This window comes from Garra rufa, chromosome 8, assembly GCF_049309525.1.
Source record: "Garra rufa chromosome 8, GarRuf1.0, whole genome shotgun sequence".
In the NCBI taxonomy this organism is placed as follows: domain Eukaryota; kingdom Metazoa; phylum Chordata; class Actinopteri; order Cypriniformes; family Cyprinidae; genus Garra; species Garra rufa.
Window position 1 is genome coordinate 29,093,399 of NC_133368.1, and position 144,179 is coordinate 29,237,577.

Sequence of the window (144,179 nt, forward strand, 5' to 3'; positions counted from 1 at the left end):
TCAGGGGTTTTTCCAAATCAGGGGGTTTTATCATCTGAACAACATAATACAAATTGATGTGACGCCTTTGGGTATACAATACGTGAGGACTGCATCCAAATAAAAGCCTGTCGGGTCTGAAATTCATCTTAATTGTGCTATATGGTTGGTCAGTTATCATAAGATTAGCATCTTTAATTAAAAACAACTGAAATACTTCACACAACCCATTAACTTACGCAATCGGTCGTATTTCTGAGTGAAATAGAATATTTAATGTGGCCTTGGCACACATCCTCAGCGAAGACCTCGCTGACTGGACCAGCTCTGTGCAGATCCCTATGACCAGCTATGAAAACATGCCACGACTAAAGAGGACCACAACGCAGACATTATACTTTCAAAAATAAAGGTTCTTTATTGGCATTGATGGTTCCATGAAGAACCTTGCACATCCATGGAACCTTTTAAATTTGGAAAAGTTTCTTTATAGTGGAAAAGGTTGTTTAGATTTTTTAAATGTTTTTCAAAATGGTTCTTTTGGGAACTGTTCACTGAAAGGTTCTTTGGGGAACCAAAAATGGTTCTTTTATGGCATCACTGCATTGTGCCTATGGCTTATGGCTACTAAGCTAAACTGGTTAAACTAAACTAAAAACTAACAACAGCAGCTTTGCCTTCATGTTTCAACTTCAACTGGACAGAAACTCTTACTTTTCCACCTTTAAAAATAAAGGTTCTGTTTTTGCAGTGAACCTTTTTTGGTCTCCCAAAGAACCTTTCAGTGAACCATTAGGAAGAACATTTTAAAAATCAAAAGAACATTTTTTGACTATAAAGAACCTTTTCTGCATTTGAAAGGTTCCATGGATGTCTAAGATTCTTCATAGAATCATTGATGAAATAAAGAACCTTTATTTTCAAGAGTGTACCTCGATCAATATCACACCATGTGCATTCATTTAAGCCAGAGGAGAACTGGTCCCCTGACTGAGCCTGGTTTCTCCCAAGGTTTGTGTCACCTATAAAAGAGTTCAGGTTTCTTGCCACTGTCACCTTTGGTTTGCTTGGGATTTACAAACACTTAATATTTAGTAATATTATTGACTTGACGGCACTGACACCATCGGAGGAGAACAAAATGTGAGTTAAATAATTAGTTTACTCCAGAATTAAAATTTCCTGAAGATGTTCATGTCTTTCTTTCTTTAGTCAAAAAGAAATTAAGGTTTTTCAGGAAAATATTCCAAGATTTTTCTCCATATAGTGGACTTCAATGGGGATCAGCGGGTTGAAGGTCCAAACTGCAGTTTCAATACAGCTTCATAGGGCTCTACATGATCGCAATTGAGGAATAAGGGTCATATCTAGCAAAATGATTGGTCATTTTCTAAAATAAAATAAAAATGTATATATGTTTTAACGGTCTTGCAATAGCTCTGCGTCCAAGACTTTACGCATTGCATAGTCACATGGGATAGGTCACGCTTGAAGTATAGGTGGAAGTACCAAGCCAGTGTTTACAAAGCGAACGTGCAAAGAAAGTTAAACGCTATTTACAAAAAAAGGTAAAACAACAATGTCCGACAATTTTGAAGTTGGAGGAAAAAATGAGATGAGATGAGATGAGATGAGAGTTTTTCGTCCTACCTTCCTTGGCTGGGATCGTGTAGAGCCATTTGAAGCTGCATTGAAAGTTCAATTTGGATCTTTAAAAAAATCCTGGAATGTTTTTCTCAAATCCCTAATTTCTTTTCCACCGAAGACAGAAAGACATGAAGGTGAGTAAATTATCAGGAAATTTAATTCAGGAGAGAACGATGATACTGTTGTCATGTGTAATGCTACTTTATAGCTTAATCACATCTTGCAGTGTTGACACTGCAGTTATTGAACTAAACTGAATCAACTTTAAACTGACTCAAGCTGAATAATGACATTTCTGGCTTCTCTACAACTGCTAATAGCTGAATTGAACTCATGTCAGAATAGATGAACTGTACCAACACTGAACTGACTTGATCTGAATAATGACACTATTATCTTTTTAGCACTGCTCACAGCAGAATTAGAATTGTCTCTATAATTGAGTTTCCAAAACTGATTCTGTTATTTTCCTGTTTGCTACTGTGAAGCCGCTTTAAAACAATCTTGACTTGGTTTGATATTATTCATTGATTGGCTCTTGAAAAGAAGCCATTGCATATTATTTAGAATGACTTGCACCAATGCGTCGTGTACAATATGACCAGCAATGTGCACAATCTTGCTCAGTTAGATTCTCTAACTATTGCTTTGTTTTGACAGTTTTGACCTGCAAGAGAAATGCATGACCGTAGAAGAAGACAAACAACCCAGAATAAAAGACACAAGAAAAGAAGCCTATCTCCCTGAAGAGATCACTTCAACTCTCCCTTCTCATCGACTCTAACGGTGTCTGTTGATCTGCTCTGACATGGCTGACCTTTCCAGGTCCTGCAATGAGCCCGCACTGTTCCGTGCCAGGCTAAAAAGGCCACACCATGCCTGAGAAACCTTGCTGCCACATTACCAGCCCACCATCGGCGAGAACCACTTCAGCATGCTCACAATAACAAAAAAACGCCGAATTCTTTTGCACTACTGCACTAATCTGGATTATTAGATTACGGAATACTGTGAGTGCTGCAAGTCTCAAGTCGCCTTTAAACACAGGAAAAAATGAGGATTGTATGTCCGTGAAAAGCCTCCTCCACGCACAGAGTGATCCATGTTAACCGAAATAAACAGAGCTGGGTATCAGGATGAAATTTTCATACAGTCACCACTTAGCACATGCGGTTCAGAGAGCAAAAGCGCCTGTTGTCAGAAGAGATTTATTTGCGTCTCCTGGTATATCTTTAGAGAAGCAATGCGAAGCAGCATTTTGAAAGCACAGAGAGAGCGAGAGATGGATTTATGTTTCATTTGGGCTTCGGTTCTCTGTCGCATACAGGCTGCAAACTTCCAAAATGAGCTGACTGATTCTGCAGAGATGAATCATATAGCTGTGGTCCTGCAGTTTTGGGGTACGAGTGTGAATTTCTCTTCACCCAATAAATGTCTCCTCTCTGAAACTACTTCAAAGGCAACATGCATTTTTTACAGCTGTTCCTCACATTCAGTATTATTCAGTTTTAGTATTTTCTTTCATTACAATACATAGAACCATGGTAAAAATGTGCTTGGCAACTGTTAAAATGATTGATTGCCAAAACTGAGTTTTTCATGAAAACAGAGCAAAACAGATACAGACACAGCCAGTTGTGTCAAACATAATTCATGGACTAACATTAGATCAGCAAGTGGCAGAAGATGACGACAAAGCTATTTTATATGCTATTTACGAGACCAGCATTCGCAGGCACTAAAAACACATATGTCTTTTATTCGCAGGCACTTATAAAAGTGAAAGTCTGCATATTTTCGCCATATTAGACCATCATTATGCTTAGTAAACAACTAAGATAACTTTTTAATGGCTTGCTTGTCCAGACTGGCACTGTCAGATTTATAGATGGAAATGCTCGATGGCTCGGCTCGGCTTTATGATACCTCATTTAAAGTTCATTACAGCTCAGGCTCTCAGTCATTTAAACGGGAATACAGAATCTGAGGAAGAGAGCTGTGGTCACCGATACTGTAGAAAATAGCATTTTATGCTTGACATTTAGTCATTTTGACTGGTTATCTCTTTGTTGTGCATTTTAATGTGTTTGCCATGAACCATGTTGGGTGATAAGTTAATAATATCACTGTCACATTAATAATATCACTGAGTGACAAAGAGAGGCCACAGGCAATGAGAACCTCCAATTATACTGCCTTTTCTGACAGGATAAATATAACTATTTTAAAATGTATGTGAAGTAAATTAATCTTTAAAGGTAGAGAAGACTAACAATTAGGTAAAATACCTTCTAAATAGTGAAAAAGCATTACAGATGGGTGTAAGGGTATAATGGATGATGTTGAATCGAGAAAACTTAAAGGGACTTGGATTTAGTAAAGGCACTAAAGAATTCATAATGCACAAACACTGCATTTTACATCACAGGATGGAGTGATTGACTGGCTTCTGTGGTTAAAATCCTTTATCATTCAACTGGTCCAGAATTAGCAACATATCAGTATGATGTGCCAGAGTTTACCTTTAGGTACTTCGTATCAGAGGTGCAACAGTGGTTGTTATTTGTTAGGATATGACAATATTTGCCTGAGATACAGCTATTTAAAAATCTGGAATCTCAGGGTGCAAAAAAATCGAAATATTGAGAAAACCGCCTTTAAAGGTGTCCAAATGAAGTCCTTAGTAATGCATAGGCTATTACTAATTAAAAATTAAGATTTGATAAATTTATGGTGGGAAATTTACAAAATAAATTCATGGAACATGATGTTTAATATCCTAATGACTGTTGGCATACAAAATCGATCGTTTTGACCCATACAATGCATTTTTGGCTATTGCTACAAATACACCCGTGTTACTAATGACTGGTTTTGTGGTCCAGGATCACATTTGAACTTTGTGCCATCACTACATAAATATAATGAGGCACCAGTTTACTGTCGGGGATTTGTCGTGTTGCATCGCGCTGCATCTGGTGTAGACAGCGTCACTGATAATGGTTTATATTGTCTTTTGTCGCGTCGCGTCGTGCCGCTCAAGTGCGGAGTAGACGCGGTGTTAGCTTATGTGAACGCTCCAAATGACACAATTAAATCAAACAGGATTGAGATCTCTAAATGAGTCTGAGTGCATTGTGAAGACAAAACTTTATTATTTCACACTAATAGTCACTAATAATATAAAAATAATAAAACAAAACAAAATGGACAAAAAATAAGGCCTGATTCTACTTTTTAAGTTCGGGACGTTGTGAGTGTAAACATAACTGGTTTGACTTTTTAGGACTACTTTAGGTAACATCCTCAGGGCATTGCTCAAGGGCTTAAAGTTGAGTAGAAATAAAGGAATTACGACTGAATATATTACTATTGTAGCTTACGCTATAAAATAAAACATAATTTTTCGTAGTAATGAAGTAGTAAATGAAGATTTTTTTGGAGTACGTTTTACAAAAATACTAAAATCAAATTCTAACATTAACATGTCACATTTAATTTCAATGAATGAATGGCATTTCTTTACTATTATGTATCTGTTTTTTTCTTCTTCAGGGTATAGGTCTATTAGTGAGATCTGAGCCCACTTTTCTAAGAGTGTGAATGCAATTTTGGTCTACTTCAAGAGGTCTGAGTGGACTCATGTGTGAAAACACCCTCAGACTACATTTTACACTTCATCATTACCTTCATTAGAGGCAACAGAGCGGCAAATTAATTCTCCGAATTAGTTTATGAGAGAGAGAGAGTGAGGCGCGTTACCTCTTGCGCTTTGGAGACTGCCTTTTGTCCATAATCACAGGCACGCAGTTGGTCAGTTCCGTCCAGTCTGCGTGCAAACCGCAACTCCAGCCGGTGGAGAACCTCGAGAAGAGCCAGGACTCCTGCTTTCCCGGCCGGTGGCACGTGCATTTCTTCTGTCCCGCTTTGCAGTCGCACGGCTGCTCCAAGCGAATATTCCTGACCAGGTGCCTGCCAAAGGTAGTCCCGCCAGTCTTCTGAATGTGCAGAAACACAATCACATCATCTCCCTTGATGTTAAAATCGACATCGCGTGTCAGATCGCGCTCTGTGAAGTTGAATTTGGACGCGCATTTAGGTGAGCTGTCTTCCTCCGGGTCCTGCTCCCGGTACAGGTCATCGCTGGTCGGGTCTGGAGTGGACGGGGGACCGATCCTAACGAGTTTGTCTCCTGTCCTAAAATGGCAAGCCTGACCGCCTGCCGGACAAATATACTGGTACCCAATCATGACAAAAAGAATGGCTAAAATTGGGATGAAAATCCATTTATTGGGTTTATCATTCATTTTAAAACAAGGAAATTCTTCATGCAGTTAGTGTGAATCATGATCTCCTCTCCAGGTCTTCTTCCAGGATGTTCGTCTGGGATCCAGCCCAAAAAACCCATGCCACATGTTGATATGGTGAAAAGATGCGCAAAAAGTGTGACATCCAAGCCTTCGCGTCAAAGTTGCTCTCTCACAAAGTTGTAAAGAAAGTGTCAGACACCAAACAAAATACTGCTGTTCAAGAACCGAACATCGTGGTGATATAAAGTCAAAGTCTTCGAAATACTAACGTATGCTCGTTGTGTGCAGATGAAACGGTTTGCCTCGTTGGTCTGTTTTATTCTGCGGAATCTCCGTGCACTCGCGATGAGACTGTGTTCTCCATCCATCCCGCGACGCGCATCAGCGGGATGATGCGAATGATGTCAATGAGACGCGAGCGCCTCAATGAAGAGGCACTGTCGCACCGGTATAGCACGAGCTCTTTCGTAGCACGCAAACAATTTCATCTGCACCGCACCTGGTCCCAGTCCAGTGCTCTGCTATATTCAGCAATAAAGTGTCGCCACTACTGATAGAACTCACTGTGTGCATGTTATTATTTTCTTCACAGTTCTTTGCACTCGTGCAATCTTTGTGCCATATCATTTTGTGGAAAATCCAATAAAGGAATGCTAGAATAATAATAACATGATTTGGAGCCAGGCTTAATTGGTCGAGAAGCCTCGAATCAAAGAGATTCCTCTGGCTAATTTTAAATTTAATTTGTGGAATTCTTTGTGTTTATTAGTACCAGGCAATAAAGTGCTCTGCATGTTCATGTAAGTTTCAAATTAGATTTAGTCCTATATCTTAATGTAATATTAGAATAATATAATACAATAATGTAATATGAGGCTATTGAACTATTTATTAGTAGACAAGTCTGTTTTAGACTTTATCCTCTGCTTTATGCTTAACTTTTTGAAATGTCATTGCCAATAATCAGCCGAGCTATGTAATAGCTAACTGGACAAAATGTCTTTTTTTTTCATTTAACTCAAAATTGTATTATTTTTTCACCATGCAGCATGTAAATAAACGGTTTTTATTCAAGTTTATCCTATTTAAATCAACCTGATACAAAAGCAAACTGCACATTTTCTCAAATTCACTAATGCCATGTAATGTTTTGTAGTCGAAAAAGTTCTCTTTTTTTCTTGTGAATGATTAATGCCATATACGGTTTGTATTTTACATGTGGGTTTAACCATTTGCCTCAGCTTTTGCAAGCGTATGTCTCTGTCATACTCGGTCAATAGTCACTTTCCTCTTATGCAGCGCCCCCCTTAAATGCGACCAGAGTGCTATTGAGTTCTCTGCATATTTTGCTCTAGATGTGTAGGTACATTTTTCTATAAAGTAATTATTTTGCAGGAATATATAGCTTACATTGGTAGCATTATTATTATTAAATTCTATGGAGCAATTTAACATAAAATACCAATTTCTAAAGAGCATAGCGACATAAAAATATTGTTATGTTGATCTAAAATATCAGTCACCATATCTTCAATATTTTAACAATATTAAATAAACACATTAATTAAATTATGTACACATATAGCGTACATGTGAATAGGCTACACATGTCTATTTCACATTTAGGTCAGCAGTTCTGAATTGTATGTTGTATAAAACAAACAAAATTAATCATATAAACATAATAATTCTCTTTTTTCCCCATAATTATAGGCTACTACCCTACTTACAAAACAACTCAAAGGCTATATCTGAAAATAGTAGCCAAATGCGTGATTTGTTTTAACATGAATGAATGGGATGTAATCTGTAGCTACAAAATTTTGGTTTTATATCAATATTTTATATTAAGTATAACAAACTTGGGAAACCCGCTGTGCATTCATATCATCAACATGAACTTCACATGCAGGAGCTCCACCGTTACTTTCCCACTGCATCAATTACATTAGTTGTCCACGAAAATGCCTGAACAATTCACTCCTGCGTACAACTTCCAAACTATGTCAATGCTGTAAGATAATTTTCTCCCATTCCTAAGCTGAACTTTATTTAAAATACTCGACCTACAAGTCACTGAAACGTTGAAGCTTTCTGCTAAAGCGGAAACAACGTATCGCTTTCCCGTTTGTGGATGGAATAGGGAATTAAAGATGCAGGACCCCTCAATGGCGGCGTCCTGTGAAACCGGGTAATACAGCAGCTCAGCGTCCGATGATTTAGGTGTGTTTTTAAAACATATTCATCGTCTGTATCACAGAATCAGGTCGCGGTTTATTCCTGTTGAAAAATGTATTATTGTTGCTCCTGAAAGAAATACTGATAGGGGGTGAATAGCTTGTGCTACATGTCTTTTATCCCTTTTCCCATCTTATTGTTTCTTCATTCATAAGAATGACCAATCACAGTCATAGTTGTTTCTTCTGATTTGCATGACGTGTATGAAACTGACAGTGATGCTCATGTTTGTAAATGAACGAAAAAATGTAACAATTATCTAGTAGCTAATCGACACATAATGTTACATTGTAGCTACGTGGCGTTTACTGGACAGTTTAGTCTAGCCTTACTTTGTTTTAGCGATAACTTACTTCACAATAACTTTAATGGAAAAGAATGAACGTTTCCCAGTTTTTGCTCAGGTTAATATGGAAGTCGTTTTCTGTTTAGATATTTTATTGTCTATATTGTTACGTTATTTTCCTGGAATAAGATATATTTCATTTATCAAGCAATGATGATATAGTGGGGTATATTGTCTCAGTATATGGAAGAAGTTGTTACAATGCTGCTGTTTATTGACAGTGATTTGAAAAGAATATATTTGTGTGAAATGTGAAACACTATCCCAAGAAAAAAGGCTAGCTTTTACATCCTATCTGTATGTAAAATGTGGGCTATAGTTTTAGCATTATTGCAATTCTGAAACACAATTCTTTCCATTTTATAAATGCATGCAAATGATCAACAGTATTTCTTAATTGTTCTTAAATATTTCTTAATTTTAAAGATATAATAGTAATGCCTTTATGTTATTTTAGCAGTGTCTGATCATGAGGGTGGTCTTTGTTGTGCTGGTCTTGCTGAGGGTCCAGCATGTGCACTCAGCATCCAAAGGAGTTGTCGCCAGTCTTCAGGCCAAATGGTCCATGACCCCTCTCCTGCTGGAAACAAGGTGGGCTGGAGTCGTTATTATCACTGGCTACCCTTCATATTTAAATAACTAACTTCTTGCATAAAAATGAAAGTCTGTTTGTTTGTATATATATTAATCTTTTTTAGATATCAAGATTTTAGGTTCAAATGTAAATAATGGACATTGAGTGTTTTAGCTGCTTTAACTAGTTAACACTTCTTTAGTTACCAAGTTGTTCACAATTTAATCACATTTTCATGCAGTGTGATACAGTGCAAATATCTCATGTGGACTCTAAATTAATGTGAAATTATAGAAAATGTAGATATAATAATCCAAGTATTAGTTTAATTTAAAAAAGTGCTATTCTTTCTGTCTTATGGCTGCAGATTTGAATTTGCTGCTTTAATAGCCTTGAGTTTGTTGAACACTATAATTTTCTTTTACTGTGATATAAAATCTTTGATTTTTTATTATTGTTTGTATGCATTAATGTGTTTCATGTTTGTTGTATGTATGTGTTGTTTTGTAAATCTATTTTTCCAAAGTGAGTTCATCAGAGAGGATGGTGAAGAGAAGTTCTGGCAGTTTGTCGATACTGTGAAGGAGCTAACAGTTTACAAGAACGGAGGTAATGTCTGACATTTCATCTTGTCAGTGAGTGGTTGGTATATACACTACCAGTCAAAAGTTTTTGAACAGTAAGATGTTTACTGTTTTTTAAAGAAATCTCTTCTGTTCACCAAACCTGCATTTATTTTATTCAAAGTACAGCAAAAACTAATATTGTGAAATATTTTCACTAATTAAAATAACTGCTTTCTATTTGAATATTTTTTTAAATCAAAGCTACATTTTCAGCATCATTACTCCAGTCTTCAGTATCACATGATCATATCAGAAATCATTCTAATATGCTGATTTGCTGTGCAAGAAACATTTATTATTATCCTAATTATTATCAATATTTAAAAAATTGAGTACATTTTTTAGGATTATTTGATGTATAGAAAATCCAAAGATCAGCATTTATTTGAAATGAAAAGCTTTTGTAACATTATACACTATACCATTCAAAGCTTGGAGTCAGTATATTTCTTGTGGGAAAGAAATGATAGATTTTAATACTTCTATTCAGCGAGGATGCTTTAAATTGGTCAAAAATGGTGGCAAAGACATTTATAATAACAAAAGATTTCTGTTTCAGATAAATGCTGTTCTTTTGAACTTCCTATTCATCAAAGAAACCTGAAAAAATTCTTCTCAGCGGTTTTCCACATAATAATAATAATAATAATAATAATAAATGTTTTTGAGCAGCAAATCAGATTATTAGAATGATTTCTGGAGGATCATGTGACTAAAATAATGATGCAAAAATCAACAGGAGTAAATTACATTTTAAATATATTCAAATAGAAAACAGTTATTTTAAATAGTAAATATATTTCAAAATTCAGTTTTTGCTGTACTTTGGATCAAATAAATGCAGGCTTGGTGAGCACAAGAGACTTCTTTAAAAACATTAAAAATCTTTAAAAAAACTTTTGACTGATAGTGTAGGTTTGTATTTCATTAAACTATGTGTGAATTGGAAAATATACAGTAACAAATATTTACTTCCCTGTCTTTAGAGTCTGTCCGGTCGTATTATGACCTAATTATCAAGAAGGCTGGACAGTTTTTAACAGATCTTCAGGTCAACCTACTGAAGCTGTCTCTGTCTCTCAGGGCTTACTCACCAGCTGTGCATGCTTTTCAACAAGTGAGTTGTTTTCTGTAAATCACAATAATGATTCTGTAACTGTTATGTGTTTTACTTCATAGACAGTATTGTTAACCATTTCTTCTCATTCTGTAGATAGCAAATGATGAACCTCCTCCTGATGGCTGTGCTGCCTTTGTGGTTGTTCACGGTCAAAATGCCTGCAGCACAAAGGAGATGAAGAAGCTATTGAAGACTGCAGCAGGCAGGTAACACTAACCAACAGTATATTGTATTCAAAGATATTTGGGGATAATATTTTGTGCATACATGGTTTCATGTCAAAATCAATTGGTTTCTCATAACATTTATTTTATGTGTCGCAGGCCAAGACCTTACCTATACAAGTCTGACCACCAGTACCCAGGAGTCAATGGGACAGACCTGCCTGTAGTTGTTCTTTATGCTGAAATCGGCACCAAGGAGTTCAGTGCATTTCATAAGGTTCTGTCAGAGCGGGCACAGGAGGGCAAACTCGTCTATGTACTACGGCACTTTGTGTCTGTGAGTGTTCACAGTGTAATTTCATCATGATTTAATGTTTTATGAAATTTATGAATTTATTAAAGTATAGTAAATATTTGTTACCCCACATACTGATTTCTCATCACAGGAGCCGAAAAATAAAAAGATGCTGCTGTCTGGATATGGTGTTGAACTGGCAATCAAAAGCACTGAGTACAAAGCTGTTGATGACACACAAGTTAAAGGTATCATACAATGTCAAATTGCCTCTTGTGTGACAGTAGGGTTAAAATAATTAATGACAGAACTCAATAATAGTTTTATTATAATAGTCAGTGTTAGGAAATATGCTTTATATATGCTCAGCAAGGACTCAGGAAAGACATTTATAATGTTATAAGGATAAAAAGATTTTGTTTTTAAATAAATGATGTTCATTTGAACTTTCTATTCACCAAAGAATCCTGCAAAAATCTATCACAGTTTCCACAAAGTTTTAAGCACCAAATCAGCATATAAGAATGATTTCTGATTTGATCAAATAAATAGAGAAACTGGTAAGTATAAAAGAAATCTTTGAAAAAGAGACTTTTGAATGGTGGTGTAGTTTTAAAAGTTAAGTTACAGAATTAGTTAGAACTACTTATTGGAAAAAAAAATAAGTTTACTATCAACAGAAGTTTTGAAACTTTGAAACTGACACAACCTACATTTGTTTACAGAATCCAAATCAGCCACCACTGATAATGAGGATGAAAATGATGAAATCCAAGGATTTCTGTTTGGAAAATTAAAGTAAGCACTCTGAATTTTGTTCTCTGATTTATATCTTTCTATCCATACAGTAGATAAAAATTAACATCTTTTGCAATTTACTGTATGTGAAACAGTATCTCACTTTGTCCTTTTTCACCTCCAGAAAGTCTCACCCAGAGCTTCAGGAGGAACTTGGAGAGCTGAGGAAGCATCTACTGGAGAGCACCAATGACATGACTCCTCTCAAAGTGTGGGAGCTCCAAGGTGGGCAGGCTGTTGTTATTGATGGTCCTCTCTTACGGTGTTCTGGACTCAGTGCTGCATCACCGAGTGAGATTAAAGCGATCCACATGGTTCCTGGAGAGAACTGTCCAGTTGATGAATTGGAAAGCAGTAGAAAGGTTGCAGTTTGTACCCTTTGCTTGCTGCAGCGATCTGTCCTATTCCTGTTCAGACTTTTGAACAGATGCTCGTGTTCACAGCCAAGTTCAATTTTGCACTATGAGACCTGGAGCAAAGCGGCTAAATAAGAGCCGTTTTAGTTTTGTGCTAATAGATAAATGAAGCAATTTATTTTGCTTGACATAAAGGGATGGTTATCAGGATGGTTACTAAAACAGTCTGATTTTGTCTGAATCGGTTTGATTTTGTAGTAACTTTGTGGAATTGGATGTGGTAATAACTTTGTTGTGGAATTATTAGCCTTTTGTCTAGGCTCTTTAAACTAGTTCAAGTCATAATATTTCCGTTCATCAAAAACTAGAGCTGGGCGGTATATCTAGTTTGTACGATATGTGGTTTACCACAAAACCAGTCTTAAGTAGCACGGGTATATTTGTAGCAATAGCCAAAAATACATTGTATGGGTCAAAATTATCGATTTTTTCTTTATGCCAAAAATCATTAGGATATTAAGTAAAGATCATGTTCCATGAAGATATTTAGTAAATTTCCTACTGTAAATATATCAAAACTTAATTTTTGATTAGTAATATGCATTGCTAAGAACTTCGTTTGGACAGATTCAAAGGCAATTTTCTCAGTATTGTAGTATTTTGCACCCTCAGTTTCCAGATTTTCAAAATAGTTGTATCTCGGCCAACTATTGTCCAATTAACCATACATCAATGGAAAGCCTATTTATTCAGCTTTCAGATAATGTATAAATCTCAGTTTCAAGAAATTTACTCTTATGCCTATTTTTGTGGTCCAGGGACACATATATTGATATATTTTTTGTGAATGATATGGTATGAGACAACACCGTTTATATACAGTGATTTGTTGTGAGGCGAGTGCGCATGAAAATAGCAGGCAAGGAGTGAACTGCTGTCAAAGGTGCATAATCCAGTTTGTCCTAAACTTAAAAAAAAACTGCAAGATATAGTTAAAATATATAGTCTAAAACAGCTTGCCCCATCAGATGCTCTGACAGAAAGGCTGCTAACAGCTACTGTTAAATGTGTTTGATATGTGCTGTTTTCCTCAGTGCACTTACATTTCACAGGTGTATTCTCCATCTGTAAATGTTAGAAAGTGATGGAAATATTTTTTTTTTACTGTCAGGAGTGGATGAGCTTTCTATATGCGAGTCTCTGCTAAACTTCACAGACTTGCACGCACCAAACAGACTGTTGCAATCCACCTTTTTCTTTCTGTAAGAGTGGGTGCGGCCATTTGTAAATTTTATGGGTATAGCTTCTGCTCTCATTTGCGTCCAGCTATTTTTAGCTGTACAAAACCACTCGTTTGCTGCTTGATATTGCAAATTGGTGTGTCTTACCATATTGTTTGAATGTATTATCTTTATTATGAACACACTGGTTTATAGTGCAAACAGTTTTCCGTTTACTGCATGTTTCCTTTTTTTATTTCCCAATAGCGACTAAAGATCCGGAAGTCTCACTCACGGGCTTGCTTCCAAGCTAAAAAAAAAATAAAAAATAAAAAATCATATCTCAGTATTTTTGGCAGAATTACAATTAATGCCAAAATGAATGTTTGGAAATGTAAACTGATATTTCCTACTGACACACTACAGCAAAAGATAGAAATAACTAGAAAAAAAAGGTGGATTGAATAGAAGTGTAATAATTCTGACTACAATATAAATTTTGCTGAAATATTCGTAGCTGGACAATGAATGTGCCATATATAGCATTTTAAATTAATAATTGTATTTTTTATTGTTGCAGTAACTGTAAACTGAATTAGTCTGTGCTTTTGTTTTTATTTATTTTAATTTTTAGATTAGTGACTTTAACTTCTGCTTTAAAAGCATTATTTTTGTATTTAATATGCACATAATACATAGAATAGCCTACATAGTTACATTCACTGTATTTGTTTTCATAGCCTTTAATATGAACATTGTTTCATTAGACATCATTTGGCAGGGTGTGAAATTAAAAAAAAAAAATAGAAAAAAACAAATAGAGATGTATACGGTATTTCACAATTCGGCCATATTGCCAAGCCTTATCAAAAATACATTTCTTAATCGCCTCACCCAAAAATGAAAACTTTATACTTATCCTGATGTTGTTCCAATGATAATGTTCTTTTCTTTCTTGGAACACACACAACAAAAACTTTCCATGCTATAACAATACATCCTAATTATTATAATAATGAAGCCCATTCATCCAGATTTGTTCACAAATCAAAAATTGCTGCTTTTAACATGAATCCATTAAGAGCTAGAGAAGATATCCACATCGTCTCTATATATGACTTCAGCTTTTAGATGTTCATCACAAAAACTGTTTTATGGTTAAATATAACCGTATGGAGTACATTTTTGATATTTATCATGATGCCTTTGCATTGTGGAGCTTGAAAGCTCTTGTCCCCATTCAGTGTAATTGCATAGAAGAGAACAACCATAGATTCTTCAAAATTATCGTGTGTGTGTGTGTGTGTGTGTGTGTGTGTGTGTGTGTGTGTGTGTGTGTGTGTGTGTGTGTGTGTGTGTGTGTGTGTGTGTGTGTGTGTGTGTGTGTTTCTATGCAAGTAAATAATGATGATGTTTAATTCAGCCGTTCATTCAATTACAACATTTTGGATTTACAGTGGTGGCCAAAACTATTAGAACACTAGTATTTTCACCAGCTAAAAATGGTTTTAAGGCGGTTATTTCTATCTTTTGATGTAGTGTGTCAGTAGGAAATATCAGATTACATTTCCAAACATTCCTTTTGCCATTAATTGTAATAATCCAGTGAGATGTGGCGATGTCTCCGAGAATGGCTTCAAGAAACCTACCTGCAAAGCTGTCTAAAAACTATGCACCTAGGGCAAAAGATCCTTTAAACACAAGGGATGGTCACACCTAATAGTGATTTAATTTAGTTAATAGAAGTTCATTGAAAAAGAAAATGTATTTATGACATTTATTTTTGACAGCATCCTCATTTTACAGCATTTTTACACAAGTGCCTAAAACTTTTAACAGTACTGTAGCTTTGCAGATAGATTTATTGAAGCATCTTGGAGATGTTGCCACAGTTCTTCTGGATTTAGTCTGTCTCAGTTTGATCTGTTTCTTTATGTCATTCCAGACAGACTGGATGATGATGAGATTAGATCTCTGTGTGGAGCACTGGCTGTTGTCGACTAATTATGCAAGCAAATTTTTACAATTAATGCCAAAATGAATGTTTGGAAATGTAAACTGACATTTCCTACTGACACACTACAGCAAAAGATAGAAATAACTGACTTAAAACCATTTTAGCTGGTAAAAATCCTATATTCTATTCATTTTGGGCCCCAGGGATTCTTCATGTATTATTGGCTCTTTTAAAAATGATTTTGAAACATCTTCTCTGTCTTTCCAATAGACCTCAGTTTCCAGGCGGCGTCTCGGATCATGTCTGTGCCAAAGTTTGATTCTCTCAAATTGATGCAAGACCTTAGCCAAAATTTCCCCAGCAGAGCCAGGTAAAAAGTCTGAGAAAATCCTAGACAGAAATCATTACCTTTGTTACTGCTCTCTCCATCAGAACTCAAAAAAACAAGAAAGGAAAGATATTTCAACAAAATGTTGCTTTTTAAAAGGTTCATCCTTACAAAATCCTTATTGAGTCCAGTAATTAAAAGAAAATTATTGAAACATTGTCAAAAATTGTAAGTGGAATATCTGTAACAGTATGCAGTTTTGCATGTATAGCAGCACAGAATGCATGCATATGAATTATGCCTAGGTCATTTTTAATGTGTGGCTGTGACTTTCCTCCACTGCTGCTCAAGACAGCTTTATGTGCAGTGTTGAGAATTTGCTGAGTCAGAGTTGCTGTGGTTTACAGTTTGTCAGCATAGCCGATATGGCGTCTAAGAGGGAACAGGTTTTCTGAGATTAAAATGAGTTTTTATGACTGTTCTGGGATGTTGGCGAGAGCTGGTACTGACTGTACATGTTTTACTGTCCCCACAGATCACTGACAAGAGTGGCTGTAAACCAAGACATGAAGAAAGAAATAGAAGACAATCAAAAGGTAAGGTTTTATCAACAACTTTTCTGATGAGCACTGTAAAAAAAGTTTCTAGTGCTGCCATGTGGGCCCGCATTTTGCTGATTTATTTTTAGAAAATTAAACGTGTCCGGATTCAGTTTGACAGGTACTCTAGAGTGTCTTGAGAGTCTCAGATGATGAATCCAATAGAAAAAGATCATATTTCATATATGTACATACTGAATGATGTGAAGTCTATAAAGTAATGTTGTAGTTGACGGCGTACTTCATTTTTAGAGGTTAAGTGACTCGATGGGGATCCATCCTGGAGATGCCAGTCTGTTTATCAACGGAATACACGTTGACCTGGACATTCACAACCCTTTCAGGTATCATCTCAGCACAAGATCCTGTTTCTGTCTGCTGTTTAAAACTGAAGTGTTCATTATTCACATACTAAACATGTTCATTCTCAATTGCTTCATAGCATCCTGGACATCCTTAGAACAGAGGCTAAGATTCTCGAAGGTCTTCATAACCTTGGCATCAGAGGAAGCAGCATTAGTAAGTTCCTGCATTTACCATCATCAACCACTGTAGAGGACAGCTACGCTCTGGATATCCGTCACTCATCCATTATGGTAAGACACTAATTGTTTGAGTTTTAGAGATGTGCGGATGGGCTCAATCGTCACCCGAATCCGCAGCTTCAAATAAATTATCTGCCCGTCATCCACCCGCACCTATATTTTTCTCTGATTTAGATAACCCCCCCGACCCGCACCCGATCGTCATATTACACTTATTGTAATTCTTAGTTTTGCATGATGATATGATAAATGGATGGTTCATTTTTAACAGCAAATTCATTCAGCTGATCTACACATCGCTACACACTTATATATTATATATATGATTTTAAGCCAAATCCACGCAGAAAAGAATAACGTTAACTGACATCTGTATGCGACTCTCCGCAATCTCTGACGAAATCGGTCGGGTTTTCTCTGTATTAGAGCCGTTCTGAATTTACTATTTGAACGCATGCTTGGACTGAAGTTTACAGGGGTTCACCAGTTTAAGAAATGTCTGATCGTAAAAATCAGCTTCTTTTCATTTTTAAGGTATTGTTTTCGTTATAATCTACTGATTCAAATAATCAATAATAATTATTATTATACCACTGCGAGCCTAGCCTGACATGCTCTCTCGTATGAATGAACAGGCAGCATCTGTGGACAGAGCGGGCGCATTTTGCACAATCCTCAAATATATTTCAAAAGAACCCGCCATGGTCCTGACCACATTTTTAGGGAATAATTCAATTTATTAACATGCGACTGAATTAGCTATTCATGTGTTGGACTGTCATGATTTTGGCTAATGCAGGACACTACTGAATGATGCGCATCAGAGAAGTGGGTAAACGCAAAGCCGACCAATGCACTACACCAGGGGTTCCCAACCTTTTTTACTCCGGGGCCCCCCTCCTTCTCCGGTCAATTTTGCAAGGCCCCCCTATGCCTGACATGTCCTCTTATGCTGTACTGTACTTCTGCAGTATTTATTTTTAAACCTTTTTTATTAACCAAAACATTTGTTTTGCCTTATTATTCTTCTACTGCATGTTATAAAAAAAACTCAAAATTCAAACAAACTTTAAATTAAAACTTTAAATGTACCTTATAATCTTTATAGAAAACCTCTGCTCAATTCTAACTTTTTAAAATTGCCTGATGATCATTAACACCGAGCCTCACTCCTCTTCTATGGGTGAGCATCCATTATAAAACACTCACAGGACAATAATTTGGACAACTAGGCAAATGTTTTGAAATTTCACGCAAAAATACCATAAGTATTAGAGCCCCGAGAGTGCGCATATAGTTCGTGAATCAATAGCGGACTTATGCGTGTCTAATGCACGACTCTGATAAACACGACTGTTATACCTTAGGCACACGCAAGTTCGTTATTACACGAATTGTCTTTACCTTAATATTAGCGCAATGGTTTGCTTTGTGCATGCAGCCGAGAGATGTAACAGTCGTTTGCGTACAGCATTTGGAAGTTTTGAGCCGCCATTCAGTCTGTATTTAACAGTGCGATGAGGCTTGCTGCGCCAAGTTAAATTAACCCCTTAAACTCTGCGGCTATTTGGGGGATTTCCGCCTACATTTGGCCTACCTAAATTCAAATGGTTCCCCTATACACATACAATGGAGGAAATTAAAAAAAATGGTTTCATTGTATAGAAAACCATTTAAACTACATAATATCAGTGTAATTCTTTATAAATAACATTATATAGGTTTCAAAAACTATAATAAAAACTAAAAAATCATAGGCGCTTTTTGATTTTTTTTTCAAAAGTTTTTTTTTGAAAGTCTGTAACCCAGGATTTAGGTGTCTCAGTTCTTTGCAAATTGTTTTGTTTGATTCCACTAGGTCTCAGGATATACCAGAAAAAAGATTTTTTCATATAACAGTTTCTAATTGAAAGTTATTGAATTATAACCGAAGGGAGTCGCATTGCCCCATTTTCCCCCTAAAAGTGTCCTTCTGTTTCTTTGCAAAAACAGGCTTTATAAAGCACATTACCCCTTAGAATACTATTTTACTATGTACCATAGCACTTTTCATGATAATTGACTGAATTATGTTTCATTTTTTATGTTTGCCTATGTATTTACTGAAACACATACTGTACTTTAGTGTTAATTTCGTCACCTATTTTTAATTTAGTCTTAGTCTTGTGCCAAATGTCCTTGTTAGTTTTAGTCATATTTAGTCATTTACATATCTTTTTTTGTTAGTCAAGTTTTAGTCGACTAAAAGTCTCGTCATTTTAGTCTAGTTTTAGTCAAAAGAAAACTCAAGGTATCTTAGTCAAGTTTTAGTCGACTAAAAGTCTTTTAATTTTAGTCTAGTTTTAGTCAAAAAATTATAGTCTTTTTTTAAAATAACACACACACACACACACACACACACACACACACACACACATATATATATATATATATATATATTACTGAGATTATTACTGATACACATTTCAGTAAAAAAAGTGTTTCACATATCTCAAACATTGGTTAAATGTCAGAATTACCTGACAAAATACACTTGCTGAATGATTTTTGTTGAATGCAAATGTTAAACGTGTCTGGTTTTCAATTTCTGATTTAGGAGACACATTCACAAATGATTAACCCTTTCAGTGGTGAGTTTAAAATATTCTAGCGGACCCCTGAGAGTGAGTTTTTTTTTAAGCGACCGTTTTTTTAGAACGTTCGTCCTTACTGTTTCCATGGCGACGCATCAAGCTTGTCACGTGACACAACACAGACACAATAACACTGTATGACAGATAGATCGCTTTTATTTCGTTTTTCCTTTTTTATCCAGAATACTTACACACTTGCTTACCATGCCATGAACTATCTAATATTCCGATTCACAAATATGTGTGAATTAGTATGTTTCGTCGTTTAAAACCCTATATAAATGATCTGGATCGTAATCTGTAACGTGAGACGGGCGCGGCCATGTTTGTTCGCGCTGCTGTTCAGAGATTCCTGTCAGCCGTATTTACAGCACATATACATTCATCCGTTTCTCCCGAAATAACGTTACATGCAAGTAAGTGGCTGGTGAACTAGAAGAGGAATATAGTGAACTTTTTAGTTACTAAGCCTATGTGTATGTGACATGAATAAAACACATCGGCAAATTATATTTGAATAGATTGTTATTTGCTGCTTCCATAGACCTATGTGTGTATTTTACAAACTCTAAATGTCTCCTTTTACTAGTACTTATGTGTATTTAAATGTCTGAAACCTAAAATAAGCGTTATGTGGTTAAAAACACTGCATAGTTGTGATTATATGAGAAGTGCAGAGCTCGTCCGTCTCTGGCTCAGCGCCAGCCAGCGCGCCAAAGCGCAGTTTGAATATTTTAAAGCCGTAACAGCTGATGAAAAAGCAGAGACGATTGTAGACGAAAATGAAGAGAGATTTTATCTTAGTTTTTATTTTATGCAAAACATTTTCGTCTCGTCTTTTTTCGTCAACAATAATGCATGTTAATTTAGTCTTAGTCAGCGTTTTTGGACAGTGGTGCAGTCTTGTCATCGTCTCGTCTTAGTCATGAAAAAAAAGGTCGTTGACGAACATATTTCGTCTCGTCTCGTCTGACGAAATTAACACTACTGTACTTTACTGTCAACATTCAATATACACTCAATACATAGCTTAGCAGATTGTTTTGGTGTCCTTTACGTTTCAAAGTAATTATAAGAATAAAACAAACCTGAATAGAAGCACTGTTATACTTATAGACGCGCTTATGAGCCGCGGATCCTCTGCTCTCCATGGAAACGGCCCGTTATTTATTCATTTAGCGTCTATTTTGGATAATGGAGACCGCTATATTCCTCTGAGACGCATATCTCTGGTGTAAGAGTCCAAAAACTACATATCCCACAATGCCCGGCACCGTCGAAGCATCTTTTGTAACCCGGAACCTCTCCATGGCTCTGCTTCTTCTTCGCGTCTGGAGAGACAGAGCTGTCATCGTTCACACCTCTGCTCATCACAGCAGGCGGCCGGAGGGTGTAATCTGATCTACTGACACGCTCTGAGTGCAGCCGAAGACACACACACACCTGTTTGAGCGGTTCAGAGCGCGTTTGGAAAGCCGCGCCCGAGCGCATCTGGCAAAACAACGGTTTCTCAGCAATGGAACAACGCAGAAACGTGAAAATGGTCTTGTTTGAAAGAAGAGATCCTAATCTAAAAGACAAAATGGAGTTTGTGGCTATTTGCGGCTAACTGAAGCAGTAGTATGTGGAGGAAAGTAATAGAATATATTACCATATTCTTCAAGTATATTCTGACATCGCGATTCAATTGAAGATTATTTGATCTGTGTTTGTCACACAATAAAATGATTTATATGGTCAGATTCTTGAGAATGAGCACTTTCTTGTGATATATGATTTGTCTGTTTTGAGAAAAATATAAGAAATACACATTCTTTGTAATAATTCTTCACAATTGTTTGGCGGAAATTTGTGTGTGGAACTACATAAATTCTAAGCATAATTTTACTACTTCATGAATCATAAAACTAAAAGTTATGGTATTCCTAGTAAAGAGGAGACTCTAAGCTTTCAAATGAGATCATTTATGGGCTGATACTATATGAGGAAGGTCATGTAAATGAAGCAGCAACATTTTGAAACAATTTTTATTATATTCTGACATCGCGATTCAATTGAAGATTATTCGATCTGTGTTTGTCACACAATAAAATGATTTATATGGTCAGATTCTTGAGAATGAGAGCTTTCTTGTGATATATGACTTGTCTGTTTTGTGAAAAATATAAGAAAAACCCATTCTTTGTAATAATTCTTCACAATCGTTAGGCGGAAATTTGTGTGTGGAACAACATAAATTCTAAGCATAATTTTACTACTTTATGAATCATAAAACTAAAAGTTATGGTATTCCTCGTAAAGAGGAGACTCTAAGCTTTCAAATGAGACCATATATGTATCTCGCGGCTCCCCTGGAGGATCACTGAGGCCCCCTGGTGGGTCGCGACCCCCCCCCCACTAAGTTAAACCACTGCATTACCGTGCTCAATAGCATTAGCACAGGCATAACTCCCTTCAAACTTTATATGGAATGTCACCGTTTCTGTTACCAAAAACTTCTCGAACAGGCAAACACACACACACACAAATAATCGTCTGCCTGATGAAAAATGTATTTAAAACACGTTCAAGTTTTAGAAAATGTAGTTATTTGCATCATTATTGATTTATCTCATCCACCCACGACCCACCCGCAAATAATCAGAATGCATTTTTTTACTACCCGACCCGCGGATTATCCGCAGCGCCCGCGGATATGACCGCCATCCGCACATCACTATTGAGTGTGGTTGTAGAGCTCAAAAATTGAGATGTGGTAAAATAAAAGTAAAATACTATATTTGAAGCCTACATAACCTGCCATGAGCTTCTTGGATGCTAAGTTTCAGCGTTGAATCAGATGTCATGATTTATTTATTTAATTTTACTTTACTTTTAAATGAACAAATACTTATGGAACCCAAGCTGCACATAAAGTAGGTGTTCACTCTTCACATAAAGGCTTTCACACTGTAACAAATGTCTGTTGTTCTCTAGTGGGTTAATGATATTGAGAAGGACTCCATGTATCATCACTGGCCCTCAAGTCTCCAGGAGCTCCTCCGAGCAACATTTCCTGGAGTTATTCGACAAATACGCCGTAACTTCTATAACCTGGTGAGTCAACTTGCCTGCAAGTTGATTATAGTATAAGCTGAAATCTAGCTGTGTGCGCAGGTTTTTGCAGGGATGTTTATCCCCTCATGTCCTCCTTTTTTTTTTTTTTTTTTTGCATTGATGCAGACCTATTTTGTGTGAATTTGTTCTTATTCTAATTTGTGAAAGAATGAAAAATGGCTTGCTTTATTGTTTGCAGGTTTTGTTTCTTGACCCAGCACAAGAGGAGAGCATTGAGCTGGTGAAATTAGCAGAACTATTTTACAAACATAACATTCCTCTCAGGTATGTGGACTCCACAGTAGCATTTAATACCTTTTAGGAGAGCCAAGTATAAGACTTGAATATGAAACTCTGAAAATTCCTTGCATAGCTCTGCTAGTTTCATATGACTTAATGGTTTCTTGCAAATAATTTGAACTCAAATCTATATTTCCAATGTCCAATTTTATCTGTTTGGTAAGTAACCATGTAATAAGCATTTTAAGTTATGCCTTACTTAACATTCAACAAACTAATCTCATTATATTATTATATCATGAGCCCTTCTGTACTGTTTAGTTTAATTTGTTGATCGTTTTATTGTTGGTGAGATGTTATGCTAGATTTGATATGCATTTATGTTTCTGTGTCTCTTAGGATTGGGTTTGTGCTGGTTGTTAGTGCAGATGATAAAGTGGATGGGTATTTGGATGCAGGTGTTGCTCTCTTTAGGCTGTTAAACTACGTCTCAGAGGAGTATGACGAAGCACAGGCTTTTACTTCCATGGTGTCGGTGAGTATTTTTGTGTTTGCTGTGACTCTCTTTTAAATCAGTATGACTTTAATGTTACTTTAGGGTTCTCCTTCACATTAAATGTGATATTTGAAAGCTTTGTTGTGTACTATAGCAGATATTTTCAGTTATAATATACACTTTCTTTTGTGACATGCAGATATATAACAAGGTGGAAGTTGGAGAGACTCTGTCTGTGGATACAGTAACTGCATATCTAAAAAAGAAATTTCCTAAAGCAAATGCTGCCAGAATTCTAGGAGTGGACTCAAGCTATGATGACAACAGAAAGGTGATGCTATTACATTTACACTCATTTTGCAGACACTTTTATCCGAAACAACTTACAAATGAGGACAACGGAAGCAATCAAAATCAACAAAAGAGTAATGATATCTAAGTGCTATGACAAGTCTCTTTATATATAACTTTATAATGGCAGTGAATGGGTGTTAATATTCAATAGTCCAATAGAAGTGCAATAAAGTGTGTCCATCCATCACGAAAAAAGTGCTCTACATGGCACCGGAGGGTTAAACAAAGAAAACTGTTTCCCTTGCTCCTGTAGGCAAAACTTGGTACACGCGAGACTTGCATATTCTCACTGGAGCTTACGCTACGCCTACATCCTACATTATCCACTGGAACGCCACTCTCTTGTTAATGCTCATACAACAGTTAGCAAAAGTTAGAGATTACAGTGAGGTTTTAAATATGGATATTTTTCTAACAAAAACACAGGAGGCCTTTATTAACCCCCAGAGCTGTGTGGAGTACTTTTTATTGAATTTTGTTGGACCATTGAATGTCATCAGACATTTACTGCGATTATAAAGTTTGGAAGAGCCAGGACATTTTAATATATATTTGTCTAAAAGAAGAAAGTCATATACACCTAGTATGGCTTGAGGGTGAGCAAATCATGGTGTAATTTTAATTTTTGAACAAATTTGAAAACAGAAGTCAGTGTCTTTATTAATGTTTAATATAATGTCTTTTTCAGGCTGGAGGAGGGTTTTACAGAAAGAGTGGTTTAGGTGCTCTACCAGTGGGTCTGTTCAATGGTGTTCCACTCAGTAGTGAGGAGATGGACCCAGAGGAACTGGAGACAGTTCTTTTGCAGAAAATCATGGAAACTACTAACTTCTTTCAGAGAGCTGTCTTTATGGTATGGAACTTTTTTGGCTTTATATCTCTTACTGTCTTTTTTTTTTTCATTGCTTTGACCATTTATTTTTGTCACACATACATCTGGAACAATGGCCCTCCTGACGTGATGTTTTGACTGTAATCCTTTAATCTGGTTTCTGTTATATCCAGGGTCAGATCACTGAGAGTGTCGATGTGGTGGACTTCATGATGGAGCAGGCCAACGTAGTTCCACGTATCAATCCTCTCATTCTGAGCTCTGAGAGACGATATCTGGATTTCACTTCCTCTCCAGGTAGCCCTTTAACGATCACCTGACACAAACCAGTGCCAATATTTGATATCTGTCATCTCCATCACAATAATTTCATCACACCACTTTTATCAACATATCATTACCAATATCTTTTACAATGTTTCTTATTAACAATGTTTCTTAATGATTTCTGTTATAATTAAACAAATAGTTGTTGATGACTGGGATGACACATCTATGTTCTCATACTTGGACTCCAAAGACAAAACAGCAGTTGTCTCTAAGAAAATGAAGTATTTCATCAGAGATGGTGAGTCATGTATTTTTCATATATATTTTTGGGGTGGGTTTTATATTTTATGTTTTTAGTAGCGGCCGTCAATGAAGAGTTTGATAATGCAATGACTTCTAGTATAACCTCATAATTGACATTACATTGTTGGTTTACAGGATTAGTTCATTTCCAGAATAAAGAAATCCTGATCATTTACTCAGCCCCATGGCATCCAAGATATTCATGTCTTTCTTTCTTCAGTCGAAAAGAAATGAAGGTTTTTAAGGAAAACATTAGTGTTGGGTCGAGTCCACCTAAGTCGAGTCCGAGTCGAGTCCGAGTCTTTAGCCATTCGAGTCCGAGTCGTGTCCAAGTCCAAATGGGTCGAGTCCGAGTCCAACTGAACACTACTGTTTGTCAGTATCTTAACCTTGTTTTAACCTTTACAACTAGAATAAGGCAATGACAATTTAAATGTAAAAAAGCAAACAGCTATTGCATATTGCCATTTGGATTTTTGATTTCACACCATCTTATAATTAGTGTCCTGCTCAGCAAACTTTAAAGTCATGTAACAGAAGTTATAACTTATGTATTGTGACATATTTCAGAGTGAAACAGCTTTTAGAATGTGAAAAATTATAGGACAGGACTTGTCTTTATTTGCTGTTATATAGTAAATGTATAAATTCAATGGGGTGGGTAGGAAGCTTAGTGAATGAGACCTGAGGAGCAGAAAATTCACCTCTTATCTCTGATTTTGGCTGTTTTGGGTTTTATATGATGAATGTTAAGACCTTAGACAGGGTAGATGGCATTTTGATTATTTTTTTTCTTGGATGAAAATGAGGCTGTAAGGGGACAGTTTTTAAGAAGCAGTCTATGGAGGCCATGGAATAAAAGAGTTTAAAAAAAGTAAATTTGAGTTTATATTTCAATATTCTGACTTTATTTTCACAATTCCGAGATTATATTTCACAATTTTGATAAGAAATGACATTCTCCCTTTTCCCCTCAGCTCAAAATCATGAGTTTAAATCCCACATTTCTGACATTTTTCCCCTCAGAAAACTCTGAGTTAATTTGAGTTATAAAGTCTGAAATACAACATATAAACAACATATTAAAAAAAAAATCTGAATTGTGAGATAAAATAGGCAAATTTAATATGACGCAGTCTGCTGCAGCAGGTTTACATTGCTGTCGCTTTAAGACCGGATGCACCGATCATATATTGTGACACATCTGTATTTCTCCCAACTGTTTAAATTCACTCACAAGACAAAACCGACCGCATTTGCATTAATACTCTCCAAGACGGTGCATTTTGACATTACTTTTCGTGTAAATGTGTAGCAATAACATCCAAAAGTAAACTTAATTCAGCATTTGCACGCTGACTGAGAGGCGCTTTCGTTGAGCGCACTTTGGGGGTTTGTGTATGCAAAGAAACCAGCAGGCTTTCAAGTTCTGGCAAGACTTTTAAACAAGTGCGAATACTGAATGTCACTTTCGTAATAATGCGAGTCAGTAAAATTTCCATCAACTGTCCCTGGACTCGGCAATTATTCCCGAGTCCGAAAAGCTTGAGTCCGAGTCAAATCCGAGTCAAAACGCATCCGAGTCCGTGACAAGTCCGAGTCCGCTAAAAATTGAACTCGAGACCGGACTCGAGTCCGAGTACAAGTCCGAGTACCCCAACTCTAGAAAACATTTCAGGACTTTTTCTCCATATTGTGGACTTCAATGGGGATTAATTGGTTAAAGGTCCAAATTGCAGTTTCAATGCAGCTTCAAAGGGCAGGAAATTTTTATTCTGGAAGTGGACTAATCTTTAAGATTGTTACTTTCAATAATTTAACACATATTACATGTAGACTACTTAGCTCGAAACCTATCCAAACTGTGTTTTTCTAAAAAGCAGTAACTTAAGTAACCTTTTTTTACTTCTCCTGTAGAAGAGGAGGTGTTGAATGGCGTGACCGTGTGGATTGTTGCAGATATTGAACAGCCCTCTGGGAGGCAGTTGCTCCGGAATGCCTTGAAACATATGGTAAACTACTGCAGCTTTTATTTCCAATTAGTTGTATCCACAGGAATCCCATCTTCAGAGAGCAGAGGCACACGTGCATCTTAGTAATTAATCTGAGAGCAATTAATCTTTGAATGCATTCTTCTGCTGTTGGTTAATGATCCAGTTGCAGATTAAATATGTAATCACAGTTTTGAATATTTTTAAGTATACATTTTAAAAATCACAATATTGTCGTAACAAAGCCCAAATATTGATCTAGTTTAGCTCCCAAATGAGCCAGTTCACAAATCTGTTTTTATGGGCTTTTTTGTAATAAATAGCTGTTTAACATACAAGTAGCCTTACTAATATCACAATTCTTCCACAAAAAAACGCTACATGATCAGTGTTTCACTTTGTTAAAGGGATAGTTCACTCAAAAATAAAAAAAAATCTGTCATTAATTACTCACCCTCGTCATTCCAAACACCTAAGACCTTCATTCATCTTCGGAACACACATTAGGCTATTTTTGATGAAATCCAAGGGCTTTCTGACCCTGCATAGACAACAATGCAACTGACATGTTCAAGGCCCAGAAAAGTAGCAAGGTAATGTTATGAAGCTAAGAGAATACTTTTTGTGTGCAAAGAAAACAAAAATAACAACTTTATTGAACTTTATTCTCTTCTGTAACAGTCTTGGTAGTTACGTTGGTGTCTTTGCAGGGTCAGAAAGCTCTCGCATTTCTCAAAACGATCTTAATTTGTGTTCCAAAGATAAACAAAGGTCTTACAGGTTTGGGTCAACATGAGGTTGAGTAATTACTGACAGAATTTTTATTTGTGGGTGAACTTTCCCTTTAAGTAAACTGACCCAAATAATTGTAGACATTCATAATCGCATAGTTAATGTTACTGGTTTGCTATGGTCTCCTTTTTGAGAGAGTCTCTGATCCACAGTGTTTGTTTGCAGAAATCTAGCAGCTCCAGCTGTCGGGTCGGGGTGATCAATAACCCCAGTGGAAAGCCCACAGAAGAAAACAGCGGTCTGTACCGAGCCGCCTGGGCTTCTCTCCTCACCCAAAGCAGCAAGAACACGCTCGACTTCACCCTAAAACTCCTCAAAGAAGAAAATGTTGAGCTCCTCAAACAAGGCACAAAGATTAAGCTCTTACTTAAACAGGTCAGTGGAGTGTGAAATACTGTGTCTGGGTAATGTGGAATTATGTGGAGAGCATTTTGACTTGGATTTATCTGAACACACCTGTTCTTTTCTACCTTGTCTGTCTTTTTTTGTCTTTTTCCATTTCCTTTTCATTTATGTCACTTGAGTAAAGTTGCTGAAAATGTGTCTTCTTTCTCTCCTGTTAGTCTGTGTACTGTTTTGAAAGACCAGAAAGTATATTACAGAAATACAGATATATGGTGCATCATTATCTGGAATATAAACTGCTCATTTACATAGTTTCATCACCCTTTGATTATGTTCAAATCATTGTAATGCAGTGCCTTTTATAGCGTATTGCTTGCATTTAATATGTTTTCTTAAAATATAGTACCTTGTGTTCTCCCATTTCCAATCTGCTCACTAACATCTAAAAGGCTTGTGTCTTCCAAAGCACGACTTTTATTGTTTCCTCCTGTCAACAACACCATAAATTGACACAAGCAGGGCCTCTCTTCTTTTCCATGGTTTGCCTTCACCCCATCGCCACCTCCATTGAAAACCACTCAACCACATGTAATTTTCTCAGACTTACAGACAAACGACATTTCTGGGAATGGCTTCCCTGTACCTTGTACAACCGCAATTGGAATCTAGGGTCTTATTGACAGAGTATTGCAACTCTCAGAAAGACTGATTGGTCTGTAAGACACATGGAGACCTTTCTTTTGGCTCTTTCTGTCCTCTTGTTATTTCGCTGTCCTGCTCCTTCTATTTATTTCCATCGTAACATATAAGATAAGAGAAAGTGTTCCATCCAACCCAGCATTCCTGAGTTTTATTAGTTGAAAATGGCTGGAGAGAGAATCTTGGTTCCCTGAGAGCTCAGGTCTGGGACCTGTAATGGCTCTATTATTGGATGGCAGGGAGAGGTGTTGTGCTGATATTAGCATTTCGTTCCTTTTCATAAGGGCCAAATGCTTGAAACACTAATAATCTGTCTCTGCGCTGCTCATACACCCGAGATTTGTTATCGGCACTGAAGCTGTTTTTTCATTACAAGTCTGATAAATGAAAATGTTTAATGATTGATTAGCGCTACACTGTCTCCAATGGCGACACATTTTTCATAGGTCTAGCCAATGTAATACTCCTCTCAAAATACTCTAATGACTGCACTTGCACAAATGTGCCCTCTTTAGTTGTCAATAACTTATTGATTGACTATTTCCTCATTGCAGTGTAATCAAAAAACACACTAATGAGCTGATCGATTTGTTCTTTCCACATTTTTACTGCACTTAGTTCAAATGAGTCCAAACCCGAGGTCGCACAAGATTTCATCATCTATATAGTATGTATATATGAGCAATATCACACAAGTAGTCATGCGACTGAAACTCGACACGACTGTGTTTTGTCTGTCTGCACAAGGCCACAGACCTATATACTGCCTTATTGCACAGCTACAAGTATGATATTGCGTATAACATTATGAAGAGTTTCTTTAAAAACACTCTTTTGTGCAGAACTACTTCCTTTCACCACAGATTCAAATCTTAGGTTGACAGTTTAACAGCTGAGCCCAAGCCTCCATTACTAACTTGAAATCGTCACTTTAGAATTAGTAATAAAGGAACTTTGAGTTGCTTCATTGAAAGCTTATTGTATTACTGTATTAAAAGCTCACTGTATTACGTAAAGTAGACTAAGCGAGTGTGATTACCTGCATCTAATACAGCATTCAGCTTAATATCATATTCAGAAAAAAATATTAGTTTAAATGCCCACTAAGGAAAGCGATATCTTTGTCGTACCATTCTTTTATCTGTTCAGGGTAATTTTCAGATGCTTGCACTGCTCAGTGCTTTTGTTGGTCTTGAAGTATACTTTGGGATTTAATGTGTTTCTGAAAAACTTCCTTGTTTACAACCCTGTTTCAGTCTCTTTCAATATAAAAGTCTTAAAGGTTGTATCAGCGATTTCTAGCCTAAAACATAAAGTGTCAATTTCAGCTGACCTTTCTTCACGATCCGCTCGCTGCTTGCCCCATAAATTGTCTGTGAAAAAAACGCGTCTCTCTGGTCAGCCTAGGGTCCGAGATATGCCAAAAAAACAATCGGCACTACCAACCTTTCCACAGATAAACAAACAGTGTTCCAACCAATCAGCGTCAGTGGACTTTCCTACTGGTGCAGGGATGTGAGGGAGGCGGAGCGAAAGTCCACAACATCTCTGCAAATTTTCGAATAGACTTAATCTTTATTTAAAAAAATGCATATTTGAAGTCTAAACTAGTACAGTCTTGCCTAAAAAACTAAAAAAAAATACATTCTGAGACACAAAACCTAATTATTTATAAAATTATGATGGATTTGGGTCCCCACCATGACACTCGTTGTGAGAAATATTGCAAGTGGAGTGATACAAACCTTGAAATGATTGGAGTTCTGTTATCACTAGAATATCACACTCTTCTTAGCCAATCAGATTCGAGGACCAGAAAGAACTGTTGTATAAATGTACACATATATATATACATACAGCTGTTTTCAACATTGATAATAATAAGAAATGTTTTTTGAGCGCCAAATGCTCATATTACAGTGATTTCTGAAAGATCATGTGACAAAAGAGTAATAGTAAAAATTTATATAAAATTCTTCCCAGTTGTTCATGTCACCTTTTTCAGGTATTTCATTTTTGAATATGTGTCTCCTGTAGGGTATGGACCATGATGCCTTTGAGAAGAAGTTCAACACGATGGAGTTGGACTTCCTGCACAGCCAGCAGAAGTACTGTAAGGAAGTTCTGAAGCTGAAAGCAGGACAGAGAGCCGTGGTCAGCAACGGCAGGGTGAGATTCACAAACAACCCCTCCTTCTTTGGACAACTAAAGAAAATTTCCATGGGAGTTATGAAATCATTTGTAACCTAATGACCTACGGTACGAACTGCTGATCTGGATGATAAATAGTCTGAACCCTAAGGTCTCACCAGTTGGTCCTTCAGATGGGGCCGCTCATTTTGTTGACTCAGTATTAAGCGGTTTGCTTGGCCTGTCCTAACCTGTGAGGAGAGGAAGAGAGGGATGAAGCCTGGCGTTAATTCACCAGCGCCCACTCAGCATCCTCTGCTGCAGGGGTCACAGGTCACATGGAACCGCCGAACTGTCATAACGCTGTGCTTTTTCAGCAGAGTCTTTGTTGACAGGCAAGCACAAAAAGCCTGAAACAGCAGTGACATGTCCCATCATTCTCCAACACACCAAAGTGATCCTCAGAATCTATTTTCATCCTAAAAAAGCTATGATTGCTTAATTTGGTTATTTCTTTGGTTTTATAAGATATGTAATGTATATTATAAATCAAAAATATAAAATATATACTTAAATATGTTTTATGTATTTATATAACATATATATGTAGCATCAAACAGGAAATAATTATAAAATATGAATATATAAATATAAATTGTGAATATATAATAGTAAATCACAATACACTGCCATTCAAAAGTTTGGGATAAGTAAGGTTTTTAATATTTTTTTGCAGTCTTTTCTGCTCATCAAGGCTGTGTTTATTTCATTAAAATGCAGAAAAAAACTAGCCTGGAAAAATCCAGACCCTAATCTATTAAGATTAAGGGTCTGGGATCGAGCAATGAAAACTGCCTAACTCGAGGGGCGGCACCAAGCATGCATTTGAAACTCTAACTGCACGCAATTGGATAACGCCACGACCAATCACAACAATACAGGCTTAGCTACCAGCAGAGCTAAATGATGTTTCATTAACAAAGTTCGGGAGAAGCGAGTCAGATGCTTAGCGTAAACATCACAAGTCAATCAGCGTCATAGGTTTAAATACAGCTGACTCACCTCAGTTCACTCGATGGTTTATCAGTAAACCTCCACCACCCCATCTCATCACTCCGAGTTCTCGCTACTCCTATTGGGGGTAACGTACTCTGGGTTCGGGCCACTCCCGAGCTCGGAGCCCTTCACCGGACAGCACGCCAAACATGCACTACTATTCTCCGGCTAATTATATGTAAGCGTGAACTCGTGAACTGATAGATTAAACTCTTGCCGTATCCAGTCGGCAAAACAGCAAAAACGTCCTTCTTGCAAAGGAACGATTCGAGTTTTCGGTTTTCTGTTCCTCTTTTATATGGAAAGCCAAGTCTAACTCGTTCATTGTAGCGGCCAAAGCCGTTTCAAACAACTTGTTGTTCATCTGTAGCGACAGCGATCTTTCAAAGTTTACTATATGATTCGGACGTCGCAGTGCTGTCATCATCAGCTTAGCTCGCCTCTGGCCCGCCTACATCAGATACACCGATTTGATTGGTTCCCACAATTGCTTACGTATTGCAGTAACATGCATCATTGCTCGATGCCAGAGTGTCTTGCAGAGACAATTCAAATTGTGCTCTCGCGAGACCTCTGGATTTCCAGGGTAGAAAAAAACAGTAATATTGTGAAATATTAAAGCAATTTAGAATAGTGGTTTTCTATTTTAACATACTTTATTCCTGTAATGAAAAGTTGAATTTTCAGCATCATTACTCCAGTCTTCAATGTCATATGATCCTTTAGAAATCATTCTACTATGCTGATTTATTATCAGTGTTAAAATACTGTTTGAATAAATGCTGTTCTTTTTAACTTTTTGGTCATCAAAGAATATCACTGGTTCCAAAAAAAAATATTAAGCAGTTTCTAACATTGATAATAAAGCAGCATACTAGAATGACTTCTGAAGGACCATGTGACTAGTAATGGCTGATAAAAATTCAGCTTTGCATTACAAAAAAAAGATATTTTAAAGTATATTAAAATAGAAAACTGTTATGTTAAATTGCAATAATATTTCATAATATTACCTTTTCAGTTTTTTAATCAAATAAATAGAACTTTGATAAGCATGAGACATTTGAACAGCAGTGTACATGTGTATAAATCTGAATATATAAATGTAAATTTTATTTAATTCTGAATATGTACAGTAAATATAAATTGCAGTATGTAGATAAAAATAAATATTCAGGTTTAATTCAATATATTCAGATTTACTTTACCTAATGTGTATTATTTTGACATATTTTAATATTTACAAACATTAATAATACATTATTACAAACATATTACATTTTTATTTTTAAATATATTTATTAATATTCACTTTTGAGGCTTGAGAGGTATTTGTAATTCATTTTTTTTAGCTGCAGTCTAACTTGCTCTAAACTGTAAAAGGGGTACGATTGTTGCTCTACAAATGACATGGTCCACTAGCCAAATGTAGACGAAAAGATGCAAAACCAAATTTAGCAAGAAATGGAAAACTGGTTAACTTTCATATTCTGTATTTAAAAATAGAGAGTACATTCAGGGTGAAAAAAAAACTGTGAATGTCTGGCAGTCGGCCTCGCTTTGATGAGCATTAAAAATGGTCTGCCATGGACATGCATATAAATGACTGTCTCTCTCATGTGGATATGGGGTTTTGAAGGTTTCTGGGTTTAGACATTTGAGCCACTGTACAGTAGTAGTAAGACACACACACACTCTGACACTTTAGACCCATGGTCCTGATGGTTGATACAGAAAACTTCAGCCTGTGTCATGCCCCGAACTTCACTTCTGATTAACAATGAGGTTAATGGTTTTACTAGATCCTGGGCCTATTGGATGAAGAAGAAGAGTTCAGTGTGGAAGATTTCCATCTGCTAGAGAAGATCACACTTCGCACTTCAGCAGAAAGGATTAAATCCAAGATCAAGCAGATGAACTTGAATGCCCAAAAGTATGCCTTGTTTTTGCTGACATGACTGTAGATGTGAAATTGTTTGTTTGTGAGGGGAAAACCAAAACCTGTTATTACTCTTCACAGGGCCAGTGATCTAATCATGAAAGTAGATGCTCTCCTCACTGCCTCACCTAAAGGAGAGGCCAGAAAAGACGTCAAATTTCTGAAGGACAAACACAGGTGCAGTACTAAGCTTAATAATTTCTTTACAATATTTCAATGGAGTGTCCATATTTTAAAAAGAAAAATAAATACCTTCACCCCAGTACATTTCACCAGAGCCATTTGCTGCTTTTGTGACTGCAAACTATAGAAAATAACACGGTTGCATAAGTGACTCAGTGATGATGATGTCTGCTTTGTGAATGTATCGTTCCTTTGAGTTGGTTCTTTTCAATATATCACTCTAACCAGTTCATAAATGGGTCTGAAACTAAATCACAAGTCGTTTGTCCAAATTGGTCAGACAACTCACTCAATGAAAGTGTGAGTCAGCTCTGCATCCTAACATAAACCCCTGCCATGCAACTGGGTTTCCATGGCTATGATCAGCTCCTCTTATTATTTATGCATATTCACAGCTACTTGTGACACTGAAGTAGTCCATTTGCGTTTTCAGTTACTTAAAAGCCTCTACTTCAGTTTTTCTCATTAACACAACACTTTCACTGCCAGTGTATTAAGCTGACCAGATGTGCCTTTTAACAGCGTTCTTCAGCTGGCACAGCGGGAAGATGAGGTGTTCTATAATGTGGTTGCCATCGTGGATCCTCTCACCAGAGATGCACAGAAGTTGGCTCCTTTATTAGTGGTACGTATGACTTTGGTTATGTCTAAGTGCTTAGTGTTCCTCAGGCCTTGTTTTTGCTGTGATTCAGCTCAGAGATAATGTGTTAACTCTTTGTAATATAATCATAGTTTATCATTGCAGGGGTTTCCTGCATCTACACCAACAAAGGTTGCAAGCAAGAGTTACTAGCTAATAGCCGTTTCTTATAAAGAAAAAGTAGTGCCAATTTATGGCTCAAAAAGCTGAATCTTCCATTAAGATGATTTTAAATCACAATGTGTTTTTTGATTGATTTTTGAAATCTCTTAAGGGAGAAGTTTAAAATTTACAGAAAATGTACTCACCCCCTTGTCATCCAAGATGTTCATGTATTTCTTTCTTCAGTCGTAAAGAAATGATGTTTTTTGAGGAAAACATTTCAGGATTTCTCTCCATATAGTGGACTTCTATGGTGCCCCCGAGTTTGAACTTCCAAAAAGCAGCTTAAATGCAGCTTCAAAGGACTCTAAACGATCCCAGCCTTGGAAAAAGTGTCCTATCTAGTTAAACAATCGGTTATTTAAAAAAAAAAAAAAGATTGACAATTTATATACTTTTTAACCTCAAATTCTAGTCTTGTCTAGCTCTGCATCAACTCTGTGTAATCCGGTTCATGACTGTTAGGGTAAATCGAAAAATCCCCATCTTCTCCCTTATTTTCTTCTCCAACTTCACAATTGCCCTACATCACTGTTTTACCTTTTTTGTAAAGGCCACTTGATCTTCTTTGCACGTTCACTTTGTAAACACTGGGTCGGCACTTCTGCAGTGATTGTAGATTGATTTTGAAGTTGGTGGAGAAAATGAGATGGGAGTTTCGACATAGCCTAACACAAAAAGACTATTCAAAGTATTCAGAATCTGCAAGTTGTTAATTAGTTTACCAACATAAGAGGGATCATACAAACTGCAAGATATTTTTTATTTAGTACTGACCTGGATATTTCACATAAAAGACGTTTACATATGGTCCACAAGAAAATAGTTGAATTTATAAAAATGACCCTGTTCAAAAGTTGAACCGGTAACGCTGTTCTTCAGAAAAATCCTTAAAGGAACACTCCACTTTTTTTGGAAATAGGCTCATTCTCCAACTCCCCCCAAGTTAATAAGTTGATTTTTACCGTTTTGAAATCCATTCAGCCGTTCTGGCGATATCACTTTTAACATAGCTTAGCATAGATCATTGAATCCTATTAGACCAATAGCATCGCGTTCAAAAATGACCAACGAGTTTCCATATTTGTTGTATTTAAAACTTGACTCTTCTGTAGTTATATCGTGTACTAAGACCGGTGGAAATGCAAAGCTGCGAGTTTCTAGGCTGATAAGATTAGGAACTACACTTCCATTCTGGCGTAATAGTCAAGGAAGTTTGCTGCCGTAATATGGCTGAAGCAGGCGCAGTATTATCAGAAATGAGTTCCCAGCTAGTTTAGCATTTGCACATGTGCTGCGTGGTATTACTGCACCTGCTTCAGCCTTATTACGGCAGCAAACTTCCTTGACTATTACGCTGGAATGGGAGTGTAGTTCCTAATCTTATCAGCCTAGAAAATTGAAGCTTTGCATTTCCACCGGTCTTAGTACACGATATAACTACAGAAGAGTCAAGTTTTAAATAGGACAAATATGGAAACTCGTTGGTCATTTTTGAACGTGATGCTATTGGTCTAATAGGATTCAATGATCTATGCTAAGCTATGCTAAAAGTGATATCGCCAGAACAGGAGAACGGCTGAATGGATTTCAAAACGGTAAAACTCAACTTATTAACTCGGGGGGGAGTTGGAGAATGAGCCTATTTCCAAAAAAAGTGGAGTGTTCCTTTAAGATCGCACAAACTTCTCTGTTTTTTTTTTTTTCACCATTTTTCTGTATTTCAACCCTTTCCAACAATGACTGTATGGTTTTGAGATCCAACTGAGGAACTTATGTGCAACTATTACAGAAGGTTCAAACACTCACTGATGCTTCAGAAGAAAAACGATGCATTAGGAGCCAGGGGTGTAAACTTTTGTATGGAATGAAGCTGTGTACATTTTTCTTACTTCGCCTAAATATCATATTTTTATAATTCAGTACTGCCTTTTAGAAGCTACAGAAGATACTTGCATGTTTCCCAGAAGACAAAATAAGTTAAATTCAACCTGATCTTCAAATACAAAAAGTTTTTACCCTCTGGCTCTTAATGCATCAGGTTTCCTTCTAGAGCGTCAGTTAGCATTTAAACCTTCTGTAATAGTTGCATGAGTCCCTCAGTTGTCCTCAGTGTGAAAAGATGGACCTTAAATCATACAGTCATTGTTGAAAAGGGTTAAAATACACAAAAATGCTGGAAAACTGAAATATTTGTGAGACCTGAAGGATTTTTCTGAAGAGCAGTGGTCATTTTAACTGTTCAAGACAAACAAAATACTCATGAACAACTATCACTAAACAAACAATAAAAACTACTGTGGATCATTCAGGTAACAACACAGTATTAAGAATCAAGTGTATGTAAACGTTTCAACCTGGTCATTTTTATTGATTCAATTATTACTGTGTCTTGTGGACTATATGTAAATGTCTTATGTTAAATATCTTACTCAGGTCAGTACTAAATAAAAAATAACATGCATTTTGTATTATTTCTCTTATTTTGGTCAAATAATTAACATTTTGCAGATACTGCAAGGTGTATGTTTACTTTTGACTTCAACTGTACTTTGGTTAAAATTCCTCAATGGTCATGTAAAACAACACCCTTTTTACCTTGTCAAAAACAGCTCTGTTTCCAGCGACCCATTTTGGTGCATGTCTCTTTAAATGCTTATGAGCTATGCTCACTCCACCCCTCTCTTCTGTGAAAGAGAAAAAGCGATTTGCAAATACTTATAAAAAATATAAAGTGTAAGACTTGCTTATTCTGGAAGTGCCGCTGGTACACAAACAGTCAGTACTGATCCAGCCTTGAGTTTAAATTTTTAGCAAAACATGATTCTAATTTTTAAACAAAATTAGGTGTATTCAGTGGCGCATTACCAAATGGTAACAATTACAAACAATTACTAAATGTAACAATAACAAAACTAATCCACTGCGTCTTTAGTGGCTTTGATGTTGGGACTACTTTAACATGCAACTACAAAACACCTGCATTGCTTACGAGACATTGTTGTAGCTACAGCTGCTCGAGCACGGAGAAAATGGTGGACACCTCACAACTGGCTGAGGGTGAGAATATGCAAATACGGGACAGTCAGTAAGCAGTTGTGGGCGGAGCTTGAGCAGTATGACTTCATACATTTCAGAAAATTAAAACAGCTTGATAATTGAGACTGTTTAGGTTTTTTGGTGTTTGAGGGTGAATGTATTTTTTTTTTTTTCATTGTAGAGTGGTTGTGTCCACACACTGCTAAGACACATTTGACACATTTATATGCAAGCAGAATGTAAAAGTGAATTTTGCATCTGATGTCCCCTTTAAATTACTTTTTTTTTAAGTGGACTAAAGTCATAAAGAACTTGAAATGAGAGGGATTGGCTCATCTATGGAGCGTGACCTGGAGCCTTCCCTCCTGAATCCTGTTGTTTGTGAGCGTGTGAGTGCGTAATAACCAGGTCTTCTCCTCTGTGTGTGCTGCAGGTGCTTGGTCAAGTGGTCAATATGAAAGTGCAGGTGTTCATGAACTGTCGAGCCAAGCTGTCTGAGATGCCCCTGAAGAGGTGAGAGCACAAGCTTAATTAAACTTCAGCTCTGAGAGTGTCGGGGGACACGCATGTGCACACACACACAGACACACACGCTTATATAGCAGCTAGTGCTATTCTGCAGATATCACCTTGTTTTGTTTTTTCAGTGGTTAATGTGAAGTCACAATACAGAATAGTGGAAAAAGAAATCATGTTTTCAATACAAGGCACTAATCAAGGACTAAGGACTAATCAAGGACTAATGCACCAGGTTAGAAGCTTATTTTTGGAGCTTGATATCCACTGATCTTCTCTTAGCAGAGATATAAAAAAGATGTGGTGAAACATATTTTAGCACAGCTATGCTGATTTAAGACACCTGCATTTCATAGAAATTGATGTGAAACTGAGAGAAAATTGTTTGAGAGAGAGAATTGTGATCTCATGCTTCAGGGAAGAAAAAAAATATCTTTGGAGGAAAAATTAAGATATTTTTGAATAAATCAGAGAGCTTACTAACCCTGCATAGACAGCAATACAATTTACACATTCAAGGCCCAGAAATATAGTAAGTACATTGTGAAAATAGTAAATGTGAGTCAGATTTAAATGTTAAAATTGATTAGAAGTATATTGAAAATATTTTGACATGGAATTCTAGCTATTCCCAAATTACAACAGACCACCAGTTTGGTTTATAAGATTGATGTCTTATACCATTCCTTTGTATTTCTTGCAGCTTTTATCGATATGTTTTGGGGCCGGATGTTTCATTCTTTGGCAACAACTCCCTTTCTCCCGGCCCTATGGCCCGCTTTACTGAAATCCCAGAATCCCCTCTGCTCACTCTTAATATGATCACCCCAGAGAGCTGGATGGTAGAGGCTGTCCGGAGCCCGTATGATCTAGATAACATCCACCTACAGGAGGTATGAATTCTGAAATGAAACTGTAAATGCAGTATTAATTTATTTTTTTGTAGTTCAGGCTGTTGCAATAGTGCTATGAAATGTTCACATCTATATGATACATAGTTAATGGTCTGGTTCATATTTCAGTATTAAACTTGTAACTTGTAAATGATCAGATTGTCTTGGTCAGCCACAATCTCCAGAATTGGAAGAATGGATAAATAAGTCTTCTTCTACTGTATTATTAGGTCAGCGGTGTAGTCAATGCGGAATATGAGCTTGAGTATCTGCTGTTGGAGGGCCACTGTTTTGACCTGTCCACAGGTCAGCCTCCCAGAGGACTTCAGTTTACACTGGGCATGAGACAGGAACCTCTCATGCATGACACTATTGTCATGGCCAATCTGGTGAGTTTATTCTCTATTCTTTGCTTTTTCTGAATAAATGTTGCATTTGTATGTATGTACTAAGATTTTTCTTAGTCTGGTAAGAGTTACATTGACCCAAAATAAAATTTCTCTCATCATTTACTCGCCTTCATGTTGATTCAAAGCTGTATGACTGACTTTCTTCTGTGGAAGACGAAACTATAGCTAACCCGCTGCATTTAACAGGGCTATTTCCAGTTGAAGGCCAACCCCGGTGCCTGGATCCTTAGGATGCGCGAGGGCCGCTCAGAGGACATCTATCAAATACAAGCGTGAGTGTTTTCTCTTCACAGTTTTACATGTATATGTATATACTAATGTTTAGAAGTTTGGAGGTCAGTAAGATTTTTTGTTTGTTTGTTTTTACCTAGGCTCCATTTATTTGAACACAAATTTTAAAAGTTATTTTAAATTATAATAATATTTAAAGGAAAAGTTCACTTCCAAAATGTAAATTTCCTGATAATTCACTCACCCCCATGTCATCCAAGATGTTCATGTCAAAGAGAAATTAAGGTTTTTGAGAAAAACATTCCAGGAATTTTCTGCATATAGTGGACATCAGTGGTGGCCAATTGGCTGAAGGCCTAAATTGTAGTTTCAGTGCAGCTTCAAAGGGCTCTACACAATCCAAGCTGAGGAATAAGGGTCTTATTTAGCAAAATGATTGGTCATTTTCTTAAAAAAAATAAAAAAAAATGTATGTTTTTTGACCACGTATGCTCATCTTGCACAAGCTCTGCGAGGCACGTCTTCACGCATTACATAATCACATTGAAAAAGCCATGCGTGGTTCATTGTCTGTGTACTAAACTCCATCTAATTTTCTTCTTTAACTTCAATCATCCAATATTGTTGTTGTTTTTTTGTAATGGGAGTTTGACTTTCTTTGCACGCTCGCTTTGTAAACACTGGGTCGGTACTTCCGCCTACGCCATGCATGTGTGATTTCGCAATGCGTGAGGTAGAGCTAGTGCAAGATGAGTTATTTTGCGGTTAAAAAGTATATACATTTGTATTTTTTCTTAGAAAATTACTAATTGTTTGGCAAAGTTAGATCCTTATTCCTTGGCTGGGATCGTGTAGAGCCATTTGAAGCTGCATTGAAACTGCAATTTGCTGTTTTCCTCAAAAACCTTAATTTCTTTTCGACTGAAGAAAGAAAGACATTAACATCTTGGATAACATTGGGGTGAGTAAATTATCAGGAAATTTTCATTCTGGGAGTGAACTTGTGTATTACTGTTTTAAAGTTTGTAATTTGTTCCTGTCGTGGTAAAGCTTAGTTTTGTCTGGACAATCTTTTTCTCAAGATACTTTGATGAATATTAAGTCCAAAAGAACAGCATTTATTTAAAATAGAAATCTTTTGTAACTTTATAAATGTCTTTTACTGTCACTTTTTATCAAATTAATGCATCCTTGCTGGATATATTAATATCTTTCAAAACAAAAATCTGTCTGACCCCAAACGTTTGAAAGTTAGGTTACGTCTTGGTTCCACAGTGATTTAAAATCCTTTCAAGTGATGGATTTTATCAGTGCATGCATTCTGTGGGAGTCAAACCTGTCATCTTGTGTCTGCTAGCGATATGCTGCACCAAGAATACAGATACGATCCAAAATAAAGGACAAAAAGAAACAAATGGTCCACATCAAAACTCTCCAAAATGCTCTCATAAATTTTCATTCATTTGCCTGAATGTGCGTATTTAAGCAGTTCCTTAAAGAAACACAGTTGTGGTTTCTTCTAGAATCATGAGAGACAGTAAAATTTATACCCCATTCATGCAGGTTAAAATTAGAGCGCAGTGTCATTTTTCACACTGCTAGTGTGATTATTCATACAGTCTGAAGTCTGGCACAAAACAAAACCAACAGAAGTAGAGAGAGTATGTGTGAGAGAGAAAAAGAAAGTATCTCTCAGACACACTCACGCTGCTGACTGCTGAATGAATGGAAAGGCAGTGTTCTGTAAGTGTGTAATTCACTGATATCCTGTTCTGAGGACATGCAGCCTAATGGATCCAGGGTTTCATTTAGGATGCTGAAGCTAACAGTGCTCTGTCATGTATCGCTGGACATTAATCATGCTTTTCATGTCATCACAACTTCTTTCTGAGACCTGAGCAACAAATTCAGTTACAGGATTAATTTCGAGTTGACAAAACTAAACCACTCCAATCCGGCTTTGTCGGTACCATGATGCTGATCATCAACTTTCTTTGTCAACTCAGGTTTTGATCCTGAGTTTGTGGAGCACATGCACATGAATGTGTGACATCAGTGGCAAACAACCAATCACAAGCCTTGGTATTAGTAATATGCATTGTTAAGAACTTAATTTGAAAAAACTTTACAGGTGATTTTCTCAGTATTTAGATTTTTTGGCACCCTCAGATTCCAGATTTTCAAGTAGATGTATCTCGGCCAAATATTGTCCTATCCTAACAAACCATATAACATTAGAAAGCTTATTTATTGCATACATCTCAGTTTGGTAAAATTATGACTGGTTTTGTGCTCCAGGGTCATATATATAAAATAAATAAAAATAAATAAATAAATGATATATAATAACTCTTAAACTAAACTTGCTTGTGTGTAATGGATTAATAATTATATAAGTCATATAAAATAACTATAAGTAATTATCATTAAAGCCAGACCATTATTTTTCAAAATTTTATTTACTAATTTATTTTTTTACTAGTGACCTTTAATTTGCAACACGAGAAACTAAGGGAAATGACTTTTTTGTGTCCGATGTCAGTTTTAGATCTTTAATCCAGAACATAACCTGCCCTGGAGCAGGTTAGCCGTGGAGTGTAAGTTACTATGGCAATGAACGCTGCTAAAAACCAAGCCACATTCATGGTACCTAAAACCCAGGATTGGTGCAAACTAAACTGAAACTTACCTGGCTAGCCAGCTAATCCGGCTTCATGGTACAGGCCCCAGCACTCTATTAATATTCTTCAAATGTGACCCTAGACCACAAAGCCAGTCAAAAAACTGAATAAATAAGCTTTCCGTTGATGTATGGTTTGTTAGAATAGAATTATATTTGGCCGAGATACAACTATTTGAAAATCTAGAATCTGAGGGTGCAAAAAAATTAAAAGTTGTCCAAATTAAGTTCTTAGCAACACATATTACTCATCAGAAATTAAGTTTTGATATATTTACGGTAGGAAATTTACAAAATATCTTCATGGAACATGATCTTTACTTAATATCCTAATGATTTTTGGCATAAATGAAAAATCTTTCATTTCAACTTGTTCACCACTTTATCTTGCTCTTGTGGTTATTCTGTTTATTTTATTGTTTTTGTTCATCTTCATTTTAATGCAGTTTAATTAATCTCTAATTAAACTGCAAAACTTTTCAGACACTGTTCAAACTTTTGTAGATAATGTAAGCCTTGTGTATTTAGAGTTACAAGTCTGTAACTTTTAACATGCTTCATTTGCTGAATTGTGAGCACTGATGCTTCAGGAAGTGTAGATATAGTATATTTGTGTTTATATAGTCTTATGTATGTTTTAGGCATGATGGTACAGACTCTCCTGTTGATGCCGGTGATGTCATTGTGGTGCTCAACAGTTTCCACAGTAAGATCATCAAAGTCAGAGTAAGTATTAAAGTAAGAGTAGTATTCATGGTGTATTAAAGGGTTAGTTCCCTCAAAAATTAAAATTAGCCCATGATTTACTCACCCTCAAGGCATCCTATGTGTATATGCAGTGGCGGTTTTAGGCATGGGCGAACGGGGCAGCCGCCCAGGGTGGCATTTTCTCTTGACACGTGGGGGGCAGCACACAAACTCGGAGGGGAAAAAAAAAATCTGTGCCGCTAAGTGGTTTTCTGTTATCTATGATGCCTGTGCCGCCCCTGCTGCTGAAGGAGCCGCACAGAAGCTGAGCGAGGGGAGGGGAGTGGATGGGGGGGGGGGGGGGGTGTTGGGGGGCGCAGATTACAGTTCACCTCTCCCAAATGAAGCGGACAAGGAGAGGGGCTAAACAATGTCAGTGACACCTGACTTTCTTACAAATAACGCACATTTCAATCGAAATATTACAAACACAGACCAATAATTTGCACATTTTTTTATTTATTTAATTGTGTGAATGGCTAATAAAAATAGGTAATAAAAAACGATTATGATGTGGAGGTGAAAAGGAAGCTTCCTTACTTTAGCAAAGGAACATCAGTCTCCTCTTGGCTTATATTGAAATCCTTTGACATTTTTCTTTACAAATCCTTGTTTTGTACTTGTAATTTGTGACCGGTGCTTAGTTTTGCTCTCTCCTATGTGCTTCTGCGTTTGTCCCTTCTCACTGGAGATTACGTTATGCCTACATCCTATTTCATCCACTGGAACGCCACTCACTCGTGAACATGAGTATGACAGTTAGTAGAAGCTAGACGTTAAGGATTATAAAGTTTAAAATATTGATATTTTCCTTACTAAAATGCTTCGATTTGCTACAGGAAGCTTTTATTCACTCCCAGAGCCATGTGAGGCACTTTTTATTTTGGATGGATGCACTTTATTGAACTTCTTTTAGACTCTAACAAAAACACCTACCCACTGCCATTATAAAACTTGAGAGCTTATAAGAGCCAGGACATTTTTTTAATAAAACTCCAATTGGATTTGACTGAAAGAATAAAGTCATATATACCTAAGATGCCTTGAGGGTGAGTAAATCATGGGCTAATTTTCATTTTTGGGTGAACTATCTCTTTAACAAGCATTTAGAGACTTTGCCTCCATATAAAACACCAGTTAATAGGACAAATGAAAAAGTAACATCTGTTCAAATATTAGGTCCAGAAAAAGCCTGACAAACTCAACGAGGATCTTCTAAGTGAAGGAACAGAATCTAAAGGCCTGTGGGATTCCATAACCAGGTAAGTCTGAGTTTTAAAGCACTAATCACATCTAGGATAATTTCTTTAAAAGCTAGAGGGGAGCACCACTTTGAATTTGTAAATAATCACAAAAATATGACAGTCAAAGAATAATAGACTGCAAGATCTTTGCATATGGCTGGATCTGCATAGAATCTGTGGCTACAGATTTGTACTGAGTGTGAAAGTTCTACAAATGCCTTAGATCTTTTTTTGGCTGACTCACTCATCAAGTTTTGCAAAAATCTCTATAACCAGTGTGAAAAAGATCTGCAGATCTTGGGCAGGCCTGTCTATGACTGTTTGTCTTTATGTAAATACATAGACTACCGTTCAAAAGTTTGGGGGTTATCAAATTTTTACAAAATACTAAAATTTATATTGTGAAATATTATTGCAGTGCAAAATAACAGTTTTCTTTAGGCTTCCAATGTCACATGATCCTACTGTCATTGTAACTTGTTGATTTGGAGTTAAGAAACATTCTTATCCATGTTGAAAACAGTTGTGCTGTTTAATATTTTTGTTTAAACTTTTTTTCAGGATTCTTTGATGAATAGAAAGTTCAAAAGAACAGCGTTTATTTGAAATAGAAATCTTTTCTAACATTATAAATGCATTCTTTTTGTCTAAAACATTTAACTGACCCCAGACTTTGGAACAGTAGTGTACATTTTGTATATTAAAATGCAGAGCTTTGCATTTTAATTAACAGCTCTGTTTATTACATTTTATGATCTGTCTCCTTTGCTCATTGCTGTCTTTGAGAAGTGTGTGGAGTTCTTTGGAGAAAAGGTAGGGAAAACTTTCTCTTACTCACTTTTTCTTGCATCAGTAAATGACAGCAGAATTTCGGTTAGCAAGCTGTGATCTGTTTTTTCATTGAGATTCCTCTCAGCTTGATTTTTACACACCGTTCTTCACATTTAGAAATAGTTTGCAAGGTTTTTTCGAAATTCCACCTTGTCTCAGCAGTGTTACATCACTTCCATTCCACTTTATACAGAAGACCGAAATGTTCCAAAGGTGTGATGCTTGCTTTAAAAAAAAGCGTTCTAATGTGAATATCTGTGAGGCAGCAGTAGGTGAGATCTTGGCTAGGGTGCTTGTGGAAAGCTACAGATGGCACGTGGTTTTGTTTTGTGGTAATGATGGAGGTTGAGATCTTCAGGAATCTCTAAACCTTGTCAGAACATGCTGTCAGTTTTTGAAACTAGTATTCTTTGTCGACATTAAATAAAATAGCTTGTGTTATCTCAAAACGTAATAGGCTAAACCAACAGACGTTATTGTTAAGAAAAGCATTTTTTTTTTCTTGAATATTCCATTTAGTTCCATATTTTGCTACCTAATGTAATAAAATTCATACACTAAATGGATCTTAAATGTTTGTTGATTGGGAGTGTCTTTATCGTGTGTTTTTTGAACTTGAAGTTTTATTCAGCAAGAAAGTGTTAAAAAGGCAGTAAAGACATGTATAATGTTACCAAAAATATATAAAAATGCTGTTCGTTTGAACTATTAAAAGAATCCTAAAAAACAAAATACTGTATTAAGCAGCACAACTGTTATTAACTTTGCTAATAAAATGTTTCTTGAGCATCAAATCAGCATATTAGAATGATTTCTGAAGGATCATGTGACGCAAAGACTGGAGTAGTGGCTGCTGAAAATTCAGCTTTCTTAATTGACAAATAGTTTACAAAATCTTTTTATGACAGATAATTAGCAGAGCTATGTCCCTGTTGCTGTTTTTTTTTTTTTTTTTTTTTTTAAAGAAGTTTGTGTATTTGGGTGTCTTGCAGCTTTGCCGGTGGCCAGAGTGTGGATGAGGATGACAAGAAGAAAGACGTTCTTAACATTTTCTCAGTGGCCTCTGGACATTTATACGAGCGCTTCCTGAGGTAGGACCTCCACTTGTATGAACACAGCCATGTTCGGTGTCATCTTCAACTCCTTATGTATTTATACTTCCTGTTTTTCCCCCTATAGAATAATGATGCTCTCTGTCCTTCAACACACCAAAACCCCTGTCAAGTTCTGGTTCCTCAAAAACTACCTCTCTCCCTCATTCAAGGTAAGGTTGCCATCATTCCTGGCATGCTCTAGGCCAGAGGTTCTCAACTCTGGCCCTCGAGGTCCACTTACTCTAACTTTGATCAAACTCACCTGCCTGTAACTTTCTAGTAATCCCGAAGACCTTGATTAGCTTGTTCAGGTGTGTTTGATTATGGTTGGAGCTAAACTCTGCAGGAAAGTTGACCTCGCAGGTCAGAGTTGAGAACCCCTGCTCTAGGCTCTCACCTGGCTGTTTACTTACTAATGATGCATTTTGTACACAAACATAGCATGATCTGGCTTTTTCAGCATTTTTGTGTATTTGAACCCTTTCCAACAATGACTGCATGATTTTGAGATCCATCTTTTCACACTGATGACAACTTGAGTGACTCATATGCAACTATTACAGAAGGTTTGAATGCTTACCAATGCTTCAAAAGGAAAAACAATGCATTAAGAGCCTAGGGTGTAAACTTTTGAACCTTGTACATTTTTCTTATTTAGCCTCTAAATTTACCCTGACCTTCATATTCAAAAACGTTTTCACTCCCCAGCTCTTTCTGCATTGTGTAATTCTGAAGCATCAGTGAACGTTTGAAATTTCTGTAATAGTTGCATATGAGTCCCTCAATTGTTCTCAGTGTGAAATGATGGATCTTAAAATCATACAGTCATTGGAAAGGGCTCAAATACATAAAACTGCTGAAAGACCAAAGAATTTGTGGGACCTGAAAGATTTTTCTAAAGAACAGCAGGCAGTTTAACTGTTCAGGACAAACAAGGGACTCATGAACAACTATCACTAAACAAAGAGAACAAAAACCAGCTGTGGATTATTCAGGTATCAACATAGTTTTAAGAATCAAATGTATGTAAACTTTTAAATGGGGTAAATTTTATAAATTTTATAAAATTTTCTTTTATGTGAAATACCTTATTTAGGTCAGTACTCAATTCTTTGCAGATTCTGCAAGGTGTATGTAAACTTGACCTCAAGTGTAGATATATTGCAATTGTGAATGAAAAAAAAAAACAAATATTTAAGAAAAATCATATAATAATAATAATAATAAAAACATTTTTTTTTATAGTACAATTGCAGTGTAATATTGCAGTTGCAGCATACTAATATGTATGTCTTCCTTAAATTCATTTTTAAACATTAAACTTTGAGCAGAATAGAAGTTGTGCTGTGCAGTGCATGCTCCAACATAATTTAATTAATGCTTTGTCAATCTTAGTAATGAAAATGAGGGAAAAATTATCCATTAATGTGTTAACAGATAACTGTATACTGTGTTAACTGCATACTTTTGTGGTTTGTCCTCTTCTATTGTTTATTGCTTTGTGTTTGTACAGGACACCATCTCTCACATGTCGAAGGCTTATGGTTTCCAGTATGAGCTGGTCCAGTACAAGTGGCCGCGCTGGCTTCACCAGCAGACAGAAAAGCAGCGCATCATCTGGGGTTATAAGATACTTTTCCTGGATGTGCTTTTCCCCCTGGCTGTGGACAAGATCATCTTTGTAGATGCTGATCAGGTAACCTTACACATGAGAAAAACAGTGGTTTTGTATGCAAGTAGAATATATTATGCAGCAATAAACATGCTCTCAATAGGTTTTTAATTTAATAAGTGGCAAAACTGGCCTAAATGGAATCTGTTCATATATGGTGATTGTGTCTTTTTAAGTGCATTCATGAACATTGTAAAGCGTCAAAGTTTTGAGAGAATGGGCTTTAATGGAAGGACAGAAATCCCTTAGATTTCATTTGAAGCTTGAGAGGTCCCTCAAGCAACATCTTAATTTTCTGAAATCTGACCACAAAATGATTCCAGAAGAAATATTAAAAATCATGGCAGTTATTTGTTTACAGTTTATCCATCATACTTAAATGGCAAATTGAGCTTGTTGCAATTTGGGATACAGACTCTGCACAGTGTGCTCAGTTGCATACTGCACGTTTTGGCAGATTTATAGTAGTAGAAATCCAACCTGTGAATCTGATTTAACAATGCATGTCTTACAGTTTGCCATTTTTTATTTAACAGCAGCCAAGAGAATTCACAGGCACTTCTCCAACAATTCACCCTGTTAGCGCATTAGCAAACAGTGATATTTCCTAATTGCAAAACATAACCCTGATTGTTTTATATTTAGATTGTCAGGGCAGATTTAAAGGAGCTGAGAGATCTGGATCTAGAGGGTGCTCCCTATGGGTACACACCATTCTGCGACAGCCGAAAAGAGATGGAAGGCTACCGTTTTTGGAAGACTGGCTACTGGGCCTCTCATCTTGGATACAGAAAATACCACATCAGGTTAGACCACAACAAATCACAAAAATGTACACTGAAACCACAGAATGTGATCCCAAATCCTAAAGGATTCTGTTGTTAAATGATATTGTGATATGTGTAAAATGTAAAGAGAAAGTTGAAATGAAAATTACCCCATGATTTACTCTCCCTCAAGACATTCTGGGTGTATATGTCTTTCTTTTTTCATACGAATACAATCAGAGTTACATTAAAATGCAGTAAATGGGTGTTTGTATTCAATAGTCTAATAGAACTTCAATAAAGTGTGACCATCCATCATAAAAAGGCCTTCTGAAGTGAACTGATGCATTTTTGTAAGAAAAATATCAATATTGAAAACTTAATAAACCATAATCTGTAGCTACTGGTAGTCTCAGCCTCAGACGTCATGCCCTAACGTGGCTAAACGTCTGATGCATTTGGTACACTTAACTGGAAACACTTCAGGAGTTTCAAAGTCATCATCTGATTAGTTGAATTTGATCGGATTTCCGTGACACTGAACGAAACGAGCTATGATTGGTTGTTTGACATGTCGGTCAAACGGCCTTATGGTTGGGCATTGGCCATTGAAAGCTGCCATGAATTCAAGACCTTCAGCCATCAGTCTGAAGGTCTGGATACGCGAGTCTAAGCTACTGCTAACTGTTGTATATGTGATCATGATAGTGTGGCGTTCCAGCAGATGATATAGGACATAGGCGTAAGTGTTGTACATCTAAAAACTCATCCATTCACTTCAAAAGGCTTTTATTAATCCCTCAAAGCTGTGTGGTGCATGTTTTTTTTTAGGATTGATGGACATTTATTGGACCTCTATTGTACTATCGAATTTTACCACCCATTCACTGCCATTATAAAGCTTGGAAGATCCAGGACATTTTTTTTATATAACTCAGACTGTATTTGTCTAAAAGAAGAAAGTCATGTATGCCTATACCTCAAAGATGTACAGTCAAGCCCAAAAGCATTCATACCCCTGGCAAATTCTGACTTAGTTACTTTTATTCAACCAGCAAGTTTTTGTTTTTTTATTAGAAATGACACAGACATCTCCCAGAAGATAAAAAGAGGATGCATTGTGGAAAAAAAAATTACTCCTCTTTTATTTACATTTGAACAAAAAGTGGCATGTCCAAAATTATTCATACCCTTTGCAAACTGTCACAGTCTATGGGAAAATCTAAAGTTGTATACCATTCCAAATAGTCCAAGCTGTTCTAAAGCATCCTAATTACCCTGATTCATTGGGAACAGCTATATCAGAAGCTCTCTGCTGGTGGTGTTGGTGGACAGTCATGGCTAAGAGAAAGGAGCTCACTGAGGACCTGTGGCTGCGCATTGTGGCTGCTCACAAGTCAGGAAAGGAAAATATTTTTTCCACAATGATGCCTTGTACATCGTCTCTTTATCCTTTGGGAGAAGCCTGTGTCATTTGTGTGTCAAAAAAACTTGCTGGTTGAATAAAAGTAACTTTAAGTCAAAATTTGCCAGGGGTATGAATGATTTCGGGCTTGACTGTATATACATAGATGCCTCATTAGGGACTGTTTCTATGGGCCTCTATACGTAAGCCATCTGCCATATTGTAATGGCCAACTTGACATCATTCACCAAAGTAATGACTATATTCGAATATGCCACAATCCTGCAAGCCGCTGGTCTGCGTGGAACATATAGTATGGTGAATGACATCAATTAGATCGTTCCAAGATGGTGGACACATTTACATGCTTGGAGTGGTCAAATGGGGCATCTATACATATCTATGCCTACAATAGCTTGAGGGTGAGTAAATCATGGGGTGAATTTCATTTTTGGGTGAACTATCCCTTTGATAAATGCAGCCTTTTTTTCCAGTGCATTATATGTGGTGGACTTAAAGAAATTCAGAAAGATTGCAGCTGGAGACCGGCTCAGAGGCCAGTACCAAGCTTTAAGCCAAGATCCCAACAGTCTGTCCAACCTGGACCAGGTTTGTGCTTGACATCTTATGTATTCACTATTAGAGAAGGACTTTTGTGTGATTTGAATGTTCTCTATGGGGTTTGATGCTTGCAGGACCTTCCCAACAACATGATCCATCAAGTAGCCATCAAGTCCTTACCTCAGGAGTGGCTGTGGTGTGAAACCTGGTGTGATGACAATTCCAAAACTACAGCCAAGACCATTGATCTGGTTAGTATGCATTTACACTACACTGTTTCAACACTACCAATATACAGCTTAGCAGGAACAGAAGACTCATTTGGAAGATGCCAGTAAATAGAATACACATCAAATACTGTCATGAACACATGAAGACAGTAAACTAGGAAACTTCAGCATTGAATGTAAAAGGATACCACAAGAGGGGACGGTTTACATAGTCATCTTAATTGTGAAGGTGTGTTCACACAGGGATAGTTAACTTTTTTAACAAAAAGTATTCTTGTAGCTTCATAACATTACGGTTGATGTCACATGGATTATTTTATCCATGTCCTCACTACCTTTTTGGGCCTTGAAAGTTGTAGTTGCATTGCTGTCTATGCAGGGTCAGAAAGCTCTCGGATTTCATCAAAAATCATTATTTGTGTTCTGAAGATGAACGAAGGTCTTACATTTTTGGAACAACATGAGGGTAGACAACAAGAGTAATTAATGACAGAATTTTCATTTTTGGGTGAACTATCCCTTTAACTAATGTTACCTAACATAATGAGACCTCCAGCATAACCCTACAAATTGTATTTGGCACTGATTATAATTTTAGCAATAATGATCAAAATACATTTCATTTCACAAAAGAGCGCCTTGAGAAGATGATATTTGAAGTGATATCAGGTTGAAATGCCTGTAGTCTGATGATAACCAGATTTCTTCATTCCCACTACGACTAACGCACACACACAGAGCGACAAAAATAGTAGTCTCATTTACACCCTCTTCCTCCCTGCCTGCTGCTCCTGGGAGGTGGAGAGGGAAACGTCTCATTAGAGATGGCAGTGAGGACAATGGGTGTGAGGGCTGCAGCTCACAGCACAGGCTGGACTCAGGTCTGACGCAGGTTTAGAAGAGTGCTGACCTCTGCATTCCATCCAGCACTCTCTCATCATTAATGTATACCAAGTTTAGTTGTGGAAGTCTTACTCCAGTGTCGTGTGGGTTTATTTTTACTCACACATACTACAGGAGAGCACTTGTCATTTTTTTATTCTTTTGCCAACTTGTGGTTGCAGTCACCCCATACTGTCATTGCTTTAACATTCCATAATACTAATTTTCTCTTTAATATGGTGCTGATTCGTTTAGCTGTTTAAAAGTGTCCAAGTGCTACCTACTGACAGGAGGTTAAATCCTTTTTAGTTCAATATACACTATCTGTCAAAAAGCTTTTGAACAGTAAGTTTGTAATGTTTTTTAAAGAAGTCTCTTCAGCTCACCAAGCCTGTTTATTTGATCTAAAGTACAGCGGAAACAGTATAATTCTGAAATATTTTTACTATTTAAAGTAACTGTTTTCTATTTGAATATTTTTTTAAATCTAATTTATTCCTGTGATTCCAAAGCTGAATTTTTAGCATCATGTTACAAAAGATTTCTATTTCAGATTAATGCTGTTCTTCTGAACTTTCTATTCTTCAAAGAATCCTGAAAAAAATCAGCTTTTTCCTACTGTTTTCAACAACAATAATAATAAGAGTAATAATTGTTTTTGAGCAGCAAATCAGAATATTAGAATTATTTCTGAAGGATTATGTGACGGGAGTAATGATGCTAAAAAAAATCAGCTTTGAAATCACAGGAATAGAAAATAGAAAACAGTTATTTTAAATAGTAAAAACATTTCAAAATTGTCTTGTTTTTGCTGTGCTTTGGATCAAATAAATTTGACTTCTTTAAAAAGCATTAACAATCTTGCTGTTCAAAAACTTTTGGCTGATTGAGTATATACATCAAAATGTTAATTTAGTCCTAAAATACAGTGCTATTCAAAAGTTTGTAAGATTCTTTTTTGTTTTAAAATGTTTTCACAGATTAGCTGACCCTAGAATATAGTACACAGTAACTACTAAAAGTGTGAAATACTATTACAATCTAAAACACTCTTTTCTATTTTAATTAGAAATCTGAAGTGTAGTTTGATGCATATAAAATACATTTCTTATCAATGTTGAAAACAGTTAATACTTTTTTTTTTTCCCTAAACGGTAAAAGTGCTGGTTCTCAACTGGTGTGACCAAACTAGGAACCTGTTTTTGTTTTGGTGTCTAATCTCAGATGTGATGTAACCTTTATGAACTTTTTTTTGTCAGTGCCAAAACAAAAGTGCTGTTATGTTATAAAAAGGTGTATTGTGACTCAGAAGTCATGAAAGTGTAGATATCAAGCTCTATAATAGATGAACAGCATTGGCAGTTTTCACTTTAAGCGCTTGAGAAATTAAATAAAGCCACTCCAAAGCACTGATGGAAAAGGTTGAAAGAAGTGTTTTGCCACTACAATTGACTGTTTTCTTTGTGTTGATTTATCGCAGTGCAATAACCCAAAAACCAAAGAGCCCAAGCTAAGTGCAGCGGTGAGGATTGTTCCAGAATGGTCCAAGTACGACAATGAGATAAAGCAGTTTCTCAACCAGCTGAAGAAGCAGAAAGAGAAAATTATTGAGGGTACACAATCATCATCATCACCATCACAGCACACAGGTAAGACTTAGTTATCACTAAAAAAAATACACTATTTTTTTCTAGTAAGCTTTATGTATAAAGCATCATCTGTTTTTAACAGGCACTCAACGTGATGAACTTTAGCACTTCAGTGCTCCTGTTTGCACCTATCTTCCTGTGAATCTTGAACTTAACCATACAGAGATGATTTCCACAACAGAGGAAATACACACTAGGAAACATTTTAAAGGACTTCATGACATTTTATGTATATGATTTTGAATGGAATGAAGGTTTAGTTTGAATCCTCTCTGACTTCAAGATGTAAACTGTATAATGACACAACTTTTATAAAACGATTGCAGTCTTATCTGATATTTTGGCCTGTTTATGAACTTACAATGGCACTGGTGTATATTTATAAGGGAAAACATGTCGATATTGTGTACATTCCTCCAGAAAAGACTATACATGTTTATACTGTTTCACAGTTCATTCCACATGGCCTTTTTTGTAACATAGTTTCAGTAAATATCCTGACATCATATTTTAACAGTCAGTGTTTGCAAATGAAAGGTATCTGTTATTGCAAATTTTTGCTTTAAAAAGGTCTCACTAATAAATTCACTTTTGAATTGACTTTTGTTGAAATACTGAACACTACCAAGCAGAACTATTATGAGGGAAAAAATTTAATTTCCATATTCATTGCTGTCAAAGTTTGTCAGCTGTGCAGATCCATTCTCTAAAACTGTCTCCGTATCCCAGTTATTAAGACTGATCCTTTACATTCCCTGTTTTATTTATATTACATCATTAAATCTGTACACATTCGTTTCTATGCCTTGATATTCAAAGATGTGGATTTTCTCAGGAATAAAGTGATATTTTTATTCTGAAAGGGGATACAAGTCATTTATTATGTATGGGTCAGTTACGTTGCTGTCTACACAGGGTCAGAAAGCTCTTGAATTTCATCAAAAATATAGCTGCAAGCAGCAATTAAGGGGCCAAGCACTAGGCAAGCAAGGCAGCAAGCATCAAAACGACAGAAGCAAAGTAATTGAGGCAATTTTAAGGTGAATTTAGCCAAAATGGGTGAAAAATCATAAAAACAACCACTAGTAATATGATTTAACGGGTTATCACTTTTGACCAATACATGGCGCTGTTATCAAATCAATGTGGTGTGGTCAGTGTAAGGTGACAATGACACACACAAAGTTTGGTGTCAATATGTCAAAGCTTTGCATAGATAAAGCCTCAGAGTAATTTCCGTATCATGGCTCAAATTTGTTGCATTGCTATACAAAAACGTTTTGGTCTTTCAACACAAAATCTATAACTTTGTGTCAGCACAGTCTGAAGATGATCTGACTCGATTTTGGTGAAAATTGGACAAACTGTCTAGGAGGAGTACGAAGTAGTTTTTCGACAAATCAAAATGGCGCAAAAGTGGTATCTACCGTATGTTCTCGGCATTAACCAAGGAATATTTTAAGTAGTTTAATTACAATATGCAAATGCAGTCATAAATTATTAGCCGTTTTGGAAATTTCATTATTAATGGTTAATGACTAGTTTAATACTTATGACCAATAGGTGGCGCAGTTACCAAATTGATGTAGCGTGGTCAGTGTGAGGTGACAATGGCAGAGATACAGTCCCAGACACGGTTTGCTGTCATTTTATCAAATGTGTTGATGCATTAAACAATAACTGTTTCGTACATTTACACGAAATCCATAACTTTTTGTCAGCATGGTTTGAAATTTGGTGAATATTGGACCAACGACCTAAGAGGAGTTTAAAAAATTGATTTTCATCATAAATCAAAATGGCGGACAGGAAGTTTGGCTGACGATGGCAAAATTGGTATCTATGTTCTCAGCATGACCCAAGTAATACATTGACACCAGTTTAAACAAAATAGTCCGATTTATTCAAATGTTTTAACATTTTTTGTAATTTCTTTATAACTTTTGGCAACAAGGTGGTGCTTTCCCAAACTTTTTGAGTACTACCAGAGCATGGTGCCAAAGACACATACCGAGTTTCACAACAATACACCAATGTGTTCGTAAAATATAGCATTTTTAAGACAAAATGCCAAATAGCCGACGGCCAAAATGGCTGAAATATAAAAATTGGGTATGGTTCGACTTGGCATGCTCCGCCGAGTCTAAAGAGACAAGTTTTTAATTTTTGGCAAAACCATTTAGAAAATATAGGCAAAAATATACATTTTTCATATCTCCTGACCACTAGGTGGCACTGTGCCAAAACTCTACAGGTAGCCTCAGGTCATGCCAAGTTTGGTCTCAATATGCCAAAATGTTGTGGAAATACAGCCTCACATCTATTTTTGCGTGCTTTTCGTCAAATTTGTTTGTGCATTATTCGAAAATGGTTTGACTAATCAACTTGAATTCCAAAATATTTTGCCAGCATGGTCTGAAGATGATCTGAGCCAAATAAATAAATCAGACAAACCATCTAGGACAAATTTGAAAAGGTAGGTTTTTCAAACTATTAAAAATAGCGAAAAAACTAAACCTTATGATTTTTAAATTTTGGTGTCCACTTGATTCAGCATGAGCCAAGGATTCAGAGGAAAAAACTCTATGGTCAAAAATTATTAGCAAAAACATGAGTGAAACTTTGGACAAGTGGTGGCACTAGAGTGTGTGAGTAGAGACTCCAAGCATACTATGGTTAATGTTGAGACTGTCCTCTATCTGTGTGCCAAATTTCATAACTTTCCCGCAAGCGGTTATATGGGCTGCCATGGACTCAATAGCGGAAGAAGAAACTGAAACAATAGAAGAACGCCAATGGATACAATACAACACAAATTAAGAAAAATATCTTAATTTGTGTTCTGAAGATGAACAAATGTCTTACGGGTTTGGAACAACATGAGGGTGAGTAATCATTGGTAGAATTTTCATTTTTGGATGAACTATCCCTTTAATTGGTTCAATCTAAATGCCTCTATGCTCCCCACTCATGAATGTTAAGTAAAAACAGTCCAAAATGTCCTGTTAATTTAAATAAGCATTCATATCTCTTTATTTTTCATTATTTACAGCATTGTTTGATTCATAGAAAAATAGTGTAGTTTTCTATGTACATATTATTCTCAGGAAGGAAAAGGTCGACGCTCACAGACATTGCTTGGCTTGTAATATCCCTGAAAGTATAGGAGCTGCTTCAAAGGGTGACAGTTAGCGAGCAGGATCACTTGATAGCGTGAGACGTGTGTTACAAGGCGCTTGTCATGTCAGAACCGTTCCTGTAGGCGGGTTCAGAAGGTGCCAGTTCCTATTGGCTGACTCCAGCACATATCCAGGCCCTAGGTCTCTTCAGCCGAGCCTTAGTTGTAATTGAATTTGAAATTAAAAGGTCCAGAACCGAAAGGATTGAATCCCTGGAAGTTGTCCCAGCCACCGTGGAAGTGGTGGTGGTGATGTCCTCCACCCTGCTGACTCTCTGGATCCATGGGGTCCTCGCCCTGGTCAAACTTACTCCTCATTTCTGGAGAAACAGAAGAACTGGACTAAGTTATCACAGAAACTTGACCTTAAAGGTCCACTGAAGTGTTTTGATTAAACAACTGAAACAGGAAGATAGGACGGGACATATTAAGCAGCCCCGCCCCCTTTTTTAATAGCTAGTACATTATTCAATTATTTCCGATCCCCTTTATAGTGCAGAAAATGCTAATTCTGTGAACAAGTGATCAATTTCAGCCGCAGCTTCTCATCATCTATTTATAGAGTGGGGCGGGACTGTTTGGATTCTAGAGAGCATTTGATTGGACAAAAAGTTTGATGAGAAGCTGAAGTGCAGGGTGTTCAAAATCGTTGATCCATACTTGCCGGAAGTAAGAGACTGTATGTTTCGAATGCTCATGTCTTCTAAATGCAAATTTTGTCATCGTTTTGGAGCACACCAGCTTATAGATAACCTTAAGGCTAACATACTCATACTAAAAGCTATAAAACTTCCATTTTGATTTCATGGGGACTTTAACCAGGTAAATGTGGCAGTAAAATATACCTGGGTCGGTGAGAACTTCTTTGGCTTGAGCGATGTCTATGAACTTCTTCTCTGCCTTTTTCTTTTCTTCTTCATCCTGGAAATTGTCTGGATGCCATTGCTGTGCCAGCTTTCTGTATGCTTTCAGGATCTCTTTCTTTTGGGCAGTTCTGCAACCACAGCAGTTTAATGAGAGTGTTTACTTACTTTAAAATGAATATTAGGCTTCTGCATTGATTAATAGATGGGAGAGAGTTGCTGTATGTATTATCTAACCTCTTTACGCCCAGGATCTTGTAGTAATCTCTCTTCTGGGACTGTTTGAGGAGCCGCTGTGCTCTTTCCAGACCCTCCTTGATCTCCCGGTCATTCTCACTGTGTTCCTTAGCACTCTCAAAGTCCTTAATGGCTGCAAAAAGAACAATTCTGTCACCACAACTAATCATTTTGAAAGCAATCTTGAGGAAAAACCATTAAAAGATCAATTTGCTTGATCTTTAAAACAGTACAGAACAAAAGTATTGCTGAACATTAAAATACACAAAACATAGAAATCTTCCATAGGATATTACATCTCAGGCTGCATCTTATTCTTAAGGGGATATTTAAAAAGCCCAGATTTTTTTTTAAATTGTACATCCTATGTATAAAACATGAAAAGATTTTTTAATTGTTCAACTTTTTTTCAAAAAAAAAAAAAAGGTGTGTCCTTACTACCACAAGTGTCACTACCAGTCGAAAGTTTTTAAACAGTAAGATTTTTAATGTTTTTAAAGAAGTTTCTTCTGTTCACCAAGCCTGCATTTATTTGATTCAAAGTACAGCAAAAACAGTAAAATATTGAAATATTTTTACTATTTAAAATAGCTGTTTTCTATTTGAATATACTTTAAAATGTAATTTATTCCTGTGATCAAAGCTAAATTTTCAGCATCATTACTCCAGTCTTCAGTGTCACATGATCTTTCAGAAATCCTTCTAATATGCTGATTTGCTGTTCAAGCAACATTTTTATTGTCATCATCAATACTTAATACTTTTATGTATCAAGGATGCTTTAAATTGATCAAAAGTGATGATAAAGACATTTATAATGTTACAAAAGTTTTCTGGACTTTTTATTCATCAAAAAAACCTGTAAAAATTCTACTTAGCAGTTTTCAACAATAATAATAATAATAATGTTTTTTTTTTTGCAGCAAATCAGAATATTAGAATGATTTCTGAAGGATCGTGTGACTGGAGTAATGATGCTAAAAAATTAGCTTTGAAATCATAGGAATAAATTACATTTTCAAATATATTCACAAAGAAAAATGTTAATTTAGCTAGGAAAAATATTTCAAAATGTTACTGTTTTTGCTGTACTTTGGACTAAATAAAAGCAGGCTTGGTGAGCAGAAGAGACTTCTTTAAAAAGCATTACAAATCTTACTGTTCAAAAACTTTTGACTAGTAGTGCATATCCAGAAGTACCTTCTTCATATTGGTCATCCTGGAGGTAGGCCTCTGCTCTGTCTTTTAAAGCATTCACATTCTGATGGTCTGCTTTCAGAACTTCACTGCACACCGAGATGGCCTTGGCAGTTTGTTGGTCCTGAGGAATAAGACCAAAACATATTCAATCAGGTCAGTTAAGCACAGATGCAGTGTATGCTTTGGTAGATGGCGACACCTTGTGGTCATGGAGCTTAGTCTCACCTTTGACAAACAGTGGCACATACGTTCTTTGGCATTGAGTATGAACTGAGGAACATTTGGTTCAGTCTTCATAACAGACTCATATTTACTAACTGCATCACTGTACCTGTGGATTTAGTAAAACAATAATTTAGTTTTGTTAGACTGTTTATGAATGTACATTCACTTTCATGTTTCACATTTTTTATGAAATACTTTTTATTCAATCAGGAGGAATTCAATTATTGAAAAGTGGCAGTTAAGAATATTCTATTTCAATTAAATGCTGTTATTTTAAGCTGCATTTTCCATTTATCAAAATAAAAATGTATCACAGTTTTCACAAAAATATTAAGCAGCACAATTGTTTTTAACATTTATAAAAACAGGAACTGTTTTTTAAGCACAAAATCAGCATATTAGATTGATTTCTGAAAGATCATGTGATACTCAAGACCAATGGCTGCTGAAAAAGCTTTCCTATCACAGAAATAAATTACATTTTAAAATACAGTTGAGGTCAAAAGTTTACATACACCTTGAAGAATCTGCGAAATGTTAATTATTTTACCAAAATAGGAGAAATCATACAAAATGCATGTTAATTTTTATATTGTACTGACCCGAATAAGATATCTCACATAAAAGATGTTTACATATGGTCCACAATAGAAAATAATAGTTGAATTTATAAAAATGACCCCGTTCAAACACAAATTCTTTAGTTTTTCAGCAGAGCTGAGGGGTGAAAATTTCTTACATTTGAAGATCAGGGTAAATTTAACTTATTTTGTCTTTTGGGAAACATGTAAGTATCTTCTGTAGCCTCTGAAGGGCAGTACTAAACGAAAAAAATATAATATTTAGGCAAAATAAGAAAAATGTACACATCTTTATTCTGTTCAAAAGTTTTCACCCCCTGGCTTTTATTGCATTGTGTTTCCTTCTGGAGCATTAGTGACATTTGAACCTTCTGTAATAGCTGCATATGAGTCCCTCAGTTGTCCTCAGTGTGAAAAGATGGACCTCAAAATCACACAGTCATTGTTAGAAAGGGTTCAAATACACAAAACTGCAGACAAACCAAAGAATTTGTGGGACCTAAAGGATTTTTCTGAAGGACAGCGGGCAGTTTAACTGTTCAGGACAAACACTCATGAACAACTATCACTAAACAATAAAAACTCGGCTGTGGATCGGCGTATGTAAATTTTTGATTCAACTATTATTTTTTCTTGTGGACTATATGTAAATGTCTTTTATGTGAAATATCTTATTTAGGTCAGTACAAAATAAAAAATAAAATGCATTTTGTATGATCCCTCTTATTTTGACAAAATAATTAACATTTTGCAGATTCTGCAAGGTGTATATAATAATATTTTAGGACATACTTCTGCTGCTGGATCAGTTCCTCAGCAGCTTGTATCTGTTTGTTGAGCTTCTTAACTTGTTTGTAGTGGCTGAAGCATTGCTTATGATCCGGGTCCAGTTTCAGACACTCCCTCACCTCGCTGCACAAAAAAAAAAAAAAATACATTAAGTATGGATTCAGCTTCTAACATTTATTAGAAATTCAAGACCACAATGAAACCACAATGAAAACTAGATGCCACTCACTTTAGGCATGCAGCATAGTGTGGGACGTGTACACTTATCTTTGCATACTTCATATACTATTATTAAAATGTAGTAGGCAGGATAAAGTTAAGACTAAATGCATTAATAACTACATGTTGTCTTACTTGAGGGACATCTCATGGTCTCCGAGGTTGTAATAGATGGTGCTAAGCTTGTAGAAAGCCTGAGTGTTGTCACTTTTTAGTTTTGAAGCAGCCTTGAGGTCACTGATGGCTTTGCCCATTTCACCCAACTGAATGAAACACTCTGCCCGCATCTCTCTGGAGTCCGCATCCCAAACACATGTCTGAAAAGATGACAAGCAAATAAAAAATCTTGATGAATTGTATTTTAAATAATACCTCGCCGCTGGAAACTAACATGATATTTGTTCTGCTTACAGTTCCTACAAAGCAAACTAACATGACATTACTGAACAAAGAGTGCTCTTATTGAGCACAAGTAATCCCTTTCTGCACAAGGATAAAACCAGGTTGAGTCACCTACAGTAAACAGGAACCTCTAAAGTCAATTCAAACTTTTGAAAAACTAATGGGAGGTACATAACGCTATTTTAGTATTTAGTTATTTTAGTGATAGACTATAGTTTTGTCCATGTTTTGAATTAGATTCTGTTTTAATATTAAGTAATTAAGTTTTTCTCATAGTTTCAATTTAAGGTTTAGTTAACACTATTAACCCTATTCCAGGTTAACTCACATCAATGATAATGTCGAGGTGCGATGCGGCTGAGCCGTAGTCTCGGCGGTTGAAATCGCTCTGTGCCTGGGCCACCAGTCTTTGAATTTCATCAGATTTCTTCAGCTGGCTCTGTGCCTCCTGCTCTTCCCTGCTGCTTGGGTTTGATTTGAGCTGGAAGACAAAAAACTGTGTCATCCTTAAGACAATTAACAGATAGCAAGTGTCAATCCAGCAGAGCAGTTCAAGTGTGCAGGCTAAATGAAGCCTTTGAGACATTAAGACTGGACATATACCCCACTGACTGACCCAACTAAGAACACTCTGGAGAAGGATGAAAACACCTCAGGGGGACTTAACTAAATATTGTTTCCTCATAGGTAATACAATTGAAATATTAATGGGATATAGAATGTACTGTAATTTTCTTCAGAAGATGAACAAAGAATCATCTCAGAACTTATGTGGGCATGATAACTAGGTGTGAACTGATTAGAAAAATACAACCAATTTTAACCAATACTAACCTTTTCTGCAATATTTTTTAAGAACCACTTTTACTGCAGTTTTTAATATTAAACCAGATGCTACAGAAAAAAGGACTACACCTTAAAATTACAGCAACAATTCACATTCAGGTGTTAGTATACAGGTTAAAGGTGGCAGATTATGATCAACTAGTGTGTCTAATTGGCTGATGACTTTTTTTGAGCAATGTTGCTTGGGCACTTTTACATTAAGAATGGGTAACAAATGTCTATCTGGATCATTTAGGTCATGGGCTCTTTGTCTCACCTTTCTCAAAAAGTTGCTCTGTGTATCATCAGCCTAATGCTAACCAAATGTCACGCACCACTTTTTTGAAATCACTTTCCGCTTCATCCAGTTTGCCGTGTTTCAGCAGTAGGTTTCCTCTCTGAAGCCTCGCCTGTGGATTAAGAAGAAGCTGGTTAATTTCTGCTTTATGGGTTTTGGTAAATCATATAAAACAATTGCACATATTTTACAGTGTGACATGGTTCTGAGAACTCACCGATGTAAAGTCAGGTTTAAGTTCAATGACTTTGCTTAGGTCTGGTAATGCAGATTTTGACTTTCCCATGGCAAGGTACACAGTTGCTCTCCTATAGTACGCCATGTAATTTTTGGGGTCACCATCTGATAATTAAAAAGAAATTGTTGTGTGTGTGCGTATATATTTATAAAAATATCATATATTATTTATACATCCAGTGGTGGGCAAAATGATAAGAACACTAGTATTTTCACCAGCTAAAAATGGTTTTAAGTCAGTTATTTCTACCTTTTGTAGTGTGTCAGTAGGAAATAGTAGTTTACATGTCCAAACATTCATTTTGCCATTAATTGCAATAATCTAGTAAGATTTTTGTTTGCACAAGGAGTCTGACAACAATCACCCAGTCTGTCTGAAATGACATAAAGAAGCAGAACAAACTGAGACAGACTAAATCCAGAATGGCAACGTCTCCAAGAAGCTTCAAGAGACCTATCTGCAAAGCTACCTGAAAAACTGTACACTTAGGTCAAAAGCGGCTTAACGCAAAGGATGGTCACACCAAATGTTGATTTTATTAAAGAAAGTTTATTTATGACATTATTTTTGACGGCATCCTCATTTGACAGAATTTTTACGCAAGTGCCTAAAACTTTTAACAGTACTGTAGCTTTGCAGGAAGGTTTCTTGAAGCATCTTGGAAACGTTGACACAGTTCTTCTGGATTTAGTCTGTCTCAGTTTGATCTGTTTCTTCATGTCATTCCAGACAAACTGGATGCTGATGAGATTAGATCTCTGTGTGAAGCACTGGCTGTGGTCAGACTTGTTGTGCAATCAAAAATCTTACTGGATTATTACAATTAATGGCAAAATGAATTGGAAATGTAAACTACAATTTCCTACTGACACACTACAGCAAAATATATAAATAACTGACTTAAATTCATTTCTAGCTGGTGAAAATACTAGTGTTCTAATAATTGTGGCCACCACTGTATATTATTTATTTTATAAGACACACTGCTTACATAAAAACTACATTCTGTAGAAAATAACACCAGCATACACAAGATTTTATTTAAGTTCTCATGTAAAAATATCCAGTACTCACCAACAGCAGCGTGGAAGTGAGAGAGAGCATCTGCCAGCTGTCCTGCGGCCAGAAGCTTCTTTCCCATTTCCAGATGATTCTCAACACCACCATCCTTCCCACCATTAACTCCTGTAATACATGCAAAAAGAAATTAAGTCTAAGATGAACCACATAGTACAATAAGGTTTACATGCAATACCTGCATCATGTTTTCAGTAGTGTACAGTAGAGTGCACTAGAGTAGTGCACATTAGTGCAGAGTACAGCAAGTAAGGCAATGGCATTTGTGACCCTGGACCACAAAATCAGTCTTAAGTAGCACGGGTATATTTGTAGCAATAGCCCAAAATACATTGTATAGGTCAAAATTATCGATTTTTTTATGCCAAAAATCAATAGGATATTAATTAAAGATCATGTTTCATGAAGATTTTTTGTAAATTTCCTACCGTAAATATATCACAACGTAATTGTTGATTAGTAATATGCATTGCTAAGAACTTCATTAGGACAACTTTAAAGGCGATTTTCTCAATATTCCAGATTTTCAAATAGCTGTATCTCGGCCAAATATTGCCCTATCCTAACAAATCATACAGCAATGGAAATTTTATTCAACTTTCCATTGACGTCTACATCTCAACTTCAAAAACCCTTATGACTGGTTTTGTGGTCCTTGGTCACATATGCCTCAAACTTTCATTATTAAGAACGTGTCTACTAAAGTGTACACTAGATTAGCAAACATTTTAGTGAAGTGAAATGGTGACAGCTTGTGACAACATAAACTGTTGCCGTGGAATCACAGTATTCCTAGAGCAGTTAAAAAGACAAAAAATATTATAGACAACAATAACTAAAAGACTCCGTCATTAAGGTTTAAGCATGTTTGACAGGGAATTGGATCCTCAGTACCGTGTTTCTGGACTAATATAACACTTCTCCATATGTACTTCACGAGATAAACAGCTGGGGTGTTTCATCTCTCACTGACTTTGCTTTAAGGTCATTTATGAAAACAACAAAGTCACGACTTCTAAATAACTGTTATGAAGATTAACATATAAGTTAGTTCCCCAAAACACCTGGTTAAAAGAACATCATTTCTTAAGCACTAGCACTGACCACTCACCTTCGTATCGAAGATCGATCAAAACTAGAAAAAAAGGAACGTAGCTTAGTAATTTGTGCGCCACCGGGTTTAGGGCAACCATGTTTACCTTTTCTTTCTCCGTCAAATTACTGATTTAATGTATAAAGTTCCTGTATAGACTCGCTGGACACTCGCATAGCTGTCAGGCCAGCGGACATCATGCCCACTGGTCGTGGGTGACTCTGATTGGCTGATAGTTCTCTAAAACCCGCCCATCGCTCTCTGTTAAACTGAGGCTAGCCACGGCATCATTATTTTGGATCTGTTTGCGCCTGCGCGACACTGAGCTTGCACATTGGTGGAAGGGAGAATTAAGACGTGTGTGACTACAATAGGAAATTACAATTTATTATTTAAAACTGTATTTTAAGACCTTTTCAGAAGATATTATTTACCGCCTGTAAGTGAATACATTTAGGCACGTCTTCTCAGCATGAGATAAACTGTGGAAGAAAAGGCATAATTATAGGATAGTGTGATGTCTAAACTTATGGTGTTAAATTAATTTCTGTTCAACATATTTTCTCTCGTATAGCCAGTTTTACCAGTGCCAAGCCCGAGGAACTTTACAACTCAGATATTCACATGTTGAACATGTCATGTAAACAACATGACATATTTTGTCTGGACTCTCATTGTCCAAAATAATGCGAGACTTAAAGAATTACACACATAGGCCTACATGAATATTATTTAAATAATACATAATAAAAATAGTAATAAAAAATAATTTAAAAATCTGGAAGAATTTTCGTTGTTTTTCTTAAAGAGAAAACAAATACAAAGAGACAATACTATGTATGCAAAAAGAAGACTGCACTGCAGTTATAAAATGCATAATTTATCTTTGAAACTAAATGTAATGATGATGTTTTCCATTACTTGACCGAATAACCACTTTCCCTTTTAAGTGACGTGATTCAAGCTATAAAAGGATGATAACCGTGAAGGCTTTACAGACACCATCATCTAGTGATTACCAACATCCCCATCAGTCCTGCAAGAGGATCCAGAGTCTAATTCCAAGTAAGATTGCCATTTTATAAATACATTATAAAATTCCACTGTTTGAAATTCCACTATCTGAAATTATTGGCATTGTTTATGGTCTTTTTACAGAGTTTATCAAAATATATTGTTAAAATATTTTACCATCTTTATGGAGCTTATCTCAAAAGCATCTCTAGTATAATTATTTAGAATCTTGTATGTATAATTATGTAGAGTCTATAGATAGCTAAAGATACAGCTGTGGTTGAAAGTTTACATACACTTTGCAGAATCTCCAAACTGTTAATTATTTTACCAAAATAAGAGGGATCATACAAAATGAATGTTATTTTACTGAGTACTGACTCACATAAATTACATTTTCATATAGTCCACAAGAGAAAATAATAGTTGAATTTATAAAAATGACCCTGTTCAAAAGTTTACATACACTTGATTGTTGATACTGGGTTTTTACCTGAATTTTTGTCTGTTTAGTGATAGTTGTTCATGAGTCCATTGTTTGTCCAGTTGAACTTCTAGCTGTTTTTCAGGAAAAAAAAAACTTAAGGTCCCACAAAATCTTTGTTTTTTCTGCATTTTTGTGATGATTATGAGATCCATATTTTCACACTGAAGACAACTGAGGGACTCAGATGCAACTATTACAGAAGATTCAAACGCTCACTGATGCTTCAGAAGGAAACAAAGTATTAAGATCCGGGGGGGGGGGGGGATGTAGGGGCGGGGGTTTAACTTATTTTGTCTTGTGGTAAACATGTAAGTATCTTCTGTAGCCTCTAAAAGGCTAAATGAAGTGCTAAATGAAAAAAAAATATTATATTTAAGCAAAATAAGAAATATCTTCATTCTGTTCAAAAGTTTTCACCCCCGGATCTTAACCCTTGTGCAACCTTATGGACATTTTTGTTCATTTCAGTTTTGTTTTTTGTTATAAGTGTGCCTGTGTTAATGCCAACTGCATAAATTGTGGCTCAGGTGTTTATTTTTATTGAAATTTTAATATTTAACCCTCATTTCAAAAAATCAATTTTACCCTCCGTACAAAAAATACTCACACTCAGGACCACTTAGGACCCATTAAAACTGCAATTTTTCAAATTTGGCATAAATACATTTAAAAAATCTAACACTACATAACAAATACATACATATCTAATAAGCAAAGAAAAAAATTCTGCTTAGCATTTAGTATATAGATATTAACTACTATTTTTCATTTTTTCATAAAAAAAACACCTGTGGCATTATGTAAACAAACCAGTATTTAAAGGGTCAATGAATTAAAATTAATGAATGTTTGGTATCTATGTATAGAACAGATGCTGACTAAAAAATCGACATCAGTGAAAGTGGAAAAAATATTAATAAATCATATTTTTTGACAGCTTTTAGACATGGCCTTTTTTGTCCATTTTGCACCTATGTGTAACTTTCTTTCTTTTTGTACACACAGGGGTTAATACATAGTTTTTCCTTCTGGAGCATCAGTGAGCGTTTGAACCTTCTGTAATAGTTGCATATGAGTCCCTCAGTTGTCCTCAGTGTGAAAAGATGGATCTCAAAATCATACAGTCATTGTTAGAAAGGGTTGAATACAGAAAAAAACCTGAAAAACCAAAGAGTTTGTGGGAAATGAAGGATTTTTCTGAAGAACGGCAGGCAGTTTAACTGTTCAGGACAAACAAGGGACTCATAAACAACTATCACTAAACAAAAAAAACACAAACCGCTGTGGATCATTCAGGTAGCAGCACAGTATTAAGAATCAAATGTATGTAAACTTTTGAACAGGGTCATTTTTATAAACTCAAAATGTCTTTTATGTGAAATATCTTATTCAGGTCAGTGCTAAATAAAAAATAACATGCATTTTGTATACTACTATGTCGTCCTCAGACGAGCCTTCCATCGTTGCCTCCAGTCGTCCCGATTCTCCATGCATCTGGCCAGTTCGTTGGTGCTCTGGGCTCCTGAATCCCTCTTGAGTATGTCCACGTATGTTAGCGTGGGACGTCCTCTTGACCGGTGGCCATGTGTTGGTTCCCATAGCACCAGCTTGCTAGCTGGCAACTCTCGATGTCTTAGGCAATGTCCTGCAAGTCTCATTCTCCTCACAGCAATCTTGTTGCTCACCCTTGGTACTCCCTCATACAGTGATTTGTTGGTTACATGTGCACTCTTGCTGATGTTAAGCACTACACGCAGCATCCTGGTGTAGCACCCGTCCAGGGACTTCTCTAGGGTTGGATTGAGGGTCCAGCATTCACTGCCATAGAGGAGAACGGACTCTACCGTCGCATAGAAGAAGCAGAGTTTGATTTGGCGGGAGAGATTGGAGTTCCATACACTGTTCATGCCGTTCAGGGCCCTCCATGCAAGTGCCTTCCTCACTTTTAGATCTTGCTCAGTTGAGTTGACCCATGCGCCCAGGTATTTGAAGTCCTCAACTTCTTTCAGCACAATGTCTCCTGCTGTTATCAGAGGTTGATGTTCTGGTGGAACATTGTAGATCATGACCTCAGTTTTCTTTGCATTTACCCTAAGGCCAACCTTTCTGCACTCTAGCTCTACCCTGTGTAGTAGTTCTTGTGCTTGTTTCATATTGTCGGAGAGCAGACTGATGTCATCCGCATAGTCAAGGTCTGTCAGGACTACTGCCAGGTGTCGACTTGACTTCCTTGGTGTCAGCGTGAAGCCAAGTTCCTGCTCTCGCCCACTGATTGCCTTCTTGAGCGCATAATCAAGGACTATTATGAAAAGGAAGGGGGCTAGTGTATCCCCTTGCATAACTCCAGCCAGGATGTCAAACTCCTCGCTGTTGCCATCTGGGGTCACCACCCTGGCCCTTGTTCCTGAGTACATGGACTCTATTGCCCGGAGTAGGTTCGGAGGAATTCTATATGCCTTCAGAATCTTCACCATCGTGCCTCTGTAAATCGAGTCAAATGCCTTTTTGAAGTCTATGAAACATAGGACTGCTGTCAGGTTGTCCCTCCTCACCTCCTCTATCAATCTCCTGAGTGCTAAAATCTGGGCTGTAGCAGTTCGCCCTTCTCGAAAGCCGTTCTGATTTGCTCTCAAATGAGGGTCGATTGCTTGCCGGACCCTGTTTAGAATCATGCGGTTGTAGATTTTTGCAGTGATACAGGTCAGGCTGATGCCTCGGTAATTGTCCGGCTTTGAGAGGTCTCCGGATTTAGGCACTGGCACGATGTTTGATAGAGACCACATATCAGGCAGCCGATTGTGCAGCAGAGCAAGGTTGCAGAACTCTAAAATGATGTCATCAAGATCACAGTTCTTCAGCACCTCTGGGGGTATGCCATCCGGACCAGCGCTTTTTCCCACTCTTACTGTGGCTATTGCCCTGGCGAGCTCTCCGAGTGTGAAGGGACCATCGTTGATGTTCAGGTTTGGGAGGTCTGATATTATTTCTTCTTCCTCAGCTGCGTCTGCTGTTTCTCCCAGCAGCCTTTTGAAGTGGCTTAACCAGGTCGTCACCCTCTCCTCCGGGCTGTGTCCCTCCACCTGTCCCTCCTTGGTCCTCTTCCGCCCCGTCATTTCATTGATGACCCTCCAGGCCTCCCCATACTGCTGTTCCCCTTGCGCCGCCTGCACCCTCCGCACTCTTTCCATCAGTTCTTCCCCTTTGATGGTATCATAGGTTCTAAAAAGAAACTGTTTGGCTTCGTTCAGCTCGTTACGCTCGTTGTATGATCCCTCTTATTTTGGTAAAATAATATTTTACATCTCAACTGAATTTATAGTAAACTAGTACTGATAGTACTACTGAATTTAACTACTTTCTAAAGTGGCGTTTTGATAGTTTATTTAGACTATCATCATCAGCTGATGTGCAGCATCTTCAGTGGTTTAAGTGGATCTACAGTCTGATTCCAGGTAAGATCACATCAAGTTCATGTGTGAATTATCACTAGAATTAAGAAGGCTTGTGTTGACCAACTGCATGATATTATCGGACACCTTCAGACGGAAATGAATCGGTGTTTTTGTTTCTTTTCATAGTAAAATGTATTTATTATTATTTCAGTGCTGACTGTCAAGACTTTGTGTGACCATGACACAACACAACATCACCAACTCTGTGTACACAAGAGCGGAACTTGCAGAATCAGTATTTATCTGGATTTTATGTATTACTGAATTTCCAGTCGTCCTCTTAACCCTGTATGCGTTGTGTTTTCTCATCAAGTCTCATCGTGCTGCTTCGGTTTATGTGATACATTTGATTCTTTCAGACCTGTTACAGATCATTCTAGTCTTGATATCAACAACCCAATGGGAGTCTAGGGAATCAAAGAGTGCATATAAGTATAGTATGATTGTGAGTCTGTATTTGATGGCATGTATTGCTTTTGAAAGATACGTTTTGGTTTCTTATCCTATCTGGTATCGAACTCACCACTCAGTCAAATTCTCCTGTTTTATTTGTTTCCTCATCTGGTTAGTGCCTCTGATCTTTGCAGAGATAAAAAACCATGTTCTAAAATTTTCTGGCCTGTCCCAATGTTTAGCGTATTTTATCCCCTACCCAATAATCCTCCTGTGTTTTCTTGGTACTTGGAGGGGCCTCTCTCACTCAACATCACTCACTTCTCATAAACGCAAATTAATTTTGGGCAGTCTGTCACTTGTACTGCTGAATTACACCTTTCTCATTCTCCCCAATGCAATTAAGGTTTTAATTAAATTCTTTGGTTTTTCTGTAAGCCATAGAATTTCAAACTTTTGTTATTGTCTCTGGTATCTAAACCCTTTTGTTGACTGTATACTGTACTTGTTCATGAGGAGTGATGTTGATGATATGATACTGTCATTTCTATACCGGTGTAGTGGCTCTGACAGACATCAGAATACAGCACAACGCACAACCAGTATTAGCACTCATCATCATAATGTGCAGTAACTAACAAGTCAAGTCATTTTATTTTATAGCACTGTATTAGCAGCTTCAGTATTAGTACAGTATTAATGTTGTATTTAAATCCTTCACCTGTAAAGCAGCACTAAAAGGACAAAAATGTCACTTTAGTTAAACAAACAAACTTCATCTATATAAAGCATCTGTACAGAAGACAATAGCGCCATTATTCAGCAATTGAATGAAACAAACTGTTTTCTGATAAACTTACAGCATGAAAATGTTTCTTTAGGATGTATAAATAAACAATATTTCTTAAAATTGCATAAAAATGTGGAGAGGAAGCAGAGTATGCTTTCAGGAATGTTCTGCATAATTAAAGAGCTCAGTGAATGAAATGAAATAGGAACCATTGTCTCAAGCATTATCTCAGACAAAATAAAGAGGGCATCTACACATCTAATTTCACATCTAAATGGGATGTTGATATTGCTAATGTAATCCATCAGTTACAAGCTTTTGCACTGTTATCAAGGGAAATCGTTTAAAGGCCATTAGAATGGCTCAAATCATCTGCTGAAATACTTTCAGAGACCTCTGTATGTGAGCTTTTGACCTTTTTACAACCATAACTTGATTATGTGCTGTTATCGTAAATGGCTGCTACACCTATTTCGACGTATAGACTTTTATTACACAGCCAGTAGCCTACCAATGCTCAGCATTAAAATGTACTGTACGGACCAACAAGTGTGCAATGAATGTAAGCATCAATACTGATGTATAAATTATGTATAAATCTGAATAAATTATTTGTGGGATAATCCACACAGTATAAACACAGTGTTTGCATGTTCTCTTCATTAGCTGAGGAATATTTGATAACAAATGTACAGTTTTAGTATAATATTTCTGCATTTTGGTCATTATTTTTAGATTACATGTATTTAGAGTTAGTTCAGGTAAAGATTGTAATGTGCTCAGCATAACAACGGTCTTTATTTAAAGATCTATACTGTATACTGTATATAAAATCTTGATGTTGATTAAAAAAACAAAGTTTAAGGACATGTTATGTGTCAACCTATCATTGCATAATAAAGAACTAAACATTTAGATCAATAAATCTCACAAGTGCTGGTTTATGTTGGAAAATACGGGAAAACAAAGAAATCCATATGTGGGATTAATTTAATTACCCAATGAAACTGAATAGGCTTCATCCTCTTGAGCATCTCCTCATATTTATTTATCTATTCTTTCCTGTCAATCACAGAGGAATAATGTGACTATTTGCTCTATGGAGACTGAAAGAACAGATGCCTAGAAATTGCAAAGTAGTGGTAGAGAGTGGGGGGTTTGTTAATGTCTGTGGACCACATGCTTGTGAAAAAGCATCCTGAAGATTGTGAAGGATATTGCTTCTCGAATATTCTGTCTTTATGTGAGAAAGAGACTGGATTTTAAACAATTATTCACTGAAAATCTCCCTCTTCCACTGTAAGTTAACCACAAACAAGATAAAAAATATTAAAAATTATTTGTAATATGATGTGTCTAATTAACATGGACTAAAGAGATCAGAAATGTCCAACTGCAAAGTAATCAATTGATTACATGCTTTTAAGACTTTTTAACAGGCTTTTAGGTTGTTAATGGGGAAAAATGGATTATAAATGAGGAGACCAAAACAATTTAAACTCGGGGGGAGTTGAGCAAAAACATTATGTGGTTTTTGCTCTAAACCCCAGGGAAAATGTTAGAGCTTCTCGGATGGTCATTTAAACTTACTGTATATGTCAAATTTCTCAGAACTTCATCATCAGCTCATGAGCAACATCTTCAGTGTTGTGTGGATCTACAGTTGGATTCTAGGTAAGAGAAATTCTTCTTATGTGTTTGTCTTTTTTGTGGATGCTAAAATAAGTTATTTTGTACTTTTAGAAAATAATTATTAATATTGTGATTCCATATCATTTTCTTAATGTGCTTTCTCATTAAGTCTCAAATTTATGCAATGCATTTCGTTGTTTCTAATCTTTTTAAGAGTATTTTTATATTATTAACAATCCAAAGGGAGAAAATTATGTTGATTAGTGGATATCAGTACTGTTTGCTCATGATATGTATTTTATAGCATGCATTACATTTAAAAGATTATTATCTGACCTAATTACTGTGGATTTAAATAAACTGTTTCTTTGTTTATTTAGATGCGTTTATAAAGGATGATAACTATGAACCGCATATAAATACCATCATCAGCTAATAAGTAAGGAACATCTACGGTCTGATTCCAGGTAAGATCATACCAAATGAAGTGTCTTGTTCATTTTGTTAGCTATCTTTGTATAACTGACTCTGTATTTTGATTAAATGTGAATACATAAATCATGCTATAATAATCTGTATTAAAATACATACTTTTGTACAAAAAATGGATTAAGTGTTTTTATGCAGGAATGCATAACTGGAATGCAATTATTCTGATAAAAAGAAAATGCTTTGACTGCATTTTATTCATGCATTTATGCTGTTATTCAGACCAACAGATAGAATACAAATGTGATATTGTTTTTATGCAACAATTAGGTTAATAAAATTTAATACTGAGTTACTTTTTAGACACAGAAATTGCAATTAAAGGTTGGAATATCCACCTTTTTCTTCCAGTAAGAGTGGGTGCGGCCATTTGTAAATTTAACATCCACGTCCAGCTATTTTTAGCTGTACAAAACAGCTGCTTAGCTGCTTGATATTGCAAACTGGTGTGTCTTACCATATTATTTGAATGTATTATCTAAAAGGTGCCATAGAATGGAAAACTGTATTTACCTTGGCATAGTTGAATGATAACAGTTCTGTACATGGACATGAAATACCGTGAGCCTCAAACACTATTGTTTCCTCCTTATATAAATCTGGTGTTTGCAAAAGAGCTCTGAAAAAGAAGCCAATCCTAACATAACACTGACTATGATGTATAGTCGGGATCATTAGCCTAATAGTTAACAGATCACAGGAATAAATGTTATGTTCCAGGTTGTGCAGGAGATGTTAAGTGCAGGGACGGGTTGGTGTCTGTACTCAAAAAGGCATGGAAAACAAATAAGGCATTCTAATAGAATAAGGCGAGCCACTGAAGGGACATGGTTAGCTTCTTGCTAGCGGTAGCCTGTTACATTGCAGTACATAAGATTTCACTTACCACATAAACAGAGTAAGAAGAGATGACTGCACGAATGATGGTGTTACGGAAGCAGACCAACGAGAGAGGTAAGTGTTAATGACAAGGTTTATTTCAGCAGAGCAGATTTGAAGATGATGACGTGCAGAACCGGGTAAGTATAACAGTTCAGATGATAATCCTTTATGTGAAGATAGGTTGGTTGATTGAAGATGTTTCCTTTCCAGGAACGAAGGGAGGAGAACTTCGGACAAGACACACACACACACACACACACACACCGTTGGTGTCCAACAGACAGGCTTACGGCTGACACACCGCTGACTGGAAACAGAAGATTGGATTCAGACTGGAACAAAACAAGAATTCAGGTAAGTATCAACAGGTAAGTAGCAAGGTAGGTTTTCCTTTGTTTTGTGAACTCAACAGAGTGACACAATGAGTCCGCTTCGTGCAAACGAGCCCGGACACTGAGTGGTGTGTGATGTGTGCTTTTATGTGGTACTGATGATTGGCTGCAGGTGCGTCTGATTAGTACTCTGGTGAGTGTGATGGCTGTGTGTGTGAGGTGGCAGAACCTGGCCAATCCGTGACAGATGGTGAATGATTTGCTGATTCTGAGCACCATTGACAAGCATCTAAACTTGTCAAATGTGTGGTAAGTACTGCTGCTGTAGTATAATGTTACACAGAGCATGTGTGATCGCTAATCTCAAAAGTTAAAGTAAAAAGCGATCGTGCATTAAAAACGGCAGTTTCAATTACCGATATATTAATAGTGGCTCTTTCTCCGAAATTAAATATATATTTTCCTCCCTGCTGTGTGAGCTACTGAAATGAGTTGCTCTGTGAGACAGCCAATCAGAGCAGAGCTCATCATTATTATTCATGAACCTTCCAAATAAGGTAATAACAGACCATTTCATTCTAGGGACAAATCCTAGGGTTGTAAATGGACTTGTAAAACTGTTTCTGGAGATTTTTTGCCCTTAACAAAGCCATATACCTTCTATGTAGACATCAGAGAACAATTTGAAATATTGTATCAATACATTCTATGGCACCTTTAATTATGAGCACACTGGTTTGTAATGCAAACAGTTTTACCGTTTACTGCATGTTGGTAATTCTTCTTGTTATTTCCCCAAGTTTGATGTCCTTTGACTGGACAGAATCATAGCTAAAGTTTTGTGAAATCTGGCAACTCCAACTGGCCAAAATTTGAATACTGACTCTGACTTTTGACTTGAATTTTTCCAACTAACTCTTTCAGCTTTGTGATTAGTGGTCTGGCTTTAAAATTATAGAGGGTAAGGCAACAGTAAATTATCGAAAGACTAAATTTCAAATGACAGTAAAACTTACCAGTCATATCGTCTCTCTAAATGGGTCGGGGTTGTTATCATTAACTTAATGTGTGATTACAAACCCCACCCATTTAGAGAGACAATAAGTTCTGCTGCTGTGTGTTAAATGTGGCTTGTTACATAGACCTATGATTGTGTATGTGATATTTTTAGGAGATTTCAGAAATCTTTAAACAGTAAACTAATCTCAGGTTTGTTGTTATTTCAGTGCTGACTTCCAAGACTTTGTGAGACCATGACACAATTGTACATCAACGGCTCTGATGGATTAAACAAGTCACAAATAATGAACAATCCTCATAAAGTGGAGTATGCGGAAGCAGTGTTTATCTGGATTTTAAGCACCTTTGAGATTCCAGTCGTCCTCTTAACCCTGTTTGCATTGTGTTTTCTCATCAAGTCTCATCGTGCTTCTTCGGTTTATGTGACACATTTGATTCTTTCAGATCTGTTACAGATTGCTTTTATAAACGTATTAACAACTGATCTGGCAAATGCTGAATTCTGGAGTGCATATAAGTATTGTTTGATTGTGGGCTTGTTTTTCATGACATTGATTGCTTTGGAAAGATACATTTTAGTTTCTCATCCTCACTGGTACAGATCTCACCATTCAGTAAAAATGTCATCTTGTATTTCTTTTATCATCTGGTTTGTGCCTTTGACCTTTGCAAAGATTAGAGATGAAGAGATATTTACCATGTTTTCCCAATGTCTAGCATGTTTTATCCCTTACGCAGTAATCATCCTGTGTTTTGTTGGTACTTGGAAGGGTCTCTCTCATGCAATATTACTTACTCCTCAGAAGCGGAAATTAATTTTGGGCAGTCTGTCTCTTGTGCTGTTGACCTACACATTACTTATCCTCCCTCTCTCAATTACAAGTTTTTGTATTATGTTTTTGGACCCCTTAACTCCTTTTGTTTTGAATGTTTATCTAGTTTGTCACTGTCTCTTGTATCTCAACCCAATTGCTGACTGTTTATTGTACTTGTTCATGAGGAGTGATGCTGACAAAATAATGAGATCTCTTTTCTACTGTTGCAGCTCACCACAATCCATAACAGCCAGTACTAACACTCATATAATAGCAGCATCATGATATTCAGTAGTGTCTTTATATTTTTGTAGTAAATTTGAAGTGGTTGGTGAAATATGTATTTGTATTTTATTTTATTTTCACAAAAGAAATGTAGACTTTTCAGACATGCACGTAATGGAACGCAGGAAGGGACAAAATAAGGAAACACAGACTCGGATCAATGGGGAAAAAAAATTTTAGCTTAATTTTTGCTCATTTGAATTATCATACTTTGTTGTAAAATGAAAAATAAGAGGCTACTGGTTTGTTTGGTGGCCCAAAAAGTTCAACAGGTTCCAGAAATAAAAATGCTATTCTTTTTCTTCATATGGAAATAGATTTTTAGCAATAACTTATAAACCTTTAAAGACCAACCTAATGTGATCTTCGAGGTTATTAATCAGTGCTGCTGGATAGTAACTAATTACATGTTTTCTGGATTATGTAATCATATTACAAAAATCATGTACCTGTAATTTGATTATATTACATTGTAAAATGCTCATAATCAGACTATGGTTGCTTTTTTATTGATAACATGCTTACATGTTATTCACAAAATGTATTGATTCTCCCTAATTCTTCTTTTTCATCTTTTAAATTTTCCTTTCTGAAATAGCTTACTGCGTACACTCTTAAAAATAAAGGTTCCAAAAGGGTGTTTTTGCAGTGATGCCATAGAAGAACCATTTTTGGTTCCCCAAAGAACCTTTCAGTGAACCGTTCTTAAAAGAACCATTTTGAAGAACATTTTAAAATTCGAAAGAACCTTTTTCAGCTATAAAGAATCTTTTCTGCATTTGAAAGTTTCCACAGATGTTCAAGGTTCTACATGGAACCATCGATGCCAATAAAGAAACTTCCAGGTTTGTGGACATTCACACATAGACCAGTCATTTGTTCCGTGGCTATAATTAATTACACTGAAAACTGAAAGGCCACACAGCATTTGATCATTGGATTTATAAAAATCACTTCAATTTTATGAAGTGTTTTCTCAACATTGTATCAACTACTGATAAACACATTTATTTTTATCACTCAATGGGTTATTTCACCATGTCAATCAAAGGCTTTTGTCTTTCAAACCCATTAAAATGCACAAATTTATGTTAATTCTTATTTGCATATAATGCAGAAATTCCCAAACTTTTTTCCAGAACCTCTTGCACCTAATATTTTCACCTAAGATTCCCTTAAGATTTTAAGGCAGTAAGTTAATAATTAACACATTTGCATGTTCCTTGTTGTCTGAAGCACACGCAAACACATAAAATATTTCATCTTCATATATGATATATTTTATACTTTTTTACTAAGTACTTAATTATTAATTCAGTAAAAAAGTATGAATTATTACTAAATTATTAGCTTTTCATGAAACTCACAAACCCCAGTTTGCGAAACCTTTACATAATGTAATGTTCAATGCATTTCATGTTGTTAATAACAACTAATTGAAATATCTCTTTGTATTTTTTATATCAATATAGGCCAAGATTATCCTTTTTAAATCATTGTGATAAAATGTGCCTAAAATGTGTAATATAATACATTTTTCCATCATTAAAGCTATTACGCACACATTATTGTACCTTTGTCTTGTTTTCAAAAACTTTTTTGCTTCAAATCAAAGTTTGTACTGTTGTGATTCACCTCACAGCAGGTTTGTCACGGTAGGAATAAGGGTCTGGGTCCAAATGCAGGGAAAGTAAGAATATTTAATAAACACAAAATAAACATAAACCAAAAAGCCAACACGGCACAGAAACTAAACTCGAACACAAAATAACAAAATCAAGAACAAGATCTAAAGGCCAGGGAATCAAGAACACAAACGTACATCAAAAACACAAGACAATGCAGAACTGAATCAGAATGAGCAGTGGAGATACTTATAGTCCTAATGGTGAACAGATGTGGGTGATTAGTGCTGATGACAAGGACAGGTGGACAATCAAGGAAGTGCAGTGTAGGACAGCGACCTCAGGTGGCTGAGGGAAAATCCACAGCCCCGATCATGACATTACCTCCCCTCAAGGGAACGGCTTCCAGACGTTCCCAAACAAAATAATCTGGAGGGAGGAGGAACGGGGGAAGGTGAATCAGGGGGCAGGACGGCGGGCCAGGCCCGTGCAGCGCAGTCCCCGCCGCGCAGCAACAGACATCGCAGCCGTCCCCGCGCCAGGAACAGAGCGCGCGGCCGCCTCAGCGCCAGGAACAGGACGCGCAGCCGCCTCAGCGCCAGGAACAGGACGCGCAGCCGCCTCAGCGCCAGGAACAGGACGCGCAGCCGCCTCAGCGCCAGGAACAGGACGCGCAGCCGCCTCAGCGCCAGGAACAGGACGCGCAGCCGCCTCAGCGCCAGGGACAGGACGCGCAGCCGCCTCAGCGCCAGGGACAGGACGCGCAGCCGCCTCAGCGCCAGGAACAGGACGCGCAGCCGCCTCAGCGCCAGGAACAGGACGCGCAGCCGCCTCAGCGCCAGGGACAGGACGCGCAGCCGCCTCAGGGACAGGACGCGCAGCCGCCTCAGCGTCAGGGACAGGACGCGCAGCCGCCTCAGCGTCAGGGACAGGACGCGCAGCCGCCTCAGCGCCAGGAACAGGACGCGCAGCCGCCTCAGCGCCAGGAACAGGACGCGCAGCCGCCTCAGCGCCAGGAACAGGACGCGCAGCCGCCTCAGCGCCAGGAACAGGACGCGCAGCCGCCTCAGCGCCAGGAACAGGACGCGCAGCCGCCTCAGCGCCAGGAACAGGACGCGCAGCCGCCTCAACGTCAGGAACAGGACGCGCAGCCGCCTCAGCGCCAGGGACAGGACGCGCAGCCGCCTCAGCGCCAGGGACAGGACGCGCAGCCGCCTCAGCGTCAGGGACAGGACGCGCAGCCGCCTCAGCGCCAGGAACAGGACGCGCAGCCGCCTCAGCGCTAGGAACAGGACGCGCAGCCGCCTCAGCGCCAGGAACAGGACGTGCAGCCGCCTCAACGTCAGGAATAGGTTGAGTGGACGCCCTTCCTCGGAGAAACGCCTCCGCCCTCGCCACAAAGTAGGGGCGCGTCCGCGCCGCCTCCGCATTAAGGGCATCCATCGCCGCCAAACAGGCGTAGATGGTCTCAAAGCGGGCAGCCGACGCCGCCTCAAAAGAAATCCCCCCCGCTGGACCCAATGTGGAGTTCTGCATTCTGTCACGGTAGGAATAAGGGTCTGGGTCCAAATGCAGGGAAAGTAAGAATATTTAATAAACACAAAATAAACATAAACCAAAAAGCCAACACGGCACAGAAACTAAACTCGAACACAAAATAACAAAATCAAGAACAAGATCTAAAGGCCAGGGAATCAAGAACACAAACGTACATCAAAAACACAAGACAATGCAGAACTGAATCAGAATGAGCAGTGGAGATACTTATAGTCCTAATGGTGAACAGATGTGGGTGATTAGTGCTGATGACAAGGACAGGTGGACAATCAAGGAAGTGCAGTGTAGGACAGCGACCTCAGGTGGCTGAGGGAAAATCCACAGCCCCGATCATGACAAGGTTGGCTTGGTTAATGGCTTATAGCATTTTAACAAAGACCTATTGGACAAATAAATGAAAAAAAAATACTTCTGGAACCAGTGCCACTGAAAAAAAGCGTCTGCTGAAAACCCATCTTTTTCGACACTATTTGACTCAATAAAAAAAAAAAAAAAATCTTTTTTGATCTTCCCTTTCTATCCAGCACTCATCTAACAATGCCTGAGATATATGGTATTTTTGAGCACTTCCTATGTTGATCTGCCTCCTTAGGATGAATCACTTGTTGTATTCCCAATTGTAAGTCGCTTTGGATAAAAGCGTCTGCTAAATGAATAAATGTAAATGTAAATGTAAAATTTTGTTGGATGTCCCTTTAAATGCAAATGAGCTCTGCTCACCCAACCCCTCTTTTCTCTGTGGAGTGAGGAGCCATGCTTACCTTAGCCGCATTTAGTTGCAAATCTTGCTAACCAGCACATTATAAGGAAAGGTGATTGCAAAGATTCACAAAAACTCTTATACCCACTTCTGCTGTAAGTGAAACTGGATCACGAATGATTCATGTGAACATAGACAAATTTAGTAGATCGGGAGGGGCATTCCATTCACAAACAAAAGTCATCCACTGTGTCTTCAGCGGCTCAGATGTCAGGAGCAAATGATGACTACTATGTTCATTATTACATCCAACAACAGAACACCTCTATTATTTAGGAGCCATGCTTGTCTACATCCCTGTTCCGGACTGTTACAGCTCATTCAAGGCAGGTCTAAGGTAAGACGGCTGTGTCAATCAATCTATTTTGGGAGTGGTCTCTGACTGTGTGACGTCACACAGACAAAATGCTGAGAATAGCTTGATTTAAAAAAGGTGAAATTATTTTTAAAGATTAAATAAATGTAAAAGTGAACTTTGCATCCAATGACCCCTTTTAAAAAAGGCCTTTCAAGCCGACGTAATATGACGTCATAAAAAGCCAAAGCAACCTGGAAAGATGTGTTCTAAATGAGTTCAGTGGTTGGGGTGGTTGAACTAAATTAGTTCCCTTTGCTGGTTTATGCTGGTCCTTGACCAGCAACATGACCAGAATAAACCAGCAAAGGACCAGCATAAACCAGCTAAAACCAGCATCCCAGCACCAAAACATACCTAACCAGCATATGTTGGTTTTTTCAGCAGGGGAGTTTGGGCGGGACTTTGATTCTGCGGCTCCGCCTACGGAGACTACTGCGCATACTCTGGCTCCAAACGAATCTCTACTGCGCACACTCTGGCTCCAAATGACGTCATTTCCCCAAGATGGCAGCGGCCATGTTGAGATGTTTTAACTTCACTTTTCTATAGTGGAATAAAGCGGAGATGCATCATCCATCTTTTTTACGTCTATGATCCCGACTAAAGGTCCTTTCCTGATCCCGCCTTTAGATCTTCCTGATTCTCTCTCCCACTTAGCTTCCTGTCAATTCTGATCTGTCCTATCAAAATAAAGGCAAAAATGCCAAAAAATAAATCTTTAAAAAAAAGAAAAAGCATAATTCCGAGTCCGCGGACGTGAACAGCTCTGAGTAGAACATCACTTGTTGTCATCTCGAAATTACGGTAATTACGATATGGCGTGAAAGCAGCATTATTCTCTCCAACCAAATAAGTTTTAATGGTTTATAGCAACCCCACCTAACCCCGCCCTTTATTAGTAATGATTAGAAAGCCACCTTTTGCGCCTGGTTCGCTAATACTGTCAAAACCACACAAGGATTACATATAAACACAACTGGTTATGTCTAAAATAAAAGTAAATATTTGAGAGAAAAACGGATGCATGCCTGTAAACATATATGCGTGCAATTCTCAAAGCGATGGAACTAGGCTATACATGCTGCCAACTGTCATTCTCACCCTTATTAATTAATTAATTTTTTTGTGCTAAACACAAAAGAATAAATGTTGAAGAATGTGGATGACAGTACAGTAGCTGCTCCCCACTGACTTCGATAGTGGGAAAAAATAAATAAAATACTATGAAAGTAACTAGGGACCAGCAACTGTTTGGTTACTCACATTCTTCAAAATAAGTGTTATGTTTAACATGTTTCAGGTTTAAAAAAAATCGAGAGTGAGTAAATAATGACAGAATTGTCATTTTTGGGTGATGGTATAGGCTAATAAAACAAAGAAAGAACATTCACTGCTCTTGACTGAAGAACTTTAATACAGTTGTTTTAATAAGGGTCAATGTATAATTTATGTTTTGTTTTTACCTGAAAATTAAAGTTTGTTTTATTTGTGTATTATGTGTATATCTTTGTTCTTATTTTTTAGTAACACAGATTGAAAAATGATTTTTATCTTTGCTCAATTTGGCCTAAACATCTCTCTGCCATTCTTTTTATTTTATATTTTGTTATGTAAGGCTTTGGTTTTAAAATAGGGAAATTAGTTTGGCTGTACTGCTCAGACAACTTGCTAAATGGCAAAACCAACATGACAAAGAATAGTGAATTGTGATATTTCTGAAAAAAAAAAATTGTAATATGATATTTTTACCATATCGCCCACCCCTCCTTGAAAATATAGTAGACAGAATACAAAACAAATAAATCTTCCACAGACTGGATTGCTGTGGACTGTAGGCCAATGATATTTAAAAATATGTGTTGATAATGAACATGGACTAATGGGACCGGAAATGTGCAAATACAACATAATCAATTGATTACATGCTTTTAACAGGCTTTTAGGTTGTTAATGGGGTAAATGGATTATAACTGCACAGAACAAAACAATATGTGGTTTTTGCTCAACACCTCAGGGAAAATATGTGCTTCTTGGAAAGGCATTTAAACTTATACCGTATGTGTCAAATTACTGAGTACTTCATCATCAGCTGATGATCAACATCTGTAGTGCTGTCTAGATTCCAGGTAGGAAAAATATGAAATATTTATTCCTATTTGTTATTTTTATTTTTTAAGAATTCTTAATATTGAGATTCTGTTTCATTTACTTAACCCTGTTTTCAATGTTCCAATGAGTTTTATCATTACGTCTCATCATGACACTTTAGTTTATCCACTACATTTGGTTGATTCTGATCTAGTTAAGAGTATTATATTGTCAACAAGCCATTGATCATCAGCACATGGTTATGTATTTAATGGCATGCACTGCAGATCACTTTTAGTTTTAGGTTATTATCTAACATAATTACTGTGCACTTAATGACACTGGTTCTTTTTTCATTTAGATTTGTTTTTACAGTATGATAACCATGAACAGCATATAAGTACCATAAGCCATCATCAACTAAGTAACAAACATCTTCAGTGCTGTAAGTGGATCTACAGTCTGATTCCAGGTAAAAACCTTTAAGCGTCACTGAATACTCTTGTTCATTTTGTTAGCTGTCTGTATTATTATAATCTTTTGCCAGAAGATTAAATGTAAATACATAAATCATGGTAAAAATAATCTGTGTTAAATACATCTGTATACAACAATAGATTGAGGGAAGTTTTAATCAAGGTTATCTAAATTTGTTTGATTTGTGAACAGCAGGTAATGTGAAAAGCGAGGAGCAACCAGAATCCAGCTATTCTGAATTTCCATTTCCGTCTGAATTTAATGACCCAGATTCATACATGGTCACCAGTTCTAAGAAGAAAAAAAAAGAGGAAAAAAACACTCATACAGCTATCTAGCCAGTTTAGCCAACTGTTCATGCTGATAATTCTGCATGATACTGACTTAATTTTTTACAGTCCATAGGCCTATATTTATTAGAAATGATTGTTTCAGAAATCTTTAAACTGTAAACTAATCTTAGGTTTGTTGTTATTTCAACTTCCAAGACCATGAGACCATGAGACCATGACACAGTTGTACATCAACGGCTCTGATGGGTTTAACGAGTCATATATAATGACCAATCCTGATAAAGTGGGGTTTGCAGAAGCAGTGTTAATCTGGGTTTTGAGCCTCTTTGAGATTCCAATTGTCTTCTTAACCCTGTTTGCACTGTTTTTTTCTCATCAAGTCTCATCGTGCTTCTTCGGTTTATGTGACACATTTGATTCTTTCAGATCTGTTACAGCTTGTTTTTCTTAATGCATTAACAACCGAACTGGCAAATTCTGAATTGTGGCGTGCATATATGTATTGTTTGATGGTGAGCTTGTTTTTCATGGCATTGATTGCTTTTGAAAGATACATTTTAGTTTCTCATCCTCACTGGTACAGATCTCACCATTCAGTAAAAATATCTTGTTTTATTTCTTTTATTATCTGGTTAGTGCCTTTGACCTTTGCAAAAATTAGAGATGAATACATGTTTACCATGTTTTCCCAACTTCTAGCATGTATTATCCCTTACACAGTAATAATTCTGTGTTTTGTTGGTACTTGGAGGGGTCTCTCCCATGGAATATCACTTACTCCTCAGAAGCAAAAATTAATTTTAGCCAGTCTGTCTCTTGTGCTGTTGACCTACACATTGCTTATCCTTCCCATCTCAATTCTACGTTTTTGTCTTTTACTCTTCACTTTTATTGATACAAATGTTTATCTGTTTTGTCACTGTCTCTTGTATCTAAGCCCACTTGCTGATTGTATATTGTACTTGTTTATGAGGAGTGATGCTGACAACATAATGAGGTTTCTTTTCTATTTCTGTTGCAGTTCACCACTATAACAGCAGGCACGTGCAGAGGGGGGAGGGGCGGAGGGTGCTTGAGCACCTGCCCTTTTGGCCCTAGTGATCAAAGTGCCCTTTTGTTAAGATTTTTTTTTTTTTTTTTGTAATAATATAACAATAAAAAAATGTATACAAAATAACGATTTCGCGACAGCCTGCCCAATCGAGCTATTAGTACAATTAATTAATAATGTTTTAGCTGTAAATAGAATGACCTTTCATGTGAGGACCCCACCCAGAAGTTCAGGATGATCGATCACGTTTATAACGCCAAGTATAGACCTTTTTCCTGAGTAAACGACAGAGGTGTCAAGTAACGAAGTACAAATACTTCGTTACCTTACTTAAGTAGAAATTTTGGGTATCTCTACTTTACTGGAGTAATTATTTTTCAGACGACTTTTTACTTCTACTCCTTACATTTTCACGCAATTATCTGTACTTTCTACTCCTTACATTTTAAAAATAGACTCGTTACTCCTATTTCTTTTCGGCTAGTTTTCATTCATGTCATCGTTCAAAAAAAACCCTATCCAGATAAATCGCGCCATCCACACAGAGTGAATTTGGTTGTGGTTGGATGAGAAGTATAAACATATACCATTCCGACACCCTATTGGTTTTGTACGCGATCCATCACACCTGCACGTGACATGACACAAATCACGTCACACTCCTGGCCATCGGGGAGAACCGGGACATACCCGGAGGGCCGGTGGAGTAGTGGGCCGATCGCCGAAGAGAGGCAGATCTCCCGCATATTATGCGCTATTTTAAATGACATTTGAATCTGCAAAAAGCCCAAAAGTGTGAAGTGGCGGAATCAGTCACCTGCACAGCGCGATGCAAAGTGATAAATGGCGCAAGTTTAAGTTGCTTGACACATTCAGATTTAACACAGAATTGTGTTAGGCAGTTGTGTGATATAAGAACATTAAAGGTTCTGTATCTGCTGGGCTGCTGAAAACAGCTGCATGAGGAGGTAAAGTGATAAACGTCAATACATAATTACTGTCATTTTTTTTTATTAAAAATTTCATAGTTTATTATTATGAATTATTAAAAAAACATAACCATTGTAATTTTATTCTTGTGACGACAGTTGTTGTAATTCATTTACAGTATAATGTTAATTCAGTAAAATGTTAATTCAGTAAGAGCCTGATTAAAGATAAATATCAGTGCCTTATATAAATGAGGTGTTTACTACACATATTAAAGTTCTTAAAGGGACAGTTCACCCAAAAATAAAAATTGTCATTATTTAGTCAACATCATGTAATTTCAATCCTGTATGAACTTCTTTCTTCTGTGGAACATAAAGGAAGATACTTTGAGAAATTCAAAAATTGTGTCTATAGAGTAGAAATCAAGGGTAAACAAATATGTTTGTTTACATTCTACAAAATATCTTTTGTGTTCTACAAAAGTAAATAATTTTTACAGAATTTATTAGCAATAAAAGTCCCGCATTCTAGCTCAAAATCAATGCTTTACTGCATGCATTTCTATGTGACAAAAATGCATTATTAATTTTATAAATTATTAATAAAAGTTGCATTTGAATTCAGTATCTAATATTATTTGATTCTGTCCTGTTTTATTCATTAATTTATTTACTTTAATTAAAGGCCCTATAATCCAAAGCCCTAAAACTCACGGGGGAACTTGTGGGCTGGATGGGCTGAATTTGTCCATGGCCAAATTTTAACCCCAGTCCAGCCCTGCACTCCAGCAAGGATATAGCCAGTGTTCGGGTCAATACTCAAAAAAGATTATTTCTTACAAGTTATTATTTCTCTACTACTTGCTTATTTATCAAACGGGTGCTTTCTCTTCATCCTCTGCAAATGAAGCTATAGTAGGTAGTTTGATAGAAAGACGTTTGAATAAATAAACGTTTGCGATTGACAACGCGATTGACAATGTTGCGATAACAATACTTATAGGCAGCAACTAATCATCATATCTTCCGCTCCAAGAAACACATGTTAATGCTCAGTAGTACACATTTATGGTTCTTTAATGCATTTGCATTGTAATAAAATGCGTTTATTTTCGATGGGCAAATATGCAGCTAAAACAGGTAGCCTAGTGCATTCCAAATTTTTCAACATTAACATTTTAATATAACATGGTCACTAAGGCCTTTAGAAATGTTTTTTGGGGAGGTGGGGTAGTGCACAATATGCCCCTGTGGCGCGGCCTAAGCTTTTGTCCTTAATGGCATTTTTTTCCTTACATTACTTTTACTTTTTTACTTTAAGTAGTTTTGAAACCAGTACTTTTATACTTTTACTTGAGTAAAAAGCTTGAGTTGATACTTCAACTTCTACAAAAGTCTTTTTAAATCTTAGTATCTATACTTCTACTTGAGTAATGAATGTGAATACTTTTGACACCACTGGTAAACGATGAGCGCCGCCATTACGAATTCTAACGTCAGATTGAATGCTTTTCTGTTCCGGTTTCCATAGGAACCCATTCAAATAGCGTCCATCTGTTTTTAATGTAGCTAACGTCCGCTGCTTCGTGTCATCTACACACTCATTAAAGTGAGGCACTGACAAATGACGGTCATTGCGACATTGCCAAGTGATGGCGCTATGGAGCCATGTGCTTTTTAAAAACATTTTAATAGGTTTAACATTAGTTTATTAGCTCGGAATATACCCTAATTTGACTAGAAACAATGCAGACCGGAAATGCAAAGCATTCTTTCAGTTAAGAGTCAGACTTACTTCCGTGTTCAGGAAAAACGTCTATAGGTACCATTTGTGGCTGCTGGTAAGTGGTGTTTTCACCAGATTTAACGTTACTTATGCCGCGTTCCAGGCAACCCGTAACCCGTGTTTTTCCAACCTTCTACCAGTGAAAGTGCACTGGAACGGTGTTACGAGATTTTTGGTTTCTGAGATATTCGGTTTCAGTGGGCGGAGCATACATGCATATTAATGAGACATGATCAGACATGCGCGAATGGTCGTGAAACTGAAAATATCAGCTCTGCTCCATCTCAGAATGTTTAACGATTTTTTTTTATAAACCTAACAGACCTTTGTCTAATCTATGAACTTGTGTCTAAAATGTCTAATCTATGAACTTGTGTCTAAAATAAATGTGTTTACCTTGTTAATGCAGTTACTTTTTTCGCGTGAGGTCATCCACGACTAAATGAGAATAACAGGCTTTCACTTCATGTAACTGTACAGGCAAACCTCATCTGCATCCAGTATTGATTTCAGTTCGTAGCGGTAGGTAGATTTCTATAGACATTGCGATGCTTAAACTGGGACTTTATTTTTGATATTCCTTGTTAAATACATCACTGCCTGTAACATCTTAAACGTCTAGAAACGAATCTGTGGACGAATTTATTTAAACTAGTCTAATGTGATTGTTTAAGTCTCGTTAACTTGATCAAACCACAACTTTGTGTAAAAATAACATGGACTAACAAGTCTTATGAGCCTTACAACACCAACATGTCTGTTCTTTTATCACTTGTTTCATTTTTGTGCTGGATGAAAAGCATTTCAATAAAGCATATACATGTATATATACAGTCATGGACAAAATTGTTGGCAACCGATGGTAAATATGGGCAAAGAAGGCTGTAAAAATAAATCTGCGTTGTTTCTCCTGTTGATCTTTAGTTAAAAAATAAAATAAAAAAATTAAGTGGGGGGAATATAATATTATGAAATAAATGGTTTTCTATAATACACCCTGGCCATAATTATTGGCACCCTTGTATTCAAAACTTTCTGCAACTTCCATTTGCATGAAAAACAGCTCTGATTTTTCCCCCTTCATGCCTGATGAGGTTTGAGAATATATGGCAAGTGATTTTAGACTATTACTCCATACAGAATTTCTCCAGATCGTTCAAATGTTGGTGCTCACTCTTCTTCAGTTTATCCCAGTCATTTTCCATAGGATTCAGGTCAGGGAATTGGGATGGTTATGGCAGAATTTTCCATCTGTGATCTTTGAAGAGTATTTGGCCACTTAAATTGTTCTCTTTGCTGCACATTACGACAATATTGACACACATCATGTTTCAAGCAGATTTTTACCATCACCAGTCCATTAAAACTTCTTAATTATTTCCCTGATGTTGGAAATGAGAATATTTAATGTTTTAAGTATTTTCTTAAAGCCACTTCGTATTGTGTAAAGATCAACATTTTTTTGCTGTACATCAGAAGTATATTCTTTAGTTTTACCCATTGTGATGAATGATTAGGTTGGTTTGGGCTTTGTGTTACTAATATTTATTTATCTGTGCACCAAGACGTCATGACTGGACAACATCATGTTTCCAGTCACCTTGGTGTGCTAAGAAATTGGAGATTTCAATGCAAATATATTTAGGAGATAATGTACTCATAAGAATTTCTAAAGGTGCCAATAATTGTGGCCAGGGTGTATTTGAGAAAAACATTTTTTTCATAAAGTTATATTCCATCTCACTTCAAATTGTTTCACTTTAATAAAATGTTTGAATTTTGCAGAATTTTTGACTAAAAGAGCTACAGGAGAAACAATGCAGATTTTTTTACAGCCTTCTTTGCCCATATTTACCAAGGGTGCCAACAATTTTGTCCATGACTGTATATAGGGAAAAACAGAAAAAAGCCATGCACATTATACACTATAAAGGTCCATGGCACCCTGGACAAATGAAGACTTCCTCTATACTGGGCCTACTCATGCAGTCCCAGTGGTACCAACCACTGCAGCTGTCGCATTCAATCTGATAGAGATTAAGATCATAGATTAATAAACACTTAAATAGCAGTTTCAAATAGAGCCATGAAATCATGCCCCCAGTTAAACATACCCAAGTGCCCACTTTGTTATCTGTATAAGGATATTTATTGCTGCAGACCATGCATAAGTCACTCAGGTATTCTATGGGAGGGAGAGGCCAAATATTAATAAAAAAAAATAATAATAATAATAATAAATTTGTCTCTTGATGTTGATTGGTAGGCTCATACACAAGTAGACGTGTATGAGATTGCACTCACCCATTTTTTAATGTCCAAAGACATGCCTGTCCAATAAAACCTTCTGCTCACTGAATCCAAGGTTTTATGAATGCCACAGTGAGCCCCTATTGCACTACTGTGCAATTCCGTAAAAAATTCTTTACTGAGATGATTCCACCTCTGACATTGGTTTATTAGATAACTGTCCAATTTTTGGCTTCTAATGATGAGCATTTGCATATTATAGTGGAGTAAGAAAATGTTTATAGAGCTTTATGTGATCATTTTGACACACTTCACATTCTTATAATTTGACAATAGCAAATTGATTAACAAGTGGGTGTGTAAATCTGTCATCTGATGATGTTGGTGTGCCTAGTCCTTTTGCTTGCTTTATTGTGCTCCAGACACACTGTGGGAGCAAACGGGAATCTTTTGTTTGTATGTTACACAGGACCCTCATTCTAAATAAAACCCATGAGTATAAAGACATTACCCACTAAATAAACATTTGGTTGGTTTACTCTTTAATCAAAAAAAAAAAAAAAAAAAAAAATCCTTTGGAATATCACATTTCCAAATTATTACAGATACACAGTTCAACACATAGTCAAAGAGCAGATGCCACAGAATAGGTTACAAAAACTTTGTTAGGCCACTCATGGGTTTGAGGACATTATAGTAGTCATTGCCAGAGGGACCCGTTTTAAACCTTCTGCTCCTCTGATCTGGAATTGTTGGTTTCACTTATGTTTTTATTTTATCTGGTAACGTGACAAAAAAAAAAAAAGCATAAATTACATTTTCTGCAGTGTATGACAATCACAACAAGAGATGGTGAATGTTGGACAGTGTTTAATAGTCACAATCTGCATAACCTTTGGTTTGATCCCATGTTAACAAGACTTAAACAATCACATTAGGTTAGTTTATAAACAAACGTATTCGTCCGCATTCTAGACGTTTAAGATGTTAAAGGCAGTGATGTATTAACAAGGAATATCAAAAATAAAGTCCCAGTTTAAGCATCGCAATGTAGAAATCTACCTACCGCTATACTGAAATCAATACTGGATGCAGATGACGAGGTTTGCGTAGTCCGTACAGTTACATGAAGTGAAAGCCTGTTATTCTCATTTAGTCGTGGATGACCTCACGCGAAAAAAGTACATACTAATAAAACTTTTGTAACTGCATTAACAAGGTAAACACATTTATTTTAGACATAAGTTCATTGATTAGACAAAGGTCTGTTAGGTTTATGAAAAAAATCGTTAAACATTCTGAGATGGAGCAGAGCTGATATTTTCAGTTTCACGACCATTCGCGCATGTCTGATCATGTCTCATTAATATGCATGTATGCTCCGCCCACTGAAACCGAATATCTCAGAAACCAAAAATCTCGTAACAACTGCAGTCAAACCCGTGACTTCCCACTCGTGAACTCCTACTAGATTGATGTACTCCCAGTTACCAGTTCTGACGTAACATAGCCCTCGAAACAACAATGTCAGCCCTAATGGGTGCGGTGTTTATGCAAGTAACATTAGTACACGGTGGAAAAATAGAGCTTAGGACAATATAACGTTGCAATCAAATTAATAATAATATAATAATAATAATAATAATTCATAAATGTGCCCAGGCAGTTTGGCTTGACTTGCCTGGAACGCTACAAAGTCGTGAGTCCTGGTTTGAAGTGGTGATTTACCAGTCAAAAAACCTGCCTGGAACGCAGCATTATTATAAGAATGACGTGAAGAAAAGAGATTATGCACAAGTATTTATACTTTTTTATAGCTTGTGCATGTCTACTCTGAAATAGCTGCCGATAATGTTAATGTTGTCATGTACTGTAAACAAATGTGCATTTTCACTTCGTGAATCGTTCTTGCATTTTGGGGGAGAAAAGGACGTCATGGGCATCTTGGGTCTGGTCTTTTTTTTTGTTTATGTAATGCAGGGCTCGCAAATTCGCTAGCCTGACGTCCGGGGGCTACTGTGTTTTTCAGTCGGGCTACCAAAATAGTTAACTGGACTGCCAGACGGGCTATCGTAAAGTAGAGGGCTCCTGCAGGTCCTTACAAACTCCTCAATTAGGTTGTATCAAATTTAAGACCATAAAAAGTTTTATATATGTTAAATATGGAAGCAAATTAGTCTCATTAATAATTCACGCAAAAGACACGATGCACATATGTGTGTATCAATTCACGTGCACGAAAAAAAATATTCACAAAAAAACAGTTCACGTGCAAAAAAAATAATATATATATTTATTAAATACGTTTCACAAATTGCAAAACACAATTCAAAGATTTACAACTGTGTACAACAATTTTGAATGTTTAAAAATCATGAGTGTATCCCGGACTGTGAATGTACGAATAGCCTTTTTTGCGTGTGTATTTTTTAGACTTGCGTCGCGTGTGTGTTTTTGAGACTTTCCTGGCAGCGAACTCCTCCTACGGGGGTCACTCGTACATTTTAGCCAATCAGATTTGAGCCTGTCGATCGACCAATCATAACCCGCTGTGGGCGTGCCTACCTTGGGTTACATCATCAGTGCGAGTCCAAAGTTCCAGAATCCAGATACGATTCAGCTGTTAATTTTTTCATTCAAGGTAACTAGCCTAGTAAAGGTGTATTGTTTTATTTTGCATGCTTAAAAACTAAAGGCAAAGTCGGTCGTTTAGACACACTCGTTAACGTGACCAGTGGCTGCTTTGAAAACAGATAGTGTTGCCAAAGATGTTGTCTTGTGTTAGCCACAATGTCCTGTATATTGGCCAAAATGAAGAAAGAATTCTGTTCATTGCCATGTTTTTGTTTAACAACGCTGGGTCTAGCTCCCACTTAGCACTGACCCTGCCTTTATTATTATAGCTTTATGTAATGATGAACTCACGAGAACTCAGTGTATGAATAAAGGTGTGTTTGTACTAACCATTTGTGCAACTGGATGCAGTGTTTAATTGAAACACACTAATCATTTTCCTTGCATTTTTCAGGATTTAACACTTTGTGAACACATCTGGATGACAGATACAGACCTCTTCATTCAAATTAATCTTTATCTCTTTTATGTACTTTACCTTTATGCATTTTTTTTTAAATGTAATCAACATTCATTTACCTTTTTAAAATATTACATTATTGTGATTAACCATGTTTAAGTTTTATGTTGAGCAGTGATGTAAAAATCTTTGAGATTACAATACACAAGATGATGTTGGTTAGCAGATGTTAGGTTAGCAAAATTGGGTTAGGTTATTGTATTTGCTTCAGTATTACCAGTTGTGGAATTTGCTGGTCAGTCAAACAGACTGATCATAAAAAGGAATGCACCAAAGATTATTCAGTATACTTCATTCAAGTTCTGACTTGTTTTGAATGTTTTAATTCTGTCATTAAACCAGAACATTTACCAATGCATAAAAAAGATTTATGCCTTAAAGGAACACTCCACTTTTTTTGGAAATAGGCTCATTCTCCAACTCCCCCCAAGTTAATAAGTTGAGTTTTACCGTTTTGAAATCCATTCAGCCGTTCTCCTGTTCTGGCGATATCACTTTTAGCATAGCTTAGCATAGATCATTGAATCCTATTAGACCAATAGCATCGCGTTCAAAAATGACCAACGAGTTTCCATATTTGTTGTATTTAAAACTTGACTCTTCTGTAGTTATATCGTGTACTAAGACCGGTGGAAATGCAAAGCTGCGAGTTTCTAGGCTGATAAGATTAGGAACTACACTTCCATTCCGGCGTAATAGTCAAGGAAGTTTGCTGCCGTAATATGGCCGAAGCAGGCGGAGTATTATCAGAAATGAGTTCCCAGCTAGTTTAGCATTTGCACATGTGCTGCGTGGTATTACTGCACCTGCTTTAGCCTTATTACGGCAGCAAACTTCCTTGACTATTACGCCGGAATGGGAGTGTAGTTCCTAATCTTATCAGCCTAGAAAATTGAAGCTTTGCATTTCCACCGGTCTTAGTACACGATATAACTGCAGAAGAGTCAAGTTTTAAATAGGATAAATATGGAAACTTGTTGGTCATTTTTGAACGTGATGCTATTGGTCTAATAGGATTCAATGATCTATGCTAAGCTATGCTAAAAGTGATATCGCCAGAACAGGAGAACGGCTGAATGGATTTCAAAATGGTAAAAATCAACTTATTAACTCGGGGGGAGTTGGAGAATGAGCCTATTTCCAAAAAAAGTGGAGTGTTCCTTTAACAAATACAAAGTCATAGGGTACCATTCTAAAAGAAATGTAGTAATAATGCATGACTTACATCTGTTGAAACTGTCAAAATGGATGGGTTCCAGCATGACTGTTTTGAAAGAGTTACAGTTCCAAATGTAACTCCTAGATTCACATCACCTCATAATTTGTGGCAGAGGTTGAATTAGGAGCAGCTACTTGTACATCATAAGCCTCACAATTCTGAAATAAATAGTATCTGCAGGCTGCAACGTAAACCAACTTAAATGAAATGTACATGGTTTACAATGTGTGTATGTTATATCGTCATCTGCTGAATGCGTGCCATCGTAGGATTTGAGACACAAGACAAGTTTTGCTCTTACAGCTCTTTCCTGTTTTCAATATAAAACAAAACCACAAGAGACTGCTTGAAAAATATCCAAATAGATCATTTTCATTTTATATTTATTTACATGTCCCATATCTGTAAAAACCTTATTTTATGCTTTACATTGAATTTATAATTTTGATATCTTTTTGCGGTATGGTATCCACGTGAATGATTCTTTATTAAATAAACATAACAATCGATAAATATTAAAACATAATACACTCTGAGCAACTGCTGGCTTACACTGGTCACGTTAACGAGTGTTTCTAAACGAACGATTTTTAACTAAGCATGCAGTATAAAACAAAATGAGACGATCAACAGCTGAATCGTATCTGGATTCTGGAACTATGGACTCGCACTGATGATGTAACGTAAGGTAGGCACGCCCACAGAGGGTTATGATTGGTCGATCGACAGGCTCAAATCTGATTGGCTAAAATGTACGAGTGACCCCCGTAGGAGGAGTTCGCTGCCAGGAAAGTCTCAAAAACACACACACAAGTCTAAAAAATACACACGCAAAAAAGGCTATTCGTACATTCACAGTCCGGGATACACTCGTGATTTTTAAACATTCAAAATTGTTGTACAGTTGTAAATCTGTGAATTGTGTTTTGCAATTTGTGAAACGTATTTTATGAATTTATATTCTTATTTTTTGCACGTGAATTGTTTTTTGTGAATATATATATATTTTTCGTGCACGTAAATTGGGACACGCATGTGTGCATAGTGTCTTTTGCGTGAATTATTAATGAGACTAATTTGCTTCCATAGTTAAATAGTATAAGAAAAGACTTAATTATAATTTAGGAGGTCTCACATTTGGGGACGGGAAGACAAGAATTGCTATAGGGCTGGATAACTTCAAAAGGCAATGATGTCATTGAATAAATATGCACGCTGCAAGTTTCAAAGTCAAAACGCGGCACTGATGTCTTTATATGAATGTATCTGAAGGGAACCGACTGTCCTCAGAAACGTGTCTTTGGCATTTTCATTCATTCATGCCTGATAAAACAGCGTTAATGCTGCTTTGTGTACAGCCGTTACTTGGGAAACCGTAGTATTTCAGCGCTCCTAAAGCGCCCCCTCGTGACAGACAATGAATTTTTATTTCCACATTTTTTCAGCTCTATGGTCAAATTATTGCAATTATGACCTACGTTTTTATGCAGCAAACACATAGAGTTGTAAATGTAAAAGAAGTTAATGTGCTTTCTAAAAATCTAAATAATTAAGACAGTAATATTTATGTTTTAAATAAATATAATAAATGATAAGCTCGTTTTATCCCTTTTAATGGTTTAACCCTCAAAGACCGAGACAGCCGCCGGCGGCTAAAAATAACTATTGTTAAATGTTTAATAACTAATCCAATTTGAATGCTTTAAAAAGTCTCATAATGTACAGAGTCTACTCTTTTCATTGATATGGCATTTGTCTCATTTGGATATTCAGAGGCTCCGTGGTGAGCGTGATTACATCATCGCATTTCCTCAGCACTGATTCGTCAGATGAAATCAATACGTTTCGGTCCTGAGCCAAACAGGAACGATTGTTGATGCTTAGTCCCACCCCTGTGCCCAGATTGGTTCAAACTGTCATCTATTCAACCAATAAACATAGGATTTGGTCTTTTGAACTAGAGGTCTGCGCGGGACTGCTTTTCTAGTCCCGCTCCCGCCCGCTCCCGCGAGGTTTTATTCCGCACCCACCCGCTCCCGCTATATATTCAGGCTTTATTCACCCGCTGCCCGCTTAGAATAATTTTCTTCCCGACCCGACCGTTCCCGCTAAATTTAGTTCTCGTTTCCAGAATCTCACATTTAACCATTAGGAAACAATACCGGGTATATAAAACTTTTTTCGCAATATATCCATTATATTTCCATTTTCCACTTTTAAGACGTGGCTATTATAGCCCTTCATTTTAGCCAGTCATAGATCAAATGCGTTCTAAAATGATATTTCAGACATTCAATGGTGATAAAAAATGCAGTGCTGGTGGAAACACCAGACCAGGCTACCATGACTACCATGAACATGATCAAGAGCGGCTCGGACGGTCCTGTCTGCAGCATTGAGCGCATCTTCAGGGTTACGCGTTCAAGTGCACGCAATAGGATAAAGCTTGCCACAAAGCACCGGCAAAAATAATTACCATGACTGTGAAATATAGTAAGGAGATATTTTAATAATTTATAAACTGTTTTCTGAGTCAGTGATGATGAAGTTAACGATGCTCATTGCTCCTCATCCATCTCCTCATTGGACGCGTCTTTAAAGAAAAATGCATCTTTACAGATTAGCTACATAATAAAAGAGTTTTTGTTTTCGATTTGTTTTATTTCGTTAAGTACTAATTTAAAGCTTTCTACAAATATATTTATCATGTCTGACAAAAACAAAACAAAACAAAAAAACGGTTAAATAGTTTCCACCTAAAAAGCGTTTTGGTTTTCACTCTCTGGAAATGCGCCTAATAGCGAACATTATTATTAGGCTATTATTTCAATATTATTTAAATCTATAGATTTTATTTTAGCCAATTCGTGATTTGAGAAGGCAAATTCAAACATAGAGTAGGTCAATTTACTGTCTCCCGCCGCCGCTTGAGTTACTTTAAGAAACTAAAAGCTTACATTTAACGAACAAAAAAATGCTCCAAACGTTTTTTTTTTCCTTAATTAACTTAATAAAAAAGAAACAAAATTATAACCACTTTGTCATTTCATGCAAAACTGAACTATTTTAATTGCCATAACAGTAGTATAAGTTGTTTTAGCAAAGGGGAAAAAAGATGGGCTCGGGTCAGGAGTTAACAATCACACTGTTTGCGAAAAATCAGTCAGCATAACCTTATGAAGATTTTGGCAGTCCAAACATGGCTTTGCGCTCTGGAGTAGGCTAACGCTGATAAACTGATAAACAGTTGCCCACAGAAAAAACACCAGTAGTACCCTCACTTTCCGCGCCTATGAGACATTGCCAGTAAAATGCATGATTCTGAAAGCACCGGTCCATGAGTGTATAGCGAGTGCATAACAGTTTTGAGCGCAGAATGTAGCCTACAGGTGCTCGATAAGAATGAGTAAAGCGCAGATTTGCTGTTCAGAAAAGACGTCGGGAACGGGATATTGTTACCGCCCGCTCCCGTTCAAATTACACCAGAGTTACCGACCGCAACCGCTTTTATTTGGAAATTTATTCCCGCGTCGCAAGAAATCTGGTCGGGTCCCAGACCTCTATTTTGAACCACCGATTAGTATGTTTCTTTGGAAATCTGAACAAACGCAAAGTGAAGGCAAAGTGCGTCTTGCTTGCATGAAATCAAGGCAAGGCAAGGCAAGTTTATTTATATAGCACATTTCATACACAATGGTAATTCAAAGTGCTGTACATAAGAGGAGTTAAAATCACAATAGCATACAAATCATAGTCATAAAAATTTAAAATAATAATCACACAAACAGATTTAAGATTTTTAAATCAAACGCAAAATAACACAGTTGCATGACAGCTTTCTTTGAAAATGTACAGAAATACTCACGACAGAGCCCTTTGACATAACACAAACCAAAAACAAGGATGTTACCTATCAGATAAAGCACTGGAATTTAGGTTTTCGCGTCACTAGGCGATCCCCCGGTAAAATAGATTCAGACACAGACTACAGCCAGCAGATCCATCTATTTGGTTGTTATATTATGTAACTAATTCTTATATAGTTTTTAAAGATTATTTGCACTATTTTTTCGGTTGTACTCTGTATATTTCTCTCTCATTTTGTGTGAAGTTTGTGAATAATTTGGACTGTTTATTTTTTTTGTTGCACAAGACAATTTGTGCAATTTTTCTTGTGCTACTTTCTACACTGTTTGTGTTTATTGTTCATCTTTAGATTATGAATATTTATCTGAAAAAGTAAATTATTTTTACTGTGTTTTGCTATTATATAACACTGTTTCTGCTATGACTTTACTCCTGAAACGTTTTTGGACAGATCTATATTGTCAATAAACTAAATAGGCCTGTTTTTCACTGAAAAGCGCCTATAATAATATTGTAATAATTGGCTATAACTTGCTTGGGGAATGTTATATATAGACAAAATTTTATTTGGAAGTGTAAAACACCTAAATACAATTTTTTAAAGAAAAAAAATCCAAACTTCAGGAGTTTTTGTTTGAGTACACAGTAAAAAAAACACCCAATTGTTGCTAGCGTTTTTCCTAAAATTCTGGAAATTCACTAATTTTTAGAGAAAACAAAAGGAAAATTGTAATTTTAAACTAGCTAGACATAAAGTTCAAGTTATTATGTTTATAATGATATATGACAATTGATGCTGACTGCTAGAATAGGTCTGGAAAAAAAAAAAAAAAAGAAATATACAGGTGCCTCAGGTGCCCCAAAAATGTTCTAGGTCTTTAAGGGATAAAGGTGTACTGTATAAGATATTTTGTTTTTGTGTGAACCTGAATCTGAATCTGAATTATAAATCATACCATTTTATGCCTTAATATTCTACCATCTACAATCTTACAATACAATACATCAGGGGCTACATATATTTTCAATAGTGACCACACAGAGTTTAATATAACAGCTGTTCTTTATTATTGTGTTTATAAATAATGCATTATTTGTCTTATTAATGACATTGTTACTTGTTACGTAAGTAACTTGATGCCTACAATGAGGTGATGGACCCGAGGGGCTCTTTAATGTCTTGTTCCAGGTGCCCTTTTTATACTTTGAGCACCTGCCCCTTTAAAGGCCCTGTATAACAGCCAGTACTAACTCTCATACAATAACAGCATAATGTACAGTATCCTAAAAGCCTCTTCATACTATATGTTTGTCATAGTTTTGAAGTGGTTTATTTTATTTGTTTCACAGTGTGATGATTTTCATGTGTATTTGTATTCTTATATATTGCATAAATTATCATGCATGAATGATAAAGACCATTTGCAAGGATTCTCCGCTTTGTACTTGTTGTGCAACCCATATTGTACTTGTTGATGAGAAGTGATGCTCACAGCATAATGAGGTCTCTTTTCTGCTGTTGCAGTTCACCACTAACCATAACAGCCAGTACTAACTCTCATACAATAACATCATAATGTTCAGTATCCTAAAAGCCTCTTCATACTTATGTTTGTAGTAGGTTTGAAGTGCTTGTGAAATCTTCATTTGTATTTTGTTTTATTTTTTTCCCAAAGTGTGATGATTTTCATGTGTATTTGTATACTTATATACTGTATATTGCATTCATTGTCATGCATGACTGATAAAGACCATTTGCAAGGATTCTCCACTTTCTCACAAAATGTAAGGAAAGAAATATATGTGTTTATGAAAATAAATGTATTTGAAAGAATATATTTATTCTATCTTGAATAATTTACTTTGTTTAAAGTGGAAAATTGTCATAAAAAGAGACTATTGGTCTGTTTGGTGGCCTATAGAGTGCAACTGCCAGGTTATGGAAGTAAAAATGCCAAAGTCATTCCATAACTTTAAAACCTTTAAAAAAAATAAAATAAAATAAAATAAAACTGTGTCAGCTTTCTCATTTTTGAATTTAGTTTAACTTGATGCACTAAAACTTATTACTGAACTGAAAAATAATAAAAACTATATAGACATAGTACAAAAAACGTTGTACAAAAAAAACTATTCAACATAAGAAAAACATCAAAATCATTAGAACTAAAATTAAAAAGAGCACATAAAAATAAAAACTGATTCCAAATACTAATAACAGTATAATAGTATCTGAATTATACTTAAATGCCACTGTTTTGTAAACTATTATAGTACATTAGTCTATGGTTATAGTGGGATTACCCCATCATATTATTTTATAAGTGAATTGATTATTGGTGGATGTCAGATGTGAAATCCGATTCCGAGTGAGATGTGAAAGGGTCTCAGAGTTTCGGACATTTTAATCTCATTAAAAATTCATTGCGAATGATAATTACACAATTACTGGAGAAACAAAGATCTTACTTTCTAGCTGATTACCCTGACTGTGAAAACTGGTTGTGAAACATACAAAACCAAAAAACAGCATGACAGACATTGATTTAATACTAGATTTGTTGCCAGGAATAGCCTTTAGGTGGCAGTGTTTTCCCAAATGCTTGCACAGTTCTATATGATTTAGCAACTTTCATACATTTTTTTTCTGTGGTTTAGACAGCATAAATGCTTACAGCTAAATATGACCCCCTATAACACCAAGTGAGTGAGTGCCCAGGTATTTATGTTGGTAGGCTATTTATTTAAAGTGTTCATTAGATGCCCATTTTCCACAAGTTAATATGTTTATTTAGGGTCTGTAGCATGCTTTGGTTAAATATTGCGGCTGACAGAGAACAGCGTACACAGGTTGCGTCCAGTGGTTGTTTTCCCAAAATGGCGCTATATAAGACGAATTGTTGAATAAAGTCATTATTTTTATTTTCTTTGCGTACAAAAAGTATTCTCACTTCAGAAAATTCTGATTGAACCACTGATGGCAGATGGACTATTTTGACAATGCCTTTCACACTATTTTGGATCTTGACAGTGGTATTTACCTGGGAGTCAATGGGACAGTGACAAGCCTTCATTCAAAATGTCGACGAACTAAGCTTTTACGGGATTGGAACGACAAGGGGGTAAATTATGTAAAACAAAATCTTAATTTGGGGTAACCCTGCTGAAAAAAAACAGCTAATACCAGCCTAGGCTGGTTGGCTGGTCTTAGCTGGTTTAAGATGGAAGTAGCTGGTTTTAGCTGGTGGTTTCCCAGCCTGACCAGCTAAGACCAGCCTGGCCAGGCTGGAAAAGTGGCCGAAACCCCTCTAAAACCAGCCTGCCTTCCAGCTATGACCAGCTAAAACCAGCCAACCAGCCTAGGCTGGTATTAGCTGTTTGTTTTTTTTTCACCAGGGAACCCTTGAACACCTGCTATAAACCATATTTATGAGTAAGTAATGAGGAAAATAAATGACCAAAGAGTTCAAAATACATTACATGATATTCATTGAAATGCAGTAAACTGAATATGAATTATTCTTGTGTTGTCTTCATTCAAACACTTGAAACTCAGGATTCAAATTCAGCAAGATGTGATGCAGCACCCAAAGACTTCAGTGAATGTTTAAATAAACTTGAAAATATAGTAGACAGAATACAAAACAAATAAATCTTCCACAAACTGGATTGCTGTGGACTGTAGGCCAGTAATATGCCTCTGTTTAATGATAAATCAGTGGCATAGCAAGTCAGCCCCGGGCCCATATGCAGAAACATTTGTCCACACAATATTGAAAATGTATATAAAATGTATTACAAAATATTTATTGATAATAAACATGGACTAATGGGACCGGAAATGTGCAAATACAACACAATCAATTGATGACATGCTTTTAACAGGCTTTTAGGTTGTTAATGGGGTAAATGGTTTATAACTGCACAGAACAAAACAATATGTGGTTTTTGCTCAACACTTCAGGGAAAATATGTGCTTCTTGGAAAAGCATTTAAATGTATACCGTATATGTCAAATTACTGAGTACTTCATCATCAGCTGATGAGCAACATCTGTAGCGCTGTCTAGATTCCAGGTAGGAGAAATATGAAATATTTATTCCTATTTGTTAGTTTGTATTTTTTTAAATCATTTTTAATATTGAGATTTTATTTACTTAATCCTGTTTTCAATGTTATCAATGTTATCTATTTTCAATGTTCAATTTTATCATTATGTCTCATCATGACACTTTAGTTTATCCAATACATTTGGTTGATTCTGATCTAGTTAAGAGTATTATTATCAACAATCCATTGATTAGTGCATATCAGCACATGTTTATGTATTTTATGGCATGCACTGCATTAGAAAGATGACTTTTAGTTTTAGCCCATTATCTAACATAATTACTGTGCACTTAATGACACTGGTTCTTTTTTTCATTTAGATGTGTTTTTAAAGTATGATAACCATGAACAGCATATAAGTACCATATGCCATCATCAACTAATAACTAACAAACATCTTCATTGTTGTAAGTGGGTCTACAGTCTGATTCCAGGTAAGAACCATTAAGTCATTTTGTTAGCTGTCTGTATTATTATAGTCTTTTGCCAGAAGATTAAATGTAAATACATAAATCATGCTATAAATAATCTGTGTTAAATACATCTCAATACAAAAATGGATAGAAGGAACTTTTAATCAAGGTTCTAAATTTGCTTGTGAATAGGTAACGTGAAAAGCAAGGAGCAACCAGAATCCAGCTATTCTGAAATTCCATTTTCGTCTGAATTTAATGACCCATATTCATACATAGTCACCAGTTCTAAGAAGATAAAGAGTAGAAAAACACATATACTAGCTATCTAGCCAGTTTAGCCAACTGCTCATGCTGATAATTCTGCATGATACTGACTTTTCCAAATAAACCGATAATTTCTTACCGTCCATTACGTAGGTCTATATTTTTTAGAAATGATTGCGTGCATGCTTTTGTTTCAGAAATCTTTAAACTGTAAACTTATCTCAGGTTTGTTGTTATTTCAGCGTTAACTTCCAAGACATGTGAGACCATGACACAGTTCAACATCAACGGCTCTGATGGGTTTAACGAGTCACAAATAATGTACATTCCTGATAAAGTGGGGTTTGCAGAAGCAGTGTTAATCTGGGTTTTGAGCCTCTTTGAGATTCCAATCGTCCTCTTAACTCTGTTTGCATTGTGTTTTCTCATCAAGTCTCATCGTGCTTCTTCGGTTTATGTGACACATTTGATTCTTTCAGATCTGTTACAGATTGGTTTTATAAATGTATTAACAACCAAATTAGCGAATACTGCATTGTGGAGTGCATATAGGTATTGTTTGATTGTGAGCTTGTTTTTCATGGCATTTATTGCTTTTGAAAGATACATTTTAGTTTCTCATCCTCACTGGTACAGATCTCACCATTCAGTAAAAATATCTTATTTTATTTCTTTTATTATCTGGTTAGTGCCTTTGACCTTTGCAAAAATTACATATCAAAACATATTTTCAGGTTTTTCCGAAGGTCTAGCATGTTTTATCCCTTACGCAGTAATCATCCTGTGTTTTGTTGGTACTTGGAAGGGTCTCTCTCATGCAATATCACTTACTCCTCAGAAGCGGAAATTAATTTTAGCCAGTCTGTCTCTTGTGCTGTTGACCTACACATTACTTATCCTTCCCATCTCAATTATACATTTTTGTTTTACATTTAAACTCTTCAATTTTATTGATGTAAATTTTTATCTATTTTGTCACTGTCTCTTGTATCTCAGCCCACTTGCTGATTGTATATTGTACTTGTTTATGAGGAGTGATGCTAACAACATAATGAGGTCTCTTTTCGGTTTCTGTTGCAGTTCACCATAACAGCCATAGAATAACAACATAATGTACAATATTCTAAAAGCCTCCTCATACTATGTTTGTAGTAGTTTTGAAGCGGTTTATATTTTATTTTATTTATTTCACAGTGTGATGATTTTCATGTGTATTTGTATACTTATATCTTGCATAAATTCTCATGCATGAATGATAAAGATTTGCAATGATTCTCAGCTTTCTCACAAAATATAAGAAAATGTATGTGTTTATGAGAATGAATACAGTCGTGGCCAAAAGTTTTGAGAATGACACAAATAATAGTTTTCACAAAGTTTGCTGCTAAACTGCTTTTAGATCTTTGTTTCAGTTGTTTCTGTGATGTACTGAAATATAATTACAAGCACTTCATACGTTTCAAAGGCTTTTATCGACAATTACAAGACAATTTTCAACGTTTTGGTCCCCGAGCCACTTAGTTATCACTTTTGCCTTATGGCACGGTGCTCCATCGTGCTGGAAAATGCATTGTTCTTCACCAAACTGTTGTTGGATTGATGGAAGAAGTTGCTGTTGGAGGGTGTTTTGGTACCATTCTTTATTCATGGCTGTGTTTTTGGGCAAAATTGTGAGTGAGCCCACTCCCTTGGATGAGAAGCAACCCCACACATGAATGGTCTCAGGATGTTTTACTGTTGGCATGACACAGGACTGATGTAGCGTTCACCTTTTCTTCTCCGGACAAGCCTTTTTCCAGATGCCCCAAACAATCGGAAAGAGGCTTCATCGGAGAATATGACTTTGCCCCAGTCCTCAGCAGTCCATTCACCATACTTTTTGTAGAAGATCAATCTGTCCCTGATGTTTATTTCAGAGAGAAGTGACTTCTTTGCTGCCCTTCTAGACACCAGGCCATCTTCCAAAAGTCTTGGCCTCACTGTGCGTGCAGATGCGCTCACACCTGCCTGCTGCCATTCCTGAGCAAGCTGTGCTCTGGTGGCACTCCGATCCCGCAGCTGAATCTTCTTTAGGAGACGATCCTGGCGCTTGCTGGACTTTCTTGGATACCCTGAAGCCTTCTTAACAGTGCAGTGGAAAGTTTTTTTCGGGATTAAGTTAATTTTCATGGCAAAGAAGGACTATGCAATTCATCTGATCACTCTTCGTAACATTTTGGAGTATATGCAAATTGCTATTAGAAAAACTTAAGCAGCAACTTTTCCAATTTTTTCCGACTGTATATGGAAGAATACATGTATTCTATCTCTAATTATTTACTTTGTATAAAATTAAAATTGTCATGAAAAGAGACATGAAAATGTGCAAAAAAAAAAACAGATTAGTATGCTTTCAGGAATGTTCTGTATAAATTAAATGAATAATTGGATAATTTTTCTGAATACATTATTAGTGGGATATCACACAATATTAAAATTGTATAATATATATATATATATATATACGTATTGACAATTTACACACTCTTAAAAAGGATGTGTTAAAAACAACACAGCCTGTGTTGTTTCTTAACACACCTTTGTGTCTAGTTAAGGACAACACATTTTGTGTTAGTTTTAACTCAACTAGTGTGTTATTCCAGCTAACACAGAAAATGTGTTGATTTTTTCTACACACTATTGTGTTATAAATACACAATTTGTGTCAATTATGTGTTATTTTTTTTACCAAATTTTTGTATGCAATAAAGACACTGCAAACTAATGTATAGTTTAAACACAATTTATTAAACCTGCTACTAACAATTACATAACTCAAAAAGGTTAAAAAAAAGAGAGGTAAACAATCAATTCAGTCATTTCAACATATAATTGTTCCTTGAGTGAAAAGTTGTTAATGGTTTATAAAGTTTGTACTTAAAAAAAATGTGGTATTTGACAACCTCTTAAGCATTAATCGTTTTATTTACATATTTTTATTAGCATACAAGTGATGGTGAGGGTTTGTCTCTGTCATGTCAGTAACTGCCACAAGCACTTCAGGAGTGTCTTCCAGTCAAAGCTGCAAGAGTAAAATAAAGATACTTTTGTTATTTATAGGCTACACATAGCGAATATTGTAAAATAGCGATAGCTAAAAAGGCAAGAAAAGCTTTAGCATTAGAGATTATGTTAGCGTCTTAGGGCAATTTGCACAATGTCACAACGAAGCTGTTCATTTTCAAAGAGAAAGACACGACGAACCAATGCATTTTCTCATTAGCACTACAACGTGTCAGTGATGAATTAAAAGCGATTCTGTTCACAATTAATCCGACAAAAGAAACTATAAAGCTTGTTAAAATAAGCTCCCACCGTCGTGATGTGCCGCAGACGCAGCTCGCATCGGCATTCGTGAGGCAATTTTACCACGTATATATGTGCCAAATGCCCCTCGACCGTCTCCAAACGATCACAAAAGACATTTTAAAAACGTATAATGGCAAATACAAACATTTCTTACCTTCACACATCGAAGTTATGTCCTGACGATGAAAACTTGCAGCACGAGGAAATTAGCTTGTCTCAGTAGAATAACGGCTCATGAAGTGAGGCAAGCAGCAATGTGATTGGCTGATATTTAACACATATTGTGTTGGACACACTGTGTTGGATATTTTCTTTTTTCTTTTTCGTTTTTAACACACATTTAACACAAAGTAACACAAAATGTGCTAAAATAGACATAACACAAACAATATGTAAAAAATTAACACATCCTTTTTGAGAGTGCATGGACTAATGAGACCGGAAAATGTGCAAATACAATGTAATCAATTGATTACAAAAAAAAGAGCTTTTAACAAGCTGTTAGGTTAATGGGGAAAATGCATTATGTGGTTTTTGCTCAACGCCCTTGGAAAATATCAGCTTCTCAGAACTTACTCAGAACTTCATCATCAGCTGATGAGCAACATCTTCAGCACTGTGCGGACTCCAGGTAAAAGAAAGCCTTCTATATATATATGAAATATGTATTCCTATTTGTTAGTACACCTGTAAGGAATGTAACTACTGACAAAAAGTATTTTGTATTTTAAAAAACAAAATCTAAATATTGAGATTCCGTTTCATTTACTTAACCCTGTTTTCAGTGTTCCAGTGTGTTTTGTCATTATGTCTCATTGACACTATAGTTTATACAGTACATCTGGTTGATTCTGATCTGGTTAAGAGTATCATTATATTACTAACAATCCTTTGATTGGTGCATATCAGCACATGTTTATGTATTTTATGGCATGCACTGCATTAGAAAGATGTCTTTTAGTTTTCGGATAGTATAATTACTGTGCACTTAATGACACTGGTTCTCTGTTTATATAGATGTTTTTATAAAGTGTGATAACCATGAACAGCATATAAGTACCATCATCAACTAATAAGTAACAAACATCTTCAGTGCTGTAAGTGGATCTGATTCTAGGTAAGAATATAACAAGAGTCACTTTGTTAGCTGTCTATATTATCATAGTATTTTGCCTTATAATTAAATGTAAATACATAAACCATGCTATAAATAGTTTGTATTAAATACATCTGTATGAACAGGTGAAGTGAAAGCTATTCAGCAATTCTGAATTTCAATTTCCGTCCAAATTTAATTACCCATATTCATACATAGTCACCAGTTCTAAGAGGAAAAAACACTCGTGAACTAGCTGATAATGCTGCATGATACTGACATTTCCAAATCAACTAAGTTAATTACAGTCTGTTACATAGGCCTACATTTATTAGAAATGATTGTGTGTGCGCTTTTGTTTCTGAAATCTTTAAACAGTAAACTAATCTCAGTTTTTTTATCATTTCAGTGTTAACTTCCAAGACGTGTGAGACCATGACACAGTTCAACATCAACAGCTCTGATGGGTTAAACAAGTCATATATAATGACCAATCCTGATAAAGTAGAGTATGTGGAAGCAGTGTTAATCTGGTTTTTGAGTGTCTTTGAGATTCCAATCGTCCTCTTAACTCTGTTTGCATTGTGTTTTCTCATCAAGTCTCATTGTGCTTCTTCGGTTTATGTGATACATTTGATTCTTTCAGATCTTTTACAGATTGGTTTAATGAATGTATTAACAACCGAATTAGCGAATGCTGCATTGTGGAGTGCATATAGGTATTGTTTGATTGTGAGCTTGTTTTTCATGGCATTTATTGCTTTTGAAAGATACATTTTAGTTTCTCATCCTCACTGGTACAGATCTCACCATTCAGTCAAAATGTCTTGCTTTATTTCTGTTATCATCTGGTTATTGCCATTGACCTTTGCAAATTTTAGAAAGCCATTCATGTTTACCATGTTTTCCCAAGGTCTAGCATGTTTTATCCCTTACGCAGTAATCATCCTGTGTTTTGTTGGTACTTGGAAGGGTCTCTCTCATGCAACATCACTTACTCCTCATAAGCGGAAATTAATTTTGGCCAGTCTGTCTCTTGTGCTGTTGAACTACACATTACTTATCCTTCCCATCTCTATTACACGTCTTTCTTTGACGTTTTCAGAGCTCTCAGGTCCTATTGGTTTTAAAGTATTTATATTTTGTCACTGTCTCTTGTATCTCAGCCCACTTGCTGATTGTATATTGTACTTGTTGATGAGAAGTGATGCTCACAGCATAATGAGGTCTCTTTTCTGCTGTTGCAGTTCACCACTATCCATAACAGCCAGTACTAACTCTCATACAATAACACCATAATGTTCAGTATTAAAAGCCTCTTCATACTTATGTTTGTAGTAGGTTTGAAGTGCTTGTGAAATCTTCTTTGTATTTTGTTTTATTTATTTACTGTAAGTCTGATGATTTTCATGTGTATATGTGTTATATATTGCATCAATTTGCATGCATGACTGATAAAGACCATTTGCAAGGATTCTCCACTTTCTCACAAAATATAAGGAAAGAAATGTATGTTTATGAAAACAAATGTATATGGAAGAATATATGTATTCTATCTTGAATGATTTACTTCGTATAAAATTGTCATAAATAGAAACTATTGGTCTGTTTGGTGGCCTATAGAGTGCAACAGCCAGGTTATGGAAGTAAAAATGCCATTCATTTTCTCCAACTTATAAACCTTTAAAGATAGCTTTTAACCCTTAAAAAAAAATATTAAATTTAGTTTAACTTGATGTACTAAAACTAAAATGTTGCCAGTAAGTTACTGTAATTAGGATTTACAGTACCCAACTGTATTTCAGTTTACAGTAAGGCACTGTAGTAATGTACTGCCAAATATTATTGTTTTGCATATACTTTTCATTTGATTTTTATATAGAATTAATTTTATAGGTCCTACTGACATTCAAATCAAACAGACACAATTATTCCAAAATATCACATTCTTTATTTAGACATTGCATATATAACTGTATAAAAGGCCCGGATAGTCTTGAATAACCCGGATCATCCCAACCAATCAGCGCGTTCTATATTACCACTGCGTCCTCAGCGTGAGTGGAAGAGGAGTTCGAAGGGAAGCAGTTGCATCACGCTAGTAGAAGTAGAAAGTTCGTCAGTTTTAGTTAACTTATCCATCTTCACTGAGTTGAAGTTTATATTGAGTTAATGTGTGCGTGCATGTGAAAGAAGTGAGTATTATATATATATATATTTCTGTCGTGTTTGAGAAATTGTCATATGTTTACGAATTCATAAGACCAGTTGATTAGCAACATCCTGACTGGATTAATCTTTTTATTTAGTATATATCCAGTTTTTTGCTCTGCTTGAATACAAGATGTTTATATCTATTGTACATGGTGTTATCGCTGTATGTACATGCTATTCGGAGATTATTATTATCACGCAACGATCAGTCATTTTCACGTGCTTATGGCCGCACAGTTGAGCGATATTAATGCGCTCTTAGCGCCCTCTTGCGGACATTTGAAGAAATAACACCTAGAAATGTTCAGAATGCTTTATTCATGTTGTTATTATTATGTTCTTTTAATTACAGTTTAACCATTTAAAGTGGATGTTTATATTTGTATATGTATATATCAATAAGTTTATTTTCTTTGTTCAATTCTTACAGAACCACACATGTATACTCAAGTTCTTCAGTAAACTAAAGGAAACTAGACATTGCTTGGTGCGTCTTCAATTAAGAGTCATCTCATTCAGTCCTTACCGACTGCCTGCTGCGTTTCACACCAATCCAAATAGTCAAATTCCGAACCCCTACCTTTCAAGTGGTCCTTCGAGCCGGATCGGTGAATTACAGCAGAGAGATGACGTCCAATTCCAAGCCAGATCCTCCTGTTGTCCGCCCTAGACGACAAATAAGGCCACCTGCGCATCTGGCAGATTATCAAGTCCCTGGATCAGGCTATGTGAAGAGAGCATCACCAAATGCATGTCTGGCTGAAGATAGAATAGTGGAGGCTCCACCCACGCTAGAGTATGTATCGAGATCATCGTCTCCAAAGAGCCAGCCATCTTACACAGGCGATCTGTTACTTCAAGATGAATGGCAAGCGACACAATCAGAGGATGGTGAGCTTCACCTTCAAGCCCAACAGCTATCTGATATTAAGTCTATGTGGACAGAGATGAAGCGAGACAGTGATGAGCTTCGTAGCTATATCCTACCCGAGATCCTGTCTGCGTTAAAAGGACTTAAAGCAGAGAACGCTACATTAAAGCAAGAGATTCAGCAGATAAGCTCAGGCATAGAAACTCCTCGTCGCTCAGTGACTCCAGTGCCAGCCCCTCGGACTAAGGTGCCCCAACCCACACGTAGTCAGCATCCATCAGTTACTCAGATGGAGTCTGCAGCATATTCTGGTGACGTTTCCAAGCACAGATCTGTTCAGTGTGAGCAGCTGACAAGGCAGATGAGGGACTTCACACTTTCACACAAGTTAGAGCAGGCGGGTACTAGTGAGAGTCAGCGTGCTTCCCCATGGAGGTCATCACAGCCCGCTGGAGCTGTCCATTACTATGACGACAATTCTCCATTCAGACATGGGCATTATACAGGCGAAAGGGAGTTCCACCTTCCACAGCGACCTGAGATTACGCCTAGAGCTGAGATGGTGCACATGCAGGAAAGGATGTACTGGGGACCTGCACCTACCATACCTGTCTTAACGTCAGCAGACCCAAGACAGTTTTCAAGGCTACGGATGGCTCTGGAGAACCTTCTCCCAACAGATGCAACTGAACGTTTCAAATATCAGATCCTGACTGATCACCTAAAGGTAGAAGAAGCACTGTTGGTAGCTGATTCTTACTGTAATTCTGTGAGACCCTACACAGACACCATGCGGGCTCTAGTAACGATGTATGGTCAACCACACAAGCTTGTTCTGCGGAACATTGCAGAAGTTCTGGAGGGTCCCAACATCAGGCCAGGAGATGTTAAAGCATTCAAGCTATTTGCCCTCCGTGTGCGGTCGTTAGTAAGCATGCTGGAGCAGCTGGGGTCAGAAGGGGCAGCTGAATTGGAATGTGGTTCGCACGTGTCCAGGCTACAAAGCAAACTCCCTCATGAGCTTAGGACCAGTTTCAAGAGGTTTGTCCACCCATCAAGAATAACGGTTCCTACTCTTATTGACTTTGCGGATTGGTTGGAGTACGAGCTCCAAGTTCAGGACGATACTGCCAAGACAGTTACTTGCACTCCAGACTCATCGACTAAGAGGAGAGATGGTCGTTATGACTCCAAGTACCCAGCAAAGTCTACGAGTATCCTGATGGGTACAGAGAAGTCTTTCATAGACAGTGAATCGAGAGTGTCTGCTCCAGAGTCCAGGCCTAGCTCCAACAGGTCCAGAGGGAAGGTAAATGCCTTTTGCCCCTATTGTGACAATGCTTGTCATTTTCTTAATGGATGTCTCAACTTCAGAGAGCTGACTAAAGACCAAAAAGAGAACTGGATTCGGAAGAATAACCGATGTTGGCGGTGTGGCCGCAATCATCAGGCGTCCAAATGCACTTTGAAGGCCCTTTGCAAGACTTGCAATAGGAAACACCTCCTTGTATTGCATGACCTAAATGAGAGAGTTGTGAGCACCAATGCTGACACTGAACTCAAAGAGAACTCTTGCCTTGTGAGTACCACAAAGGATATCTTGTACGTGGACCGTTCTCTCAGCAGCCGCAGAGTACTTCTTAAAGTGAGTAAGGTGATCATAACAAATGGTGATGCATCAATGGAGACATACGCAGTGCTGGACGATGGGTCAGAAAGGACTATTCTCCTCCATGCCGCAGCTCAGCAGCTGAACCTCAAAGGAAAGCCAGAAGATCTCATTCTGCGAACAGTGAATCAGGATCAGCAGGTACTTCACGGGGCGGCTGTTTCCTTTGCAGTGTCTCCTGCGTCCAACCCTCACAAGAAATTCCTCATCAGAGGTGCATTTACAGCTGAGAGACTTGGCCTTGCTGAACATACTTACCCCGTGACCTCTTTACAGAAGAAGTATCGACACCTAGCTGGTCTTCCACTGCAACAGATGGACAGAGTACAGCCTGTGCTATTGATTGGTTCGGACTGTCCGCATCTTATCACACCCATTGAACCCATCCTGCTAGGCCCACCAGGTGGACCGGCAGCCATTAAGACCCGCCTAGGATGGACGCTTCAAGGCCCCACGCATGAGATTAAACATGGACTAAATGTTCACCAGTGCCTTTTCACATCTGTTCTCCCCAACTCTGACCTGTTCGCTCACGTTGAGAGACTGTGGCAGATGGATGTGGTACCCTACCACAGTGAAAAGGTTGTGACACGATCCAAACTGGATCAGGAAGCCATCCAACTGCTACAGGAGAAAACCACAAGGGTAGAAGTAGACGGCATCATGCGTTATGCTACACCACTCCTTCGGGTAAAGAACATGCCACCCTTAACCATGCCCAAAGAGGCTGTTCTCCCTCAACTTAGGAGTGTTGAAAGGAAGCTGCTAAAGAACTCTGATCAGGCTTCAACCTATCAGGCTGAGATCACTAAGCTGAAGGAGGCTGGCTATGCAGTAAAGCTAGAGCCAAGTGAGGTTGAAAATTCCAAGGAGTCGTGGTACATTCCCCACCACATGGTCCAGCATAACAGCAAAAATCGGGTTGTCTATAACTGTTCCTTTGAATACGAGGGCCATAACCTAAACCAGTTCCTCCTTCCAGGTCCCACATTAAGCCCATCACTGCTGGCCGTGTTGCTTCGCTTCCGTGAGCACTCTATAGCTGTAAGCAGTGACATCAAGGGTATGTTTCACCAGGTGAGGCTGCTCCCTGATGATATGCCCTTACTTCGATTTCTGTGGAGGGATTTAAGGCCAGAACAACTTCCCGACGTCTATGAATGGCAGGTGCTTCCCTTCGGTACAACATGCAGCCCCTGTTGTGCCACCTATGCCCTGCAGAGGCACGTCGTGGATCACAGCCTGCCTGGAGACAAAGTCAGAGAAGTCATAGAAAAGTCATTTTATGTTGACAATTGTCTTCATAGCCTCACCTCTGAAGAAAAGGCCAAAGACTTGGTTGATCAGCTCTGTTTACTTCTAGCTTCTGGCGGCTTTGAACTGCGGCAGTGGGCCAGCAATTGTCCGTCCGCTATATCTCACCTCCCCCCTGAATCTAGGTCAGATGCCTGTGACCTCTGGCTCCTCCACGGCCAGCAAGATGTCTGTGAGTCAACGCTCGGACTGCATTGGCACTGCCAGTCTGACGCTCTTCGCTACAAACATCGAGGTAAACGCTGCTCAACTGTGACAATGCGCAACATCTACTGTGTACTGGCAAGCCAATATGACCCTCTAGGTTATATCATCCCTTTTACTACCCGAGCCAAGGTACTGGTGCAGCATTTATGGGACAAGAGACGTGACTGGGATGACCCACAGTTACCGGATAACCTCCTTACCTTATGGTGTGAATGGGAGAAAGAATTGAGCGCACTTGAAGATATATGTCTACCCAGATGTTACATCAGCTCCCAGATGGATCAGCTCTCCTGTAGACATGAGATTCACATCTTCTGTGACGCGTCAGAACAGGCATACGGCTCAGTGGCTTACCTGCGGTCAGAAAACAACAGGGGTCAAGTGGAAGTTGCCTTTATGGCTGCCAGGTCTCGAGTTGCTCCTCGTAAACAGCAGTCCATACCCCGTCTGGAGCTATGTGCAGCTCTCAGTGGTGCACAGCTTTCCAAACTCCTAGTTACAGAACTTACAATCCCCATACACTCTGTTACACTCTGGTCAGACTCCACCACGGTGCTTACCTGGTTGAAATCCAGCTCATGCCGCTACAAAGTGTTTGTAGGAACGCGTGTAGCAGAGATTCAAGAGCTGACAGCATCGGCTTCCTGGCACTATGTCAAATCTGGAGACAACCCGGCGGACGATATAACACGAGGCAAGTTCCTTAGAGACCTCTCCATAGAGAGCCGGTGGAGTCAGGGACCACCATTTCTCAAGCTGCCACCAGATAGCTGGCCTAAACAAACTCCCTTACCTCTAGAAGAGCAAAGTAGTGAGTTAAGACGCTCTGCGTTCTGTGGATCAGTGACTGTACCCACACCCTTGCCAAAGCCAGAGCAATACAACACCCTGTCAGACTACTTAGACGCCTGTGGTCGGGAGCTTTATGGGGCGGCCTTCACCTCATGTGCTAACACCCAGAGAGAAGTTCAGCGTAAGATCCTCTGTCAAGCCCAAGCTGAGGCCTTTCCTACAGAGTTGAGTCTTTTGAAGTCAGGAAAACTAGTGTCAGGCACAAGTAGATTGGCTTCACTTTCCCCTGAACTGGACTCTACTACGGGACTGATTAAAGTGGGAGGTCGTTTGCGACATTGTATTGTGTTGGAAATGGACGCTGTACATCCAATTGTCCTTGACCCTCAGAATCCAGTTACCAGACTAATCATCAGGGATTACGATGAGAGATTGCGACACCCTGGTTCGGAGCGTTTGTTTGCCGAAATAAGAAGGACATACTGGATACTAAGAGGCCGTGAAGCCATCCGCCGACACCAGCATCAGTGTGTGGAGTGCAGAAAGTGGAGAGGTCGTCCCGAAGTTCCCCTCATGGCCGATCTGCCTCTTACCAGACAGAGGTATTTCAAACCAGCCTTCTATTCGACAGGCATGGACTGTTTCGGCCCCTTTGTTATTAAAATTGGTCGCCGCAACGAAAAAAGATGGGGCGTAGTGTTTAAGTGCATGACCGTCAGGGCAGTCCATCTTGACCTTCTTCATAGTATTGACTCAGACTCATTCTTGATGGCCCTGAGACGATTCATCGCACGCCGAGGGAAACCATACGAGCTGCTGTGTGACCAGGGCACAAATTTTAAAGGGGGAGACCGTGAACTGAGCGAGTCCTTTGCGGCCATGCAGGATGAACTACAGAGTCACCTCGCCAGCCAGCAAATCAAATTCGTCTACAACCCACCAGGTGCACCCCACTTCGGAGGTTGCTGGGAGAGGGAAATCCGCTCAATCAAAGCAGCCCTCAAAGTGACCATCGGGGCCCAAACTGTCACTGAGGAAGTGCTAAGAACAGTCTTGATTGAAGTTGAAGGGGTCCTCAACTCAAAGCCGCTTGGGTATACCTCCTCGGATGTAGCCGACCTTGATCCGATCACCCCGTTCTGCTTCCTGATTGGGCGTCGAGATGCATCCTTACCTCAGGTAGTCTATCAAGATTCCGAAATCCTGAGTCGCAGACGCTGGCGCCACAGTCAACTGCTTGCAGATCATTTCTGGAGACACTTCCTTAAGTATTACCTACCCAGCCTCCAAGCCCGCCAGAAATGGAAAACCGACAAGAAGACACTAGAGATTGGTGATGTGGTTATGATTGTCGATCCTCAACTTCCTCGTGCCCTCTGGCCAATTGGGAAGGTAACCCAGGTTTTCCCAGGCTCAGATGGGAGAGTTCGGACAGCCAGTGTTGATGTAAAAGGCAGGACTTATACGCGAATCGTGGCCCGACTCATTCAGCTTCCAGCCCTACCTGAGGATGATTGATGTCAGAATGCCAGCCTTTTGTGAGAGGAGCGAATTCAGTCACTGAATTCGGGGGCGGCTGTATAAAAGGCCCGGATAGTCTTGAATAACCCGGATCATCCCAACCAATCAGCGCGTTCTATATTACCACTGCGTCCTCAGCGTGAGTGGAAGAGGAGTTCGAAGGGAAGCAGTTGCATCACGCTAGTAGAAGTAGAAAGTTCGTCAGTTTTAGTTAACTTATCCATCTTCACTGAGTTGAAGTTTATATTGAGTTAATGTGTGCGTGCATGTGAAAGAAGTGAGTATTATATATATATATATTTCTGTCGTGTTTGAGAAATTGTCATATGTTTACGAATTCATAAGACCAGTTGATTAGCAACATCCTGACTGGATTAATCTTTTTATTTAGTATATATCCAGTTTTTTGCTCTGCTTGAATACAAGATGTTTATATCTATTGTACATGGTGTTATCGCTGTATGTACATGCTATTCGGAGATTATTATTATCACGCAACGATCAGTCATTTTCACGTGCTTATGGCCGCACAGTTGAGCGATATTAATGCGCTCTTAGCGCCCTCTTGCGGACATTTGAAGAAATAACACCTAGAAATGTTCAGAATGCTTTATTCATGTTGTTATTATTATGTTCTTTTAATTACAGTTTAACCATTTAAAGTGGATGTTTATATTTGTATATGTATATATCAATAAGTTTATTTTCTTTGTTCAATTCTTACAGAACCACACATGTATACTCAAGTTCTTCAGTAAACTAAAGGAAACTAGACATTGCTTGGTGCGTCTTCAATTAAGAGTCATCTCATTCAGTCCTTACCGACTGCCTGCTGCGTTTCACACCAATCCAAATAGTCAAATTCCGAACCCCTACCTTTCAATAACACTGAAAAATACAGTCTTCCAATGCTGGAACAGTGCATCTTCATTATTTCTCCCATCTAAGGCATTCCAGGTGCTGCTCCAAAATGTAGGCCACCTTTGCTCACCATCCACTTTGTTACATAGAGAAATTTGTTCCCTGAAAGAAAAAAACAAAAACAAAAAAAAGAAATTACACATTTGTAAAAGACAAACCCCCATATGGAATAAACAAACCTCTCAAAATCATAGTGAAGTTCTTCTCTTACCATGAATTATCAGTCCCAGCATGGCTGGCGGTCCGTGTACTTTTTCGTTCATTCATTATTCAATTTCGAAATGAAAGATGAAATTTAAAAAAGGGTGCAGCTTGGTTTTTTGTTTAAAAGAAAAAAAAGCAGAAATGGCTGTATTTTGTTTTCCAAATGTATTGTTGTCATCAAATAATAGTAATAGAAAATTGGACGCATTTCCGATCATTTTTTAATTTGTAATATTTATTTGTACATTTATTGTATTTCATTTGACTGATCATATCTTTACCCGGAAGTAAATTACACCGTCGAGCGGGTATCAATTATTATTGTCTAGTATCACTAAAAATGCTACTAAGATCCATATTACTATCACACGAGCCAATGGCAATTAAATGCACGGATGCATAGTCAGATAATGAATGAAATACAACTGTTCACGAACAGAAGATTGTATTTGACTCATGCTGCATACGCAATGACAATTATGCCTACTGTAAATATAGATTTACAACTACGATTAGAGTTGTTTGCATAAAATGCACCGTGAACATTCACACGTTTGCCTAGCTGTGATAGGCTACAATTTATCTCCATTAATACTATTTTCTCAATTCTGCGCATATATTTTCATTTACCTTACATCAATTGCTCGATCAATATTATCATCACATATTTTACATTTGTAACTGTAGGTACCACAAACAATTTAATATAGCTAAGTTTGTGTATTTTTACAGGTAGTGAAATACTGTGTGCTGCTTATAAACACCAGAGAGATAATGATTCATGAAAAAGATGGTCTTTACTCATCTCACTTGCACAAAATAAATGCAGTAATAGAAAGTACAGAAACGCACAAAATACACTGAAATACACTGGAATTATATGCATTTAAAAATTTGGTGGGGTTGAAGTCATCCCCCCGGATCTTCTGCATCCACTCAGCCTGTACGCATGCAGCGTCAACGGGGAATGCGACGAAACTGTACAAAAATGCACACAACGATGAAGTGCTGAGTCTCCTCTCTTGAATCCTAAAAACAGTCAATGTGAAAAAATATCTCTGTGGTAATGGAACTCGGTCGCTGTTGTCTCTCGCTCTTGCTGTCAGATCACCGGAAGTTTTCACCTGAAGTACTGGCCCATACTGATGCGCGGGTTGGATTTTTTTTTCAACCCGCGGGTCCCGCAATTATGAAATTCTATTTGAACGCATTCGTTTACTTGGACTGAAAGGTTTACAGGTTCACTGGTTTAAGGAAGTTCTGATCATAAAAATCGGCTCCTTTTTATTTGTAAGGTATTGTTTTCGTTATTATGTACTTTTTCAAATGACTTCGGTGCGGGAGACGCAGCGGGCGCACACGCATCAGGTGCAATAACCAAATACATTTCAAAGCAAGCCGGTGCCACAGTCCTGACTGCATCATTGCTGTCTTTATTGTGTGTTTTTAGCGAATATTTACATTAATTCACATATGACTGGATGTGGTTGACTGTCATGATTTTGGCTAATGCAGGAAAATGCGCATCAGAGGAGATTTAAATACGCATAGCACCAGGCCTGCAGAGCTGAATGTGCGCTCGCGCAACACAGTCTCACTCCCAAGTCGTCACATATTGACGTTTGGCCAGGACCCTTTGGCGTCGCATTTTGATGCACAGGGTACCCCTTCAGCGTCATTTTTGGACGTGCAGGGTCCTCACTACTTTAAATAAGAAACCCTTGGCGTCAATAAGCTGACGCGAAAGGCACTGTGAATTTTATCGTCATGATTAAATGATCTATTGGGTAATAATATTGCCATTACTGCATATGTATTGGGGTGTGATTTTTCAATGCAAACAGTCACAACAGACACATTTACGAGCACGTAACCCAACCCCTGCCCCTAAACCTAACCACTTGTCAATAAAACACAGTTTCATGGAGGTCATGTCCTCTTCTCGGAGGCTGACCCGTTTGGGCCCTTTAAACAACATGTAATGAATCTGATCCATGATTTTGTCGTCACAGAGATATTTTTTCACATTGAGTGTTTTTAGGATTCAAGAGAGGAGACTCAGCACCAGTGGCGGCTCCTGACAAATATCTCTGGGGGGGCAACTGTTCCGATGATGGTAAAGATAACCGCTTTAATTGGTAAAATTATGATAAAATTCAGATAGCAAACTTTACAACATTACATTACATTGTTTGATTTGGTTTCCCTGTTCCTAGATGGCAACATCAGGCATGAATTGTACAAACTGTACTGTATTTTGAATAGCTATATTAAATTTATCGCAATGGTCTCAAATACACTGAAACACTTCCACCATGGCCATCAAGAGACACATCAACTAGTTTGCCCTCTAAGAGTAAAAAAAAAAAAAGCAATACTGCTTTACAATTAAAGACTTTTTATTTCTTATATTAAAACTGTAATTAATCAAATCTTTTCAGAACATATTCAGTATAAATTTGGCTGCCAATATGCAATGAATACAACTATTTAAAATTCAACATTTGAAGAATACAACTTCAAAATAGACAGACATGTAGATGATTGTGAACGATTTTTTATTCAGTATAATGTTTTACATGGAAAGTTCGGTTTTCTTTTAGCTGAGGGAATTTTTATTTTATAACAAGTTATAAAAATAACGTTAGAATAATGACACTGGCATAAAAGTAACGTTCAACTTTCCACTTTATAAAAGTCCCAAAGTGTCACACTAAATTGGACAAACGAGTCAAAAAACACGTATAATAGGTGGATCTGGCAAAACGGAGGCTGCTGCACCCGCGCTCTCACTCAACGCGTTCTCAAGCCCCGTTCACTGCAGCTTCTCGCAGCAACATGAATTGCAAACACTTATGTGATATGAGGTGGTTTAAACGGCTAAATAATCATTCAAAGAGCTTTGACATTTTATTTTTGAATATAAAAAATGACCGAGGTCCGGACCTCGGTGACCTCATAGCTGGCTACGACCGTGATAACACAATGCACCATTTAATAACACACATCACTTTTATTGAAATTTTGCTCGCCTCTCTTTTAAGCAGGCAAAGTGATCAATTACCCTCTCATTAAAATCAGGCATGTTCCTCACAAGTTCCCTCTCCATTGAAAGCATGGCCAATGCATTCAGACGTTTCGCTACGCGTGCGTGCTGTACATCTTCGAGCACGCATCAGTGCGTATTACGAAATCACGTTGGGGCGAGCCCTCCCGGTGCCCATTGAAATGCATTGTAGGGTTCAAAATGTGAAAAAAAAAATCTCACAATATAACTCTATGAGACCGGCTGGGGCGATTTTCAATCTGACTGAGATCGCCCCAAGGGGGCGGGGTTTTAGGTTGGAAAGTGACATTCAGGCTGTTGTCGATTGTACGAGATAGGGCCGATTGCAGAACAGCAGAACCATACGTCACAGCAGTCACACGGCAGCAGCGCCACGGCAGCAGGCTCAGACGGTAGTGGGCGGAGTCTCCATCTGAGATCGAAAGTGGGTGAAAATAATGATCAACTTATAGACCTTTTTCCTGAGTAAACCATGAGCGCCGCCATTACGAATTCTAACGTCAGATTGAATGCTTTTCTGTTCCGGTCTCCATAGGAACCCATTCAAATAGCGTCCATCTGTTTTTAATGTAGCTAACATCCGTTGCTTCGTGTCATCTACACACTCATTAAAGTGAGGCACTGACAAATTACGGTCATTGCGACATTGCCAAGTGATGGCGCTATGGAGCCATGTGCTTTTTAAAAACATTTTAATAGGTTTAACATTAGTTTATTAGCTCGGAATATACCCTAATTTGACTAGAAACAATGCAGACCGGAAATGCAAAGCATTCTTTCAGTTAAGAGTCGGACTTACTTCCGCGTTCAGGAAAAACGTCTATATTTTTCCATATATTTTTAAACAGTATAAACTGAGTACAAAGCTCAAACAAAAAACAAAACAAAACTTGAGCAATAGAATGTTTTTATTTAGTTAAACTATATTTTTTACCTAATCATTTCAGTATTAACCAATTTTTCATTGTACATAATACCATGTACTATACACTATACCCATCACAAACTGGATTTTCCAAAAAAAAATATTACAAAATCAAACAAAACATATAGCACAGAAGGCACACATTTAACAACAATAATAACCACACATTACTCACCTAACTAAATTAGTTTAAACCTAAAATAAATCAAAACTCTTTAAACATGCAATTAATCCAGAGGCATGATTTGTTCACACACTCATTAAGGAAATGTCCATATCATCCTTAAATTCAAAGTGAAACATGAAGGGCTCTTTGGCCAGCAGACTCTCATCATTTGTTTCTGCCATTATAAAAGTTCATTATGTTGCTGCACATGAAATATAATGCGAATAACATTAAATAAATATATATTTTTATAAGGTTACACACTGATTATTTATAACTTAAACCCTATTTTTCTACCCATCCGTTGGTCGCGCATATACGCCATATTTGTAGTTTTTTACACTTTTTATGCGTATTTGTAGTTCTAATCAAATCCTCGTTCAACACTCAATGTGCTGTGGGCAATATAATAGCCGTTAGAGTGCGCATTAATCCGTACTTCGAATTCTAAAGGTAAATTGTGGTAGACCGTCCGGAAATCTTTGGAATACTTTTTAGGACATACCAATTCTATTTTCGAATACTATTTAGGACGGATATTTTGTGGGACCTGATTGGGCTGCAGCAGGAGACTCCGCCCACTACCGTCTGAGCCTGCTGCCGTGGCGCTGCTGCCGTGTGACTGCTGTGACGTATGGTTCTGCTGTTCTGCAATCAGTCATTATTGGATTGTACCGTAATATGCAGACTAGGACCAGCAAAATAAGACTCTTTTTCACCTCTCTTTTTTCGTGTGGCTCAAGGAGGGCGATGCACTATCGCCCACCATGGGCCAGCCGCCCCTGCTCAGCACTTCATCGTTGTGTGCATAGACATAATGGTTGTGTGCATTTTTGTACCGTTTCGTCGCATTCCCCGTTGACGCTGCATGCGTACAGGCTGAGTGGATGCAGAAGATCCGGGGGGATGATTTCAACAAAATTTTTAAATGCATATAATTCCCAGTGTATTTCAGTGTATTTTGTGCGTTTCTGTACTTTCTATTACTGCATTTATTTTGTGCAAGTGAGATGAGTAAAGAAAGACCATCTTTTTCATGAATCATTATCTCTCTGGTGTTTATAAGCAGCACACACAGTATTTTACTACCTGTAAAAATACACAAACTTAGCTATATTAAATTGTTTGTGGTACCTACAGTTACAAATGTAAAATATGTGATGATAATATTGATCGAGCAATTGATGTAAGGTAAATGAAAATATATGAGCAGAATTGAGAAAATAGTATTAATGGAGATAAATTGTAGCCTATCACATCTAGGCAAACGTGTGAATGTTCACGGTGCATTTTATGCAAACAACTCTAATCGTAGTTGTAAATCTATATTTACAGTAGGCATAATTGTCATTGCGTATGCAGCATGAGTCAAATACAATCTTCTGTTCGTGAACAGTTGTATTTCATTCATTATCTGACTATGCATCCGTGCATTTAATTGCCATTGGCTCGTGTGATAGTAATATGGATCTTAGTAGCATTTTTAGTGATACTAGACAATAATAATTGATACCCGCTCGACGGTGTAATTTACTTCCGGGTAAAGATATGATCAGTCAAATGAAATACAATAAATGTACAAATAAATATTACAAATTAAAAAATGATCGGAAATGCGTCCAATTTTCTATTACTATTATTTGATGACAACAATACATTTGGAAAACAAAATACAGCCATTTCTGCTTTTTTTCTTTTAAACAAAAAACCAAGCTGCACCCTTTTTTAAATTTCATCTTTCATTCCGAAATTGAATAATGAATGAACGAAAAAGTACACGGACCGCTGGCCTTCTTCTGTCCGTTGTAATGCTTCATTTGAGTTGCCTTTAAACACACACACACAATGCAGTAAATATTAAATTCAATTTAAAAAAAAAATCTAAACCATTTACTATCCACAATAGATGCAGGACAGTAAACTGATGCCCCACACTCTTAAAACAAATGGTTCTATTTAGAACCAGAAAAGGTTCTATCAACTGCTTCATATATGGAACCCCAAAATGGTTCTATATTGAACCATTTGAATGGGTTCAATAAAATAACCCCAAATGGTTCTTTAAATCTAAGCCAAATGGTTCTTTTTTTGAACCATAAAGGGTTCTTTATTATTACAAAAAAGCTTGAACTGGATAAGAAATTATAACAAAATCTGAAAATTTGAAGAAATTTATTAATTTGTTTTATAAAAACAGATATTAAAAATACATTTTTTTATTAAAAAGACAGCAAAATTACAATAATTTTTAAAAACGGCATCTCTGTGTACTCGTTTAAAACAAGTAAACATTTCATTACATTAGATTCAAATGTTTAATTTAAATTATTTAACTTTTTACTATTTATTTACTTAACTTTTACTTGTACCTTTGAAGTAAGAAATACACACCACAATGCAGACAGAAACAATGCATTAATAAAAACATGAACAATCTATTACACAATTTATAACACAAGTTGGTTGTACATTTTTAGTACAGGTATTGGTGTTCTTGTGTCATGGCGACACCTTATTTTGAGCATATATTTTTCAGTAAAAGTCATTGTGTGCTTAATGGCAACTGGGTATTGCACATTGAAAAGAAAATAGACCGCAAACAGGCATTCCACAGCTTGCGTCATGTCAATGTCTGCCTCTTTTATGATGTTTGCACCGTCCATTATGATGCTGACACTCTTAGTGTTTCATGGCTCTCCTGATCCCCTCAAGGCTATGGTTGGTGTTGGACCTTTGGGTTCCTGTAAAACAAACATTTATGAATTTCTAGAGTTGGGCAACAAACCTCTTTGTCAGATCGCGTGGATCGTCAGCTTGTCAATCGCCAATACACGATATTTAGTCTTGTTGGGCGGGGCAATTATTAGCTTTTAATATTTTTTCTTTTACCTACCCATTTATATTCTTAATTTTTTTTTTTTATTTATTTAATATTGACTTAAAAAGTAATCGATTAATTGGGCCCAAAAATGCAGTTTTATTTTATTCATATGGCTAACTACTACTACTGTTAATAATATTATTAGTTTATTATATTATTATTGATTTGCTTAGCCATAGTTTCACATCGAAACGTTCACATGCAACCCGAATGCATATGTAAAGATAAACAATTAGTTTATTTTCACGTTGAACAATTTTTTTTTTTTGTAACATTCATGAATTACACCCAAAGTGATTATCTAAAAACAGTAGGCATCCTTGTTTTTTCTGTAAGACAGTGTTTCCTTTTTTCTTGGTTAAAATGTAAATGACACTGCAATTAAAACGAATATCAAAATAATATAAAATTGGCACAGTTGAATTGATTATATTAATGTGTTGCAGTTGAATGTTTCATTTTGGTGTATATGCCAATGTGAATGTAAAGCTGTGGTGGGGTTAATAAATTGTAATATAACTTTAAAAAGCTAAGTACTGGTATTATCGACTATCTGAACAACCCTAGGTGCTATTCAATGACATTACAGAGGTTGTGACTAAGGAACAGACTTGAGTAAATTATAAGGGTAAACTTAAAGGTTGTATCAGCGATTTCTAGCCTAAAACATAAAGTGTCAATTTCAGCTGACCTTTCTTCATGATCCGCTCGCTGCTTGCCCCATAAATTGTCTGTGAAAAAAACGCGTCTCTCTCTGGTCAGCCAAGGGTCCGAGATATGCAAAAAAACAAAAAAACAATCGGCACTACCAACCTTTCCACAGATAAACAAACAGTGTTCCAACCAATCAGCGTCAGGGGTTTGGTGTTGTGGACTTTCCTACTGGTGCAGGGATGTGAGGGAGGCGGAGCGAAAGTCCACAACACCAAAACCCTGACGCTGATTGGTTGGAACAATGTTTGTTTATCAGTGGAAAGGTTGGGAGCGCCGATTGTTTTTTTGGCATATCTCGGACCCGAGGCTGACCAGAGAGACACGCTTTTTTCACAGACAATTTATGGCGCAGGCAGCGAGCGGATCGTGATGAAAGGTCAGCTGAATTTGACACTGTATGTTTCAGGCTAGAAATCGCTGATACAACCTTTAACTGAAAATGCTCTACAAAAACTATACTTACGTTATCAACACAGTAGAGGAAGCTGGCATTTTCTTTAAATAGTGCTGGCAATAAAATGAGTGCAGCATTCCTAGCAAGATCTACAAACAGATACAAATTATTTTACATTAGGTAGAGAAATCAAATAAAGGGGTAGTTTACCCAAAAATCTAAATTCATTCAGCCACTGCCATTTCAAACCTTTTTACTTTTCTCGGAACACAACGTATTTCTTTCATTATGTTTCCATTCATATAACTTTACACATTATTAGTGCTACAACCTTTACAATGTCAATACAGATAATGCCATTTTACACAGGGAAACAGATAGGTTGATGAAAAAATATATAAGGTGTAGTTACCTTGTGTGGTGTCCTCGGCTTGTCCAATAAGACTGGTGTAGAGTTTTTTTTCTGACTTCCATGTTTTGCACTCCTGCTAAATTTGGGGCCATTTTAATTTAGAGATGTTTCCATGTTCTGCACCAAGTCTGTTCCAAACCTCATTTTCATTTCATGCAGCATCTTAAACACAAACAAAAAACAAAACCCCCAGGAATTGAATCCCACATTATTTTAAGTGACCTTTTTAACAGCAGTATATACAATTAAAATAATGAATTATAATAAGAATAAAACTAAAGAACATTGTAAAAAAAAAAAAAAAACTTTAAGAAAAAAAAAAAAAAACCATGAAACACATTTATTTATTATTTAAGAATGCAAAATGTAGAAGACAACCGTTGGATACAATGTTATGTAATGATTCGGCTTGTTCACAAGAGGTAGTTGGTTTAGTTTTCCTTAAGTGAGGAATCAAATTTATACATCATATTAATGTTTATTAAAAATCATTTTGTGACTTATGTCATATTTACATATTGTGACAACACTGTCTTCCTACCTCAGATTGTGTTGGACCTGGAAGTAACGGGTGAGGAAGAGACAAGTTTCCTTTTCTTGGAGTTCCAAAGCTTGTGAGTAAACACTTACATTTTGTGCAAGACAGAAAAGCAAGGAAAAACATGTTTTTGTGAATTCTTAAAGTTTTTTTTTTTTTTTTTTTTTTTTTTTTTTCATCTGATGCAAGTAGGGATAACTGCAGCCTGGAGCAATGGGCGTGCCGAAAGGAAAGAGGCGTGCCAACAGGTTTCTCATTGGTCTCGCCGAAAATTAGGGGCATGCCAAAAGGTTTTGCGAAAACTGCCTGCATAGCGCGGGTTACTGACGTCATCACCACGGCAAGATTAGGTTATAGTTTCGCTATTTCATTACTATTGTTTTAACATTTTATTCTATATTCTTATTTTTACATATTGTAGTCTTTTACAATAATAAAGGTTTACAAAACTTAAAATATATATTAAATATAGTAATCAAAAACAAACTAATTTTAGGATACAAAAACCTCTTAACACACTAGCTGTTCTTAGCTTAAAGTAAATTAAAAGTTGTATTTATTAACATTAATGCACTGTGAAGTGAACAAACAATGAACAGCTGTATTTTTATTAACTAATACTAACAAAGCTTAAAAAATAATGTAACAAATATATTGCCCATAGTTAATGTTAGTTAATGCATTAATTTTAACAAACAAAACCTATTGTAATATATTACCCTGAAAACAATGTTTTGCTTGATAGAGAAAACTAGTTAATAAAACACCACAGAATTGAAAAATTAGTCAAGTGTTTAGTAACTTTCTGCTAAATGACAACCAATTTAGCAAACAGACACAGCTTTATTAAAAAAAAATATTCACATTTTATTTGTCACATACACAGTATGTTATGAAGTGAAATGCTTATATGACTGCTGATAACCTATAAAATTTAAAATTATAGAAACAGAATAAGAGAATTTTACAAATTAGAGATATAGAGAAATATGGATTCATTTACATTATGTACAATATAGAAAAAAATAACAATAACAACAATAAAATAGCAGAAAAAGTAGCAATGGATATAATAAATATACAGAAAATGGAATGTGCAGATATGGGCAAGACAATGTGCAAATGTATAGATATGTGCAATATCACAGTCACAGTTGAAGTACACAGTTCTGTGATGTGCATAATGTGCAAAAAGTGCCATTTATGTGTGAATGTGTGTAATTTGCATGTCACAGTTCAAAGTTCACAGTTCTCAATTCACAATTCAGCTTTGTTTCCAATTCAAGTAAACAAAAACATTCATTCATTCATTCATTTATTCATTCATTTTAAAGTAGCAGTCCATTGAACAGAAGCCAGCTCTTTGTCTGAATAGAATGCTGTGAAGTCCCCCTTCTTTCCATTGCCACTGTATCCAAAGGTGTTTTTGTAGATGTATCCACAGCAAGCGCACCTGGACTGACAGATTCCCAGTCAACAATACCTACACAAGTAAAATAAATAAATAAATAATAATTTAAAAAAAACTCTGAATTAATGAAATAAACTTTATATTTATTTTTAAAAACCTTGTTTAGTTAAAATAGTTAAATATATTTATACAGCTCTTTTTACCATATAAGTTGTGTCAAAGCAACATTACAGTATTAAAATATTAAAATAGGACAATAGTGTGTCAATAATGCAAAAGTCAAATTGAAGAGGACTCATCTGGACTCATCTTCCCATGGCCTTGCACCAGCGGCCGTTTTTTTTTTCCTGATGATCTGTGTCTGGGGCTCATCTAGTTGACACGGTATCCGCTGACATTCGGCTGTAGGTGTTGATCCACCATCTGCTCCTGGTACGGACTGGATCCAGGGGACTGCAGTGACCATCTGATCTGGATACAGACTGGATATGGTTGCTATGGTGACCTGGGAATAAGAAACAAACAGACTAATATTAATGTAGATGCAAAAGTTGCAAGATGCAAAATTTTGCCACAAAGTCATATTGGGGAGAACACATCTGGCTTTGCAGAATACATACTGTCCAGCCAGGCAAAGTTCTCTTTTCTTAGAAAACTCTGATGGTTGAAAACTATAACATTTAAAATAACAATTAGTAATATTTATAAGTTTAAAAATGACACATTCAGGCCAGCATATTTAGATGTGCATTTTTTATATTTAACATTGTGTTAACCTACTGTACTTGCCATTAAATGAGTCTTTAACCTTATATTTATCAACAACAGTAACGTTAAACTGATTCCTAAAAGCTGCAAGATATAATGCAAAGTAATTTGCATTAGAACAAGCTATCGTAATATAGATAATTACGTTATATAAAGCATAGATAAACATGATGAATTACACCATATCTTACCACCGCCATCTTCTCTTGTCTAAATGAAATTACTTACGCTGATTGGCCTTCTTCTTCTTAAAGGAATTGTATGTAAGAAATTTATTTTAGTTAATCATAAAATGGCCCTGACATGTCACTAGACATTAAGAAATCATGTTCATTTCAAATACTTATATCACTGACAACAGTGGTCTGACCAGGATATTGTCATTTAAAAGTGAGAGTTGCAGCCCACAACTGATGTTATTGTTGTCATTTTGTGTTTTGGTCTGAGGCGCCACCCTCCAGCAATCTACCAATCACGAAGTCAGTAGAGTTTTGTCATCCGGGTTGCCAGCTCTGTTCCAGCTGCAGCTATGAACAGTCTGTCAGCCATATAATGGGAGTGGATGGGCACCAGACCTATAGCCTAAATGTAAAAAAAAAAAAAAAAAACATGCATAGACAAATCCAAATTACACCGTGTGGCTCCTGATACTTTGATGTCCTAGGACATTAAACGATCGGTTTTTGTGAGAAAATGAACAGTATTTATATCATTTTTTACCTTTGATACACAGCAACACCGTAAGGGGAAACCGGTGAAAAGTCCCGGATGAGTTTGCGTTAGCAAACGTCTTTTAGTTTTAAATAGGTTTGAACAATCAGGATAAGCGCATTACCATTTTTAATAGCCACTATAACCACAATCTCTGTGCACTGTGTAAACAATGAGTGTAGTATACATGCGACAGATCGCTTCCGGTGTTTGCGTATACTACACCAGAGCGCTTCACATGTAACGAGCCGGATGCTGAGCATGAGGAGAGATGGATGTGGTGGTGTATCAGAGGTAAAAACAGTACCGCCGCTCCCTATACGCAGAGTACGCAGTCTGCATAGGGCACCAACTCCCAGGGGGGGCACCATCCCAGCTGCTCAAAAAATTTTTTTTTATTATTTTATTATTTTTAGTACTATTTATTTTAGTTTTTATATAGCCTATTATAATAATAAATTAATATTAATAATATACATATACAAATAAACAAAAATATAAACGAATATATGTCATTTTCTGTGAACGCAGAGTAGGCTAGTAAGCACACGTGATGACACGCAGCGACGCGCCTTTACCTCTGTTTTGGCCAAAAATGATGATAATAATTGATGAACAATATGCCTGGTCCTGGAAAGAGACATCAACAGTCCGGCGCCGAGAAACGAAAGAAAAAAAAAAGCCCAAGATTAAGCCCGTGCATCACTTAGGTACGTTCATAATCCTGTGAAACTTTATTTTATTCTGTCGACGTTAATAGTGTTTTAATGTCGGTAATAATTTCACGACTAAGGCATCTTTCTTAATATGAATACAAGCAGATCTAAGTAAACAAAATGACTTGCATTATATTAAAACACAGAGGCAATTATGATTATTGATTAATAATGACCATATGGTGTCATTAAATAACAGTGTTAAAATACATAATCTAATACAAAATTAACAGTTTACATTACAATTTTAATAGAAATGCCTGAAAAGGGCACCAAAGGCCTGGTAAATGCAGTTGTTACACTTACATGATGATCGAATTCCTTGTTTAATATTGACCAAACATTTAATTAAAATGTCCACATAATCTTTCCTATCATTTTCTCAACAAAAATATGTGGACATCATAACCCTTGTCTGCTTTATTGTCAAAGTCTGCTTTATTGTCAAAACTGCCACATGTACAGTGCATGTACAGGTAAAAACACAGAATAAAAATATATTTAAAAAAATACAGACAAATACAAATATTATATATTCTATAAAACACAATTTACAAGCATGGATATGATAGAAAGATAGATAAAAAGGCAGATAACCATGGTTTTTATCATAGTAAAACTGCTTAATTTCCTTTTGTATGATTCTGATATTATTAAATCAATCAGACAACTGTATTAATAAAATCATAGCCATTGGAGGTAACTCTTTTTTGTTGATAAAACTCTTGCTCTTGATCTTGATGCTGTTTCGCTCTTTATTTACCTTATTGACCAAAAATAACTTCCGTAATATTTGGGGGAGGGGGCACAAAAGTAAATTTCTGCTTAGGGCACCCATTTGGCCAGCAGCGGCCCTGGGTAAAAATTATATGAATACTGTTCAGTTTCTCGCAAAAACCGATCGTTTCGTGTCTTAAGACATTAATGTATCGTCATGAGTCGCAGGGTGAAAATTTGGATTTGTCTGTGCATGTTTTTTTTTTTTTTTTTTTTTTTTACTTTTAAAGGTCTGGTGCCCATCCACTCCCATTATATGGCTGACAGACTGCACCAGTTTTAGCTAAAATCTTCATTTTGTTCTGATGAAGAAACAAAGTCACCTACATCTTGGATGACCTGGGGGTAAGCAGATAAAACATCAAATTTTAATTTTTGGGTGAACTATCCCTTTAACACTCATGCACGTGAGCTGCCTGCAGCAGTCAGCATTGGATCAGCGACTTTTCTCAGTTTTCTGCATTAAGGTAAGGGTGTCATCATGATCAATTCCTTGCTGATTAAAGTTAAAATGGTGTATCATTCAGATTTGCCTTTAGTAAACATGAAAGGATAAAAAAGCACAGACACGTGTAGGAGAAAAATAGCGTTAGCTGCCTGTTAGCCAATCAGTTTTGATAGTTTTTTTTCTTTGTGTTATTGATCTTTGTGTTATTGAGTTCTTGTTACTGAGCTGAAGTCATGATGGTGATAAAATGTGATAAAAGATGTTTTTTCTGGGGGGAAATAGGTTTTGTTTTTTCCTACAGGGCAGGGGAAGGGAAGATCATTTCTAATCAGTATAGGACACATCTAAATGTTTGTATTTTGCATTTATAATATATCCAGATATATTTCAGCCTAATAGGGATGCCTGCACTTGATGGCCAATTTCACATGTATTTTGTGTATTTTAAAAATACAAAATACTGTATGTGTATTTAAATAAAATTTTTTACACAGTATTTTGTATTTGTATTTTTAATACATTTTTCCACTCAGTATTTTGTATTTTTATTATAAATACATTTCTATGTATTTATGCCCATCTCTGACTACAATCACAATAAAAGAACAGCTGTTTCTTCAACTTGACCACAAAATGAACACATTTCATCAATATCAAAATATTTATAGATAGATTAATCAGGCATGTGATTGGCTAAGGACAAAAAAGCAGGAAAATATACTAAGACCCCCCCCCCCCCCCCCCCCGATAATGATTTGCGGTTGTTGCTTGGGAAAATTAACCGAAATGAGCATCCCTAATAGCTAGCAAATACAAGTAAGTTAATGTTAATGCAGCTTAAACATCCTGCCATAGTGGAAAATCACTCAAAATCGATCATCTAATCCAGGGGTCTTCAACTAAAACGGCTCGAGGTCCAGACAATTATATATAAAAAACTATTTATGTTTTTTTTTTTTTGCGAGACCAGGGTATCTGCAGCATATTTAATCTTAAATTCTACACATTTAAATACTTTTTTAAAGACCTGAACAAAATTTAATTAATAAATAAATAAATTATTAAAATGACTGTAAAAAGCATGATTTACAATTGAGATGCAGATTTCCCAAAACAAAAAAGATTTCTTAAATAATAAAATTCACATTCCAGCCTTCAAGAGTCAAAAGTATCAATTCTTATATTAATTTAAACAATTATTCTCAATCAAGTACTATATTAATTAACATATATTTTATTGCCTTAATTGTTTAAATTTGTATAACACATGATCTTGTCGATCCATCAGATAACATTTACAACTCTACGTGTTTGGTGCTTAAAACCATGGACTGATTTGTTTACATTGGTCTTTTTGACAACAGTAGACGTTCGAGCTGATAAAAAAATGTCAGATCATTCTCTTCCAGCAGGAGGCGCTATCAGAATGATACACAAAACAAGCTCCGCAGCTGACTTTGAAACGCGCAGCGCTCATATTTATTCAATGGATAACCTTATAAAGTTCCATCGCAATTATTGCCTTTTAGTCCCCATATTTAAGACCACCTCAAATAATTAGTCTTTCTTAACCCCTAATAACACTGCAGTCATCAATGAATATGAAGAGCTTTATTTCAAGAACTGACTTTCAAAAACCCTTAGCCTACACAAAATACGTTTCTTTTTATTTTGCAGAAGAGAAATATTAGGGAAGTAAATTAATATCAGCATATGAAGTATATTCGTCTATCATTGTCTCTTAGAGAATGTGCACATTAGATGCTAAAAGCGCTGTTTTTACTTTCACTTTAACATATGCAGTTCTCTTACAAGAGGTCACTCTTACTGCGTAGCTAACGCTAGGGGAAAATCCTTTCCGCGAGAGATATTGAAGCCAAAAAATTATCCTTAATTTTGTATTAATGTAAAACGCGTTGCCGCAGTGAGCAGACATAGGCGAGGCGTACTGCGTGCCTATTGGCTGCTCCGCAGCAACTGCAGCACCTATCGAGCGAGGCTTGGCGCGAAGTCAGCTCCAATGAGTGCATTTCGCGCCTGACACGTCATCTCCCGCCGAAAGTGGCGTGATCCCAGCCTATAAATATCGCTCGCAGGTAGCTACACTCTGATTTTTTCATCCTTCAAGCGAAGCTCACGCATCGCTGGAGCCGGAGAGGAAGCCGCCGCCGTTGACTGCAAGCATCTCAGCGGGACGAGCCATTGGAGCTGCTGGCCACGCCGCCTTCCGTGCCTTCCTGCTGCGCTTTCCGGCGCCTATATCCTTTATAATCTTTTATAATCTACAGTGTGTGTTGCCGCTGCGATACACACTGTTTCTCTAAGAGAGCAAAGTGTCTTTTTAAAGATGCTTTCATACGGCTCGTGCAGATGCCAATGGCGACTCTGAGGACTTGCCTGCCTTCTTCACTGAGACTGCTCCCCCGCCCGCGCGGTGTCGCGCCGTAAAAAGCGCTGTGCCCAGCGGGCCCCGGACCCTTCCTCCAGCCGACAAAGCTCGCCGGTTCGCCCGCATGCTTCATCGACCTCGTCAGCCTCTGTTCCGGACGTAAAGCGGCCGCTGTATGCCACCGCTTCCATCGACGCCGCTGACGAGAGGGGGCCATGAAGGAGGAGGAGGATTTCCCTTTCCCGCCAGAGCGGGAACGCGCATTCTGTTCAGACGCAGCGCTGCGTAGCATGGTCTCTCACCGTTGCTGAGAGGCACCCGTGGTTAACGGATTCTGATGTTTTCTCGTCCGGCCGCCGCCCCGCCAGACGCGGCCCGCGGCCCAGGATTGAGTTGAAACCTGAGCCTCAGAAATCGTCCTAGCAACTAGGAAAACGACGGTGTACGAGTCCCGCTGTTGCCGGTCCCCCACCAAAGTTATTCGCTCGTCCAGTCCCAGGAAATGTGACTGTTCCAGTGTTTTCTGCAGCCAACAAACCGGCTCCGTCGCCCGTTTGCCTGCACACAAAAGTCGTTCCCACGGCTACACAGATAAACCCCCAATAAAGTGTATTATCTGGTGTCCCGGCCACGGCCGATGGTGTTTCACGTGTTGTAAGAATATGCCCACTAACCAGTGCTCATCTCTACACACAAGCACAGCGCACATAAAATCGACTCAGATCGATTGCGCGTCACACGTGGTAAATGTGCCCGCTTCACAGTGCCTACAGACACCACATTATGCACTGTTGGTTTCTGTAAAAACGAAACCAACAGTGCATTAACTCTATGCTTTGGAGTGTTAAATGTGCCCGCTTCACAGTGCTCACAGACACCTCATTATGCACGTCAACCGGTTTCTGTAAAAACGAAACCAGGAGTGCGTTCGCTCTATGCAGGCGAACGCTGTTTGGAGTGTTGAACGCCGGTGCGCGAGTCCCGCGGCTGCCAGACTCCCACCGAAAGTATTCGCCCGCTCAGCTCCAAGAAATGGGGCTGTTCCAGCGTTATCCGCAGTCATCAAGCCGGCGCTGCAGCCTGCTTGTCTGCACTCTAGAGCCGTTCTCACGGCTACCCAATTAAATCCTCAAAGGAGTGTATTTTCGGGTATTCCGGCCATAGCCGAAGGTGTTTTGTGTGTAGCTCGCATGCGCATACACATGAGCACATCCTGTCATACAAAACCCGCGCACATAAAGTCGACCCGAATCGGCTGCGCTTCACACGTGATAAATGTGCCCACCCCAGAGTGACCACACATATCACATCAGGCAGGTCTTACGGTTTCTGTAAAAACGAACCGGACGACGCCCCGTCTACACGGCTAAAGGCTGCGCTGAGTGTGTTGAATGTGCCCGTTACTACGCAACCACATATATACACAAAGATAGCAGTCCCCGCGGTCAGTGTACCCCGAGCCTCGAATGTCACAGTCACTCGTGCGTCACAACGCACCGAAGCGACTCCGTTATTGACAGATCGGAGCGCGCTTCGCACCTACCCCCTTGCGTTACAGATAAATGCATGGGAAAAGCTCCCAGGGGTTTCACAATGGGTGCTGGACATTATTAAAGGAGGCTATTCGCTACAGTTTCACCGACTTCGCATGTGGTATATGTGCCCACCCCAGAGTGCCCACACATATTACATCAGGCATGTCTTACGGTTTCTGTAAACCGGACGACGCCCAGCCTACGCGGCTAAAAGCTGCATCGAGTGTGTTAAATGTGCCTGTTACCACGCAACCACATATACACACAGAGAAAGCAGTCCCCGCGGTCAGCGTACCCCGAGCCTTGCATGTCACAGACACCGAAGCGGCTCCGTTAGTAACAGATCGGAGCGCGCTTCGCACCTACCCCCTCGCATTACATGCAGATGCATGGGAAAAACTCCCAGGGGTCTCAAAATGGGTGCTGGACATTATAAAGAGAGGCTATTCGCTCCAGTTTCGACGACGCCCTCGCCGTTACACGGCGCGCGTCGAGACCACGATAAAGGCAGATGCAGCACACCTGCTACGAGCCGAAGTGACCACTAGATCTAAGGCAACTGAACAAAGCGCTAGTGAAGCGAAAGTTCAGAATGCTCACAACCAGGAAAATCCTCGCGCAAGTGTGCCGAGGAGACTGGTTTGTGTCAGTGGATCTGAAAGACGCGTATTTTCAAATACAGATAGCGTCGCGTCACAGGCGATTTTATGAGATTCGCCTTCGAGGGCCAAGCTTATCAGTACACAGTCCTGCCATTCGGTTTGTCCCTAGCACCCCGTATATTTACGAAGTGCATGGATGCAGCGCTCGCCCCGCTCAGACAGAAAGGCGTGCGAATACTGAATTATTTGGACGACTGGCTGATTTTAGCGCAATCTCACTCAATGCTCAGGGAACACACGACCATGTTACTCGATCACCTCGAGAACTTGGGTTTGAAAATCAACTGGGAGAAAAGCTCGCTGAACCCCAGCCAGAATATCTCCTTCCTGGGCATAGAATTAGACTCGCTGGCAATGAAAGCGAAGCTTTCGTCAGTGCGCGCGCTGAGCGTTCAGAGCGCAGTGAGCGCGCCCTGCCGCAGCAAGTCTGCCCCGCTCAAGACCTTTCAAAGAATGTTAGGTCTTATGGCTTCAGCATCATCAGTTCTACAGTTAGGGGTGATTTGCATGCGCCCACTGCAGCTCTGGCTGAAAGCGCGCGTGCCGCGCCGAGCGTGGGTGTCCGGTCGACTCCGTCTCACGATCGATCAGAGTTGCGTTACAGCCCTGATGCCGTGGAGAGCAGCCGACTGGTACCGAAAAGGGTGTCACTCTAGAGAGACCCTCGAGGGTGAAAGTAGTGTCCACGGACGCGTCCACCTTGGGAGGGGGGGGGCACTGCTAGAGGGCAGACCGGCGTTCGGCCTATGGTCAGAACGAGAGAAGTCACTGCACATCAACTGCCTCGAAGTGATAGCAGTGGACAATGCGCTGACATACTTTCTTCCCCTATTGAAGGGAAGTCATGTTTTAGTCCGCTCCGACAACACATCGGTAGTGGCTTACATAAATCGCCAGGGCGGACTCAGGTCCAGAAACCTACATGCACTTGCAGAACGCCTTCTGGTATGGGCTCATGGCAACCTGTGCTCGCTAAGGGCAGCGCACGTGCGGGGGACCCTAAATGTAGGACCAGACAGACTGTCCAGGAACATTGTTCCGGCAGGCGAATGGTCGCTGCACCCCCAAACGGTGCAGCTATTATGGAAGATATTCGGCAGAGCGGAGATAGATCTATTTGCATCTCAGGACAACGCTCGCTGCCCAGAATTATTTTCCAAAACCAAGGACGCACTAGCTCATACGTGGCCCCGCCGTCCTCTGTATGCCTTTCCCCCGGTCTCTCTCCTACCACAAGTGATAGAGAGGGTGAAAGAGGAAAAATGTGCAATTCTGCTGATAGCGCCGTTTTGGGGAAACCAGACTTGGTTCCCAGCGCTGATGCAGATGACGAGCATCGCACCGTGGCCAATACCTGTGAGGAGAGACCTCCTCTCGCAGGCGGGCGGCGCGATCTGGCACCCCCATCCCGAGCTGTGGTCCCTTCATGTATGGGTCACCAGGGAATATATGATGAACTCCCCACAGGAGTGATATCAACGATCGCACAAGCTAGAGCTCCATCTACTAGACGGCTCTATGCATCGAAGTGGTCGATATTTGCGGACTGGTGCACAGCCCGCGGATCCTCACCCACAGACTGTGGTGTGACAGATGTACTTTCCTTCCTACAAGAGCTACGGGACAAGGGCAGATCCCCGTCCACGCTCAAAGTCTACGTGGCGGCCATAGCAGCGTTCTCGAGGACAACGCTAGGTCAGTCAATAGGGAAGAACGATTTAATCATCCGCTTCCTTAAAGGAGCTAAAAGGTTAAATCCACCCAGACCGCCCTCAGTCCCAACATGGGACCTTTCTGTGGTGTTGGACGCTATGAAGAGCGAACCATTTGAACCACTACGGGCGGCTGAATTAAAATATCTGTCTCTTAAAGCTATATTCCTACTAGCGCTCGCTTCAGTGAAGCGCGTGGGAGACTTGCATGCGCTTTCCGTGTGCGCGACATGCATGGAGTTTGGGCCCAACGACTCAAAAGTCATACTCAAACCCAAGCACGGATACGTGCCAAAGTCTATTAACACACCGTTTCGAGCACAGGTCATCGCACTGTCTGCTTTACCGGCTGTGGATGGAGAGGCTGACGCGAGACTCTTATGTCCAGTTAGAGCGCTAAGAGTCTATGTGTCTCGCACGTCTGCTTTTAGACAGACAGAACAGCTGTTTGTTTCGTTTTACGGGCATTCTAAGGGAATGGCTGCGTCAAAACAGACTTTATCCAGATGGATAGTGGATGCTATTGCACTGGCGTACGAGTCTAAGGGCATGCAATGCCCGCTGGGTGTCAGAGCACATTCCACGAGGGGCGTGGCCTCGTCGTGGGCTTGGTCGAGTGGGATCGACTTGCAAGATATTTGTACGGCGGCAGGCTGGGCCTCTCCGTCTACATTTATAAGATTCTACAACCTGGAGGTTCCCGCCCTACAGGCCAAATTGCTGTCGGTCTAGATATTAGCAGATATCTGGACCCACGTTCTAAGTTTATCCAGGCCGTTTACCTGCCCGGATACACCAGGAGCCAGTGTGTTTAGGGCACTAATCCCCTTATATGTTTAAGCACTGTATGAACCCCGGGCTACGGCCCTAGGGTCTATGGTATCAGATCTGGCATGCACGGCGTTTTACAGGGCGTTCCCCTAGCGTTAGCTACGCAGTAAGAGTGACCTCTCGTAAGAGAACGTACTCGGTTACTAACGTAACCTCGGTTCTCTCAGAGAGGGAACGAGTACTGCGTACCTTGCCGTGCAAGCGTCTGCTCTGGGCGCTCTTATGATGAAAAAACCAGAGTGTAGCTACCTGCGAGCGATATTTATAGGCTGGGATCACGCCACTTTCGGCGGGAGATGACGTGTCAGGCGCGAAATGCACTCATTGGAGCTGACTTCGCGCCAAGCCTCGCTCGATAGGTGCTGCAGTTGCTGCGGAGCAGCCAATAGGCACGCAGTACGCCTCGCCTATGTCTGCTCACTGCGGCAACGCGTTTTACATTAATACAAAATTAAGGATAATTTTTTGGCTTCAATATCTCTCGCGGAAAGGATTTTCCCCTAGCGTTAGCTACGCAGTACTCGTTCCCTCTCTGAGAGAACCGAGGTTACGTTAGTAACCGAGTACGTTTTCACGTTGCTTGTGTGATATCCATTGGCTCACCGTCGTGGTTTAAAATATAAATATGTATAAAAATACAGTATAAAAAGATATATTTACAATATTTTGCGACGTAACCCCAAAATAATGCAATTTCCATCAACGTTTTTCTCTCACTGAAAGCTACATCTGTCTGCCGCTCTCTGCTCTCCTCACTGCACGGAAGATTGCACCCAAACGTTGACCCTAGTGTGCTTGATATAAATGTATTTATTAGAAATAGCGTTTGGCATTTTTTTTTTATTATTATTATGTCAAAAGCTTTCACGGTCCGCATGGACGCATCTTGCGGTCCGGAATCATACTTCGCCATCCGCCATTTGCGAACGGTCGCAAATACCTGACATAGGTCACATTTTCAGGTCGAAAAATCCGGAATTCCGGATTAATCCGGAAAAATCACATCCCTGATTAATTAAATCTGTCGCTCATATCTGTTAAGTTGTTGCACTTGTTATAACGTCGTTAGTCACATGACAACGTCAACAAGGCGGAAGACGTGCAGATCCCATTCATACTCAACGAGATTTGACTGTAGAGTACGTACTCTTTTAGCGCTCGTTAAGTAAGTACTTTTTGAAATTAAGTACCTACTCATTGAGTATGCGGTTTCGAACGCAGCCATTGATTTAATAGTAGGGCTTTTGCTAGGAATAGCCTTAAGGTGGCAGTGTCTTCCCCAAATGGTGTTCCTATCATTTTGGGGACATTCCATAGGCAGGTATTACTGTACAAACTGTATTTTCTATTCCCTTCCCGTACACAAGGTGCTTCATGATTCCATAGAAGAACCTTTTTTGTTTAAATGGTTCCATAAAGAACCTTTAACATCTGAAGATACTTTCTGTTTCACAAAAGATTCCTTTTGGCTACAAATATGTGACCCTGGACCACAAAACCAGTCTTAAGTAAATAAAATAAAATAAATATTTTCTCAATATTTACATTTTATTTTATTTTTACATATTATTTTATTATTCCAGATTTTCAGTCTATCGTAACAAACCTCAATGGAAAGCTTATTTATTCAGCTTTCAGATGATGTATCTCAAAGAAATTACCCTTATGACTGGTTTTGTGGTCCAGAGTCACATATCAACAATTCCCGCTGAAAAATAAAACAATAGAAACCATCACAGAAATTCTAATGGTTTCCACTACAAACACCATTACATATCATCAACTTTTCACCATTATAATAATTAAAATGGTTTTCTGTAGTGTGTTTTGTTACATTTTCCATTAGGATCTAGTGGTTCAATAGAAGGCGACCAATTACCATACAAACCTAGAAACCCACAGGGTCCATTACAGTTTCCATTAAAACCATTTGTTGTTGTTGTTGTTGTTGTTGTTGTTGTTTTCAGCAGAGACGTCTTTTAGTGCTTACCACAGAAGTTTCAGGACTGGGCTTTACAATATGACAATATAAAACTTGATGGGCAATGTTGGTCGTTATTGTTCTAATAAAATACTTAAATATTGCTTTTTAGATAGAATAACATATTTAAAATGGAGATAAAAGCAATCCTATGTAATATCAATGAAATTCAATAAACAGCAGTCTCCTTAATTTCTTTTGCAGAAAACACGCAAACACAGTAAGAGACTGCGACTGGTATGACTGTATGTGGTAGAACAAAATATGAAAACAACTATCACAGAATTTAAAAGAATTCTTTAGGCTACTTAAGAATTCAAAATCGTAAAATTCTAACCCATATGACGTTCCTGAAGGCACACATGACGAAGTATTTCCGGGTTGGCCTACAAATTGACGTCACGACCGAACAGCTCTATTTCCGCAACATATAAAGAGTCGAAAGTTAAATTCCAACACACATGCAACAGTGCTAGTTAAGTCTTCAGAGGTCTATCAGCAAAATATATTACAATGTCGGCATGTGCATTGAGACTGTTTCTCCAGCGAGCGGCTGCGATGCGTAAAGCGGCGCACCAAACGTTGAGCCAAACGAGAGCGTTTCCACAATGCGTGACCGGGAGCTACACGCACAGCAGAGGAATAAACACATTAACAAACCCAGTAAGGTAAGAAACTGTCTTTCAAGAAGTATTGAGTCATTAGGATTCATCCATGCTGGCAATTTTGTCAACAGAGATGTGACGTTAATGTCCCGAAAAGTGTCGGTTATATAAAATACGTAACGTCATTAGGTTAGATAACAAAATGTCAAAACGACTGGCCTTTTTTTAAAGAAGTTTTTTGGAGCGCTTCTGTCAGTTTCTTAGAGTCCACATGATAAAAAATATGCATAGTGTTGAAAATGCAATGGTTGTCAAATGTTAGTGGATCATTTTTATAGTTATATACTACACCTGTAGTAGTCTATTAGGACACCTTTGTGAACGTGTGGGAAACTTAGTTCATACATAGACTAAATGACCTTGAGATAAGTTGGTTAAAAGTCATTGAAAACATAGTTCAGATAAGCTCTGACTCTGAGTGATCTAGCATAATCTGTTTGCATTGACACATGGTTTAGTATTTTATATCTAATACAAAGTCATTCGTGTGTTTCAAGTATGGAATTAGTGTACAGCTGTTTTTTGGGCTTTCTGTGTTTTCCAGTTGTGTAAGATTGAACATTGGATAGCTGTGTTTATTTGTAGGTCAAGGCTATTGGGTTACAAGTATATTGGGTGTTGTGTGCATTGTGTAATAATGCGTTCCTCTTTATTTTACTTTATCTATCTTATGTTATCTCATTTTTATCTTTGGGTCTATGGTAACTAAGAATTTAGGCTATTGCTATGGTTGATACATTGATAACTAAAGCTTCCTCAAGGTTATTTTATACACACACACCAATACTCTGATGCACTTGATGAGAATAATTAAATTTGACATTGACTTGTCCAATCTTTCCGTCTTGCCCATTGTTCAGCCTATTGCAATATGCTATATAGCTGACTATTGAGATGCCTACAATACTGTTCAAAATGTTGGGGGTATTAACTGTATTCAAAGTTGATCATGATAAATGTTTGTTAAGCATCAAAATCAGCAAATTAGAATGATTTCTGAAGGATCATGTGACACTGAAAACTGGAGTAATGATGCTGAAAGTTAATAAATAAAATAATAATAATAATGGAAGTTCATTTTAAATTGTAATAATATATCTCAAATATTTTTGGTCAAGTAAACGCAGCCTTGATAAGCATAGTTCTTCATACTACTTTTAAAATATCTCACCATTACTTCCAGGTCTAGTGTGGTCTCTCTCTCTCATTACAAACAAGTTTTTCTTCTTCTTATCCCAAAAATAAGCAAACATTTTCAATGTATCATCTTGTGCCTACTAAAGACCACTGCATCTAAATTCCCTCAATGCTCACTTTTTGTGTTTAAGCCTCCATGCATAAATCGCCTTTCTCAGGAGGGTTTTATCGGTGCTTAGGTGAATTCATGTTCAGGATATTGTTGTAGTTGTGTATTGTACCGTAAATGACTACTCTGTATTCCATTCAGCATAGAAGCAAGCTATTGTTTAAAATGTACTAAACATGAAGAACAGATGTATGAAACAGAATCATAAAAAAGGCTCAGTCCGTGAAGGCCTGTTTTTATTCAACAATGTGCATTTTTCAGGGATCTACATTTCAAGGGAAATCCCGTGGGTCTTAAACATAGGTCTGATTAGCAACAACTACAAGAGGTTTAGCCAAAGTTTTCAGAAAAAGGTGCTTAAAGATACAACAAATCATTGTTCTAGGGTTTTCATGTAGCACTTCTAATGATGATGATGGCTTGATCTTTGCATCTTAAAAATGTCTCTGCAGGGCTGAGGAAAAGGTGACTGTTCACTTTCTGAATCGAGATGGAAAACGGATCACGGTGAAAGCTTTAACTGGGGAATCACTACTCGATGTTGTTATTAACCATGATCTAGATATTGATGGATTTGGTAAGTTTTTTACAAATATTGTACTAAAGTTTTGTTGTACAGACAAATATGCATATCTCATTCACACACTACAAAAAGTAAAAGCCTGCAGTTTCTTCTTGCTCTGATCCTTAAAGAGTTAGTTCACCCAGAAATGATAATGGGCAAAATTAGCCTATTATTTACTCACCCTTCAGGCATCCTAGGTATATATATGACTTCCTTCTTTGAGACAAATTCAATCAGAGTTATATTAAAAAAAATTCTGGCTCTCCCAAGCTTTATGGCAATGGGTGGTTGTTTCTCTTCATCAGTCCTAAACAAGTCCAATAAACTGCATCCATTCATAATAACAATCACTTTAATCTAGCTTTTGCAAACTGTCATACATGGAAGCTGTTCCAGGCGGATGAAGTAGGTCTCTTGGCTTATATGGAAATCTTCCGACATTTTTCTTTACAAATCCTCATTTTTACTTCTAATTTGTGACCCTTGTTTTGTTTTGGTCTCACCACTGCGCATACGCAATCGTCAGTTTTGAGCGGCGCAACGCCGTCATTCTTTGTCATCCGCCCGGAACAGCTTCCACGTACGACAGTTTGCGCAAGCTAGATTAAAATGATTTTTATGTTTTAAATATGTGGTTTTTTTTTTTACAAAAACACATTGATTCACCACAGGAGGCCTTTATTCACCGTTGGAGCCGTGTGACACGCTTATTATGGATGGATGCACTTTATTGGACTTGTTTTGGACTGCTGAAGAGAAACACCACCTACTGCCATGATAAAGCTTGGGATAGCCAGAACATAGGGGTTATCATATAGCAAGTAGCTAATCATATCCCTTTAGTGGCTCGTTTTCCATGCCTTTCTGAATACAAATATATATATTAGTGTATTTCTAATATGGTAAATACGCGGGGGGAGGGCTGAGCCCATTCGGAACTGCTGGAGCCCAGAGAGGAGCGTCGGCGGATATTAAAGAGAAAACCAATTTTCATTCAAACAAATCGATGTAAACTACACATTGGAGTTAATCGATAAAATTGATTTTTCGCCAAGCCCTACCGGAACAATTTTTAATATAACTCCAATTGGATTCATCTGAAAGAAGGAAGTCATATACACCTAGGATGCCTGGAGGGTGAGTAAATAATGGGTAAATTTTCATTTTGGGGTGAACTAACCCTTTAAAATGGTTTTGTCACCTAATGTAGTCAGGTTGATTCAGGTAATATTAAATAATATTTTTAATTTCTGTAAATCCAGTTACCACACTTTTTACAGAGCATATAGTGTACTGACTATTAGGGCTGCTCGATTTTTGGCAAAAATCATAATCATGATTATTTTGGTCAAAAGGTCCAAAACTTTATAT

The 144,179-nt window shown here is 37.5% G+C and overlaps 4 protein-coding genes across 5 annotated transcripts in view; 2 read left to right on the forward strand and 2 right to left on the reverse strand.

The window, feature by feature from the left end:
• hs6st3b (heparan sulfate 6-O-sulfotransferase 3b) overlaps window positions 1–6,339 on the reverse strand; it is a 109,825-nt gene extending 103,486 nt beyond the window's left edge. The window contains exon 1 of the mRNA XM_073845711.1: window positions 5,389–6,339. Within this exon, the coding sequence (XP_073701812.1) occupies window positions 5,389–5,933 (545 nt within the window). The 5' untranslated portion in view covers window positions 5,934–6,339. The remainder of the gene's footprint in view (window positions 1–5,388) is intronic.
• A 1,739-nt stretch (window positions 6,340–8,078) lies between these two features.
• uggt2 (UDP-glucose glycoprotein glucosyltransferase 2) lies at window positions 8,079–56,975 on the forward strand. Of its 2 annotated transcripts, XM_073845213.1 has the most exons (41): window positions 8,079–8,159; window positions 8,978–9,111; window positions 9,621–9,703; window positions 10,707–10,837; window positions 10,934–11,046; window positions 11,164–11,341; window positions 11,451–11,547; window positions 12,025–12,097; window positions 12,222–12,322; window positions 15,901–16,000; window positions 16,494–16,554; window positions 16,810–16,901; window positions 17,000–17,153; window positions 22,712–22,831; window positions 23,031–23,116; window positions 23,471–23,606; window positions 23,767–23,898; window positions 24,610–24,774; window positions 24,927–25,050; window positions 25,223–25,321; window positions 27,244–27,338; window positions 28,275–28,484; window positions 31,191–31,322; window positions 34,142–34,272; window positions 34,360–34,455; window positions 34,984–35,086; window positions 38,736–38,815; window positions 39,522–39,711; window positions 39,942–40,100; window positions 40,308–40,393; window positions 43,674–43,758; window positions 44,959–45,041; window positions 45,813–45,836; window positions 46,847–46,945; window positions 47,034–47,118; window positions 48,462–48,644; window positions 49,266–49,426; window positions 51,287–51,401; window positions 51,488–51,604; window positions 53,946–54,114; window positions 54,197–56,975. In XM_073845213.1, the coding sequence occupies exons 2-41, from the start codon at window positions 8,990–8,992 to the stop codon at window positions 54,217–54,219; spliced, it is 4,593 nt and encodes a 1,530-aa protein (XP_073701314.1). In that variant the 5' UTR covers window positions 8,079–8,159; window positions 8,978–8,989; the 3' UTR covers window positions 54,220–56,975. The 2 variants fall into 2 exon arrangements, with proteins under 2 accessions (XP_073701314.1, XP_073701315.1); XM_073845214.1 differs by lacking the exon at window positions 45,813–45,836.
• A 144-nt stretch (window positions 56,976–57,119) lies between these two features.
• dnajc3a (DnaJ (Hsp40) homolog, subfamily C, member 3a) lies at window positions 57,120–65,546 on the reverse strand. The gene is made up of 12 exons (XM_073845216.1): window positions 65,358–65,546; window positions 64,244–64,354; window positions 63,149–63,273; window positions 62,969–63,043; window positions 62,137–62,289; window positions 61,542–61,723; window positions 61,191–61,310; window positions 59,818–59,923; window positions 59,593–59,713; window positions 58,393–58,525; window positions 58,138–58,286; window positions 57,120–57,612 (listed from the first exon to the last, which is right to left on the reverse strand). Exons 1-12 carry the CDS (start codon window positions 65,437–65,439, stop codon window positions 57,452–57,454), a joined length of 1,518 nt encoding a protein of 505 aa, XP_073701317.1. The 5' UTR covers window positions 65,440–65,546; the 3' UTR covers window positions 57,120–57,451.
• A 75,111-nt stretch (window positions 65,547–140,657) lies between these two features.
• LOC141340863 (adrenodoxin-like) overlaps window positions 140,658–144,179 on the forward strand; it is a 5,423-nt gene continuing 1,901 nt past the window's right edge. The window contains exons 1-2 of the mRNA XM_073845968.1: window positions 140,658–140,940; window positions 142,696–142,820. Of these exons, the coding sequence (XP_073702069.1) occupies window positions 140,786–140,940; window positions 142,696–142,820 (280 nt within the window). The 5' untranslated portion in view covers window positions 140,658–140,785. The remainder of the gene's footprint in view (window positions 140,941–142,695; window positions 142,821–144,179) is intronic.

What these genes read in the sequence shown, in the direction of transcription:
- dnajc3a (XM_073845216.1), bottom strand. Translation starts at nt 65,439, where the DNA reads ATGGTTGCCCTAAACCCGGTGGCGCACAAATTACTAAGCTACGTTCCT. An exon ending in TCACTTCCACGCTGCTGTTG is followed by an intron (nt 63,274 to 64,243) that starts GTGAGTACTGGA and finishes TTTAATTATCAG; the next exon opens with ATGGTGACCCCAAAAATTAC. An exon ending in AAGATCCTGGGCGTAAAGAG is followed by an intron (nt 58,287 to 58,392) that starts GTTAGATAATAC and finishes CTGTGGTTGCAG; the next exon opens with AACTGCCCAAAAGAAAGAGA.
- uggt2 (XM_073845213.1), top strand. Translation starts at nt 8,990, where the DNA reads ATGAGGGTGGTCTTTGTTGTGCTGGTCTTGCTGAGGGTCCAGCATGTG. An exon ending in CTGTGCATGCTTTTCAACAA is followed by an intron (nt 10,838 to 10,933) that starts GTGAGTTGTTTT and finishes CTCATTCTGTAG; the next exon opens with ATAGCAAATGATGAACCTCC. An exon ending in TCTTTGTAGATGCTGATCAG is followed by an intron (nt 48,645 to 49,265) that starts GTAACCTTACAC and finishes TTTTATATTTAG; the next exon opens with ATTGTCAGGGCAGATTTAAA.